Below are 144,179 nucleotides of genomic sequence, written 5' to 3' on the forward strand. Positions count from 1 at the left end.
TAAATCTTAGCACCTGATAAATGCAAAGGACTAGAGATAATTCTTTAATGTGACAATACAGAAATCATTCAATAAACATTTATTAAGTGCCCACTGTGTGCCAAGCACAATTCTAAGCACTAGATAGTTTTAAATTCTTGCTTATAGATTATCCAGCTAATAATACTAGTTTTAACGTTTACATGGAGCTTTCAGGTTTACAAAGTACTTTGCAAATATTATGTCATTTGACCCTATGTACTGTTCCAAGCTGCTTGTCAGTTTCTAAATTAAAAAGTATTTGAGAATCTACTGTATGCTGTTCAGATCCTGGGGGAGTGGAAAGGTGGTACACTCAGAAAAGAGAACTGAAGAGCAATTAAAACATTACTATACTCTCTGCTTCCTATGTATTGCTATCCCTAGGAAAACCTGTCAGCCTGAAAAATGTAAAATTCAAAACGAAGTGGTCTTTGTAAGTTTTTTTCTTTTACAGGGAGGTAAACTGTGCCTTGCTATTCAGTTGGGTTGTGAGAGTCTAAGTTACTGCTCCCCCTTAAAATTATGATTAGCTTATTAGTAACTCTTCAGAGAGGCTCATGGTGAATGAAATGCTCGTAACAGTGCCCCAAAGGGGAAACCCTCACAGTCCACAGAACACTCTCCCACTGAGAGCCAAATCAGGCCTGTGGGCAAGAAGTTCTCCACACTTGGTCTACTAGTAAATTATGTGAAATGCATAAAACAAAACCTGTAGCAATGTATTTGGTACTATGACACATGCGTGTGTAATAAAGAACTGAATATGACAAATGAGTCATCTTTTTTAAGGAGGTGGTTAGCAGTGCACTATGATCCCACACTCAACTACTCCCATCTCCCTTTCTTTCACTTCTGAAGGCCAAGGACATATTGAGTAATAAGAGTAATTGGAGTTTGCTTTCTGGGAAAGGGAACAAGACTAAGGGTAGGACCTTCCTTGAAGAGAAGTAAGGAGAAGGAGAGAAATGTAAGATAAGGTAAAAGGAATGGAGGAGGTAAATGATGCAGAGAAAAGCGAATCAAATATTTTCACAATTAATGCAAATATGACATTTGGAGTATGTCTACCCATCCTTTGGTTATACCTTTTTATTGGAGATAATACGTGGAAATGTTTGGTGCATTTTATCTGCTACACCTTTCATTAGGGTTTATAGATTGTGTAATATATTCCATTAACAAAGTCATCTCACATACTGGGATGACATATCATAAGATCATAGATTTAAAACCACATGGAATGTAGAGATCATTCAGTCCTGACTCCATCATGTTATATAAGGTATCTAAAGCCCAGAAAAGTTGAAAGTGACCTGGTCCAGTTCAGAGCCAAGATTTGAACCCAGGTTCTCTGACTATAAATTATCTGACCTGACTCTGTACTTGTTTAGAGGCTGATCATACTCCCACGCAGCTCATCACTCTGCTATACAGTTTTCAGGTCCTGACTCATCAAAATTACTTATCAGCCAAGGAGAGATTTCAGGTTTGCTATTAGGAAGCCCAAGTTTCCACTATTTCTCCAGTCACTATCAAACTTAAACGTGACAGTGCTTCGCATGGCCTTTCAGGTTGTGTTAACACTGATCGTTGTTTCTCCCTGCTCTATCTGTCCCATTAACCTAAATTGTTGTAGATAATATTCTAGACTAATATTGCCACATTAGGGGAAGATGGATTTCAAGAATTTTACTGAATAATTATTAGCTTTTCTCAAATACCTTTTCTTGGATTTTGGTTCATTCAATTTATATTTAGTTATCGTTGGCCTTTTTGTTTTGTTTTGTATCTTCCCAATCCAGTTTCTCCTTTACAGTAAGTCTCTACTCAAAATAAAATTAAACAATCTTAATTGTGGATTATATTTTAATCCTAAAGTATTTTGTATTTTATTTGCAGATTCTATGTACTTGTTGTTTCTCAAGATAACACAAAGTGCTTGAGGGCAGAGCTAAGTAGTTGTTTTTGAGCTTGGTTATCTCCAGCCTGGTATACAGTGGGTACTAAATGTTTCATGAATCGAAATTAAAATAAATTATAAATATAATGGTGCAATAAGCCAATTTCCTATTAAATGGATTTTACTTTTTTTTTAAAGTTTACTATGTATATTTTTAAGGTATTTAAATTCTTGTTGCCTAAATCTACTATTGATTGGAAAGGATCTATACCTATGATTTCTCACTTTTCCATTTTCTCAGGATATGATACAAAGAAAGAAAGATTCCATGATGAAGTTTTACTTTTGGTGGCGAATGTAAAACATCCACTTTCCAATTACTTTCACATAATCTTGCTATGACAGAGATATTGTATTCAGACAACATCTTCCTGACCATCTCAAGATAGATGGTAAAGAATTATGGTAAAATGGAAACTTAGATTTGAGAGTTGGTAATTCCCCTCCATCCTCTCCCATCTCCTTGTGCTGAAGATACTTCAGCAACTGCAATCATGCCTACACGTTTAAAAGACTTCTTTTCTTGAACTATTTAGAATGAATATAAATCTGGATCAACACAAAGACACAAAGACCCAGAAGATCCCTGAACAAGACTCTTGACAGCAAGCAGTACAAACCCCTTGAGGAAGGCAGAGGGGTATGAAGTGGAACAGAAAGTAGAAGAGAGGGGCTGACAGCAATCTCATACCACAGCTGGAGAGAACACCCTGCTTCCAGCTGACTCTTCTATTCCCATTCTGGTAAATTCACTTTTAAATTTTAGAAAATGAGCAACCAATTAAGATTCTGAAGAGCAAAATCAGACTCTTCTCCCTTCCCATTTTAGAGCCGGTACAGAAAAAGAACAGAACGTTTCTGTTTGTCATTTGGTTCTTTCAGCTCCCCATAATGCTGTCTTTTCACATGTTGATCTTTCCTTTTTAATAAACAGTAACTGCTTCACAAAACCAGGGACACCTGGGAAGTTACTTCACAAAATTGAAAGGGCTTGTGTTTCCTGTTAACTTAAAAAAATGATGTGGTTGGGATTTCAACAATTTGTGGTCTCTCTTTAAATTGTTTTGGTTATATCCAAATGGGTTTGGTTATATCCCAATGTGAAATACAAAGACAATAATGTCATCTGAATGGCTTGGTCACCCATCTCTAGAAAGAATGTTAGCGACTTCATCTCAACCAAAGAAATACGTTGAAAAAGTGACATCACCAAATTAAGGAGATCTTACCTCTCTAGCACAGTACACCAAAGCCCCAGGACACCTGGCCAAATGTTTGGTATAGCTACTAGAGAAAATTACACAAACTCTTTTCTTCAAAGAGTCACTTCATGTCCTCACAGTGGAATGACTAAGGCTGTACCTGAACAAGGTAAATAACTGAATTGTTGAAGCACAGCTGGTTTTAGCAATTGCATCTTATCAACTGAAAGCTGACCTGCTTGAGTGAGAAGAAACAGCTATTCATAGGGTTGGGGGAAACAGTTGATTCAATGACAGCTTAAATCATGCCACCTAGAGGAAAATAGTGATAGGTTCTGCACTGTAACATTTTTTAAAGACCCACAAACTAAATTGTATGTATTTTATCATTGCTAGTTTACAAAATATGTAATGTAAAAATTACTTCGTGTTATTTTTGCTTTAGAACTGAGACTTCAGTGGAGAAGAAAATTCTTTGTATGAAAATCCCTTCAACTGGATGGCAGGGTGGCAATGCAGAAACTTCATGAGGTTATAGATCAGAGCTTGAAGGGAATCTAGAGATAATCTAGTCCAGGGCCTATGTGGATAGAGAGACAGAAAGACAGATAAAGATGAGCATATTTCAATATAATTGATTTCTTTTCGTATTTTACTTTATGCATTTAAAAACTATCATGAAAAGAGGTTCCTAAGCTTCACCAGACTGCCAAATGAGTCCATTACACACACACACACACACACACACACACACACACACACACACACACACACACACGGTAAGAACTGTTGATTTAGTCCAATGTGATTTTACAGATGAGTCAGTAAGTCAATAAACATTGACTACATACCTACTATGTGCCCGGGATTGTGCCCTCAAGGGGCTTATAATCTAATAGCGGAGACAACAAACACATACAAACAAGCTATGTACAAGACAAACAGGAAATAAGTGAGGGGAGGCACTAGAATTAACAGGGGTTAGGAAAGGCTTCCTTGTAGAAGAAGGAATCCAGGAGGAGGAGATGAGGAAGGAGAGAATTCCAGGCATGGGTACAGCTAATGAAACTGCCTAGAGAGAAGAGATGGAATATTGTTTGCGGAGCAGCAAGGAAGCCAGAGTCACTGTACTGAGGAATATGGAAGTATGTATAATGTGAAATGTTAAGTGTGTGTGTGTGCGTGTGTGTGCATGTGTGCGTGTGCGTGTTTGGAGGCTTTCAACATCTGAGGAGTTTGTATTTGATCCTGGAGGTGATAGGGAGCTACTGGAGGTCACTGAGGGAGTGGCCTGCACTTTAGGAAAATTACTTTGATGGCTGAATGGAGGATGGATTGGAGAGAGGAAAGACTTGAGGCAGGTAGCCCCACCAGCAGGCTACTGCAATAGTTCAGTATTTGAGATGTGGCAAAGGTGAAATTACCATGCCTTTGCAGCAAATTAGAAATGGGGCAGAGGAGGGTATGACAGTGGAGAATTGAAGATGACATCTAGGTTGTAAGTCTAGAAGATGTAGAGTACGGTGATGCCCTCAAAACTTAATAAGGAAGTTTGGAGTGGGTTGGGGAGAGGGAATAAGGAGAACGAGAAGTTAAGTGACTTGTACAATGCCACACAAGCAGTGAGTTACGGAGCTGGAAATTGAACACAGGTTCTCTGACTCTATATTAAGTATCCTTTCCCTCTGACTACACTTGGGAGAGCTAAACATGCTTACACAACTTTAGTTGTGCTCTACTCACCAAATCACAAACCTAATTTCTGTCCACCAACAGAAAACACTCTTACAAAAAGCACAGTCCTATCTCAATAAATTATTTGAAAACTGTATTTCAAATTCCAAGTTTGCAATATAGCTCCTATGTTTACAGAGAATAAACTTTAGCAAAGATCAGTACAATATGAAGAGTAAGGAAAAAATAGCTCATTATCTAAATTCTTACTAGCGAGGAATCTCACCATCTTAAATCTGCATAGACTAAATCTGATTTGCAGGTCTTCAAATACTAACCTAATTCCAATTTGCTTCATTTTACTACATGTAAGAAAAGCATCTAAAGCTGGTCATTTTTTCAATAAATCAATGCTCATCATTCCAATGGTAACAGTAATTATCCTATGTCAGATGATTCAATTGTAGTACTTTGGTAATAATATAAGCATAGATGGGGATCTGATAGAATAAGAAGACCTTAAAAGAAGACAGATGGCTATTTAACAACTAAAAGCCTTCATTATAAGACATATGGCGGCATAAGGCTTTAAGTCCTAAATTATAAGTTTGCACAATAAAGATGTTTTCTTATTTACAAAGATTGTGATTTACTTATCCTTGCTTTTTCTGCTGGTCATAAACTTGGGTCATAGGAAGCATGGTCCTAAATGATACATCCATACACAGATATACTATACACACACATATATGTGTGTTTGTGTGTATATGGATAGATAAATAGATGGATGTATCTATCTGTGTATGTATGTAACATTTCTCAGTGATGGAAATACCAGGTCTCTCTAAGGGACACTAATACACAGAATTTTGGACATTGTTATTTGGATTTGAGGCTGCTCTGTTTTATACTTAATCTCACTCTGTATTTTTTGGATGAGGAAACGGGTTTGGAGAGGTTGTGACTTGCTGAAGGTTACACAAGTAGAAAAGGGCAGGAACAGAATTCACATCCAGGTCCCATTCTTTCCAAACGACACACACTAAAAAACCTTGGAGCTCTTGACAAAGGCTGGCATTGGCAGGATCTGCTTTTGTTCTCTGGAACTCCAGTTTCCAAGATTGTTCAATGTGTCCTACTATTCCCAGTGTCCTCAGAAATGATTTTTTTTTTGGGGGGGGGGGGGGGGCGGGTTTTGAGTAGTAGCTCTGCCTTTTCTATTTAAGATTATTGGAGTCAAGAAGACCCTAATTCAAATCCTGTCTCACGACAGGACCTTAAGTGAATCACTTGACCTCTCACCAGCTCAATGAGGGGCTTAGACAGGATGGACTCTAAGATCTCTCCTACCTCTAAATGACGATCTTGTGATCTTTCACACTATTCCAGTGGTTAAACTGAACATGCCCCCAAAAGAGCATATCTTTCTCCCCAAACAGACCATTTCCTCTTATTTCTGTCCAGTACCAATTGATTCTTCCAGTCACCCGTGATCAAAATTTTTGACTTGAAAGGTAAGAAAAGTACAGTGAAATATAACTCTTGTTAGCTACCAAGTCCCATCAATTGTGCCTCTGTAATCTTTTCCTATTCCTTAACTCTTCCCTTCTCCTAGTTCCAGCGCTACAAACCAGGTAAAGACCTTCATTACTACCTCTCTGAAAGACAAGTCTGCATACCTTCACTTCAGTCCCTCTGTCACTGACAGAATTCCTAATAAAGAGATTTGAGTAGGTCAAACCTGCTTAAGGCCCTTCAAAAGTCCCTTATTGCCTATTGAGTAAAAAATTCTTTAGCCAGATATTCAAGACCATCCACAACCTGACACCCCACTCCCCACTTTTCTACTACCACCACCCAAAGAGACTATCATCTACCCAAAGGTGGCATTGTGCTTTAGTCAAATTGGATCACAAACCAATCTTTGTGTATACCAATTACATTCAAATGTTTAGCAAGCATCTGTATTTAAGACACTGCCCTAGATTATGGGCATATAAAAGTAAAAACTAAAAAAGTTCTTATACCTAAGTAGCTATTGATGAGTACATATATATATGGAAAATGAGGTAATTTTAGGGAGAGGAGACAGTGCTAACTGGGAGTGAGAGAAATAATTAGTGAAAGTTTCACAGTGAATGGTACCTAAACCAATTCATGAAGATAAGGACACTGAAGGCAAGCTCTTTTCCCTTACACCTTCTCGTTAATGCCATTCTCTATACCTAGAGTGCTCTCCTCTTCCCACATCTTTCAAAATCCCATTGTTCAAGGCTCATCTTAAATATCACAACTTCTATAGTTTCTTTATTCTCCAAAGCACACTATATACTTTTCCCCACTTTTATGGCAGTATATTCTGCATTACAGATAGTATACTGTACCACTGCATTGTATGTTTGCGGGTCATATCCTCTTAATAGACTGTCCACTCCATAAGCTGCAGAGACCAATGTCTTAGTTATTTCCCTAAGGTCTTATCATAGTACTTGTACGTAGGTGATTCAAAAATAGCTGTTAAAAGAATGAAATTACCTTTTCCATTTTAATTACTGCTGATCATGCAAAGCATAAAATCAGCATTTCATGCCAGTGTCAATTCTAGTACCTCCTATATCAACCCTCAGATGGTCAAGAGTGAGAAAAAGGATAATTTAAATGTTATAGTTCCAAAAATAAAGATCAAGAATTTACCTTCTTTACAGATGGTGAAAAAAATCAAAAACAGCTTTAAATTGTCTTGTTATGTGACCCAATGACTTATTGAGGAATCCTGATATATTTTCCCCCTCTAAGCCTCAGACTTGTCTCTTGTTCACAGTCAAAAATCTCTTATTACCTAGCTGTCCATGTACTTTGACAAAATAAATAAAATTTTAAAATAACAAATACCTAAAACCAAATCAAAGGAGGAGCTTTACAAGCACTGTTCAGTAGTGATGTAGGATTTCAAAAAATTACTTCATCTGGAGGGAAAAAAACACACACACAAGGTAGACAGCTTCCAGATACAATGGTTAACTCTCCATTTTGTTTTTGAACAATTCAGAAAAGCACATAGGTTTCATTTATAATTACCTATAGCAAAAATTCCCAGGGAAACCTACTCTATAAGATAAGCATCTTATTCTAAAATGACAAAAAATAATAAACATCACTAACACTGCTACCAATGCCAGATATAAATATGGAATCTATATTTCACAACTAACTACATGAAATCAATTTCCCTCTTATTTAAAGGAGAATATTGGTGAACTGATTGTCTCTCCTTACAAACCACAGAAAACACTCTCCCTAAATCCTAGAAGGATGCATTTTTATATTTGCAGCACATTAAAGGGACAGATATTGTACAAAATCAAACAGTATCATTTAGAAAAGTTCCTGAAACTCTGTTTGGTACTGCTCAATGTTTCAGCCACTGCTGTGTCTGGCTGTTTCACTGCAGTTTTGAGAGTTGAGGTCAATCCACTGCTTCTATCAATTCCACGCTGGGCGATGAATTGACTTAAGGCCAAATTCTGGTTCTGCAAGAGCAAAGAGGCAGCTCAAGGATGGATCAACAGCTGCAGAGGCCACCCACGCCTCGGGACATGGCTCTCAGCTGTCTCTCCATTCAGAACTCCAGTCGGTCCTGACCCCATACAAATGTAGTGTTTCTGCTTTGATTTTTATGAACCGATTACATTAGAAATGCAGTGTAATGATCCAGGGGTTGCAGAAAATGTTATTTATACAAATGTGGTTAACACTTCATCACTTTAAGCTAAGTTAATATTGCTCATTGTGCTCTCTGTTTTCTGGGGTTTCTCTTGCCCCAAAATGCAACCCACATTTGTGTTCCCCGTATGATATAGAGTGTGACAGATGGAGTGGAGCTGTTGGACAACTTGAGGCCCACAACAGAGCCGGCCTCTCAGAAGACCTGAATAACTGTTCTTTGGTTCAAGTTCAATGTTGACATGGGGATCCAGTGGCTTAGAAGGTAGTCCAGAAGTCATAGGGTCTGTTATCTGTTGCATGGTAGCTCCCATTTTGCACTATTTCTGGGCATCATTTACCTTTCAGTTGGAGTAGGGAGGAAATTTTAAGTTTGGCATAGTGCTTCTGGGTGATGCAGAAGATGGGTGATGTTTGAATAAATTTTTAAGGTTTTATTTAGCTCTAACTTTCTATAATCTTAGTTAAATGCTGTATGACACGGAAACAATGAATCCTAAACTCAGAAAACAATTAAAAATGATTAGCAAAAAATTTTAAACGCCTTTCAATATAAACTGTAGAAGATAACCTTGAATAAAACTGATAAAGTTGTACCATTTTTCAATATTGTTCCCTGAAACTTCGTAAGGCATTTTGATGGCACAAAAATTCATGTTTTGTTACATACAAAAAAATCCCCACCAGTTTCTTACTACATTTTTCATTACATTTTTGACAAAAACAAAATATTATCTACTTATATTAACCCTGTGGTAGAGAGTACAAATAGTATCCCCACTTTACAGGTACAGAAACTGCTTCAGAAAAGTTTAGGTGATTTGCTTTTGGTAACATGTTAAGTAAAACATTGCAGCCTCAGGTCTTCTTCTTCCAAGTTCAGTACTCTATCATCCTACCCTATCTCTAAAATATTCCAGTCAAAACCCAAAACTGCATACATAATCAAAATGGTTTTAAATGTATGTAGAAATGTAGTATTCCCACCAAACTTATGCATTTACTTTGACTGTATGGGATAAAAATCAAACTCAAGGAAAAAAATATATGCCAAAGATAAAGTAATTATACATTCAGGGTGCTTATTCAGTTACTATATTGGAAAATAAGGAGGAAAGAAATAGATAAAGATAAATGGATTGGATAAAAGAGCTTCAACAAAAGCAAAACACAATGAAAGCAACCCTTTGTATTCTGACTCAGAGTCCATATCTGAGCATGAAAAAGTATTTGAAACTATAGGCAATGTTATTTCTTAGTCCTCATGTCAAGGACCACCCCTTAAGGTCTGGGCCAGTAGGAAAAACCTCAAACAAAAAGTAGAAAAGAAAAAAATCCAGTTTTAAAGAGTTTCTTCAAAGATACTATACTTAACAACTGTGTTATCAAGTCATACCTGAAGGCCTCACCTAATTGAACAGCTGACTGGAAAAATCCTTCAATCACAAAACAAAAGATAGTCAACTACTGCTAGAACAAATTCTCTAGCTAAAAAAAAAAGTTCTGTTATACTTTGTTAGAATATATAATTCATAATCTTTAATGGCACTCCTTACTTTATCTAAAGGATCATTTACTTAAAAAACTTCAGAACATGTTATTTAGAAAACTGGCTGGAGACTCCATGCCCATCAGAATTTCAACTTCAGAAAAGCTCCCTCTTTTGCAGCAAAGTATAACAGATTTTAAGATCAAGAGTAAAACTCACAAGGCCTACCTCTGCCTTGAATAGTCAGTAAGATTCATCTACCCAGCTGGCCATAATTCAGACTCCTGTTTTCTTGGGGAGGGAATGAGAGAGCTTTTTGTAGGCACAGAATGGTTCTCTCTTCAGTTTCAAAATTTAGTCTTACTGCCAATTCACCTCAAATAGTCTCTCATAATATCTGCAGGCCCTAAAAATTCCCTCTACCTATAACTGACACGCAATATGGGGACATGTGTCAATCATACTGACCATTAAAGTATGGGAGCAGAAAGTGAACTCTATATCCTCAATTAAGAATATTCCCCAAAGTGAGACTAACATATGTGAAAAAGGTTGCTATAGGCCATATTTATTCATTCTAGTCCTTGACAATCTGCTGTATCCCAGTAACCCTGGTTCAAGTATAGGGCAAATCCCACTATAACATATATGATTCCAACAAAAAGCTCCCTTTAAACAACAAAAAACCCTTCCAAGTTCCAGGAGGTGGCCTATTTATATTTCATTCAGTCTTTGATACAACAAACTGCAGTAGAAATTAAGACTTGGGTTTAGGATTTTTTAAAAACTGCTTTAAAAAGCAGTTTAAATTGTGGTTAATCACTCTGGAAAAGAAATGACGTTAATTTTGGTCTTTATATGAGCATCATGATATAGTATAGCAAACATTAAATTCTGGGTCAGGGGCTTTGAGTGGCCTTCCTCCTTTGCCACTTAATAACTCTGTGATCTTGGGCAAGTGACCTAAGGTCTCTGGATCTCAGTTTCCTCATCTGTAAACCGAAAGGGTTACATGACTTCTAAGGTCTTTTCCAGTTCCAAATCTATAATCTTGTGAAAATAATTTTCTTTTTGTTGTGGACCTGGGATTTCATCACTGTAGAGAACTCTTGAAGAAAATTCTTCCACCAATAAAATTTCAGTAACTGTTCTGCAACTTAAAGTGAATTGCTTCAGGTACTGGGAAGTTAAATGCCCAGGGTCACAATGCCAGTATGTGTTCAAGGTAGGGCTTCTGAACCCAGGTCTTCCTGACTCTGAGACCAAGTGTCTATCCCCTTTGCTGTGTTGCCTTTGAAGATGCTAATTTCACGTACCATAATGTTACTCTGAGGTTTTTATTCATTTAAGTATAACAAATTATTTTAAAATCCCTTCCAGGATGAAAAGAATAGATCCACCTCTGAACTCTGTGGTGGAATATTTACATATGCTTCAAATAAGAGACTATGACAGACCATAAACACCATGATTTGGAACAAAAAACAAAGTGTGTGACTTATAAAGTGACTTGCAAACAACAAAATGGAGAGAGTCAATTAGATGTGTGATGAATAATCTATATATTCAAGGACAGTCTGGATACAAAGGTGAATAAAATAAACGGTCCTGCTTGAAGCTCAGTAGAGGCTATACTGTGATAACTTTTATTTAAGAGGTTTCAGTAAGGAGATGTCATGTTAGTACTGCCAAATTCAAAGACAAATTACTTGGTATAAAACTTCTAATTTCTTTTTAAAAATCAACATAATGTTTAAAATTCCCTATTTAATTGATATTTGTTATTTAAAAGGATGAAAACAAATGTGGCAAAAATCCAGCAATATGTATCCTCAAATATTTGCTAATTTATCAAAATACATTTGACAATTTTAAAGGAATGAAAAATAACTATTTTTAAACACTTTGTGAAACAATGATCTATCAGTAGGATTAAGTGATGCAAATATAGCAAATGATAACCAATATCTTAGTTTTACGTGCATGAAACATTAACACTGAATTTATTTTTTAGTATATATTTACAAAGAATTTAAATTGATTTAATTTTTGTTAATTAGAAATGTTAATTATTATACCCAATCTAAGGGTCAGCCAGTCTTTTATAAAATTTTGAATTTATATTTGTAGGGTCTCTTTTCAGGGACAGATACTGTTCTAAGTTACCACTGAGGGTTCTGGATAGTGATCTTAATTTTATACACATATATATATAAATGCATATATGTATACACTTTTCTATTAATATTTTACAAATGATTTGGGGGAAGAGTATAGCACTGAAGTTTTTATATCTAAACCTCTTCTCTAGGACAAATTGCCTATCTTCTGCGTAGAGAGGAATTAAAAGCAAAGCAAACTGGTTTTTATTTCTCCACAAAGAGGGCTCAGTCAAGAGAATGATTAGGCACCCAAATTAGCAAAGTCTCAGAAATAGAACCCACATGTATTTCATTCAGAACACACAACTAAATTTCAACAAATTTATTGGTACCAATATTTAGAAAGAAAAGTTTTACAAAAAGGAAATTAAGATAAACAGGGAGGAAAAATACATATAAAAATGTCAAATTACTTAAAATATGCATTTAAGTTGGCTAATGCCTTTTTGATCATCCATAAAATTTAGCCCAATCTTCTCAAGGCCAACCATCTTACTGTAAAGTGGTTGGTTAGGAATGGCGGCTGAATATACAGCCATGGCATATAGCTACATGTTAGCTGTCTTCATAGATAGCCTTACCTTCAAATCCCCCTACCCACCAATGTGCCTACTGATTTATTTAATGTTCTACTTCAAGCTAATGAAGCTGTTCCTAATATATTTTGTTAAAAATTTGATTAACAGTGGACTTACGAAGTAATCTAAGGAATTTGAAACTAAATTCAGTATTACAGTTATTCCAAGTGTATTCTGCCAAGTTTTTGCGTTTTTTTGATAGGTAATTAGAAAGATGGTCCAAGACCTGTATATTTCATTTATATAGAGATTTCCCAATATATAAACTCTGTCCACTGATGAAGCCAGGCAATTTATCAGTAACTTCAAGTTTCAGAAAAATGCCTGAGAGACTAAAAGTTAAGTGACTTATCCAAGGTCACATAACCAGTTATGTACCAGAGATAGGACTTAAACACAGGTCTTCCTGATTCCAAAGCCTGCCTGCTATTCACTATGCCACACTGCCTCTATACATGTAACTGGACAATCTGCCACACTAGACTTTCAAAATAACTTGTTTGAAAAATACTTCATGTCCAAAAAAGGCATTACTATTTAGATTTCTGGGTTATTGCTTAATAAGTTAACAGTAATTAACTGATACTCAATGCTAAGAACGCTTCCCTATAAATATATAGGCAAAGGAATAAGAAAACAAGCATAACTTGAAAGAAACGTTTACTATTTCCTCAAGTTTTATAACAACAAAATAAACCAACCTCTACCACCAGACTGAACTAAACAAGTTCAAAAAGAAATGTGGCTCTAACATTATGATATTCAGATGAATAAACAATTTATAACAATCTGCCACTGAAATGTGAGAATAAAAATGGATTTAGAAAAGGTATCTAAAGCATTAGAGGCAACTAAGGCATTTCCTATGGAAAAAAGAAACGGAGCCATTTCGTTCCCCTTCCCATCACCATGATTAATGACTGAATTTGAATCCTTAGTAAATACAATTTTGTGGAATGGATGTAGATGGGAAGAGTTAAAAAACCTTTGGTTCTATTTTCGTTTCTTTCATGACATCCATTGCTGGGTTCATATCTGGACCAGGTAGTCTTTCCATCTATCTACACAAATGCAGAAAACATTCAGTCCTTGAGGTAAAACCTGTTTGTGTACTTGGTGTGTGTGCTTCACGCAGGAGGTTTCTTATTTTACTTAGTTGGTACAGTTTATGTGCAAGTGACAGATCAATTCTTTTTAAAAAGTAATTAAGAACCTAAGACAAAAATAGCACCATAGCATGTTCTACCCTCTTCTAGAGAAAACTTCCATGGATTAAGATCCACTTTAAATTTGAAGAAATACAATTTCCAAAAAGTCATCTTCACCTTTGCTGGTGAGCTGTATAGATACTGTCACTTTGAAAATGGGGACCAAAAGTTCTTGCTATGTTACTTCAAAGCAACTTTTTGTTGAACAAAACTTAAAGCTCCCCAGCTTCTGGCATATTAATATGATTTTCAACAGAATACTTGCTTATTTTAGGAGATTAGTGGCAAGAGAAACTATGTACTTCAAGAATTTAAATAAACTAAAAAATAAAATCCAAAAGCTCTGGGTGCTACAAGGAATGTGACACACCATCACCTGTGCCATGTCAATCTGTATTAGGACTTCATAATTTTACTTATTGAATTCTAGAGACATTAATAGTGACAGTGTATTTGCTTATGTTACACTAACAAGATACCAGTTCCACAATTTAATGATATGTTAAGTGATCAGAAGTGAAGGTTAATGCACCTTGAGCTTTGCTAGTTTAGCTCCTGAATACTCTAGGTGTGTATGTCACTTTATTACAATAAATATTAAGACGTGTGCTAATGTGTCTTTAAATATCTCATATCTTTAACACTCAAATGATCTTGAAAATGTAAACATTTCTCTATTAGCTTTGAGTTTGGTTTGCTTTTTTTAAAAAAAGACTATGCTACAGTATACACCAGCTGCAAGTATGTTTTGGATAACAAAGAAACTATTCTTAGTGGACAATGACAGAGAATGGAATTTATGTTAACTTTACCAAAGTTGTTTAATATTTCAATAAGGAACTTTGAATCTCCTGATTTAATTTTTTTTTTTTTTACAAAAGCTGGTAAACAAAACCTTTATAAATTCTCAACTAAACCACTCACAAAGTACAATCTTAAACAAAAATAAAGCAAAATAGTATGAAAGAGTAATTAGTGCAACTTACACTCTTGTATTTTACTGTTTGTTAAGAGAAATGAAAGGTATGAGCTTTACTTTTAATTATTTAGCATCAATATCATCCCAGTGTAGTCCTGTGTTTGGCCTACACAAAAACTGCCCTATAAGTCAATTTCATAAATATTTTTAAACCACATAGATTCAATCCTAACTAATCTTCCATCACTGATAAATACTTGATGTCAATAGCATCCAAATTACTAACCTTTCAGCTATTCCATACAGTGAATTACATCAACATTTCTAGTTTTTATAACCTTAAAAGTCAAATCTTTCCTTCCTTTATCTAACCCAGATTAAGAAAAAAAGAACTACTCCCCTTAAAAAAAAAAAAACAAACAAACAAACATCACCCACCATTCTTCAAGATATTATGCAATTTTTTTTTTTTTGGCAAACTGAAACAACGCAGTCCTGTCTCCAAACTGATTTCATGTATAAAATAAACCTAGAGAATAATATGAGAAAGAATCCCTGACTTGGTCCGTAATTTTTTTAAAAATTAAATTTCCATGGCTCTCAAATTGAATCAATTTTTCCTCAGTCCCTCTAAAAGGAAAATGATACTGAACACAAAAGATGTCTACTCAGAATAAGCACACACAATTAACTTGTAGAATTATAAAACTGGTAGTAATATTAATTAAAATTAAATGTAGGTCATATTCATTACCTGCAGATAATGACATTTCTAGGTATATTACTAATTTGGAAATGCAAGAAGACATCAAGAATCACAGCTAAAATTGTAACGAACCTGGCAAAATATGCCAAGAGGCACTGTTTTATTTTGAAATATAAAGTGTTTTGGGGAAATGATAAAAATTATAACTTTTGGAAAATAGTTTTGGATTTTGATGTAGACTAAGAAAAAATTAAGTGAACAGACAATTGTAAAGTTGGTGAAAATAAAGGCAGTCTATTTTTTTCTCTTTAAGCAGCATCTGCGTTACCATGTCTATATTGCAAAACTCACTTAGATGATAAACACTTTCATCCAGAAAAATAAATTTATTAAGAAATCCACTTTCTCTCTGGGGTCCTTTGTCAGTCACCTCTGGAGCTTCATTCTGGGTTATCTGGCCCATCACTCTCCTTATCCCAGTCTTTCATTGTTGCTCCCATCATGAAGTCATCGCGCAGTATGTTCCAGCTTGAGCCCTGCTCTGATTTCCCATTAGCCTAGAAAAAGAAAAATAATCAGAACTGAAAATGCAATTAAACCCAAATGGCAAAGCAAACTCCACTCTACTTACAGTTTTTACAATAGACATGTAACACAGACAAATTGTTGAAATTTGCTTCATTTGTATCCTATGATCACATGTGCACAAGAACAAAAAAAAGCCTACATGCTAGTAAAACTTATTTTTAATAATCCAATAAAAAGGTGGATGGAAACAAAACACTTATTTTTCATGAACTAAAGAGTCAGACCTAGTCAAGCTTCCTTTATTAAAGTCATTTTTGGCAATCAAAATAAATTTGTGATATCATTTATTAACCCCCAGGTGCTAATTCATTAGGAAAAAAAATATCTGGCACATTACTTAAACAAAAACATAGAGTTAATAAAAGTCTTTTTAATCTGGCCTACATTAAACATTGTATGTATTTTTTTGATCTGTGAATTAAAGCCCCTTTTGTAAATTATAACCTCACTACCTGGATCAAGCACAGAACTATATGAAACAAAGTTGTTTTCAAAGGGGTCATACTTTTTTTTAATATATACTCAGCACATCAATATTATCGTATTTCAAACTTGCTTTTCCTCAATGATGAACAAACTTGGAAAATACATCAGTGTGAGATGAATAAAGACAATATGTTAAATAAGGGCAATTCCTCATCTTGGCTCCAGCATTCAAATGATACCTTGTTGCAGAGGCCAAGAAATCCGACGTATGTTTCATGAAACAACAGCACCACCTTGTGGTGTTATTTATGAAATACAACTTATCAAGAATTTGATAAAAAGAATTCCTTTCTTACAAAGCTATAAAGGCTGCATTCTACATTAGGTACAAAGAAGATGAAAAAATTTTCTAGCCAGGCAAATATTTTAAAAACTATATAGTACTCTTAATTAGTGTAGCTATATCCAAAGAGGTTAGTAAATTTGTTTTCCTGGCAATTATACGAATGGAGCTCATTCACAAGTTCTAAAATTTTGTTCAGTTTTAAATAAATGTAGCACTACTAATCTGACAAAAAATATGAAGAGACAATGGCAAATAAGAAAAAGACTAAACTAACTCTCCTTCTGCACAACCTTCTTATGTCAAAAATATATGCCAATGAAGTAGAAAGTTACTAGATTTAAAAGGGGTATTTGTTTTTCCAGATACTAATTTTCCCAAAACAAATATGAAGACTCTAAGCGGCTGATGGGCATTGTCATGATTAAAACAGAGGTGGTATTATGATTTGGAAGCAGAGGTGAGAGGGCAAACCTCATAAGTTAGGAAGATCTGGATTCAATAGCTACCCTGGCATAGTGGCTCACTAGGCAAATCTCTTGCCTTTTCCCAGGCTCCCATGCAATTTTCTAAAACCAAGTCTAAGAACAGTTGTCTATCAGCACTGGAATGAGTTTCCCTCTGGATGTGGAGCTCCAGACACTGATGGAAACAAAGATCTGAACCCCTTCCCCCATATATCAACTTAGTAGTTTCATTTATACTTGCCTTAAAAAAGAACAAAAAACCACTACCACCACTCATTCTAAATCTAAATGTATAAATCCATGTTTTATTGCATTTCCATATTTCTAGGAATCGAGACTTGTGCATAATGGGGCCAAACACTATAATGACATCCTGAGTATTTGTGTTTAGTAAGTGTGAATACTAGAAAAAATATCAGAGAACTAGGAATTTAAATTCCAAGCGATGCTACATAATTCAACCAATACAAAAACATGAAGGGTACTGTGCCTGTATAAGATGAAAAGGTTCATGGCATGTAAATGAAGATTAAATAGCAAAAACCTCACATTTTACCTAATGTTGTGGAAAGAACACTTAAATTTGAGGCCAAGGACTCAAATTTGAATGCCAGCTCTGTGGGGGATGATAGGAAAGTCAACTTTCCTAGAAGGTAAAATGAGAGGGTAAACATGGTCTCCAAGGTTCCTTCTAGGTCTAAATCCTATGAGCCTATGACTTACTCCCTTCCTTTAGGTGACATGACAAGACAGAATTCAGATCAGATTCCAGTTCTCTTAAACCATTTCAACAACAAAAAGATCTCATATTCAATATTTAAAGGTACTTCACTAAAAGATAAATCTCTAACATATCAGATGCCAAATGATTCATTCACAGCTAGTGATTAAACTGTCAAAGTTAAGTGCCAGTAGGTCTGTGGGCTCCGGGTGCCAGGAACGAAGGCAAGAGAAATCCAAGTAAGGTGCACGAAGTAGAGAGACATCTAGAGAACTGCATCCATTCCTAGGTATCACAGTTTAGGAAGAACATGAAGAAGCTGAAGAGTAGGGCAATCAACAGGATAAAGAACCTTGAGTCTGTGTTGGTAAGTATCAGTTAAAGAAACTGGGAATGTTCAGTTAGGAGAAGATTAAGAGTAAATGAGATCACTGCTATCAAGTCCATGATAGGCAGGGCTGTCACATGAAAGAAGAACTAAGACTTGGTCTGTTTGGGTCCAGAAGATGCTAATAGAGGCAAGGTATAGAAACCACAAGGAGGCAATTAGACCTGAAGTCTAGAAAATCTTCCTACTAATTAGAGCTATCTAAAAAGAGGAACAGGCAGCTGGCACAAGAAACAGTGAATTCTCTATCATAGGAGGCTTTCCAAAGAGACTGGAAGACTACTCATTGAGTATACTGCAGTTGGGATTCCTTTTTTGGTGATAAGTTACACTGCGGGCATGCTAAGGTTTCTTCTAAGAATAAAATCCTGTAACTCTGAGATTCTAAGCCTGAGTAGGAGGAAAATGTACTGTACAGCATCTGAACAGTAACGAAACCAAAGCCATCATTCCACTGGCAAATAATTTCCAAAAAACAATACCAATATTACACTTCCTCTCAGGTTCAGGATACGGTGTATACACTGACAGCTAAAGCAATGGGATTTTCAGCAACTATGACATTACTTTACATCACATGAGGTTTCTCAACACAATAAATATGCATCAGGAGCATATCATTGTAGAACTTAAGGGAGAAAGAGATCCTAGGAGATATCTATTCTAACCTAAGCCCCTCCCTAAAATCCCCATCCTCAAAAAATCATTATTCAATTTTTATTTCAAGTGGTAAACCACTAGCCACTCTGTAGGCAGCTCATTCCACTTTAAGACAGCTTGAATTGTCAGGAAATTTATCATGAGCTCAAGCCTAAGTTTGCCTATCTAAGAAAATTACTACTAGTTCTGCCAGCTAGACCCAAATTAATCTCTCTTACAGAATAAGTGACATATTGCTTTCAAAAATACTTGTCTTTCCTAAGTATTTTCTTCTTCAGGCTAAGTAGTCTCAGTTCATCCAACCAATCATCATATGGAAAACAAATTTAAATCTGGAAGAAATCTGAGGGATGATCTAGTCCAATCCCTTCATTTGCACATAAGGAAACTGAAGCCAACAAAGAGAGTAAGTAAGTTGCCCACCATCATACCAGTAGGAAATGGAAGATCTGAGATTTGGACCCAAGTCCTCTGACTGTAATTCTAGCAAGAGTCAAGATCCTTAATTGTTCTAGCTGTCTTTCTCTGGATACTTTCCAGCTTCCAGAACTGAACACCATATTTCAGATGAGATCTGACCGTACCAAAGTCGAAAGGAACAAAGAAAATAAACATTAAATGCCTGCTGCACACCAGGCACTGTGAGCATATTAATCTGATTTGATCACAACCCTGTGAGCTAGAGCAGCCCTATTTCAGAGATGAGGAAAATGAAGCAGACCTGAGATTAAGTGACTTGCCTAGGATCACTGGGCTAGCGTCTGGGGGTCCAGATTTGAACTCAGGTCTTCCTAATTCCAGGCCTAGCACTCTAGCCACTGTACTACCTAGCTAGTGAACTAATAAATCCTTATTCTTACAAGCTATATTTCTCTTAATGCAACCTCAAAAATTAATGTTTTTTGATAGCTATGTCACTATATTAATTCATACTGAAACTGTAGACATTTTAAAATATTTTATCTTTGAGATAAAATACCCAGTTATATTTTATTCAGTTTAAATATGCTCCCTTCATCTTAAGTTTAGGAAGATTTTTGGCTTTTTTTTCTTTTTTTTACTCAAGCCTAAGCCTTTCCTCATTAAATTTCAGAGGTAACTTAAGTAAAAAGAGAACTGGCCTTGAAGTCAAAGAATTAGGCTCCAGTTCTATCTCTGATGCATACTGGCTGTACAACCCTGGGCAAGTCTTTTAACATCTCCATGCTGCATTGGTAGTAGAAATTTCCTCACTCATAAATCCTGTATGCCAATGAAATCTCAAGTTCATTTATCCATCAAATTTCCTTATTAATTTCAACCCAATGTTCTAGACCAGAGGTCTTAGAACTTGGTGCAGGTGGTAAGTGTCCTGCAAAACCAATTATAGTCTGAACCAGATTAAAATATAATTGGGGAATGGTTAAAAAAAATGAATAAAAATAAAAAAATGTGGTTTTCTAAGTCAAGTTATAGCCCCCAAAGGGATCAGTTTCTATTTGAGTTGGTTCTAGATTGTGCGAAAATATAATTTAAAAACCTTTTTAGTTTCTCTAAGAATATAGGAAATTAACATTTTCTTCTAAAGTTCTTTCCAGGTTACTAGAAAAAGATCTTTAGAAAGCCAGGAATAGGAAACTAGCAATTTTTTTTTTTGTTTACAAGAAGTTTCTCTGATAAATGCCTCATTTCTTCAGTATATAAAGAAGTGAATCAAATGTCATTCCTCAATTGATAAGTGGCCAAATGACATAAACATGCAGTTTTCAGAAGAAATCAAAGCTATATGTAGGCATATGAAAAAAATGCTCTATATCCCAATAGAGAAATACCAATTAAAATAACTCTGAGGTACCACCTAACACCTATCAAATTAGTTAACATAATAGAAAAGGAAAATGGCAAATGTTGGAGAGGATATAGAAAAATATGGACACTAATGCACTATTGGTGGAATTGTGAACTGATCCAACCATACTGGAGAGCAATTCTGAACTATGTCCACAGGGCTATAAAACCATGCATACCCTTTGATCCAGCAATACCACTAATAAATAGGTCTTTATCCCAGAGAGATCAAAGGAAAAGGAAAAGAACCTACATGTACAAAAATATTTATTGTAGTTCTTTTTGTGGTAGCCAAGAATTGGAAATCAAGGGAATGCTCATCAGTCAGGAAAATGACTGAACAAGTGACAGTGTATGATTGTGATGGAACACTAGTATGCTATAAGAAATGAGAACTAATGAATAAGATGGTTTCAGAAAAACATGGGAAGATTTATATGAAGTGATGCGAAATGAAGTGAGCAGAACCAGCAAACCAGGAAAATGTACACAGTAAAAAGAATACTATACAATGATCAACTACGAAAGACTTAAGATCAAGACAATATGCAAGACAATTCTGAAGGCCTTATGAGAAAAATGCTATCTACCTCCAGGGAAAGAACTAATGGTCTCAGAATACAGAATGAAGCATAAAATTTTGGTTTTATTTTCTTGGGGCTTTTTGTAATATGGATAATATGGAACTGTGCTGCATGATTTCACACCTATGATTAATATTTCTTGCCTTCTCAATAGGTGGGGGAGGGTTGGGAGGGAGGAAAGGAGAAAATTCAAAACTCAAAATTTAAAATAAGAATGTTGAAAGTATTTTTTAAAATGAAAGCTGGTAATGATGGGTCAAGGACAATCAATCATTAAACATTTGTTAAACTCCTATTATGTGCCAGACACTGGCTAAGTGCTGAGAATAAAAAAAAAAAGACAGTCCCGCCCTCAAGGAGCTTATGATCTTTTCTTTGAGAAATAGATTAAGGATGATAATAAAGACTAATAATTGAGTCTTGTTCAAGTCACAGTCACCTTGAGCTCATAGGCCGCTAAGATGTATCCTTCTCACTAGAGAAAGATTAAGACATCAGTGGAAGAGAAGAGGTTCCTTGGTTTAATTCCAGGAGTAGGAGAGTAGCCCAGGAGGAATCAATCATTCAAAGAGCAATTAATTACAATGTTGCACAAACTGGGGAAAACAAAATAGAAAAGGGACCTTTCCAAACCTTTTCCACGAGTGTGTGTGCGCATGTGTGTGCATGTGTGTGTGCGTGAGTGTGCATGCGTGTGGGCGTGCATGTGTGGTCTTAACTCCTAAACCAGGAACAGAAAAAGACAGTTATAGACTCATGTCCCTAAATGCACAAAATTAAGACCAAATGTTCAAGGCCGGGACACAACAACGTGTGCACGACTGGTTCAGCACAACTATAAACACAACTAAGATTTTACTAGTAACAAAACCAACATATAGCTGCTAAAATGCTTTTGACAAAATTCAATACCTATTGCCATCAAAACAAACAAACACCTTAGACAGTATGGAAATGTAGACTTCTTTAACATGATAGAATCCATCTAAAAACAAGAGAAATATTTTATATACAACTGCTGAAGGGTTGAACTATTTTTAATGTACATTTATTATTTAATATACATATAAAAATGCCAGCTTTAGGGACAAGAACAAGAAATTGAGGGGAAAAACATAAGCAAGAAGGAAACGAAAGTACTGCTTTTTATTTTGCAGATTATATGATGCTCTATCTAGCAAACTGAAAAATCAACTGAAATTAACCAAAACAATAAACAAAGTTCCAGGGGGAAAGAAGAGACAAACCACCAGCATTTTTGTATGTTATCAATGAAACCTGGCAAAAAGAGAAGTAAATCAATTCAAAATAACTACAGAATTTATAAAGTACTTAGGAGTCTACCTACTAAGACACAGAGGAACTATATGAACATAACCACCAACTACTCTTTACAGAAACTAAAGACCTAAATAATGAGAAAAATACTACTCATTTATGGGTAGGCCATACCAAGTATAATAAAAATAACAATAATAACATTAATTAATATAACATTAATTTAATCAGTACCATGTCAATCAAACTACCAAAGGAAAACAAAATTCAGCTGGAGGAGCAAAAGATCAAGAACCACAAGGAAAACAATGAAAACAAAGCTAAGAAAAAACAGGAATCTAGGATTACCAGATCTCAAACTATTGTTAATCATCAAATAGTGAGGTTAATCAGTGGAAGAAACTAGATAGACAATATACATAGTAGCCTAGAGTTCAACAAATCTAAAGACCAAGGCTACTAGGGTAAGGACTACTCAACAAAAGATGCTGAGAAAAATGGAAACCAGTCTAACAGAATTTAAATATAATCCAATACCTCACATCACATACCAAGATAAAGCTCAAATGGGTATATGACTTAGACATAGAGTGATATTATTAATAAAGCAGATGAACAAAAAAAACCTTCTGGGTAGAATTCAGAACCAAGCAAGGAACTGCAAATCACAGAAGACAAAATGGATGAATTTGATTATTTACAAAGTTGGGGGGGAGTGGTAGGAGCAATTAAAATTATAAAGGAAACAGGTAACTATAATCAAGCGGAAAAAATCTTTGCAGCCATTTTCTCTGATTAAGGTCTCATATCCAAGACATGAAGGATGTTTCAAAAGACTTAATACAGTTTTAAGTTATTAAAGCCAAAGACTTTAAGGAACTGGACTTTAAGGACTTTTTAAGGAACTGGTTCAATTTTATAAGAACGAGAGTCATCACTGAAAAGACACATGGAGAAAGGATATAATCAAAAAGTTTTCAATATAAGAAATCCAAGCAATGAATAACCATATTTAAAAATGCACCAATTCACTAAGAATTAGAGAAATGTAAAACAGACAATCTTGCATTTCCATCTCACACCCAGCAGACTGGCAAAGATGACAAAAAAAGGAAAATGGCAATTTTTGGAGGGACAGCAGGAAAACAAGTCCACTAATGCATTATTGGTGGAGCTATGAATTAAACTCAGTCATTGTAGAAAACAATTTAGAACCATGTCCCCAAAGCTATTAAATATTAAACCTATATTCCAAAGAAATAAAAGGAAGAAGAGAACAAATATAAACAAAAGTATTTATAGAATTTTTTTTTTTTTTTAGTACAAGTGAAAACTAAGAAAGAGCCCAACAATTAATGGAATACTATTATGCAATAAGGAAAAATGAAATCAAGTTTCAGAGAAACTTGGAAAGGCCTGTGTGAACTGATACAGAATGAAGTGAGTAGAATCAGAACAATTTATACAATAACATTATAAAGAAAAACAACTCTGAAAGACTTAAGAACTCTAATCAATGCTATGATCAACTATGATTGGAGGAGATGGATGAAGCTTGCTACTTGCCTCTAGACAAAAAAGTAAGGCTTTAGAAGTAGAATGCCACATATAGTTTTGGACACAATGTGGGAATTTGTTTTGCTCAAATTATATATATGTTAAAAGAGCTGTGTTTTTCTTTTTATGATTTGGAGGCTAGGGAGAAGGAATGAGAGAATGTAAAAGGGGGGGATAATTCCCCCAAAAGAAATGAGGACCACTAAAGCATAGTTTTTTAATAGAGAAGAAGTTAAATCAGAAAGAAGTCTTGAAAAGCAGGTTAGCTATGAAAGTTAAATGTTGATCTTATATCCTTAAAAAGAAAAGCAACTTGTACATTTTAGGTTTTTGCAATTTAATGTATAATGTTATTTTTGTATTCTACTAAGTATACATAAATACTCATTTTATTTGGCATTTATAATAAAAATAATATGGCAAGAATCACAAAAATAAAAACTATATATGGTATTATCCTATTACTGTTACTGTCACTTTGACTAAATTAATTTATACATACTAGATGGATATATTTAATTAAATGTGATGTCTGCGGATTATTTCAATGAAAAAAAAATGAATGCAATATCCAATTTATATCAATTTCCAAACGACTTTTAGCAACATTTTCAGAATATAATTCCCCAAAAGAATAAAGTTTGCTTAGAAAAAGATACAACACAGACAGACAAAAGTGGAAGGGGATACTTCTTTCCCTAATAAATGTTGGAAAGTTCACAGAATATCTTATACCACACAAAAGGTTCATACAGAACAATATAATAAAATCCCAAAAGATCTTGTTACTTTACCATTTAATACCTTAAAATTTGTTGAGAATTTCTTTTATCCCTCCCTTTCTCATTTTTAAAAGAAAAGTTAGACTCAAGCACTGTTTCTAACACTGAAAATTATAAAGTCTTAGAGTAGGGAGCTAACAGAATTAACATTATTATCCTACGATTTACTACCTGACCAGGAATTCTAGGAAAAGTGACAATACTAGGACTTTAAACCGCACTGGTATTTGCTTCTATCAGATGGGAAATTGTCCCAACAGCTAAGTGTGGAAGGTTACAGTGAAAATTCAGCAGGCCCAATGAACTACGCTTGAGTTTTGCTTTAAAAACAAACAAACAAAAAAACTACACTGATTCTCACTGACCTCAAACAACCAATATGACTCTGCTGTAACACCAACTTTGGAAAGCAAACCCAGGCAGGGACTTAAATGAAAGCCAGATGCTACAGGACTACAAAATAATACCCCCGCTCCAGTCCTGGCTTTATACAAGTATTTAATTGGAATAATACAAGCAGTTTACATCTATTGAAAACATGAAATCAGCCCTTCTTACAAAAAGTCTTCATCAATGACATCCAAAATGATATTCTTTCTACTTCATAGTACAAAAGGTTTTTGTTCATGCACATAGATTTTGGCAAAGCAAACTGAAAACACAAATTTGGGCTTAACTTATTAATCTTTCATGAAAAAAGAAATTCATTTCTGCTATGAATGGAAAAATAAAATTAAATACTGGACAAGAAGCAATAAATCTACTTCTATATTTAGCAATTAGCATGAGTTAATTTCATTATGTTTTCACTCCACAAAAAAAGGTTCATGCTTTTCATTTTTTAAGGCATAATCCAGTTTGCTCTAAATAATAAAAAAAAGAAACTGGTTCTTAATACTTGCTAAATCAGCTTTAGTGCCCCTTATAAGATTTTACTAAGTACTTTACAGCTACTGTCAAATTTGGCATCAGAATATGAAGCTTGCTCTTTTCGAAAACTCCTCCTAAGACTGGTGCACCCATCTGAATATGGTACCCCCTTTACTAATCACACTCAAAAAAAAAAATAGGCATGAACTACATCTACATTCAATACAAACATTAATGAGTGCAAAATCTCATTAGTTTAAAATGCGTAGGGGGTTGTGGATCTAAATTATGTCAGAATGCTAATGAGGGGAGAGAGGGACTTTTCTTTCTTATAAAGATCTTATCCTTATTGCACATCCAGCAAAACTTTTCTATCAAACTCTGTGATGGTTTTCCAGATGCCTTAGATCCTTTTTCCTGTCCTTTTCTCCTTTCTACCTACTTTTAATTTTTGCCCTCCTGTTGCACTTAGCTGGCTTTCTGGGCAATAAGCCCATTCTGGCTTCATTTTTTTGTTTACTGTTTGTGTAACTTCCCAGATTCTATTTTAAGTTGACTAAGGTACCAAGAAAGCTACAAAAGACTTCAGTAAATGATACTCAGGGCTCCATGGGGGTGGGGTGGGAAGTCCCACAGGAGATGAGAAACACACCTCCAAATTATATTCATTTTAGCAGTACCTTAAAAATAGAAGTATAGATAGACTTAAGACGGTGAAGTAGAAATGACATGGGACTGTAAATCAGGAGACCAGGGTTATAGTCATGGCCATGCTACTCTGCTATCTAACTCCCTACCTCTCTCTGGCTTCCTCATCTATAAGGTGAGGAAGTTAGACAAGAAGAAGTCCCATCCAGCTGTAAAATTCTGCGACTGAGCTCTTAATATAACATTACATTTAAAAGAAACTAACTCTACTTTGTTCAGCATTCAGTACTATTGAAAACATGCTTCTTTTATTGTGGATTTCTACTGTTGCCTTTTCTTCCCCTTCTTCAAAGGCTCACAAATCATGTTATCGTATGGGGCCTTTCACAGGCTCAGCTTCTCAAAGCTGACTTTCAGAAGGCATCAACTCAATCCATTACTGATGATATTCTCTTAATAAGAATGACAATAGGTTGAAATAACCAAAATACCTTGTCAAATAAAATAGCAATTGAGACAGGTCAAATACAATGCCAAATAAAACTTTAAATGCCACAAATGCTTTGTAGATCTTCAATCTGATACAGAGTTTGGATCTTATACTGGTAATACACCCCTCCCCTCATATCAACCTCCTAGGAATGGTTCTTTCATCCAATGACATATAAGGACAACTAGGAAGGAAGAACTAGCTTCAGGGATAGTCTTCCCTTGTCTTCCTTTTGCCTCTCCCCTAAGATTCCCTATTCATACCACCTGGATAAAACTAGGAGTTACCAACTTCAAGCTTTTCAGTGAATAGAAGTCTACCAGGCCTTACCATTAACTTGCTGGTATACTTTAAAGATATCTGGGACTTTCCCTCTACCTTGCAGATGAACTGTTGTTTTTTTAATTTGCATCCCCAGTGTTTAATACAATGCTTGCCACACAATAAGCAGTAATTAATCCCTTATTCAATTCAATAAACACTTATTGTTTAACTCCTACATGTAAGGCACCATGCAGAAACTGGAGGTAAAAAGATAAAAATACTTTATTTTAAAGAAGCTTATATTTCAGTAAGAGGACACAATATGTACACATGTAAATATAAGATAATCTGAGGAGAAAGTACTAAGAAAGATGCAATGAAAGTATTAATGCATGTTGTCTTAAGAAAACCTAGTATTTTAAAATCCAAATCTGTCAAACATATAAATTAGCATAGAACTACACACATACATACACTTAAAGAGAAATCTCTAATTTTATTAAGGTATTTTCTGAAGGATTTCCTCTATTAGAGTTAAATGTTTACTGAATATAAACAAAAGACCATTAATGATACTTGAAGCAAAAATCAGAAGGTACCTAGTACATCTGTTAGTTGAAAAGAACCCCATCTTTAACATCCCTAATAAGTGGTCACCAAGTCTCCTTTAAGATATCTCATGAATGAGAAATATGCCCTGAGACAGATTTTGTAGTTCAAAGAAAAGCAAAGATTTAGCAAGTGATGCTAGACAAATCTTGTTTCTTGGCAACTCCCCCTCCCCACCCTCCTGCTCCGAATGATGCACATTCAGGGTATGTCCCAGACTCAAGGATACCATTCAGTACCTACTCTACTTCACTGAAGTTGAGACCATTCAAAAGAAGGGTTCAAAATTCCCTTCTTCCACTGCATAAATTTCCCAAATCAATAGTTTTCTTACTTGTGTCTCAAAGAAGCAAGTGGCACTCCTGGCTGAGGCTATTCCTCCTATCTTTGCCCTTGATCTCATCGCCTACTCTATCTCCTCCGACAATCAAACCCTCTATTGAAATGATCCTCTTCCATGACTACTCTTCATGCGTTTACAAACATGTTCAGTTCACTCTCATTTCTTTCTTTCATTTGGAGGTGATAACAAATTCTTCTATTTTTATCTAGCTGATATCCCATCTGTTTTCTCCCTTTCATTTCCAAACTTGCTGAAATAAGTTACTTATGTCCAATTACGTCACTCCTTCACAACTCACTCATCCATAAAATTGAAGAGGATGGTGAAGTAGGTTAGAAAGCAGAAGTCAACAACATGTTGCTTACAATACACTTGAAACATAAAGACAGAGTTATAAGGGCTAGAGAAATATTGTATTTCAACTGAAATCATTTAAAAGGAAGGGATACAAATCATGATTTCAGACAATAAACAGGAAAATTACATTTTCACAAAAGGTACCACATGATGTTTTGCGTAACTGAACATGTAACCTATATCAAATTGCTTACTATCTCAGGGGGGTGAGGGATGGAGTGAGAAAATTCAGAACACAATTTTTAAAAAAAATTGAATGTTAAAAATTGAATTTACATGTAATTGGAGAAAAAATAAAATATGATTTTAAAAAGGAACCATATGAGAATGTCAATATTATGCATTGCTATGAATATATTAACATATGTACTACATGGTACAGCATATAAATACTTAAAGGAAAAATTAAATGAATTATAGAGAGAAATAGTAACAGTGGGTGGAGATTATCAATGTACTCCTTTCAACTCTAGATAAATCTAACCTCCTGCTCAAGACAACTTTGATTTTCCATTATAATTCTTACAAATTGGACTAGGACAACTAAATCCCCAAATATCTCCAGAGCCTGGACATTTACAGAGTGCCTTCTAAGTCATATTTAATGCATTTATAATATCCTTGCCCTTAAAAACTAAAAGACTATTTCATTTCCCTTTCCCTCTAATTTTATTTAAAAGTGATATTCAAAGCCACTGTGGTATAGGAGAAAAAAGTTGACCTCGGGGCCACATCTGATTTTTTTCATTTAAGCTTTGACAATTCTTTACTAGTTAGGTAGAGGAAAGAGTGCCTGACTTGGAATTAGGTGACCAAGGTTTGAAATTTGGCTCTGATACAACTATTTGCTAATGGGTAAATAACAATTTCTGAACATTCTATGAGGACATTTATATTACCAACCTCACAAGGTTGTTACAAAGTGCTTTTTAAATGCATTTGAAGCACTGTACTGATGTTGTATACAACTTATCGGATTCTTTTTTTCATCTCTGTTATGGTGACAAGAACTGCACAGCTAAGCTCCTTGAGTTATGAGGAAAACACTACATTAATCTTATGGCCATAAGCATAGGTAGTTTTGGAACAGCATCCGAACACCTCCCAGTTAATAAATTTTGTTTATGCTGAGGGATTATCCAGAAACATACACACACACACACACACACACACACACACACACACACACACACACGATCCCTTTTCTTAGGCTATTATGGAAAATAAAGACTTATCAATTAGTTTGGTATCACACAACTGTAACATGCCATATTTCCTCCACCCTGTACCATTAGACAAGACCATACTTAAATGTAATGTAATACCATAAGTTTTGGCTGACTTAGATTCTAAAGGAATCTAGAAGGAATTGAACATCATCAGAAGCATAAAAATCCAATACACAGTCATGTCCCAACCTGTGTTGTTAATTAGGTTGACAAAAAAAAGAGAACAAAGACACCTCCTTAGATAAAGCTTTATAGGGGATAGTTAATAACAGGAACAATTTTATAAGGAGGAAATAAATATATTTGGTATAAATGGAAACAAATACTGTTTAGGTATCTAAGTGAACCAGCAGGGAGTATAACCAATGCAATGAAGGGGCAAAGGATAATAAAGTCCAAACTGAAATGAAGTCAGAAATTGGGAGTTCTGACCCAAAGGGACTGAAATGAATGCAGAAATTAAGGCAGCCCTGAAAAGATAGGGGTATCTGTGAAGGAATAAGACTGAAATAAGTGGAACAATGTCTCAGTGCACAGAGTCAGAACTAGAGGGCACAGGAGCTAGTGAAGTCCTAGGCAAAGGGAGGAGGGGTGAATGCTGAAAAGAGCCAAGCAAGAGCCCAAAGTACTAAAAGGCCTGGGGAATACCTATGCAGGTTTTCACAGTGGTAAGGTAGGAGTCTGTTCAAAATGAAACGATATGCAATAGGATAGTAATGTTCTCAGGAAACGTCATGCAGAGTATGACCACATTTCTTTAATAAGCATTTTTTCTTTGATCATTTGTATCATTTCATGTCATCAACTCTTCTCAATGATATTTGTTTACTGTCACTGGGAATCCAGGTACTGTTTCTTCATTAAAAATTTGGGCTTGGGGGCAAGCAAACATAAAAAGTGGAAAATGGGAAGAACCAAGATGGCAGAGGAGAAGGAAGCAATGCAACTGAGCTTCAGTTCAAAACTCTCCCAAACAGATCTATGAAATGCACTACATCAAATCCTGATGAAGAAATTCAGAAAAAGTCATAGACTGCTTTGGTCCAGGCTGGCAGAGAGAGACAGAGAAGTCTGCAAAAACTGGGAAGAAGGTAGGAGCAAAGCACCTGACCCATGGAAAACTGGAGGTGCTTGGGAAAGGCTGAAAACCAGAACAAAAGGAGATCTGACATACATGCTAGGGCACCTCCAGACCCATACTCAGGAACTACAATGGTGACAGGTACTATTCAACCCCTGAGTAGATTCAGGGGAAGAAAAGCGGAACTGTGGTATTGCCTTTCTGAGGTAGGGAGGTCCCAGGCAATGGACTAAAAAAAGGAGGAAGCTGAGAAGCCAGGAGGAGCAGTGGTGTGGCTCAGATTCCAAGCTTACAGATTCCAAGATCTCACTTCCAGCATCTAGCCCAGCCAACAGAGGAATAGCCAAGACAGGAAATCCAAACCAAAAGGGGAGCCTGCAATTCTGCCACTTTGAACCAACAGTTTTCCAGCTGGCTGATAAGAGGTGGAGTCTATCAGAACTTGGTGAATACAGAGACCCAAATTCAAGTCAGGAACTTACAGAGCTAAGACCAAGGGAACAGCAATCAGACTTGGCCTTGAATCAGACTCCTATGGGAGTACTAAAAGTCTGTAAGTTGCCAGCCTATCCCTAAGATGCAAGAATAACATAATATTCGATAACAAAAAAAATAGGAACAGGAACACCCCAGACCTGCCCTCCAGAAGTTCCACAGGCCTAGCCCTAACATCAAGCCCAAAATCAGTTAAGTGTACTAGAAAAAGGGGGCAAACAAAAGAACCCCACCATAATGAGCTATTATGGTGGCAGTGAGTCTCAAGATAAAAATGCAGAAGAGAATGACTTTAAAACAATAAAAGGAATCCCCTCAGAGAAAAACACAGTATGGGCACAAACTCAGCTAGAATTCCTGGAAGAGATGAAGCAAGAGTTTAAAAAAAATGCTCAAAAATGTTTTTCTAAATGGGATTAGAGTGCTTGGGGGGGATAAAACTGGAAAAGAAATGAGAGTTATGGAATAAAAAATTGGAAAGGGAAATAACAGCTTGGCACACTAAATTGAAAACCTTACCCAATTAATAAACTCCTTGAATTTTAGAATGGACCGAATAGAAACTCTATACTCCATGAGGCAACAAGAAATATTAAAACAAAGTCAAAAGGATGAAAAAAAATAGAAGAAAAACAAAGTGTAAAGTGAACTACCTCTGGAATCATAGGACCAGGGTTCAGATGCTACCTCTGATGATTATTCCCTGTATAACCTGATGATGTAAATCCTTAATATACATTTCTAGAAAATCCTGCAGTTAAAAATAGTGTACTGGTGTTATCTTGCGCTCAAATCAGATAATTTAGATCTTTAAAGAAGAAGCAAATAAGGCAAATTTAGAAAAGAAAATATTGTTTGGTTGATTATGAGATTGGTTGATTTGGTTGATTATATGAGACTAAAAATAATAACATATTAGGCAAAATGAATTAAAAAAACAATGTACATTTTTCAGCTCCATAAACTGGTAAATTATTAATGACAAGACCTAATCAGATTTTAACATGTTATCCTTCATTTATTTATAATTACCAAGGAAGGACATATTCTGGACAAATATATTTTGCCAGATAATGAAAACTGAACTCTGAAAGCCCCAAAAAGTTAACAAATTCCCCTTACTATTACAAAATAAGAATCATAGTATCTCAAAGTTGGGAGGATGACAAAAGCTAAAGAGTCCAAACTGAACAGAAATCCTCTCTATGGCATGCCTGAGAAATAGTCTGTCTCATCAATACCTCAGTGAGGCACTAGATGGCACAGTGGATGCAGCACAAAGCTGCAGTAAGAAGATCTGAATTTAAATGCCACTTTAGACATTTACTAGTTATGTGACCCTGACCAAGTCACAAGCTCTGCCTCAAGTTTCCTCAGCTATAAAATGGGGGTAATAATAACACCTCCCTAAACAAAGTGGTATGCATCTATTAGGTAACAGGTAAAATACTACAGTGATATATACATATATAAACATATATATTACATACATACACAAATATAAAATACATACATACAAATATAAATATTCTTATGAAGTAAAAAATAATGAACTGAATGAGAAACTGAGAAAAATGCAACAATCTGTGAGGACTGAGGCAGCAAAATAAGCAGAACCAATAGAGCAATACACATACTGACTTGTATAAAGAAAATTAAAAGCTCCACAAAAGGAATGAATAAATGAAAATACAAGTGCTTACTACAAGCAAATCACTGTGCTCACCTCTGGCAATATAGGTGGAAAAGAAACAGGACACTCCTCTCAAGGAGCTCACATTCTAACAGGAGGAAATAACACACAGAGGAGGTTTTAGTTGCAAGGCAGGTGAAAAGGCCCAGTGGCCCACAGGGTACAGTGGCAGAGCAAAGAGTAATGCATTTTCTGTAATGATATTGCTATTTGAAAAAAAAAAATACCCATCTCGATACTGAAACCATTTGATGTCAAGGACTTTGTTGGAAAGAACTTTCTTTTCTGGTCTCCAGAAGCTATGGCTGATAAGGACACTGGAAATGCAGTACTTGCAGAAAGAGCTGACAGGCTACATCTCCACAAGGGTCACTTCTCTGAACACTAGATTCCAAACCATGCTGGAAGTACGGTGCAATCTGAAGCTCAAATATTTAGCAAAGAGTCATTAAAGAGTCATTGGCAGTTGTAGATGGTAGCAGGGATGGTGGACCTCTTCCTTTTGATGATGACTGCAGGGGTGAGGCTGGTAGTCTGGAAACACTAGTATTCCTAGGATTGAGGATACAGGGTCCTCAGACATCTACACTAGGATCTAAATGGAGGTTGTAGTAGAGTTGGTGGCAGTAGTTTGGTCTAGCTGTTATATTTCTGTCAATTGTTGCACTGCATTGTGTAACTTTATAAAGAGAACCTCATGAAAAGCCTTTGAGAAGCTTATAGCATGATGTATTTCGGAAAGACTTTCCTGTGTTTAGTGAAGAGAGAACTAAGGGAAGTGACTAATTGTAAGAAGAAACAGTAAAACATTTTATTATCTTCAGCATGAGTTCCTCAACAGGTAAAGAGGAATCAAGCAACTATTAATATGTTGAGAACTTCAAGTTGACTGATGGTCATTTAGTGACATTGCTTACTAAAAACATTGCAAAGAATATTTTAAGTAAAAAATTGCGTATAAAAGAGATATATACACATAGATATACACATATAGATATGTTTATTATCAATAATAACACACATTGGATAATTTTAATATGTTCAAGTCATTTCTTTAGTTCTTTAATATTTTGTGGTTACTTATAGATGCAAGTACAATAGAAAAACTAGATAAAAGCGTCATAAACTATTACAATTTCCTAAGTTTTAATGAAGCAAAGAAACAACCACAAAAAGGAGGCCAACAGCTTAGAAAACATCTTGGCACTGACAGACAAATTTGTCAGCCAAGATCAAGGATGGTTTTGAATATAAATTCGTTTATAAAATATCATGGACAAGTATGCTAGAAGATTATGAGGAGTATCTCATTGCAAGTGAGGGTGAAAAACTTGTCATGAGTAGAATGGGCTTCCTTAGAATGCAGTTCTCCTTGACCTCTTGCCAGGGATGCTGAAGATGGGATTGCCCTTAGGACTCACTGGTCTAAATCAGAGGTCAATAAATTATAGTCCAAGGGTCAAATGTGGCCTGCCAGGGAATGATTTTTACATTTTTAAATACAATAATTTTTTTTTTTAATCTAAAAGTCATTCATTGTTCAATGCCTCAACCAACCCCTATTCTAGGTAACATATGAGATCCTTTTTAACTCTGAAATCCTCTAATCAGGAACCCAATTAGGCCCAGATAATCCCAAGTATATTTAAGGATGACCCTAGGAGGGCAAAAAACAAATGAAAAATGGAAAAGACCTGTCAAGATTAATATAATAAACCATTTTTTCCAATAATGATTTAAGTGAAAGTCAAACTGGTATCTTTAGATTTGGAGTAATTTCAGTGTTTCTTTATTTACTTTAACCCTTAGTTTCTTATTCCCAAAACAGTTTATGAACTCTAAATCCATGCCCATTGACCTAGTGACATTTAAAAACTGACAATCTTTTGTGTAAATCTTTTCAATTGTGTCAATAGATGGATGGCATTCCACACCCTCCACCATACCCAAATGTCCAAAACTACAGTGCTTATTTGTGAGTGAGTATCAAATGGAACAAAATAAAAATCTACCAAGACATTCTCTTGAAGATTAGCCTGATGGCAATTTAACTAGACACCATCAAAAAATTATTTCCTATCTTATACCTTGCTTGCAATTTTATGCATGAAAAAATGAAGTAAATTTTTTTTAGTCATTATCAATCACTGGATCAAAGACTCAGAGTTTGAAGAGACCCCAGAAGCTATCTGGTTCAATCCTCTCATTTAACTGAGGCCCAACAAAGTTAAGTGATTTGCCCAGGGTCACACTATTAGTGTGACTATTAGTGACTAATTTTCCATGTCCAAATCAAAGGATTTTTCCAATGTGTATCTCACTTATTCCTCCCAAACATCTGAAAGTTAAACGAGAAAATCTATATTTTAATGGACAGCTGCTACTCTTCCAAATGGCACTTTCATCAGTATTCTTATTACAATCTTGATCCATCATCTCTTTTCATGATAATTCACAAAATCTCACATAAATCTATTGTTAATGCCATCAAAACCATTATACTATTCTAAAAATTCTTATGGGTACTTAAAAAAGTTTCAAGAAATATTTTTCCTCAAAACCCTTTTATGGAGATAACATATTATTATTCCATTATTACAAAGAGGGATACTATAGACACACAGTTATGGTTTGAGGACAGGACTCACTTTAGGAGCTACAACTTGTTCTGATGCCAATCTTAATACTTTTTCCAACTGCCTCTGAGTAACAAAGCATACCAGATACTTCCTTTACAAAACCAGTATACTTTTAGTAAAATATCACTTTTAAAAAGTTAATACTCTATATTTTTCTGTCATTAAAGAAGGCTTTCTTATAATATGAATTCATGACAACACTGCAGAAATATCTTCATACAGAAGTGTGGAAAACACACACACATAATCGCACGCACGCACACACACGTGCTCACGTGCACACACTCAGAACATATTATTATCCCAGCCTTATGAGGATTAAGAAATACCTTGATAAACAGCTAATTTTATGAAATAAAAAGCTTTTGGCATATTACCAGAAAAGTAATTACTCCCATCTGGATCCCAAAAATTTGCAAAGGATCTCTAACTTTAAATGAAATAAGCAAATATTTAACAGAAACTCTTCCTTTTGTTGTTGTAGCATATACAATAAAGTTCAACTGAAGAGACCAAAAACAAATATGTTACACAAATACATATGACCTAAAGCCCAGGAACACCTTCATAAAGAACAGATGTGTGTGTGATAAGTAGCAAAACCAGTCTTGGCCATTCCCTCAGAGAGAAAAACTCAAAGGATATGAAAAAAAGTTCTCAACTATTAACAACCATATGAAAGAAGCCTTAAAGTCACTAATAATACAAGAAATGTAGATCACCACAACTATGCAGTTTTACCTCAGAACATATGCAAAGATGACAAAATAAAAACAATACATGTTAGAGGTTGTGAAAAAGAGGTACAATAATACGCTGTTGGTGGAGCTGTAAAGTGGTCCAAATATTCTGAAAGGCAATTTGGAATTAAGCAAAGAAAGGAACTAAAATATCCTTACCCTATAAACCACTGATTTCAATGTTAGACGTATACACCAAAAACAGAAAAAAAGGCCCCATATACATCAAAATATTTCTAGCAGCACTTTTTATAGAAGCAAAGAAATGGAAACAAAATAGACAGTAGATGTCCATAGATCCTGGAATGGCTAAATAAATTGTGATATGCTAATGTATTGCAACATTACTGTTATAAGAAATGATTACTATGCTTACAGAAAAGTATAGAATGACTTATATGAACTAATGCAAAGTTAATGAATGAATATCACAGCATTTATTAAAAACACTATGTGCCAGGCACTCTGCTAAGTACTGAGGATAGAAATACAAAAAATCAGACAGTCCTTGCTCTCAGAGGAAGAGATAACACATAATAGTTTAATTGCAGGGTGGATGGAAAGGTTCAGAAATCCTAAGGATTCACAAGTGGGGCAGGTGGCAAAGCCTGGGGGTCCTTTGGGTGCCAATGGAAGCTCATATGGGATTGCTTAGGGGCCTGAGGGCAGAGCAGCAGGGTAGATGTGATATCCACGCATGGCAAGGCAATTAATGTTAAGGCTTGTATCTCATCCAAAGGGTGAAGATGGTGAGCTCCAGCTCATCCAAGCAGAAAGAACAGCCATACCATTCTTCTTGCCTGATGGTCCGTGGAATTTGGGCAGCTCAGGGAGACAAGGGAAAGGCACGAACTGTAACTCTTATCGGGTGCTTTTATATTAACCAATCAGAGGACTGTCACAGGTGAGTACACCAGTTTTTGTATTGTCAGTTGTATCTGGGTACCATACTTCCCAGATATTTCATGAAGATTGAAGTACACTGACCAGGACTGCAAGAAAGGTAATCTGTGTGATGAGCAACACATTTCAAAGTATTCCCTCTCAGTGAAATAGCACAGAGTAACCTCTCCATGCCATAAATGAATTTAGTATGAAAATCGCCTGGGTAATGATAGTTATTATCACATAGAAGTACAATAGATAATTATACATTACAATAGGTAATTATGTCACATTAGCTATTGTACTAGAGCAAATCTAGAAAACTGTGCATAGTCTGTTATCATCTATTATCTAGAGATGCCCCAGAACAGGCAGTGCAGTATAATGGAAAGAGCACAGAAACTGGGACTGAAACCCAGCCTTTCACAGTTCACCTCACCTAACTTCTGGGAGCTTCAGGTACCTTACCTGTAAAATGGGGACTATCATACTTTCACTATGTACCACATAGGATTACTGTAAGGAAAGTGTTTTGCATGGTATAAAGCAACAGCAGCAGTTCACAAATGATCAGAGAAGTGGTCCCAGATCACTCTCTGTAAGTCATCCTTTTCTATTTAATCGACCTGTACTACACCCCCAACAAACCAAAATCTCACTGGAGTTGCAGTCTTGTTATAATAAGAGTCTCTCACTGTAGCATTTCTTTTTAAGTAATGGCAGCAGGGAGATGAAGGTATTGAGGTCTTATGCTCCCAGTAGTTTAGTGAGCCAACAAGCATTAGTGATGTTTACAAAGTAGAATACAGGAAAGGGAAGGCTCTGGGAAGGGTTCGTAACATAGGTTCTTTCTCTTTCCTGGATGAGAGGTAAAGATCCATTTCCTTATATTTATGCATCCTTTTCTTCCTAAAAGTTGCCCTCATCTGTCCTATAATTTCTAACCCCTAATTCTACTCTCTGACCACAATCTCCTACTGTTTACCCATATTCCCAAATAGCTTCCATTATCATTTTGACCTGGATATAAAGCGGTCAGTCATTTGAACGTTTACTGCCTACCATACTAACGTTCTTTGACCCTGATACCCTTCCACACCTCACTCTTCTTCTCACACACTTTTTTGCAAGGCTCAAAAGCCAAATTCTCATCCCTGCGTAACCTTTACTCTTCAATGTCTCTATTGCTAAACAGTTTCTGAGTGTTGTTGGGGAAAAAAAAAAAAACAGGTCAATTTTGCCTATGACAAGTTCTCAATATATAACTTCAACTGGGCCCCATCTTATTGGTGTGATGGACAGATCTCTAGATGTGGTGTCAGAAAGACCAGGGTTCAATTCCATCTTGGTCACTTAAAAGCTTTGTGACCCTTGTCAAATTATTTAATGTCTGAGCTTCAGTTTCTTTTTCTATAAAATGAGAGTTGGAACCTATGACTTCTCAAGTCTCTTACAGTTCTAAATTTATGACCCTATGATCTACAATGTTGAACAATTCTTCTCTTCTAAATTTTATCAACTCCTGAAGGTCATTCTTCACAATGACTGTACTAAACTTTTTTTTTTTTTATGGGAGCAGAAGTTTATAAAGTTGGAAGGCACCAATGATTGCACTGGTACAGAGAGTTCTTGATGAGAAAACTAACTCTTTCAATGAATACTGTGACACTGTCACAAAAAAATATTGTCCTTTTTTTGAAAAATGAGATATTAAAAACACAAGTAAAACCAGGGAAATTAATTTGGCTTCAACTTGATGGATATTACATCAGAATAAAGTGTTTGAGGAAGAAATGAAGAGAAAGCTGGAAACATGACCTTTAGCACAAGGTTAATATGCCTTCATCTCAATTTTGTCCTGATCCCTTGATATCAAACCAAACCATACTACGCCATATCATACTTGTGATAACTTGGATAGAGAATATGGAGTAGGTAAAACAGGAAATAAGTTAAAATGTCAATGGTGTGGTGGAACACAAAATAATCTGCTGGAGGCAAATCTAAATTTTATATCTTTAAAAAAAATTCTAACTATCAAAGCAGGAACAAAGGGTTCTTTTAAATTATTCTTAAATAAGGGAAAGAAGAAATCAAACATTTAGAAATCCCATCTCCTCAATCCCTCCTTTCTGTATAACTCCAAATCATTTTTTTTACTTTTTTCAATAAAAATATCACTGGAAAATCTTCAGTCTGTTGCAATTTTGAGTAATGAAAAGCATAAATTCCCAAACGTGACATTTATAATTAGTGTTGACAGTCACTTTACAATAACAGTACTACAGGGCACCTCTATTATATAAACATACAATTTTGTTCTTTCAAAATTAAAAAGATCAACAGACTTTTAAAAGTTGAGAAATGCTTGCCAAAAATTAAGCCAAATGGTAACTTAATCAAGGAACTTTAAAAAACACTTAGACACTGTGCTTGCATGAAATTCCTAAATGTTCTTTGTGCCACAGAGTGTTTCAGCAAGCTCCATCAAAATATAAACAAAAAACACATGACAGAAACACATGACAGTGTCCTGACTGATTAAAGTCCTTCTCATTGGCATTAGAAAGCACTTAGATCATAGGGGATTAGTGACAAAAGAACTTTTCCACTACTACCAAGCATATCAAAGTAAGAATATAAATGCAAATATGTATTTAAAATGTACTTGTAAAAAGTACAACTTCTTGGATAGGAACATGTATCTGAAACACTCGTTTTATAAAACTTAGAAAGCAGGGGTCAAATATTTTTATGATAATCAAAATTATATGCCTTTGTTCCAACAAGCCTGCAGAACCCAATTTGTGATTTTAAGATAAATGTATAAAAACTTCTAACACTTTTCCCTCTAACATCTATGAAAATACCTTAACCCATAAACTAAATGATGAACAATATAGAACAGCTTATCATCATGATCTCCAAGAACTACTTTTATTTTTCTAAGCTTTTTACCAAAATGAGGCTGTACAGTATATCTGCTTCTGTGTGCCCAAATGATGAAACTGCATAAGACTACAATGTTGTCCTTTTGTTTTAAAATAAAGAGCAATGAGAAACTAAGTTGCCCTGTAATTCACGGATCTGAAATCAGATAAATGTTGCAGCTACTTCTACACACCTATGTCTAAGTGACAGTACACAGATCATCTCCCTAAAAAGCAATTAAAAGGCATATAAATTAGGACTAGAAATCCTAAAACTGATAAAAATGAGGAGTGTCATTCTGTATAGTTTCTGCTTATCAGTAATAACTGCTATCATATGATCATGAATTTACACTGATAGGCACATAAAGAGCAAGGAGAGGTTTTAAAAAATCTGATGCTACAATGTATATGTTTCATATTCTTCCCTACTGTCCACTAAGCAGTACTGGGAGGACAGTCACTGCTATAATATTATTAATGATAGTAAGATTACATTTTCCATGTTACTGAAGTTCTCATATTTATTATTACTACACTAACATCCTTAAGTCATAGGTGTGTGTTCACCCTTCATTGCTGAAGAAGACCATGCCATCAGAGAAATGATGACAGGACTTGCACTTGACTTTGTTTTGAGTGAGGGAGGGATGTGCAGGTAAGACAGGGATAAATCTTATCCATTGGTACAAAAGTATTCACCTTTGAGAGCAAGCTCTTCTTACCTGTCTGTCTTTTGGATTCTGGCCTGTGGAACTCCTGCTGTCTTTGCTTTCATCCACTCCTCTGAGAACACTAATGAAATCTTTCTTGGTGACAGTCGACATCAACTTTGCACGTTTTCTCACAGAACCTCCAACTTCTTTCATTTTTTCATCAACATTCTTCTGGTGCTTCCGAACAGCATTGAATAACTGCACCACACCCCTGCAGATTAGGCAATTCCCCCCCTCATTCTAATTAAGTAATGATAAAAGGCAATTACAACCAGAAAACTGTACTTGGGTGCATTTAAAAATAAAAATTCTAGCTACTATTTTTTCCAAGTCAAAATCTGATGCTATTAAAAATGAAAATCACTATTAGGGTGAATTATGTGGTTTTCAAAGTATAAAAGGTAGTTGGAATTTAACTTGTATGTTAACATTAGGCCATTCATTATCAATAGTAATTGAAGAGTTATGGAATATTTCAATGGATCTGTTACTTTCTAGATATGGATATTCCCTGTAACAATGTCAATCATAAAGTCCACGTCATCCTATGTGATTCATGTCAATATTTTTCCATTGTGTTTAAGGTCTTTCTCTACGTCTTTTTATATTTTATGGCAAACAGGTCTCTCTGTTTACTTGCTCACACCACATGACCAAATGACCAACCTCCTATTCCAATATTCTACAGCAAGAGTGCTCCAGAAAACTCACGCTCAGTTTGATGAGTCTTTCCATTACATTTACTAGGACTACAGAAGTTGGACCTTTGTCAGACGTGGACATCTCTCATTTAACTAGACATTCTCCTAGCCCCTTGCTGGGAGGATAATTAGGAGGAATTCCTGATTGGCCCAAGTAACTAGGACTCCTGAGAAGATGACTGATAACTGAAATCTTTTCAGAGGAACCTCCTCCCTCTGTTGTCTCTAAAAGGCTCAATCTTTCTATCTGGGACTCTTTCCCCGTTCTTTATATTCCTTGGACTTTTAGACTAGAGTTTTGGGGATGGAAGGAGTTAAGAAATTTATCTCCCCATCTCAATACCAAAGGTGACTTAACCTGAAGAAGACAGAGATTAGAGTTTCTTGGACCCTGAGTGCCAGCTATCTTTCTGTTTTCTTTTCTAAGTTATGTCAGTGACTAGAAACAATGAGAAATGGACCTTTCTAGTTTTGGAGCCTGGTCAATAGATACTGATGTCTTCTTTGCCATTTTGGGGAAGGGGGATAAGGAGGAAGCACAATTTCTGTCATCTTTTTCACTCTTAAAATTGGGCTTAAGAAATCTAGAAAACCATGTCCTTAAAACCAGGTCTCCTGAAGAACAGATTTTTTTTGCTATGTGGTGGTCCCACATATTAGAGGCCATCATTTGAGGCCTATTAGATCTGGTACTAAGACAGTAGAAAAAAATGTAGTGGTTGTACTAGTATCAATGATGAGACAGATGACAGAGATGTCAGAGGATCTGTTCCAGTCATTGTCTCTTTCTTATCCTCACTTCATCCATCCTTTCGGTTTCATCCATCTGATGATGTCTTAGCAAGGTCTCACATCAATCTCCTGGCAGACTCAAAGTCCCCAGAGTCACTTTTTTACCATGAGAAGATACAATCTGTCAGTCTCCTCTGCAACATTTTACAAAAACAGTTAGTTTCTAAATTTGAATTGACCTGCCATGTGTCTCTGCATGGCAAGGAAACTTGTTTGTTGACTGAAACAGTTTTTGAGAACAACCTCTTTATTGTGGTTTCTGTATGGTATTGTTAAATTTCTCTAAGAAACTATGATGGTCAACAGTCATCTTTTCATTCATTTCTTAATCCTCAGTTGACAGTTTGTTTAATCAGACTGGATGCAATGTAATCTAATTTTATGAGTTATTATCTCATCTTTATCCTTCTTTTCATTGTTATTGATTTTGAACTGCTCTAACTAGTAGGTAGTTTCGCTGCACACAGATAGATGATTCTGAAATTACTACTATCTGAGTAACCAGATGTCTCTTGTTATTTTGATTTTTTTTATAAATTTCTTGCTTAGCTTCTCTGAATATTATTTTGCAAGAAAGTATTCATGACATAAGGTATATTCATACTTCTGAGTAGTCTATAGTCTTTTGGACTCTTTCATTTTTTTATTCTAAAAACTTTATTTTTAACATGATTTTACACCATCATCCCTTGTTTCTATCTTCACTACAGAATTACCAAATATCAAAGTAAAGATAACTTAAGTTTTGAGGATATTATGAAGTTCTTCTAGAATTTCTCAATTTAACTTTCAATGTATAAGTTAAAATTATATTTATGATGACTTCTGTCTTCATAAGCACTGGATAAGAAAGACAATGTAGTACATCACTGAGAAAAGGACTGAGTCAGCAGACTAAGGTTTGATTCACCACTCTGACACTTATTAGATATGTACCTAAATTTTCTCATCTATGAAATGGAGTTAATAATAATTCATTATTTTCCAACCAGAGATGTTTTAAGAAAAGATCTTGGTAATTCTGCAAACCTAAAAGAGCTGAACTATACACCAAGGCAAAAATGGCCAAGTAATTATTTCATTAAAAAATGCTTCTTTTCAGTTTCTGGATGCACAATAAAACCAACCCTGCCAATTCAGTTGCCTATCCAAGAAGAACCTGTGAGCAGTCCTTTCCATTTAGTTGTAACTTCAAGGCTGGTTTCATTTAGAGCAAGCGTCAATATGGGTGTTCTACACACAATGTGAGATGTACAATCCTGGACCTCCTCGTAACCTTAAACAAGTTGCTGAAACTATCTGGGCCTCAGCTTTCTTTAGCTATAAAATGAAGAATTTGAAAGAGGTAAACTCTAAGGTCCCAACAAGTTTTAAAGAGCACATGAGAAAGGTGACTTTCACTGGTATTAAAACAATTGTCATTACAACCACAATAAAAACAGTGTGGTTATGTGCTTACTATGAACGTAATCCATAGAAAATAGCTGAGTAATATGAATTTAGTGAGCCATTTAAAGAGAAACACAAAAACATGATAAAAGATAAAGGATCATTTATATGAGTAAGCACTGAGCAAATTAGATACTTGTCTAAACTCTATTTTCAAAAGACATAAGAAATCTTTGGTTAAATCCCATACCAAATAAACAGACTTATGTATAAATCATTTGGCTCCTGTTAGCCACTTGTTAAGTTAAATCTAATCAGAAACAGGTTACCTGCCCTGGTTTTTATATATCCATTTTAAAAAGCACAAAAACATTTTCTTACCTTGTAGCAATTCTCTGAAGATTTCTCTCTACTTCTTTGTCTTTTACAACATCTGGCTTCACTCTGCACATCATTTCCCACTCCCGCTTCTTATCAAGCTGTGTTATAAATATTATTACGAGAAAGAACATTAGACATTTTTGAAAGGGTAGCATACTTTGATATGATACTCTGAAAAGGGACAAAGGTAATAAATCGTTTTGGCTTAGTTTGTTGCTGGGGTTTTTAAAAACTGCATTTTTAGGGGTTCAGCTCACAGGGCTTGTGGTTAGCACTCAGCTGTGTCATACAAAGACCCCAAGTGAGTTTCTGTCAGGGCCTTTGCTTCCTTGGACAGCAGGGGCCTGGAGGATTGCCAGTATATTCAGCCATGCAAGGCAGAGCAGGGTGTGAGGTAAGTACCCCACATTAACTCAGCAGTCTTCTGATGATGTGAGAACAGGATAGATATACCAAGTGGAGGATTGAAGGTCATACTCTTCATCAAAGTTTTAAAACTCATTATGAGTATGTACAAAAAGATTTAAGACAGGGTACTTAACCTGTGTCCATGCATTGGCTTCCTTTAACACCAATACTTTGATGTATGGTAACTGTATTCTAATATAATTGGTTTCCTTTTTAATTTTATGCATTTTATTATATGTATTTAATAACATTATTCTGAGAAGAGATCTGTAGTTTTCACCAGACTGCCCAAAAGGTTCATAACACAATGATAGAAAAAACCCTAGCGTAGACATTCATCAAAATTTAGAATAATAAGTACTTTACCTTTCTGAAAACTGAAGTGGATCTGTCATTTCTGACTTAAAAGTTCATGTCCACAATAAAGATCACAAACCCATCCACACTTGCTCATCCTGTGAGACTTCTCTCTCCTCCTCAAAGTTTACCAGAGAGAAGTCCTTCTATATTCTAATTCCTTCTGACATCACAAGGGTGCCACTGGGAACTTCTGGTTGTCCAAGTGTCCTCTCTGGCCCTCACAAAGTGAAAAGTCAATCTTCTCTTCTTATCATACATTTCCCTCATGATAACACTGGCTCTTCTTCGGTGCTTATAAATCTCAGCCTGCTCACTTCCCCATTGTTCCATGTGATACTCACTTAAAAATTCTTCATAACCTACTACATTCTATGTCTTACTGTCATATAGAAGAAAGCCAGAATACTAAAACTAAAAAAAATTTAAAAGATGGGATTTTGTTTTTATTGAAACCTGGATTCAGCAAAGGACTTCGTAATTTCCCATAGGCTGGAAATACAGCCTCCTCTTGTTCAACTCTGGCTCAAACTTGTCCATCTGTATTGTCTGTCTCAGATAAATATATATTGATGGGTAAGCTCTCTAGGCTGCCCATTCAAATGTATATAATTGTCTCTTAAATATAATTTCTTCATCTACTTAATCTTTCCTATGCGGAGAGTGAGGCCCAACTTTTTTGAATTGTTACACATCTCTTTCAGGAAAATTTGTAGTGTTCCATATGATACAACCAGCACAAGGTTTTTCAAAACAGAAGCACTGGAGGTCTTCAAAATCCATAGCAAAATCCTTTACTAGATTTCCATTATAGCATTAAGGTAGCAAACATCTTTGGCAAGTATACACCTCCCTATCTGCTTAACTTCTCTCTGAAGTAATGTAGGCCAATTCTCCCCATTCCCATCTCAATCACATAATAGTACCCATCTTAAATTACATATAGCATTCTATGGCACAACCAAAATTTTCAATAATCTGCCTTGATGAAGGGAACAAAGACTTGCATGGGTAAAAAATAAAATGCTATTTTACTGTGCACTGTTTTTCAAATAAGTAAAATTCTGGAAATTTAAGATACTTTACATTTAGAATTAAGCCACCCTTCACAAATTAAACTAAGACAAAAACAGAAAGTCCTTTCAGGCTTCTCCACCCTGTCCCTAATTTTGGAGATCAATCTTTCTGTTTCCATGATGAGAATAAACAACCTTTCAATAATACACAGCACATCACAAAAGGTTGTCTCTCATCACTTTAACCTTGAAAACTTTCAAGTTGTTCTTACCCTCAATTAAGGGTAATTTAATAACAGATTCTGATATGAAAAACAAAACAAACCACCACAATGTTCTTCCATTTGACAGGCAAGAAAGAGATTCAGATTCTATTTCCTTCAGCCAGAATGTAAAAGAAAAATTGTTTAAAAAAAGAAACTACAGTGAAGATGAGCCCATAGTCATGCCTAACAATAACAAATTCAGAATAGCCTCTATATGTAAGATGGAAAATCTCTGCCATCATAAACTCTCAAATATAGCCATCAGTATTATAAGCATAATATGGCAAAGGGCCTGATGCTGTACAAAGGCATAGAGGTCCTGAGTGACCCTGTGAACTTTCTAATTTTCTTTTGACTTTAAAATATACCGCGTTCTTTGTAGTAGTCTTTTACATTACTGTAAGGGGAGTCTTTACATAATTCCAATGCAACTGTACAAAGCTGTCTTTCCCCAATAGAAAGTCAGTAGCATCTTTTGGAAAATTCAGTATTTTACATATTCAACTTTCATCATCAAGTATGACAGAGATTTTTAAAAACCTTCATAAAACTATGGTGTATTTATAATAGCCATCAGAATATAAATTCATGAATTTATGACCCAGTTTTGGCCTCTGAGCAAAGAACTACATTTTTTAAACTTCTACTGGCATTGATGTAATGAAAGGTAGACTCCGTTCAAGTTTATCTAGCAGTGAACAAGTCAAGTTAACAAAATTGCAAGCCACTTCTGATTCATGGGACCTCACATATTAATCTTACAAAGTACATTTTTAACTCAAGAGGGAAACCAACCTGCTATCCCTTAGAATACATAGTATATTCAAAAGATCATTTCAGCATCAAGTTCAGGAAACATATGCACAGTTCAATGAATAACTTATTTATTGCCAGGAACTAAAATTTTAGCTCTAAACTAGGTCATTTATATGTTTATAAACTTAAAACCGACAAATGTGAAGTTTCCTTGGAGTTTAATTTTTTTAATCTTGAAAAAAGATTATAAAAAAAATCAACATGATCAATAGAGTAATTAAGTTGTGTTCAAAATTGTGTTCACCAAATAAGTAAAAATCTATAATGTTAATTGAACAAACATTGCAAGAAATAATTTGGTACTGATAAAAAATGAAGTAGCTATAATTTAATCTACAATACAGTTGTAAGACACACCTGTTTTCTTTTCTCCAGTCTCTCTTGCTTTTCTTTTTCTTTTTCCTTCTCCAGCTCTTTGTTTTTGATGAGGATGGTAGGTTTACTTTTAGGAGTTTTTTTGTTAAGAATTTTAGCCATGGCATCTGCCCAGCCTGCATTAGTCCCAACATTAGATTCTGCTGTACTTTCATTTTCTTTGTCATAAGCTACGGTATCATCTTCATTATCACCTTCAATTGCTTCATCAGAAGAAAAATGGTCTTTGGCAACTTCCCCACTTCCTACAGAACCTTAAAAGAGAAGAAAACATACTAAACATTGATATCCTACATAAAGACTCAGGGTAGTCTATTATGAAAGGCTCTACAATGGAAGCAGATAGTCTGAGTTCAAGATCAGAAATCTCTGAGCAGATGTGGGATATCAGTTATACCCCTTGAAGATGTCTTCTAATGGTTGAAAACAATAAAGCCACCTGAAAATAGTAAGATGCTAAATTTGTTAGATGAGGAGACTGTACTTCTGACCAGAGAAGGAAAATATTTTAGAGCAAACACATTTACCAGGTATACTTGAATTTGCTGGTTTCTAACATATACTATTATCATGTCTGTTAAAATGGACATACTTCAGACATTAGACTCTTGAAGTATTCCTTACACTATAAAAGTTATGAAAATTCATTCATTCTTTCATCTGACAAACATCAAAGGCTTGGTAAAGCAAAAAAAAAAAATTTAGTTCCTGCCTTTGAGTCTTCATCTTAGTGTATATATATAAAACAAATAACAATATGTGGCAATCACTTAAGGTGAGCATAAAGTATTCTGAAATCAGATGAGGCAGAAACTGCTCCCAGCTGAAGAACATTCTACTTCTGCTTATATTTGCCTAAGGATTTTAGTCTGAAATGAAATCTGGTAACACTGATTAATGTTTTGGTCATCATCTTGGAGTTGAAAAGGAGCCTGGCATAACGAAAGGCAAGCCAGACCTCTTTCTAAACCTTCTGTGACTAGCCAGCTCTTAACACTGTGGTACTGAGTCTTTGTTCAACATCTCATACCCAATATAGTAAGTTCTGGTTTTTCTCTAAAACAGTAAGAACATCTAAAAACTCTTCGACAAAAGTTTCTGTGTTATTAATCTGAACATCCCATATAAATATTAAGTTAACTTCTGGTTTTATAAAACCTTTCAGTTATGCTTTACTTTTCATAAGAAAATCACCCAGAGGCACTATCACAGTGCCAAATTATAGCTAACTTACTAAAGAAGATACAAAACAGTACTGTGTATCGCTTTGGAAGTAGCAGAAGGAATACAAAGACTTCACACTAAGCTCTGCCACTTACTAGCTGTTCAACTTTAGGCAAATTACTTGATCTTTCTGAAACTCGATTCCTTCATCTGTAAAATGGAAAGAAAAAAGGTAGAGGGAGAGGAGGAGCCAAATGAGATAATTTCTAAAGTCCACTCCAGGTCTTTCTGTGATTCTGAGTCTGGGCTTTACACCATAAAAATCAGCAGCACCTCACTATTTTCAACATCTATAACAAAATAGTGATGCAGTCTCCAATTGTAATATTTAATTCACAAAGCTAAAGTAGTTTATGTTACAGGTATATAAATGTATCAGTAGTAATTACCAAAATGCTAATGGCTAAACATGGACATTACTAGCGAGTAACCAAAATGACAGCAAATCCCATTAGGGTTTTATCTTTAAGTTCTGGGATAAAAGATCTTCATTTATTCACTTTTATGTATGGAACCTTTGGGTATCATGCAGCTTCCAATGTAATGAAAACAAGAAGTTTTAGTCCTTGCTTAGAAATCCCACTTAGAAATCTACACTTCCAAACTGCAATGAATCTTTTATTCCATTCATTCCCTCCAAAGGTGTGATTCTTACTAATGCTCTCCTATGAATTCTCTACAGAGGACTGAACAAACATTACTCTCTAGATCTTTTTACATTTTGAGGACACCATATGTAACTTGAACTGTTCATGTGTAAACCTCCAAATCACCTGACCAGCCTAGATACTTTTGCAATTTTTTCCTCACCTATATCACTTAATACTACTTTTTGCATATGGGTCATCATTGAAAATGTGTTGTGAGTGATATGTGCAGTTTCTCCACTGCAATTCTAATTTTTAAATGTTGGTGTTATTCTAAGATTTATAGTTATACAACCGGACCAAAGGAATATTACTGTGAAAAAGAGGGATTTTTTTTTCCTCCCACTGGACAGTAGTTGAGCATCACTGAAAAGACTGTGCAATTTCCCAAGTTCAATCCAGCATGCTCCCACCCTTACTATCATTCAATCTGAGGCCCAAGTATAGCCCCTTTTCCAAAGGTGTGTACCTTTGTACTCAACAGACTGACTCTAAAATTATATGTCACGTCCTGGAAAAGAAGCAGCTTTTACTCCATTTGGTTTTTCCCACAGAGATCACTGGACTAATTGTTTTTGTATAATTGCACATCTCACTGAAGAATCCCTGAAATAGGTTGAGGCTTGATGCAATCCAACATGTATAACCCTTAAACAGATATATCCTGAGGAATTCACCCCCTAGAGAGGGACATAACTGTGAAGGGGAGAGCTGAACAAGATATTTTACATGACATCAGCTAACACATGAGGGGAATTACCTAGGCAGACAATAATCTACCAAAAGGTCAAGATCAGCATCAAGTTTGGAGAAAGAATAAGGGTGAGAAGCAGCCACTGAACAGCTTCAACCTCATCTCTTCAAATGAAATGAGGGCCTTTTTTAGTTTATTTCATGGGGTAAATGGCCCAAAAATTAATTATCTAGAGCAGAGGTGGAGCACCTGCAGTCTCGAGGTCATATGTTGCCTTCCAGATCCTTAAGTCCAATGGTCTTCTGACTGAGTCTAAACAAATTTGTTCTGTGAAGTCTGGACTGAGTCAAAAGGCTGAACTTAAGGAGCTAGAGGGCCACATGTGGCCTTTAGGCCACAGGTTCCCCACCCTGAAGAGGGAAGCCTACTGGTGAGAAACCATTCTATAATGACTCTTAACTCACACATACATGTGAAATTCAAACACTGTCTTTTTCCTGAGTATTTATGAATGTAGTAAACTAAAGGATACAATCTGTAGCTTAAGTATAAACATAAGGCTAAGTAATTTGCTAATTATTTATTTCCCACAGTCAAAGAGGATGTTTTCAAGACAAGACGTAATATAAAAGTAATTTCTTCTTAAGTAGCAAGGTCAAGTAATCCATTAAGAGATCACGTCCATCATTTAAGACATATTCTGGTCCCTGAAAGTGAAAAATCTCTGACAAACAGCTTCTGGCAAAATGTTAAAACTACAACACTGACACCTAGTGTTTTGTCTTGATCAGTTCACAAATGAAATCTGACAAAATAAGTCTTTTCCAGCTATACTGCAGAAGCTGTTTAATACCCAAGACTATACATCACCTAACGTTTAACTGTTTTCTCTTCTACCTTTCTCCTTCTCCCCCATACCTTTGCCCCTCCTCTCATTTCCTTTTCTTTTTCAAGTCAAAGCTATTTACCTTTGGGATAATATTTGGGACATTGTGCATAGCACACCTACTTTATGTTTTGTACATTATATCTAAAACTTGATGATCACTCAATAGATCAAATAATAATGATGATGATGATATCGATAATGATAGGAACAATAGCTAACTCTTACCATGTGCCAGACACTGTGCTAAGCACTTTATAATTATTATCTCCTTGGATCATCACAACAACGCTGATAACGGGTACTATTATGATTCCCATTTACAGATAAGGAAACTGAGGCAAACAAAGGTTAAGTGAATTATAAGCTAGTAAGTGTCTGAGGCCTGTTTTGAACTCAGGTCTTTCTGACTCCAAGTCCCACACTCTATCTACTGTGCAACCTAGCTGCAAATATTTCAATATTTGTAAACTAAAATCCTAGCCATGAAGGTAGTACAAAGTCAGAGAGGCTTTGAATACAGGCCTAGGAAGAGAGAAACACGTCACTCATCTAAGGGCCAGCATAGTTATACTTGGAGAGCTCACCACTAGATAGCTGAAAACTGTATGATTGATCTTTCTAGCAACTCGTAGTCTAGAGACAGAAGGTTTACAATCTGTGTTGGTAAACACTCTTACCTATGAGATCCTTGAAACATTTCAGTATTTTCAAAAGCCCACTTTCCAATTCCATTGCCCTATACTCCATATGTATACAATAATTGAACTATCATTCAGTTACAATACACATTGTATATAAACAATAGATATTGCATATAGCGACTAAGTTGTTTCCTAAAGAGTGTTTTTTTTTCAAAAATGTGCTATTTAGCTATAATTAGTAACCTCTTGTTATCCATTCCTAGAAATTCCCCACATAAAAAACTAGGTCTATTTCTAAACTGGAGGGGAAAGGGGAGAAGAGAGGTTATAAACTAAAAAGATAATACTTATCTTGTACTTAAGCTTACTTCCTGAAAAATAATTTGTATCACATTTGTTAATCCCAGACTCTGAGCAAATACTGACGATAAGAAAAATAAAACTGAAAAGAGTTTCACTTTGCTTTTTGTTTGTTTAATGGGGGGGGGGGGGAGTATGGAAAGAGGGAAATGTCAATCATCTCCTCACAATATGGCCCTTACCTTATTTGGGTTGTGCCAAAAGTTTCTTTAAGCTCTTTCTGGAATGAACAGCGAGGAAAAATGCAGAGAGAAATAGTTCTAACAAATAAACTCAGAGGAGAAGACACTGAGGGGTTCTCTGTATAGAAAACAATTCATAAGGCAACAGAAATTCCATTCTACTTTTCTCTGAAATTATGTCATGGACCATCTTCACTGGCACTGCAAAGAGACAGATAAACCTACTATCTAAACTAAGATTAAATATTTTTCTAGCTTACATACTTTTTTTTTTTTACCAGGTATGTTCTATTTAAACACAGCTTTGTATAAAATGAAATCAGAAAAACTAAATGTGTGTGTTCATTCTTCATTGCCAAAGAAGACCATGCCATCAGAGAAGTAATGACATGACTTGCACTTGACATTGTTTTGAGTGAGGGAGGGCTATGCAGGTCACCAGCCTCACTTCTCCTCCAGAGCCATCTGAATCCAGTGATCAGATATTCTTCAGGATGACTGGAGATGACCCAGGATGAGGCAATTGGGGTTAAGTGACTTGCCCAAGGTCACACAGTGAGTGTCAAGTGTCTGAGGTGAGATTTGAACTCAGGTGTGCCTGACTTCTGCACTGGTGCTCTATCCACTGCACCACTTGGCTGCTCCTGCTAAATGTAAATACCCTTTATTTTTACACTTAGAACCAGGTTTCAAAGAAATTCAAGTGTTTGAAAAGACCTTCGAGGTAACTGAGTTCAAGTGATAAAGCAGGATCTACCCAATGAACTCTAGTTAAGACCTTCAGCTAATTCACCTCCCAATGCAGCCCATTCTACTGCTGGACAGCTCTGTAAAAATGTTTTCTTCATAGGAGTTAACAGTCTGACTCTTTAACTTTTTACTATTTGCTTTTTCCTGCTTTTCCCTCTGGGGCCAAACATAACAAGAGTAGCCCTTCGTCCACATGACAGCCCTCGAAATGGGCAGAAATGCTACTGTTGTACAGTGCAGAGGCTCCATGGATTCAGATCTGAATGCCATCATTTAACACATCTTTGTGCCTTGGGTGTGTTAACTAGATAGAGCCAGTGCTTCATTTTTCTATTGTAAAGGAAGTACACTACCTCCAAGTTCTTCTGGTTCTAAATCTGATTGCTAAGCCACTGTTAGTGATCCTTGAAAGATCATAGAGACTAACCGGTACATATCCTTTAACCCAGTGTTACTATTAGGAATATGCCCCAAAGAGGTCAACATGAAAGGGAAAGGGTTCACATTTATAGTAGCAATTTTTGTTGTAGCAGAAAATTTGGTCAGGGGTTAGTTAAGTGCCCATTAATTGGTAGACAGCTAAATAAAACTATATCAATTGAATGTAATGGAATATTATTGTGCCTTAAGAAATAACAAACATAAAAACTGACTAAAAAACTTGGAAAGACTTTTTAACTGATGCAGAGAGAGGTGAGGAAAAATCAAAAGAATAATTTACCTGATGCCCACAATAATATAAAAGACCACAACTCTAAAAGATTTCAGGCCTTTAATCAGGTCTTTGATCCTGACTTTAGGAAAAAGAAACTAAAAAAATTCTCAAGGAGACAAAATGGAAAAATTCCAACAGAAGCTGGCAGGGTTATATGCAATCCTTTTTCATTCTTTTCATATTGACCTGCTTGTGTTTGTTGAAGATTAATAACAAAAAAAATTGTTTATCCCTACCCTAACCCTCCAAAAGATCAAAGAGAATAAGAGAGGTAATGTAGGACTGGAAGAGGGTAAATGGGCTCCCAGGTGCTCTGCCCCAAATTAAACAAATGAAGAGGGAATATAGGAACCAGTGAGCTTGAATTAAACTTCGAGTAAGATTCTAGGAAGTATTAATCACATAATCAATGAACATGTAGAAAAAGAAGTGGTAAACACAAAGAGCAGACAATGGCTTCAAAAAAAAAGACATGACAATCTAACACCATTTCCTTTTCTGACAGGGTAACTAAACTGGAACATGAGGGTAATGATATAAATAGTTTGCTTATATATTACCCAAACATTTGACATGTATTCTTGCTAAAATATGGAGAGATATGGGCTAGACCATTGGCACAGTTAACTAAGTTCAGAAATGGCTGATGACCAACTTGAGAGGAGGTTTCTAGTGGAGTGACCAAGTGCCTGCTATTCAACAGTTTATCAATGGGGAAAAAAGTAGTACAGATTAACCTATCAGCAAACACTTATTAATTACTATGTGAGAGACACTGGACTCATGAATGGGAATACAAATACAAAAAATGAAAATAGATACTGACCCAAAGAAGTTAACATACTATTGGCACGACAGGTACATAAATATATGGCAAATTTTTTGCGCAAGGTCACTAGCAGTTAAAGGGATCAGGAAAGCCTTCATGGAGAAGGTGGTGCATGAGCAAACCTTTGAAGGACATAAAGAATTCTAAGAAGCAGGAGACAGTACAAAGGCACAGAAAAAGGAGATGGAATGTTCTACATAATAAATAGCAAGAGAGTCAGCTTTGTTAACAAAGTTCGAGAAGGGAACAATGTATAATATGATTAGAAAAACAGACAGAGCTTGTGAAGGGCTTTAGAAGCCAAACAAAAGAGTTTATATTTGATTTACTCAGTATGCTGAGTAAGCCAGCAAAAAAGCCATTGAGAAAAGTGGCTTGGTCAGACTTGTGCTTTAAACAAACCACTTTGGCAACTATCTTTAGCAAAGTCTAGCAGGGAGACCAATTAAGAGGCTACTACAATAGTCAAGGTGAGAAATAATGAAGGTCTAAATTAGGGTGCTTTTGTGAGTAGGGAAAAGAGGATGAATGTAAAAAATAAGCTGGAAGTAAAAATGAAAAAAAATCAGTCAAGTGATTTCATATGGAGCATGACAGGTAGCAAGAAGACAAGGAAAAGACATTTTTGAGAACAAGAACCTGCATACCTGGAAGAATGGTGGCATCCTGGACAGAAATAATGAATTCAGTTTTAGATGTGTTAAGTTTGAGATGACTCTGGGACACCCACTTGAAAATATCCAAGAAACAACTGGAGACTAGCAACTAGAATTCAGGGAAGTTTTGGGTTGGCCAGATCAATATAGAAGTCAACTGCATTGAGATGATAATTAAATCCATGGGAGCCAATCAGGTCGCCAAGTGGGAGAGAATTATGAAAGAAAAGAGGAAAGACAGAGTACTGGTTGACAGACACCCACTACTTCGGTAATAAAAATATTAAATTTAATGAGAATAAATATAAAGGCTTATAGTTAAAAAACAACTTCACAAGTCAGGGGAGGCATGAGATTTTCTACAGAAAAGATCAGGGGAATATATCTTCAATTAATCAATGGTGTGAAATGGCAGTCAAGAAAGCCAATGCCCTCTTAGGCTGCATTAAGAGAGAAATAGTATCCTGGAATAAATGAGGCAACAACAGCCAGATTACACTCTGTCTCCAGTACACCACACCTAAAATGTTTCATATAGTTCTTTGCACCACATTTTAAGGAAGCTAATAAACTGCAAAGCATGTAGGAGGGCAATAAGAATAATGAAAGGCTACAGGGTCATACCATATAAAGACTTTTTTAATAAACTAGGGATGCTTAGTCTAGAAAAGAAACTAAGTGTAGATGATAGCGGTATTCAAGTATTTGAAGGATTATCATAGAATTACCTTGCCCACAGAGAGCAGAACTAGAACTGGCATAATTTGCCTCCCTACATTCACTCTCCAAAACTCTGCCTACAAAGCTCCCAAATATTCCTAAAAACATATGACTATGTCACTCCTCTGATCAAGAAGTTCCAGTGGCTCCCTCTTGCCTGAAGGACAAAATACAAACTGGCCTGTTTGCTATTCCCCATCTCCAATCTCTGTGATTTCATCCAGGCTGTCCCCCCCCATTCCTGGAATGCACTCTCCATTCAAGTCCTCCTCTGACAATCCTTAGCTTCCTTCAAAGACGAGCTCCAGTGCTACTTTGTGCAGAGTTTACTCTGATTTCCGTTAAGCTATGACTGTGCCTGGTACATAGCAAACGCTTAATAAATACTTGTCAATTTACTCCCCCTGCAGCTGCTAGTGCCCTTGCTTCTGAATTACTTTGTATGTATTTTGTATTTTATTTTCAGTATTTATGTCATTCCACCCCTGCCCCCAAAAGAGATGTAATCTCCTTCAGGTTAGAAAGGATTTCTGTCTCATCTTTTTGCCCCCAACACCTACAGCAATGCCTAGGGAAGAGCAGGCACTAATAAAGGCATGCTGAATGAATAACAAGTTTCAAAAAGGTAAGTTTAGGTTTGATACAAAGAAAAACAAGCTCACAATATCCCAAACTTGAACGGGCTGCCTAAGGGGCTAAGTCCAGGAGGCTGAGTGGTTCCATGGATACAGTAGAGTCAGGAAGCTCTGAATTCACATCCTCCTACCTCCAGCACTAAACTAGTTTTGTGACCCTGAGAGCAAGTCACTTAACCTGTTTAACTTGGTTTTCTCTATCTGCGAAATGGAGATAATGATATCATTTACCTTCCAGCACTGTTCTGATTTGATTCTTCAAATGAGATAATCATTTGTAAAGGGCTTAAAACACTAATAAATATTAGCTATTATTACTGAGTTCCCCATCTCCATCTGGGTTTTAAGCAAGGCCATTTGACTTTTTTTAGGGGATTCCTGTTCAGTTAGAGGTTGAAGATGGTCTCTGAGGGCTCTTACAACTCTGAGCTTCTGTGTCCCTCTAGTACTACAAAAGACCCTACAGATAAGGAAACTGAGACTGAAAGGTGCTAGAGACCTGTTAAGGATGACAGCTAGTAACTGTCTGAGGAGGGATTCAAACTCGGTTCATCCTGACTCCAAGTGTAGCATTCTAGTCCCTGAGTCAGCAATCTACTGGAGCTAGAGCTGAACACTGACAGCTTTGGCTGGTGCACCCTGTCACTGCTTTCTAGGCAGATTCCTCAGATTCTTTTTAGGTTAGACATATGAGGTATACATGAGGTTACTGGCAGAAAGCTAAGTTTTTTCCCCTTAGGAGCTATAACTAAGTCAGAGATAACCAATCCACTCTAAGTTCCTTTCTTAAAAAAATTATTTTATTCTGAGCTTAATAAAACAAGCATTTCCATATTATAGTAATGAAGAAAAAAATTATACATGAAACTGAATCTATTACGTACAACTTGCTATTCCTTTTTAAATGTAAGTTATCGTGTAACTTTCCCTTTTCCCCATTTTTACCATCTTCCTTGACCCTAGCTAGAGATTACTACCATGAGACACAAATTTGCATGTATATATACATACATATATATATACTATACATATATATGTATACATATCTGTAAAACCACTCTTTACATACTTATATCAGTTCTTTCTCTGGAAGCAGATAGCTTCTTCCTTCATATGTCCTTTGTAGTTAATTTGAGCACTTACAAAATGACTAGCCAAAGTTGTTCTTAAAACAATATTGCCATTACTTATACAACATTCTCTTGGTTCTGCCCATTTCACTCTTCACAGTCTTTTTTTCTTTTTTTCATTTTTCTCTTTCTATACAAGGGAAATATTCTTAATAATTGCTCTGGACAACTAGAACTTCATGAGAGCATCTGTCACTTAGGCACAAAGGGAAAAGGGTTCCAGAAGGTTGGAGAGGGGCACAGAAGATGGGGAAATGTTAAGAATACTACCTACTTTAAAATTCTGTCTTGGGGACAGGTAGCAACAATCACTAAGTGACAAAATTATTTAGTGCTGCTTTATCCTATATTCTACACCAACCATTTCACATTCTGTACACTGATATTTAAATGGTGTTCTGACAATACTAAAGCACTGCAAGGTTAATTCATTAAAGATTCCATTATTTCACTATATTTTCCTTACTAAGTAAGGAAAGTTCATCAAACTCTTAAAAAAAGTATTTCAACAAGAGTTTCAAAAAACTTCAGCTAAACAAAGGATTCAAATAATCACAAAAATTAATCAGCATAATCAAAATACCCTCAATCAACACCACCCCATCATGTGTATTCTAATTAATATTTTGCAACATCGATACTTACAAGTATCTACAGTGATAACTATGATTCTATAGTTCCTTACTACCACCAAAATAGCAAATTCTTCGGCTCTTGTCACATGATCTCTTCTACCAATTACAATTAAACTCAAGATGTTTAATGTTAATGGATGCTTTAAATTTCAACTTTTTCTTTTGAAAGGCATGAAGTCATCCAGATTCCATGGAATTACCAGAAATATAACTGAAGTGCTACCATGGGATAACAGCGTTAAATTCAGATGTCATTACATATGTTGTCTGAACAGAGCTACAGGAGATATAGCATAAATAGTCTGCTTCCTGGAGCCTGTCCTATAAACCCCTAAATCTTTCAAGTAGGATGGTGATATACTTCATTTCTTGGGCAGGTTTCCTTGCTATTTTAAGTAATACAAAATATGAAGGATTTTGTAGGCTATAGTTAAATGAAAAGCACATTTATCTGTTAGTATATTATATCCTAAATACAGTTTTGAAGTTTATTGAAAATGAAGAAATGGCTGACAGGACACAGTTAACTGGATGATTATCAAGTGATAGGTCAACTGCATATTGTCATTTTTCATATATGCACCCAGAAAAATGCTGTCTTTTAATTATCCAAAGCACACAGAATTACCATTGCTCATTTTTTCCACATAGGCTGTAGTTACAGTTAGTGACAACCAGAGCATGACTTTATGTAGCCGTTATTTTAGTTCGCCTGGCTTGATTCAGCAGCAGTGAAATTTTTATTTTTTCCTGAATAGTATACTCTTAAAGTTGTTTACATTGTGCCAAACCTTTAGAAACATATCAACTCCCTATATTTGAAACATGAGTTACTTAGAAATATCTTAATAAGGAAATAATTCAGATTTAAATGTATCCTAATTAACTGTTCAACTTTTCCTATTTGTTTTTCTAGTCAATAACTTGAGTTGACTGATTTTAACCCAATTTGATAGTGTGTGTGTTTGTATGTGTGCACGCACGACATACACACATACATGCATACATAGCAGACATTACAATAAACCTGAAATACACCACGCAGGTAAATTAACTGATATAAAACCTAAGTTTTCATATTTGCCTACCTCCTTTAATTTTACAACTAAAGAAACTGTGCCTCAGGATTTTGATGACTGCTCAAAACTGAATGGCTATTAGCTCTCCAGTAATAACTGATGAATTAGAAAGGGAATATGTGGTCAAATCTATCACTACAACCTTTAAATATGACAATCTATAACCAGGGGGTCAGAATTAATCATCTAACAAATCCGTACTTAACACTTCTATCTTATACCTTATTACCTATGAGACAGCTCAAGTTGAAAACGAGCCATCTCTTCTTTAACTTACTTTGAACCCTTCATTTTCCTATACGTACAATTCACACTGTTAGATTATTAAGACAAAGAGATTGGTACAGAAAAAGCATCTCTCCAAGGAGAGACAGTAAGTTAACAAGCATTGACTGAGTGCATACTTATGTGCTGGGTACTGTGCTAAGCACCATTTATACAAAGAAAGGTAAAACCAGTACCTGTCCTCAAGGAGCTCACATTCTAGTGGCAAAGACAACATGGAAATAACTAGATCCATACAAGATATATACAGAATAGACAAGAGGTCATTTCAGAGAGGAAAGCACTAATTATTGGGGTAAGGGAGGGGTGAGGAAAGGTCTCCTTCAATAGATGGAATTTGAGCTGGTAGAATTGGAGCTGAAAGTGGCCAGAAAACTAGAAGCCAAGGTGAGAGTACAGAAAATTTTAGGCACAGAGGACAGCCAGTACAAAAGCATGGAGATAAGAGATAGAGTATTGTGTTTCAGGAAGAGGAAGTAGGCCACTGTAGCTAGATCACAGTGTGTGGAGGGGAGTAAAGTGTAAAAAGACTCTTATGGTAAGAAGGACAGAGGCTTTGAAGAGTCAAATGTACTAATGAAGTCTAATGAAGAGTCTGATGTACTAAATAGAGTGTTGGACTGGGTGTCAGAAAGACATGGGTGCAAGTCCTGCCTCTTGCACTTACTATCCATAAAATTGTGTCTAAGTCACCTAATCTCTCTGAGCATCAGGCAGATTTCTAAGATTTAACATTATAATCAGTAGTGGGACTTCCCAAACAACTTAAAAGAAATCACAGGTACATGACATGGCATACAAGATCTCTACAATTTCCTGATGAGTTGATTGAGATCTGAGGATTAGGACTCTGCTCCACTGTCCCTTTAAATTATAGAGGTATAAATCTCTACTGACAGATAACTTGATTCATGTAACTATACAATTCCACGACTATCTTGCCAAATTCTGTAGATTCAAGGAACCTCCACGCTTGAGAAGAACCAGGATCTCTAGCCACACTAAAAACCGCAAAAGGCCCCCAAAACAATCTATGGTATAGAATTTAACCTGAGACAGAACTGTTTCAAAGTCAAGCCAAAAGGAAGTCTCTAGCACAGTGCCCTAGGAATGTGGGCTTGTTGCTGTGCTGTGTTGACCCAAAGTTGCAAAGCATGGCTGGACACACTAGATGAAGTAGAAGATGCATTAGGTTTGACGTGAGAGGACTAGAGTTTAAATTCAGAAGTTGCTGCCCAGACGTATGTGACTTGGGGCAATGGCACTGAAGTTTCCTCATAGGCAAAATGAAGAGGTTGATTAAGGGTCTATCAGCTCTAAACTGAAACAAGATTCAAAGCCAATGAAAAAACAGAACACTGGGCTGAATCTAATAAACTGAAATCTAATAGGGATATGTAAAGTCTTCCACTTGGGCTAGTAATATATGAGCTTCACACTCCAAGATGAAGGAAGTATGGCGAGACAAGAGTTGGTGTGAAAATGAAACAAGGGTGTGAAAGGGCAGATTTTAAGCAGCACTAAGAGAGTACTAAGGAGGTGATGGATTCCCTGTATTCTGCACTGTGGTTAGCTCCTATATGAATTACTATGCTCAGTTATGGATGCCATGTTTTAGGAACTACAGCCTAAAGCTAGAGAATGTCCAGAAGAGTGCAAAAAGTATTATGAAGAGCTTTAAGACCATGGTACATAAGGAAAGGCTATTTTATTTAGCCTAGAAAGAAGACTTACAGAAATATCTTCAAATATTTTGAATATGAATTAGCTTTGTCCTATATGACCCAGGAGAGAAGGATTAGGAGTAATGAGAAGTTACAAAGAGGAAAATTTGGATTTGTAAAGAAAAGTTTCTTAAAAATCAGAGCTATCCAAAGAGGAAAGGGCTACCTTGGGAGGTGATGGCATGCTATTCACTTGCATTCTTCAAGCAAAGGCTAAATGATGACTACCTACCCAGCATGGTGTAGAGCTCTTGTTCAGGTATGGGTTACAATAAAGGTTACAATCCATTCAGTATGTAGAAAACATATATGGACCAAACACCACAATCACAATACAGACGATTAATATATATTCAGATTTCTAGAATAATATAATTCCAAAATAAGAGTTGAGATGAAAAGATACAGTCAATTCCACACTTAAATGGTATAAAACAGAGAGGTCATTTTGATATACAAGCAACAGCAAACAGGAAAATCTCATAGGCTATTATGATGACTAAATGAAATGATGAACATAAAATGCTTTGCAAATCTTAAATATTCTATATCAGTCATTATTATTATTTATAAGACAAACATTGTCCTCTGCCTTGTTGATACAGTTTTATTATCTCTCATAAGTCACAGGTTTAAAGTAGCAGTAATGTAAGTTGACTATTTCAAAAGGAGCATCTCATTAGCCCCGAAATTAAAACAGTGGTATATGATAGACATTCTCCAAGCTGCAAATGGTCAATCACAAATAAATCTATGGAACAAGTCAATCTATTCATCTAATTGGGGGTGAAGTTATTTCAACTTAGTGATAATAATAGACAGCATTTATACAGTATTTTAAGATTAACAACTGCTATACAAAAATTATCTAATTTCAAAGTGTTGCTATTATTATTCCCATTTTACAGAATGAGCAAACTGAATTAGAAAAGTTAAATGACTTGAGCAGGGTCACACAGCTAGTTCAGTGATGAAAGCAAATCTGAATTAAGGTCTTTCTAACTCCAGATTCACTGTTCTTTCCCATCAAGATATACTCATTTAAAACCAGACATTCCATAGGAGCCATACTAAGGTTCTTCAAAGGAAAAAGTGTTCTACTTTTGCCACATGCCCCAATAGCACCCTAATTTTTTCAGGCTAGAACAATCTATGACATATGGCAATCTTTTACAGACATTTATATACATATTTTAAAAGAAAAACTTATTTTTCTAAGGAAGATGTTAGGTCTATCTTTTCAAAGCCATGACTTCTAGCTTAGCAGAAACATGGGTCCTGTTCTTAAACTAATATATAATACAATAATAAATCTGGTTCCATTCAAGACTAGCTTCTGGGGCTACAAAAACATGCATATTCTTTGACCCAGCAATATGGTTTCTAGGATTGTATCCCTAGGGAGATCATTAAAAAAGAGATCACTAAAAAAAGGAAAAAGGTCCCACATGTACAAAATATTTATAGCAGCTCTCTTTTTGTGGTGGCCAAGAACTGGAAAACGAGGAAATGCCCATCAGCTGAGGAATGGATGAACAAGTTGTGGTATATGAATATAACGGAATACTATTATGCTATAAGAAATGACAAATGAGGATTTCAGAAAAGCCTGGAAAGACTTAAATGAACTGACGCTGAGTGAAATGAGCAGAACTAGGAGAACATTATACCCAGTGACAGCCACAATGTGCGAGGACTTTTTGGTAGACTTAGCCCTTCACAGCAACGCAAGGACCTAAACATTCCCCAAGGACTCTTCAGGCAAAATGCCATCCACATCCAGAGAAAGAACTATGGAATTGGAATGTAGAATGAAACAGACTATTTTGTCTTGTGTTATGTTTTGTTTTGGTTTTTCTCATGGTTTCTCCCATTCATTTTAATTCTTCTAAGCAACATGACTAATGTGAAAATGTGTTTAATAAGACTGTATGTGTGGAACCCATATAAGACTGCATGCCACCTCAGGGAAAGAGGGGAGAGGAAGGGGAAGAAAATTTAAGACTTATGGAAGTGATTTTTGAAAACTGAAAACAAATAAATTAATCCTAAAAAAGACTAGCTTCTAGAGAAAGACTAGTATCTAAAGAAAACTTACTTTAAGTACCAGAGAAAGGACATCTAAAGAAAGACAACACAGGAGAAACATTCTAACAGGCATGCCCACTATCCAGTCCTCTAAACTCCCCAAATTTTATCCTTATTAAAATAAGGATAAAAGCTGGATACAAGCTTGAAAAAAAAGAAAAAAGAAAAAGTCCTTGAACTTTATTTTCTCAACCACTTTCCCTCGACCTCAAGGTCTTAAGACTTCCAGAATTTCTAAAATCATTTTATTACTTCATTTTACAGATGTGACCCCAGAAAATAAAGGAAGTAGCCCATGGTCATAGCAAGAGTTGGGGCAGAGCTGGACGTAGAACCTAAGTATGCCTCACTCCCAATCTAATGTTTTCAGGTGAATTTCTCTAGTCTAACCATAACCTTCTGGAAAAGCACTGTACTTAGTGACTCTAAGTGCTAGCCATTAACAGCAAATAAAAGAGAGACCTCTGCAACCTGCTCTTTCTGAGCTTACTAAGTTTATTAATTTAATGTTTTGCCCTCAGGTTTCACAGAAGCTGAATACAAGATTATAAATCGAAGGAGCTTTTACTGGTTTTTTTTACCAGTAAAACCATACTGGTAAACACCATTCACTATTCTCACCATTTATACAAGGACTCAAACAAAACATTCTTCTTTGAATTTGGTTCTGGAAAAATGTTTGTCTCTGCAGGCCAACAAACTTAAAAATTGCAAACTTGTTATGCAACTTAAAAGGTGTCCTTTTTTGCCTTGGCCAAGAAATTTAAGAAGCAAAGTCAGTGTCCAATAATAGCAATTAATTCATTTCAAAGGCCTGATAAGTTATTCCCCATGCTCTTACATTTTTTTGTTCTACTTTTTATCCTCAACTGTCTTTTCATACATTATTAACTTTGTAAACTGTCAGAAATTCTTTCAAAAGTATGTATCTTATGAAAAAATTAAACAGAAAACCAAAAGATCAGTTTTCTCCAATACTACTATTAACAGAAAAGCACATTTTAATTACAAGAGCAGGAAAAAATGCTATTCAATTTTTCTTGCAGATCTTGAAGAGTGTTTAGTGTTTTTAGGGGCTTTGAAGGTTAATGACAATCATTTCTTCAGGAAATTTTTATTGTGACATGTTATAAAATGTTATACTGCCAGGCTATATGAAAGAGAATGTTATTATATGCTGTCTGAGAAATGAAGCAAAAATGAAGCAGGTATCACTGGAGTCATCAGCTGTCCCAAAAGAAACATGTAGTCCAATTATCCTAGGACTAGTCAACTGAACACCAAGGGAAGTAAAACAAGGATACAAATTAAACAACAGCTCAGTTTAGAAAGGGATCATAGAAACCTGGCTTCCTGGTCAAGTCAATAAATCAATAAATATTTATTAAGCAGTGTGCTAAGCACTATGCAAAACATTAGGGATACAAAGAAAGGCAAACCCAACCTCTGTCCTCAAGAAGCTACCTTTCACCTAGCAGAGATAACACACAAACAAATATATAAATACTAGATACATACAGTTTAAATGAGAGGTAGTCTCACAGAGAAGGCACTAGAATTAAAGGGAACCAGGAAAAGCTTCACACAGAAGGCAGGACTTAAGCTGAGCTTCAAAGAAGTCAAGAGTTGAAGAAGAGGAGGGAAAGCATTCCAGGTATGACAGACAGCCAATGAAAAGGGACTGAGTCAGAGTCAGGAAATGGAATGTCACACGTAGGGAATGGCAAGAAGGCCACTCACTAGATTGCTGAGTACATGGAATACAATAAAGTGTAGTAACACTAGAAATGTAGGAAGAGCCAGGGGATAGAGCCAAGATGGCAAAGTAGAAGGATGAAACTGTTCTAGCTCTCCCCAGCATAGCCCATAAAATACCAATAAAAAATGATTCTCAACAAATTCTAGAGCAGCAGAAGACACAAAACGACAGAGTGAAAGAGATTTCCAACCCAAGACAACTTGGAAGGCCAACAGGAAACATCTATCGCATTGGGGCTCAGAGTAGAGTACAGCCCACACAGCATGGACAGGACTGGGGCAGGCTTCAGGGTGCCAAATCACAAGTAGCACCTGCTGTTTCCAGATTTCTCAACCAACAAATGCCAGAGACAGCTTCAAAAGTCAGTGAGAAAATGCTTTCACCTGGATGAGAATGGAACATGGCCCTGGGCAGCAGCAGTGGCTGCAATAGCAGCATCCATTTTTGGAGCCCTCCACCTAAAGACCCTGGGAAAATCAAGCTGATGATCTGGATCTCAGCCCTGAGTGGTAGTCCTGGGGTGAGGAGGAGCACTGGCAAGGTGGAGCTGGAGGAGGATTTGGAGAGGGAATTCTACTCACAGATCCTGGGCAGAAAAGTTTGTGGTCGCTCCCAAACCAGCGCGCAGGCTAGGAGAGGAGTAAACTTCTCTCCCTTGATTGCGCCACCTTGGAGGAACTAAGAACTTATAGGTCCCTAGACTAAATCCTCCACTTGACAAAGGACTCAAAAGTCAAGTAAGTGGCTGGGAAAATGCCCAAAAAAGGGGAAAAAAATAAAACTATAGAATGTTACTTTCTTGGTGAACAGGTATTTTCTTCCATTCTTTCAGATGAGGAAGAACAAAATATACCATCAGAGGAAGACATAAGAATTCTGTATCCAAAACCTCCATAAATAATATGCAATGGTCTCAGGCCATGGAAGAGCTCAAAAAGGATTCTGAAAATCAAGTAAGAGAAGTAGAAAAAAAATTGAGAAGAGAAATGAGAGCAATGCAAGAAAATCATGAAAAGCAGGTCAATACCTTGCTAAAGGAGACCCAAAAAAATGCTCAAGAAAATAACACCTTTAAAAGTAGACTAACCAGAATTAGCCAAATGGAAAAGGAGGTTCAAAAGCTCACTGAAGAAAACAGTTCTTTAAAAATTAGAATGGAGCAGATGGAAGATAATGACTTTATGAAAAATCAAGAAATTACAAAACAAAACCAAAAGAATGAAAAAAACAGAAGACAATGTGAAATATCTCACTGGAAAAACAGCCTGGAAAATAGACCCAGGAGAGACAATTTTAAAATTATGGGACTATCTGAAAGGCATGTTCAAAAAAAGAGCCTAGATAACATCTTTCATGAAATTATCAAGGAAAACTGCCTAATATTCTAGAACCAGAAGGCAAATAAATATTGAAAGAATCCAACAATCACCTCCTGAAAGAAATCTGAAAAGAAAAACTCCTAGGAATATTGTAGCCAAATTCCAGAGTTCCCAGGTCAAGGAGAAAATATTGCAAGCACTCAGAAAGAAACAATTCGAGTATTGTGGAGATACAATCAGGATAACACAAGATCTAGCAGCTTCTACATTAAAGGACTGAAGGGCTTGGAATATGATATTTCAGAAGTCAAAGAAACTAGGATTAAAACCAAGAATCACCTACCCAGAAAAACTGAGTATAATACTTCAGGGAAAAAATGGTCATTCAATGAAATGGAGGCCTTTCAAGCATTCTTGATGAAAAGACCAGAGCTGAATACAAAATCTGACTTTCAAACACAAGAATCAAGAGAAGCATGAAAAGGTAAATAGGAAAGAGAAATCATAAGGGACTTACTAAAGTTGAATTGTTTACATTCCTACATGGAAAGATAATATTTGTAACTCTTGAGACTTTTCTCAGTATTTGGGGAGTTGAAGGGATTATACACATATAGACAGAGGGCACAAGGTGAGTTGAATATGAAGAGATGATATCTAAAAAAATAAAATTAAGGGGTGAGAGAGGAATATATTGGAAGGAGAAAGGAAGAAATGGAATGGGGCAAATTATCTCTCATAAAAGAGGCAAGAAAAAGCTTTTTCAGTAGAGGGGAAAAGGGGGGACGTGAAAGGGAAAAAAGTGAAGCTTACTCTCATCACATTTGGCTTAAGGAGGGAATAACATGCACACTCAATTTGGTATGAAAATCTATCTTACACTACAGGAAAGTAGGGGAGAAAAGGATAAGTGGGGTGGGGAGATGATAGAAGGGAGGGCAAATGGGAAAAGGGAGAAATTAGAAGTAAACACTTTTGGGGAGGGACAAGGTCAAAAGAGAGAACAGAATAAAATGGGGCACAGGATAGGATGGAGGGAAATATAGTCTTTCACAACATGACTATTATGGAAGTCTTTTGCATAACTACACATGTACAGCCTATATTAAATTGCTTGCCTTCTCAGTGGGGATGGGTGAGGAGGGAGGAAAAGAGAGAAGTTAGAACTCAAAGTTTTAGGAATGAATGTTGAGTATTGTTTTTGCATGCAACTGGGAAATAAGAAATACAGGTAATGGGGTATAGAAATCTATCTTGCCCTACAAGAAAAGAGAGAAGATGGGCATAAGGGAAGGGAGGGGTGTGATAGAAGGGAGGGCAGATTGGGGGAAGGGGTAATCAAAATGCAGTGTCTTGGGGTGGGGGAGGGGAGAGATGGGGAGAAAATTTGGAACTCAAAATCTTGTGGAAATGAATGTTGAAAACTAAAAATAAACAAAGCAAGAGGTATAGTTGTGAGGGTTTTAAATGCATTTTATATCTGATCCTTGAGGTAAGAGGGAAATGGCTAGAGTTTACTGAGTAGACATGTGACATGGTTAGACTGGAACTTTAGGAAGATCACTTTGGCAGCTGCGTGGGAAATGTACTGGAGTAGGGAAGAGACTTGATGCAGAGATCAACCAGAAAGCTAATGCAAAAGTCCAGGCTTGAGGTGATGAGGGCCTATACCAGTAGGGCAGCTATATTAAAGAAGAAAAATATACACTAGAGATATTATGAAGATAGAATCTACAGGACTTGGCAACAGATTAGATATGTGGGGTGAGAGAGTGAGGATGACACCTACATTATGAATCTGGGTGAATAGAAGGATTCAGTTACTTTGACAGTAACTGAAAAGTCTAGAAGAGGGAAGAGTTTCAGGAAAAATATCAAAAAATTTTGTTTTGGATATATTGGCTCTAGAGTCACATGGCTCCTAAAGAAGGATCCTGGAAATCGAAGACAATATAGTTAGAGAAGTTAACTTCACCAAGAAAGTCCAGATGCAATTTCCAAGAACAAGCACCACAATTTTATTAAAATTATATATCATCATATGATATCCAGCACCAAACAGTGTACACAGCTAACCCTGCTCGGAGGTGCTTCAAAATGGTTACTACATCTCCATAAGAAGATGACATAGGCTACTTCTTTGGTCTTCATACAATAGTAGAATTCTTAGGAGGACAGACAGTAAAGGTAACAGTATGGTTCAATGGATAGAACACTGGACTGAAATAAAGAATACCTGGGTTCAAATCCTACTTTTGATACTTATTCACTCTGAGCCTCAGTTTCTTTGTAAAAATAGGGATGATAATAATACCAGTAGTACCAAGTCAAGGAGCTGCCAAGTTCATAAAAGACAACATATGTAAAGCGTTTGCCTTTAAATGTATGCACTTTCTTTCTCTAGAACTTTCGAACAACCCTGTGAGTTAGTCCCATTAATATCATTTTCTTCATTTTTATGATGAAGAAATTGAGGTTCAGAGAGATTAACATCAATGGTCAAACTGGAATCTAGCCTTTTCTCATTCCAAATCTGGCATTTTGTCCAGATAAAATAATAGTCAGACACAGACAAAGAGACAGAAAGACATATACACATATATCAATTATTATTTTTCCCAAGGTAACAATACAGGATAGTCACAAAGATATCAGATAGCATACTAAAGGTAACGACCCTTAGAGTTAGGGGATGAGAAACAATAACTTTGCTTGAGTGAATGCATTAGAAACAAAACTTGAACTGAATTAAAATCTAACCCACAGGGGAATGAACTGGCTGACCATGGAAAAGTTCTAGAAGTGAAGAAATGGAACTTAAGAAAGAACAACGTCTAGTTTCCTATAATTGGCATGAGACAAGAATTACTTATCTTTATAACATATAAATTATTCTCTTTGCTATAGTGTATATTTGTAAAGCTTAAAAAAAATTACTAAAGAAGGGTTACATGCCATTTGCTGAAACATGGAAAGAAAGAATCTTAACTCAAAAGATAGGGCCCAGGACAGAAGGGAAAGGTAGTAAGAGCAAAAAAATAAATTAAAATCTAGTTGGTCATGCTAATGAGACAAGTACCGATGCTTGCTAGTAGTAGAATAGGGTCAGAAAAGACTGAAGGATAAAACATGAGAAGGCATGTTAGGACAACAATGGAGCTTGATGTAATTCTTAATGAGCTGGGTTTTGATCCTCAAACAGACCGATGGTTTCAAATTTTCTAAAACATGTCATAGTTGTAAATTCTGTCCAGAGGGAAGGGTGGTGGGAGGGGGAGAAGCCTCACCTCTGCCACCTCTTCTTACTTCAACATTTCAGGTATTTGAGGTTTTGTCAATGCAGTCCTCCCTCTAGCAACACAAATTGCAAGCTCAATATAGCTTAGGAGATGTCTTCAAGAGTTGGTGCGGCTGAAAAATTTACCACTCTCCAGTCAACCTGTTGATAAGCCTCTTCAAATTTAGCTAGGTTGGTCCTAGAAAAACAGAAATACAGTCCATCACTGTGCCTGTACTTGAAAATTTTCCAGCTTGGTTGGACTTGCAAGAGCTTGAATTCCACTGGGGAGACTAGTGTAAAGAAGTCAGAATCACCTATACAACCAGCTTTAACAAACTCTTCTTACTCTCAATAAATTTTTGACAAATTAAAGCAAAATTTCACAGGAGAATAAAGAAGAGATCAGAAGGCGGCAAGTCAGAAAACTAAAAAATAACAGCAAGCTAGATTTTGATTGTTCCAAACTTAACATCTGGCACGAAGTGAAAATGAAGTACAATAAAAAGCTAATTTTTCCCCCTCTCATTAATTTTTTTTAATTCTTGGTAATTTGTCTATTCTCTAGATCTTAAAAAAAATGTATATAAATGAGCATTACTCATAACACCCAGGTAAGATATATAAATAGAAGATTCACATTCTTCTTATAATTTAAATTAGGAAACTAACTGAGGAATTAAGTATTTGCCTAAGTTCACAGCTAACAGAAGTATTCAATCAACCAATAAGTACTTATTAAGCACCAATTGTGTGCCAGGCACAGTTAGGGTCTGCAGATACAAAGACAAAAGTAAAATAGTTCCTTGCCCTCAAACAGATTACATTTCTTTTGTGAAAATAAATGTTTTCCATATTTTTGTTTTGTATCATCTACATTTCTCTCCTCCATTCAACTCAGAGAATCTCGTCTTATAATAGAGAATTGTTTTTAAAAAGAAACTAACCAATACACTGAAAAGGTCTGACATCACATATAGTATTGCACCCCCTCATCCTCCCGTTACTACAAAGAAGCAGAAGAAGGTGCTTCCTCATTCCTGCTTTGGGGGTCATTCAGTCTTGAATGCTTTACTGCTCTTTCTATTTACGTAATTAAGAGTCGTATATAAAGTTTTACTGGTTCTGCTTAATCTACTTCGCACCTGTTCTTTCTATCTTCTGTATTCATATTTACCCTTCCGTACAGCAGTATCATAAGCATTCACATACCACAACCTGTTTAGTCTTACCCCAAACAACAGGTGCCCACTCTGTTTCCCATTCTTTACCACAAAGCAAAAAAAAATGCTGTAATAAATATTCTGGTGTATATACAGCCTTTCTTTTTGTCACTGACCTCTGTAGGGTATATATCTACCAATAGAAAACTTACATTCTAAGGGAGGTAGGCAATATGCATACACATATAAACAATTACAAAAGATACAAAATACACACTTTGTATACTTTCAGGAAAGGGAAGGCACTAGTCTAGGGGAGGTAGGAGTGGGAAAGACAACAAGACCAGGAAAGGTCTCATAAGCTGTCACTTCAGTCTTGAAGGAGGTCAGGAATTCCAAGAACCTCAATGAAGGAGTACATTACAAGGACCAGGAGAGAGGCAACTTGTACAAAGATGGCAGTTGAACTATAACCTTCCAGACCATGGCATCTCTTTGCTTATGTGTATTGTATAACCCACTGGAAAGTAAACTCCTTGAGGGAAAGGAGGTCTTTACTCTTGCTATTTGTGTTCCTGGTGCTTAGCACAGTACTGGTGTGAAGCAAGCACTTAAACGTCTTTTTCATTTATTCAATCACTTAAACTTTGGATCCCCCTTCCTACACACAGTGTTCTGTATATACTAGGTATTTAACAAATGCCTTGTGGGTTGAAATGAATTTCTCCCAGAATCCTCTTAAGTTTCTTTATTCTTCATAATCCCTAGTAGGGGCAGTTATATAGCAAAATAGGCTAGAATGCTAAACTTGGAACCAGAAAGACTAAAGCTCAAATCCTATCCCACTTACTAGGGGACCCTGGGCAAACCACTTAACCTCTCAGCTTTCCTTTCCTCATCTGCAAAAAGAAAGGTGGAGTATAATAAAAGCACCAATCTATTTTCTATATTAAAAAAGCATATACTCATTTACATATATATACATATATATATAAAATGCTCGTGCCTTACATAACATTCAGACAAGACACATAACAGAAAAGTCACACTTACACCTCAAGTGTATAAATGAGCAAATAAGAGAATCTTATGATTAAGTGTATATGGATATGTGTGTGCACACAAGTTTATTTGGTCTCCAAAACCTTTTCCCTGGCTCTTCTTTCATCCTTCCCTACATATAAGCTACTAAAAATTGAATTTATTCTTTCTCGTCATCCTTGATATCTCCACCAAAGCTTCTGTGACAAAGAAGGAGCTTTCTGGGTGCTGGGCTAATAATAACCACCACTAACATTTATACAGCCCTTAAAAGTTTTCAAAGCACTTACACATATTATCATTCAACAAGTATTTACTATGTATCCTTATGTTCCAAGCACTGTGTAAGGAAATTGCTTACGTCTCCGTAAAATGAAACAATGTCGACTGGATTCCATTCTAATGGAGAGGGAGGTGAGACCATACAAAACATATGTATGTATGTATGTGTACATTAAATACATTTTTTATGTTCCCATTCCCATTAAAATGTAATCCAGTCGATATGGAGAGGGAGGCGAGAACATACAAAACTATATGTATGCATGTTTGTATGTATGTATTTTAAAAACTCTTCTATGTTCCCATCCGCATTAGAATGTAATCCAGTTATAAAAATACATACCTACACACAAAACAGTTACACACAAAATAGTCTGGGGAAAAGGGAACAGGCTAGCTGAGCCATAGCTTAAAGAAGAACTCTGCGGGAAGGGAATAAGGGCGTATTCCAGGCACGGTAGCGATTCTTAGGAATGCCCCTTTTTAAAGACGAGAAAGCGGAGAGCTAGGGGCTAAGGGACTCGCCCAGGGTCACTCGGCTAGCACGCGTCTGAGGCTGCACCTGAACGGAGATCTCCCCAATGCCGAATCCAGCGCCGTGCCCCTGGCGCCCCAACGCCCCCGGCCGTGCAAATAACAGGCGGGGGGCAGGCCACGTCCTCCAGACCCCCGGGCGCTCCCACGGCCGGAATCTCGAGGCCAGCACACGGGACCCCTCCCCCTTTCCCTATCCTCTCCCCACCTCCCTCGCACCCCGTCCCGGGGTCTCCAAGCCCGCCCCGCACCCCCGGACATGTTTCCTTTCAGGCCCCTTTTCCCCAGTCCCCCAAGCCCTCCGGGCCTCCAGCCCGTTACCGCGGCGGCCGCGAGAACTGTCTCCCCTCTGCTCCGGCTCCGGCTCCGGCTCCGACTCCGACGACAAAGCCGCCTCTATCATCTTCATCCTTTTCCTCCTCCGTAACTTTTTCGGCTTCTTCCCGACCCCAACACGTGAGTTTGAAACGGACGCCGCCATTTTTTTGCCCAAGCGGAAGTTCCCTTTGAATTCGCCTCCCTCGGCGGAAGTAAGTGCCTTCCATTTCTATTTCCGGACCGCCTCGGGCTTCGGGACTTGGGTTCCGGAGGCGGCGGGGAGAAGACGGGACCGGGGGAAGAAAGGCGCGGCTGCGCGCGGGGTGCACTCACCGTGTGCCCGTGATCGGTTTTCATCACTTCTCCCGCCATTCTATGCTTATACACCTTAGTCTCCCATCTTTTCTTCTTTACCCCCGCATCTCCTTTATTACATTTGATCACTTCTCATTGTGTCTTCTCTACCCCTCATAACCATACTTTATACTAACAATAATATGTAGCATTCATATAGCATTTTAAGGTTTGCATTTTATTTCAGTTGATCCATATAGCTCTTCTCTAAGGTAGATGCTATTAATGAGGAAACCCATTTTACAGGTGAGGAAACTGAGGCAGGCAGAAGTTAAGTGACATCACCCATCTTGTTAAAGTGCGTTGGACCGGATTTGAACAAGAGTCTTCATAATTCTAAATCCAGCATTCTACCTCCCTACCTGCCTGGATGAAACCAGTGACTTTCTCCAGTGGTGGTGTGAAGCTTGGGAGCAGGACTGAAAATGCGAGGTTGAGGAGAAACAGCGGAACTTAGTCTTTATTTTAAAAAAAATGTTTTATTTGCTCAACACGTTTTTATTCAAATTCTGTTATAAGGACTTTCTGCCAAGAAGTTTATGAACTAACTGTCGAGACAGTGAATCATGAGTACAGACACATTAAATAACTAATAAATAATTTCTTTCTTGGTTCTTACTGATTTCTATAAATAAAGATTGTGCCTGTCTTTCAGTTCTTATTCTCAAATGTCATGTGGTATGAAGCACGCAGTTTAAGCAACATTAATTAATCTTGAGAGTCTATTGGGTATACAGTTTGGTTTTTACAGTATTTAAAATGTGCAGTATTTAAAATAAGCCTTCTAGGTCTCATCAAGAATAATAAATCATTACACATAAAGGGTGATACTGTAAGCAAATAAAAAGAGCATGAAATAGTTTACCTGACAGATTTACAGATAAGAGAAGCATGTAGAGCCAAACAAGATATAGAGAGAATTACAATATACAGTTGATAATTTTGATTGTATAAAATTAAAAAGGCTTTGCAAACTAAACCTATGCAAACAAAATTAAAAGAAAACAGAAAATTGGGGGGGGGGGAATTCTGTAACAGGTATCTCTGATAAAGGCCTCATTTCTCATTTGGAGAACTGAGTCAAATGTATAAGAATACATGTAATTCCCCAATTGATAAATGGTGAAAGGATATGAACAAGCAGTTTTTAGACAAAGAAATCAAAGCTATCTATAGTTATATGAAAAAAAAGTTCATCATCACTATTGATTACAGAAATGCAAATTAAACTTAGTCAATTCCAAAGAGCTCATGATGAAACATGCTCTCCATCTCCAGAGAAAGAACTAACATTGTCTGAATAGAGACTGAAGCATACTATTTTTTCTTTCTTTTTTCCTTCCTTTCTTTTTTTCTTTCTTTTTCTTGTTGATAACCAAGTCTTCTTGTACAAAATGTCTAATATAGAAATGTTTTACATGATCATATGTATGATATATCAAATTGATGGGGAAGGAGAGGGAGGAATAGAATTTGAAACTCAACTTTTTAAAAAAATATTAAAAAATTTTTAAATATGTAATTGGGGGAAAATAAACATTTTTTTGAAAAAATGATAAATCAGATTCATACAATCACCACAGTGCTGTTTAGCACCACTTCTGTTACTGATCAGTCATGTGACCTTGGCAGTTCACTTACATGACACCACAGTTTACTCATCTGTAAAAGTGGGGAAGTCAAGACAAGTTGATAAGCATTTATTAGATACCTGCAATGTGCCAAACATTGTGCTAATGCTGGGGATACAAAGAAAGGCAGAAGGAGGGGGAGGAGACTCTGCTGTCAAAGAGTCAGAGAAATATGAATTATCCTTCTTATTAAAATTATATTGGGTTCAAGTCCTGCCTCTGACAGATACAATTACATGATCCTAGGCAAGTTACTTAGTGATCCAAAAAACTCTGTAGACTATATGTATATAGTCTATATATCTTTATAATTATACGTATGTCTGTATAATTATACGTGTGTGCATGCATGTATATGTGTGTGTGAGTGTGTGTGTGTTTTGTAGTCTGGCAAGATAAAATACGCTGAGGTCCTTTCTTGAACTGATTTGCCAAGCATTCAAACTCTACTATAGAGAACATAACTCAGATGGGCTAGCCATGTTGTTAAAATACCAGATGTACAGTTGCCTAAAAGAATGTTTTACAGATAACTTAACAAGAAAAGCACTCACATGGATTCAGAAGAAGCATACAAAGACACTGTCAAAGTTTCTTTGAAGAACTTTGGAACTGATTGTGAGACACAAGAGACACTGGCTCAGGACCACGCAGCATGGCATGCCTGTATCAAAGAAGGAACTGTGCTATATGAGCAAAGCAGAATTGCAGGAGCTCAAAAGAAAAGCGACGTGCAAATTAGAGATATCTCCACTCCAAATATTCATATAGACTCTGTGCCCAACCTGTGGTAGAGCCTTCCAACTTCATATTGGTCTAATCAGCCATAGTCAAAAACATTCTACCTTGACCCCAACACAGAGATGTCATTGTGGTCCTCTTTGAGCACAAAGGACAACAACCAGTCAGCCACATCTAAAAAAACTCTTAAGACTATAAGTAGAAGAGACATGATTCAACTATATAAGTGAACAAAGTTTCCTCATCACTAGGCTTTCTACACTGATGAAATCATAACTCTTGACAAAACAAAAAGAAAAAGGTAGAAAGCAATGAGCTAAAACCAAATGCACATAGCTTGCCTAGTATAGTCAAAGACCTGGATTCTAGTCCCAGATCTGTCCTTCACAAGATTTAGAGTATCAGAGAACCTCGTGGTTAGAAAAGGAATTCAGAGGCCCTCTAGTCCAGCCTGTACCTGAAAAGGAAACCTTTCTAAGATATACCCAACAAATAGTCATTTAACCTCCACCTGAATTGGGGTTCTTAACACAATGAGGGAAAATCTCCTCCCTCCTGAAGCAGTGCATTCAACTTTAGGACAGTTTGAGTGGTTAGAAAGGTTTATGGGGTGTTTTGGTGATAAAATAATTTAACTAACAATTGCTCATATTAAGAATAACTCACCATAGGGTTTACAAAGGCTTTCAGCACAGTAACCCCATAAGGTAAGTAGTGAGAAAATCATTATCCCCACCTTACAGATGAGGAACTGAAATTCAGAGAAGTTAGGTCACTCAGCTAGTATGTGTCTAGAAGTAGAAATTAATCCTAGGATACTGGATCATAAGATTTAAGAGGTAAGAGGAACCTTAATAAATAACCTATTCAGATCTCCTCATTTTATAGATGAAGAAGCTGAGACCCAGAGATGAAGTGACTTGCCCAAAGTTACACAGGTGAGAGAGCCGGCATTTCCAACAGATCCTCCTAGCTCCAAATCTAGTGCTCCTTCCAGGTCTTGTAAGTACACAGCTCTCAAATATATCATACTGCTTCTCCAGAAAAAAAATGCACTTGTTTTTAGGGATTTCAGGCATTTGTGGCAGGAGGAATGAACATCTAATTCCACCATCTGAGGAAGATCTGGATACCCACCAATCTGGGACCAGATGACACCTGCAGGGGATGTATTCTTTTTTACTGGATAGTCTTCCAGATAGCCTCTATCTCATTCCTGCTTTCTCTATCCATCTTCAGAACTTTAGGACACTCTGAATACTTAGCCATCTGGGACTGTTTGGGTTGCTTTCCACCAGCCCTGGTGAAATGGGCGTATTTCTTCAGCACTGCTGTTTTTTGTTTTTTGTTTTTTTTCTGTTTCTCTGGGTTGGCTATGAGAACTGGAATGCTCAGGTTCAGGTTGCATTCCCCTCAGAACTGGGAGAATAAGGACATCATTTGCTTTAGATAATCTCCTTGGTCCCACTCCAGAACTTTCTGTTTTTCCGTCGAAGTCTGCAGCCTGCCTCTCTGTCACTTATCTATTTTTTTCTGGGAGGATATAAAAGTTTGGGGCCTCATTGATACTGCTAGTTTTTTCTGCTGGTTTCTATATGGTTGATTACATCCTGCCTTATGCGCTGAAACATCCTATAGGTGCCATATTTCTGGATCAGGTATCTGAGCCTGGTGATGTCTGTGTAGAGTGTTTCAATGGTCAGCTTACTGGCCAGGCTCTGCTGGTGAGCCGGAAGGCCCAAGGTCTCAGAAGCCTCATTCGAGGGCAACAAGTTCATTCTCTGGCCCTGCACATCTACCCTTTACTGCTTTTCCTTCAGTGGACAGATCAGTCTTCCAGGAGTGCTGGATTTATTGGGGAAGGGACAGGGAAAAGATTTGATTGACATTCCTATGCAGGGAAAGGACTCTAGTTTCATGAATCCTTGATGGGCCTCCTGGGATCCAAAGGCCTAGGAAGGTTATCTTAACTTCAAACCCCTTTGCTTCCCAAAATAGGTATTTTAAATATCCTCTTCCTCAAAATCCCAATGCCATGTCCAACACCTTGCCTCTTAGCCAATTTTACTTGCTATTTTAATGGAAAAAAAGTATGCCATCTTTCATAAGCTCCCTCATTTTCCCCACTCTATGCTTTAACATTTCTCTACATCTTTTCCTATACTCTTCTCCTTTGCTTCAGACTCTAAGGAAGAAGTAGTCTTTCTGCTTGTTAAATTAACCCCATGTATTTGTGCCTTTAATCCCATCTCCTATCGTCTAGCTAGAGACTTGCTCCATTGAATATGCCTACCCACATCTGTAATTTTCCCCAATCTAGTGATTTTCTTCCCACGACGTACAATCTCATCCAATCTGATGTCTTTCCCAGTCTTCTTCTTCCTTGACCTCTCTGAAACTTTTGACAGTTTGTCCTATCCTCCACTGACCCTCAAACACACACCCAAATCCTCTTCTCTCTTGACGATCGTGATACAGCTGTCTCCTGATTCTCCTACCTATCTGATTGCTCTAAGTATGCTTTGCTGACTCTTCTCATCCCTTTAAGTGTTTTCCAAGGCTGTTTTGAATTTTCTCCTTTTCACTGTCTATACCCTTTCCCTTGTTAATCTCCTCTGTTTCCATGGTTTTAATTGTCAGCTTTATAAAGACAGTTCCCAGATCTATATATCCAGCATCTGCCTCAGTCTTGAATTCCAGTCCCATGACATTAACTGCCTATCCATCCACTTAGATGTTTGAGACATCTCACACTCAACATGTCTAAATTCAGAATTCATCATCTTCCACTAACAAGCTTCTCCTTCTCCATATTTCCCTATTTCTATCGAGGGCAACACTTTCCTCCCCATTATCCAAGTTCATAAACTTAGAATCATGCTTGACTCTTCCTTCCCCATCAATTGCCATATCTAATTCATTCTCAATCTTGACCAATCTATTTTCCCAACATCTTCCATATTTGTCACCTTCACTATGCTCACAAAGTCAATACCCTAGTATACATCCTCACCATTCAACTAAACTACTAAAATAGCCTCCAAGTTGCTTTTCCCTCCTTCTGTCTCCTCTCCAATTCATTGGACACACGCCAAACAAAATGATCTTCCTAAGGTGTTGGTATGACTGTATCATTCTCTTTCTCAAAAACATTCATTGACTCGCTGTTGCTTCTGGAATGAAGTATAGAGTTCCCAATTGGTCATTTAAATCTCTCCACAAATAGGCTCTAGCTTTTATTTCTAGTCTTATTTTTTATTGATCCCCTTTATGCCTTTACATCATAACCAAACTAGACCATTAGATATTCTTCAAACTTGACATGAATCTCCCACATTTATGCATTCATAAAGGTTTTCTTGTATACCATTAACACTCACTTCTTACCAAAGATTGTCAGAATATTTATCTTTATTTAAGATACCCTTTCCTCCATGAAGTCTTCCTTGGTCCACACTCCTTCCTCCCAGGTAATAGTGTTCTCTCCCCTCTCAAATAACCTTATATTTACTCACCTGTGTACATGTTGATCTCTCCATCATAATGTAAGCTCCTTAAGAGTAAAGACTAACTGATTGGGAGTCTCTATGTAACTCTCGCACCTAACAGAGTGCCTTGGAAACAATAGGTTAGCACCTAATAAATGGTTTCCTGAACCTGATTTTAAACCACGCAGAAAAGCAAACTACTACAATGTCTTTGTAATACTTATAAACTTAAGAGTATGGAGTCTTCTCATTAGGGATGCTAAGGTACAGAGAAATCAGAATTATAGCTATAGCTGACAGAAGTGGGATGAAACATATTATTTTTTCTGTTTAGAAACTTCCTAACATTTAAAAATCATACTTGAAAGCATTTAAGCAAGTTACTGAAACAACATAGTCCAAATACTAGTAATAACATAAATAAAAGAGAAGGCAATAACTGAACAACTTAAGAAAAAGACAATCAATAAAATGAAAAACTGATTGTCTTTTAGGGGGAAAAAAGGTTGATTTAAAACCCAGAGTTCTGTTCAATAGAAGTTTGAAACTTATGAATAGCAATATTGCTTCTGTAGTAATATTCATCAGAAGCCTTGGTGCACTTAGGTCTTATTTCACTAAGAAGTGCAGTACAACTTACTTCAATACAATACATTAACCATTTGGCATTTGAGAATAGTAAGGTAAGCTAGAAAAAAAAAAATGAACCCAACCTATTTATCCCCATTGAGGCAGCAAAGAAAGATCTAAGGAAAATCTCAAGAAAGGGTAGGGCTAAAGTAAGAATGTGGGGGGACCAAGGCAGAACATTTGTTCACAATAAACTAGAAGGGGAGAAAATTAAAGCCCTCACTGACCATAGGTCTTAGAGGTGAAAGAGACTTTAAAGGTCATCTAGCCCAATTCTTTTATATTATAGATGAGAAATTGAGGTTCATAGAAGGGTTAAGTGACTTGCCCAAGGTCATACAGAAGCAAATGACAAAGCTGGAAGCTAAACCCAGATTCTCTGACTCCAAATCTAGGGCTTTTCCCACTATACATCTATACTGCTTCTCACTTGTTCTGCTGGTGTTTCTTTCTAATTCCTTGCATCCTGCTGTCACCTCTTTCTCTGAATACAGATAATAGGAGGGAGGGCTCTCTGGGTTTTCAGAGGCTCATGGAGAGGAAAACACATTCAGGCAGGTTCTACAAAGCTGGAAAATACTATGACAGCCTGTATGTTTGTGATCTGAAAACTAGCCTAAATCAGTTCAGAGAATCTTACTTTTGAGTAAGATAAATCAACCATCAATTAATGAACACTCATTAAGTGCCTGTTTTGTGCCAGGCACTGTGCTAAGTGCTGGGGATACAAGAAGGGGCAAATGACAGATAGTCTCTGCCCTCAAGGAGCTTGCAGTCTAATGGGAGACAACATGCCAAGAAATATACTGAGAAAGCTATATACAGGATAAAAAGAATGATGAGTGCTTTTGATTATAATTGCTCTCAAAGACCCTAAATGGGGTGTGCTTTCTGTCAGTAAAGTGAGTATAGTACAGTTCCATGAAGTAGCGAGACATAATTGTCATTCAGATTGACATGAAAAAAAGCAGTAATCTGTGTGTTGGGAGACCTGGGCTCCAGTCCCAGTTCTGTTGCTAATTAGCTCTGTGATCCTCCAAAAGATATGCAAGACCTCTGAGCCTCAGTTTTTTTCATTTGCAAAATGAAAGCATTAAACTAAATAATCTTTAAAAATTAAGTTTTAAAATTGATGATTCTATACCATAAGTAGATGAACTCAATAGCTTTCTGTTTCCAGAGCATTTTCACTGCATGCCACCCCTTCCAAAGTCAGGCACTCTTAAGTCTTAATGAAGTACATAGACCTATTCACTTCAAAGTGTCTGACTAAAAAAAAAAATATAGTCTGCCTCTTTTTTTTTCCTGAGAGACATAATTTTTAAAATGTTGAAATTAAAATGAAAACCAAATTCTATCTAGATAATATGGCTCTGAACTCAGCAAATAACCTTTCTCAAAAGAAACAAGGGCTTATGGGATTTTGACACACTATATGGTGTCCTGTGTCTCCTCTGGATATTAACCCTTAGGACAGAAGAAATTGCTTGTAATAATCTTTCATGTGTGTCACCTAAAGGCTTTTGAGATCCATTAAGGCTCAAGTCACCAGAAAGTCATTTTCTCACGGACAAGGTAATTTTGTACTCTGAAGGAAAGTATAAAACTTACAAGAGGAAAAATGTCTTAGTTCTTTCGTAAGGCTAGCCCTGAATCCCGGAGCCTTCATTCTTGATGAAGTAAGCCTCTCAGTCCTTCTGGAGCACTCCGTAAGAAAGCAGATTTTCTGTCTTCATCATTACCTCTTTCATGGGGCTCTGGTCTTACTTACGTCCTTTATAATTAAAACCAGGTAGGAACCTCATTATCCCTGACCAGACTGTGCCCTTTGAACTAACAGCAGCTCCTAGGTTTTATTGCCTCTTTGAAACAGAAAACATCCCTGTAAACAAGAAGGATACAGATGACATCATCTAGCTGGTGTTAAGCATACTGAATACTGGCGAAGACTAATAGGCTTTATTTCATTTGAACAAATTACTCTTGGACTCCTGGTCTCAGAGCCTACATTAGTGAGATAGGTACTATCATGCATCAAGGAGACATATTCCACCTTGCATAAAACCTTTCCATTTAGAAACTCACCTCACTCTGGGACTTAAAAGTCTCTTAGGTAGAATTCATCAAAAATGACAGGATTTGCCCAGCTCTTCAGAAAGATCAAGCAAACAAAAGAGAAAAGAGGAGTAACTTGATCCAGCCAAGCTCTCGTTTGTGCTAAGGGAGAACAAGCTTCCTTAGCTACCCATGATTGATTCACCACCACCATCCCTTCTTTTATGGTGTTTCAATAAGCCTTTCCAACTTCACATATTTACCATAGATTTTAAGAGTTGGAAGGAATCTCAAGAGGTCATCAGTTCTAGTCTCCTATCCTCAGGCAGGTGAATCATACAAGGATGGCTATCTATCTTATGTGAAGGTTTTTCTGGGTGAAAGTCAAACAACATCCCTTGTTGGTTTTGAGACTGAATTATTAATAATAAGAGCTAGCATTTATATGGTATTTTAAGGTTTACAAAGACCTGGTAGGTAGATACTATTATTACCCCCATTTTACAGATAAGAAAATTGAAGCAGACAGAAGTTGTGTCTTGCCCAGGGTTACATAGCTAGTAAGTGACTGAGGTTGAATTTGAATTCTCACTTGACTCCAGGTCTAACACTCTATATACTGTTCAACCTAATTCTCAACAATTCATATGCTAGAATTTCATCCTTTCTCATTCATATGAGAGCATGGGTTCTATAAGATATAGTGAGTAGAGAGGGTAGCCAGGAAGACCTAGGTAAAATCCCAATCTCTGATACATACTGGCTGTGTAACCCTGGGGGAAATCACTTAATCTCTCAGTACCCTTGTTCATCCTTCATTTTGGGGTGATGTCTTGACTTGTGCAGTAAATTGGATTTAAGTGAGGCAGTTACACAAAGTCATCAGTTTCATCCTCTCTTCCTGAGTCATTAAAATCCAGTGGCAGGACAAAATTCAAGATGACTGGTGATGGCCCAGGATACAGTAGAGGACCTTGGAATCTTCAGTGCCTGACCAAACTCTCAGAATTCCACACTCCACTCATTCTACCCACCTAACTGTGGAAAGTCTTTACATGCTTAGAGTACATATTCCCCTTACTTAGCAACAGGGTTGAGACCTATTGGTTACCTTCATCTTGATTTTAGCTCATCTGCCAAGACAGGGTTTACTGGGCTGTGGCCTCTGTGCATTTGACAACCTCTTGGAGCCAGAGGTGAGAGTTGGGTAAAAGGTGGACACCAAAGGTAGATGAGCAGCCCTGAAAAGGGCTCAGCAAGCCCATACTCTAGAGATGCTGGTCCTTCCTGAACTCCCTATATGCCCCAGAGAAGAAATGTAATTATCTGGTAAAAACTTTTCTACAGAGCAATAAATATTAATGGTTGTCTGGTCAACAAGCATGTACGAAGCATTGTACTAAACACTGGGGAAAACATCAGCCTTCATATAGTGTTTTAAGATATATAAGTATTTTACAAATACCTCATTTTGGGGACAGGTGGTATTGTTATCCCCATTTCACTGAGGAGAAAACTGAGGCAGATGAAAATTAAGTGACGGGGTCACATAGTAAATATCCGACGCTGGATGTGAATTCAAGTCTTTCTGACAAGTCTGACACTGTATCTCTTATACCACCTAGAAGCCATATAATGTTAATATTATAATAAGTAGCACCTAGGATCTTGTTATTATGTGGTCAGGAGAAAACCTCCTAGCTTCAAGGCATTTTGTGGGTCAGCATTCCCTCAGATTCAAAGCTTTCATGCCTTCACTGATATGTTTACGTCTCCCAACCAACCAGAGAATGCATCAGTTCAAAGCAAGAGACATTTCATCTAAAAGCAGTACAAATTAGGCTACAATAAAAGTTCTTTCAAACACGCAAAAGAAATATGCTTTCATAGGTCACTATACTACTAGTTGTTGTTGTGATATTTCAGTTATGTTCAACTGATGAGGAAACTGAGGCAAACAGGGTTAAGTGACTTGTCCAGGGTCATATATCTGGTAAGTGTCTGAGGTCAGATTCGGACTCAGCTCTTCTTGATTTCAGGTCCAGCTATCTAGCTATAATGCCATCCAGATGCCCCAAATACTACCAATAAGGGAGGGTACAAAACCATCATTGTTCTTGGCATTCTAGCTCTGCTTTCTGTTGGCTGTCAGTAACCATCTCATGGTTGTTGAACTCCACTCTAATACCATCTTCTTGTCTTCAGCCTATTCAAGGTCATCCGCTTTTTTTCTTCTGTCTTTCAGGGACATAGTCACAAGTAACCCTGGCAATGGAGAGTTCAGTTCTGTTAGGGCATTTCTGAGCCCTGTGAGTCTTCACACCTCTCCAGGTAGCCAGCAAAAGCCAGCAGAGTGCCCCAGGCTAAGATTAAATCTGTTTCTTTGAAGGGTTCTACTCAAGTTCCACTCAAGATCCTTGAACATAGCCAATTATACAAATTGAAGCTGGAAAATTCCTTTTATCTTCTGTTAAATCCAAATTTATCAATCTGTATTCCTTAATCTTATTTTAGTGACTTCTTTAACAAAACCCCTCTAGAATGCTGTGGGGACAGAAACAATGAGACCTCTCCCCCATTATTTCTATAACGTTTCCTGATGCAAATGAACTAGGAGGTATATCTACCAAAAAGAAAAGGATGATTCCATTGAGGGTAGGTCAAAAATGCTTTTCTTTCCATAAGTATAGCAATTATATTACCTTTTAAGTTAAAAATCAATCTATCCAACAAATGTTTTGCAATTAGAGTCTGGAGACTAGAGACTGGATTTTTTTAGGCAGTGACTCACTTCATCTCTTGCTGCCTCCCTTGGTCAAATCCCTAAATAGAGACATGGTTGATTTGTTGGTCCAGGACGTTTGTGAAAGTCAGTGAAGGATTTTAACTCTCCTTCCCATCTGTCTGAAAATGACAGGCATTTATTCTAAGACGTTCCTTTGTTCTTTAAGTTATTTATAGTTCCTGATTTGTGTACTATTTTAAAATCAATCAATAAACATTCATTAAGCGCCTACTATGTCCCAGGTATTGAAGTAAGCACTAAGCTAGCTTACACTTGATAACTTCACTATGAGGTGTATTTTTCCTTTATTATGAATTTGATTGGGAGGAGGGGGCAGAGAGAAACTGTAAGAGAAAAAGTTGGACTTGTGTTGCACAAAAATGAAAATACAGTTTTTCTGTTTGACTAAGGAAGTATAAAATTTGAGAGAATATATATGATTTTGACAAACTTTCCCCCTCACCTAAAAAAGCAGAATTAAATTGGATATGACCAATCCCTGCCTCTCCTCATTCTAGTCCACCCTTCACTCAGATATCAGAATTATCTTCCTGAAGCACAGGTCTGACCATATTACCTCCTCTACCCTCCATTTTATCAATTCCAGTGGTTCCCTATCATCTCCAGGATCAAATATTAGATCCTGTTTGGAGTTCAAAGCCCTTGGTTCTCTCCTACCTTTTCAGTCTTCTTACACCTTACTCCCTTGCACATCCTTTGAAATTCAGTAACACATTTCCTTCCTCTGCCTCACAACAAGATTCCCTTGACATCTATTTCCTGACATTTTCATTGGCTGTACTCTATGCCTGGAGTGTTATTCCTTTTCATCTCTGTCTCCTGGTTCCCCTGGCTTCCTTCAAATTCCAGTTAAAGTTCTACCTTCTACAGGAAGCCTTTCCCAATCTTTGATTCTGGTACCTTCCCTCCCGTTATTATTCCAATTTATTCTATACCTTGTTTGTATATGGCTGTTTTTATGTTATCTCTTCCATTAGAAATGTTGAGAATAGGAACTATCTTTTGTTTTTATTTGTATCCCCAGTGCTTAACACAATTCCTGGCCCAGAGTTGCTATTGTTTAGTTGTTCCACAGTCTCCTTGACCTCATTGGGGGTTTTCTTGGCAAAGATACTAGTACAGTTTGCCATTTCTTTCTCCAGTTTATTTTACAGATGAGGAAACTGAGGCAAACAAGGTTTAGTGACTTTTCCAGTGTCACAATAGCTAATAAGTGTCTGAGGTCATAACTGAACTCAGGAACATGAATTCCTGACTTCAGGCCCAGAATTCTAACCACTGTACCACTTAGCTGACCCTGGCCCACAGTAATAACTTAATAACTGCTTGTTGACTGACTGACATCCAGTCAAGTCTTGTGCCTCTCCTCTCCAGCTTGGCAATATATATACATACATATATGTGTGTGTGTGTGTGTGTGTGTGTGTGTGTGTATATATGTCTGGCATGAGGGGCAGGACTTTCCCCTGAGCTCATGTGTTCTTATTTTGATACATGGCTCTATTGTGCAATATTACAGGAAGAGCACAGCCATATTCCACAGCTTTAGTTTTGTTTCTTCTGTAAAACATCTTCAAAATTGCCATTAGCCATGGCATCTGGTTATCACTGACACTAGGTTACAAATAGAAGAGTCAAAACAGAAAGTGGTCAGGGTTAGATTCTAACAGACTGAACATTTCTGTTGGTGGTATCCCCCTTCTCTCAGCCACTCTGTCAAAGAACCCTTTAGATTATCTTTGACTTTTCTCTCTTCTTTATTCCCCATCATTTGTCATGTTCCATTGACTACCTCTTGCACGTGTCCACTTTTCCACTCTAGAGAAGGTCCTCATTGACTCTTGGCTACACTATTTAATATTTTTTGCATCATCATTTTCATCCTTTCTAGTCCATTTTTCATATTACTTCTAGAGTAATCTCCTTAATATATGGGTATGACCATGTCACGCATCTGTTCAAAAATCTCCAGTGTCTACCTTATCAAATAAAAAACTGTTTGATCTGATACTAAAGGCTTTTCACAAGCTGCCTTGTATCCAGCTTTTTGGCTATGCAGATACACACGTACATACATATATATACATATATGTAGGCTATATACATATATTTGACTATATGCATATTTATATATTGACTCTATATATTCGGTTCTCTATATATGTCTATGCGAACTTTTCTAGCTGAACCAGAATACTTGTCGTCGCCAGTATATCTTTCCAATTCCTACTTCTTTGCATTTGTATATACTGTCCCTCCCCCATGCCTGGAATGGTTTCCTTCCATTTTTCTGCCTTTTGAAGTCCCTTTCTTTCTTCAATGCCCAGCGTGGGTTTCATAAGACCTTCCCAGCTATAAAGAATCTTTTCTTTCTGAAAATTTTCATATTTACTCTTTGCTATGCACACATCACATTATCTGTATTTGATTCAGCTCAATAAGCTGAGTCTACTATATACAAGTTACTGTACTAGGCAATGAAAATGCAAAGACAAAAAACTAAAACAGCCAATTTGCTCAAGAAGTGCATACAACGTCAACACTGATAGGTAAAACATAAGGCCTATGCAAAGTAATACAAAGTAATTTCAAGGAGAGAACTCTATGGTTAGAGGAGGGGATCAAAAAAATTGTCATCATCATCACTATCATCACAATAAGAATGACTAACACATTTATAGTGTTCTTTTTCTACGACAGGCACTGTGCTAAGTGCTTTAGAATTAACTCATTTGATCCTTGCAACAACTCTGGGAGGCAGATTATTATCCCCATTTTATAGACAAGGAAATTGAGGCAAATAGATATTAACACCTTCATGGTCACCCAGCTACTAAGTGTTAGAGGCAGGATTTAAACTTAGGTTTTTCCTAATGACAGGTCTGGCATTCTAGCCACTCTGTCATCTAACTGCCCAATTACTTCATGTAAAGAGATAGCAAGTGAGCTTCACTACAAAGAGAGCTAAACATTCTATGAGACCAAGGTGAATAAGGAGTATATTCAGGACATGGGGGACCAATTATACAAAGGCAAAGAGGTGAAAGATGGAGTGTCATATACAAGCAAAATATTGTTTGATTGAAATGAAAATTATGCAAAAGGGAATACTATGAAATAAGATTAGAAAGATAGGTAGGAATCTCATCGTGGAGAGCTTTCAATACCACATTGAGGACTTTTTATTTTATCCGAGAGACAATAGGGAGTCATTAAATATTTTTGATTAGGGTAGTGATATAGTTAGATTTGTGTTTTAAGGATATCTATTTAACAGCTGTATCATTCCTGTTTGTGTATTTATTTTATACCCCTATTAGCGCTAGTTGAGGTTTGGGACTTCCTAATTTCATTTCTGTCTCTCCAGTGTCTCACGCCAAACATTACTATTATAATTGGTGCAATAGAGTCAGAGAACCAGGGTTGGAATTCTTGGTTTGCTTTTTACTCTTTGTGCCATCTTCAACATGTCATCTAACCTTTCTTGGCCTCAATTTCCTTATCTGTAAAATGAAAGAACTTGACTATACAATCTCTATGGTTTCTGCCCCCCCTCTTTAATCTAGAATATGCAAGACGTTAATAGGCTCATACAATTATAGATTTCAAGATGAAAGGGACCCAGAGGTCATCTAACCTAAACCCCTTATTTTACAGATGAGAAAACTGAGGTCCAGAGAGGGTCAGCTACTTGGCCACAGTCATAAAGCAAATGTCCACATGTTTCAGGACAGATCTCTATATTTCAAGGCCAAGAGGAAGTAAATGCTTGTATTTTTCATTGTCTTAGAATATCCATGATGCTCTCAATTACCATTTCTATACCTCAGAAATGTATTTTATTAGTTTTTATTTCCTTATAATAAAACTAAATAAAAAGAATAATGTAGTTGTGTGTCATTTGCAATTATGACATGTTTTAAATTAATTATTTTACTATTTTCTCAGAGAAGTCTAACTGATGTCTCATCATTACATGGAAATGATTATGGCTTGTTGAAGGCTATGTCAGTTGAGTTTAAGTTCTGACATGTTAAAACAGGCTTGAAATTCTTTGAAAATGGGCCCCAGTGGCAATATCTGCCATTGATGAACCAAACTACTAATTTTGGAGACGTTCATTACAATGTAATGAATTTATTTTTGTCCTGATGAGTCTCTCGATCAATATTTGTGAAGTGCCTACAATGTGCCAGTTACTGTTGCTGGGCTCCAAGGACATGAGTACAAAAATTAAAACATTCACAAGGAGCTGGGAATGGATGAGCTTACTAAATAAAGAAGAGATTGTAAGAGAACATCAAAGAAGTCTTGGTGTTCTATGAACAAAACAATTGCAGCAGTTCAAAAGAAACATGAGACGCACAAAATTTACAGACATTCATTCCAAACGTTCATAGGGATGATTTGTGCCTGAACTGTGGTAGAGCATTCTGAGCTTGCGTTAGTCTGATCTGACACAATCAGACGCATTGTACCTTGACTCCAGCATAGTGCTGTTATTTTGGTTCCTTTCAAGAATGAAGGACAATCAACTTTTACAGGGTAGTAGGTGACTCCATGGGTGGGTGGGTGGTAGTAAAGGGGGCCCAATGATTGCTTCTTCTCTGTTAAAAATAATTACCTTTGTTATGTAAGAACATATTGATGAAGCCATTAAAATTAAGTGCAACAGGAAATCTGTTCTTTTCTTTCTATTGGGTCAAGATTCTTTGCTTGGATTGCATAAATTAGCCTGTTGTTGGATATATTTGTTTCCTTGCTGTAGCAATCTGCCCTCTGAAAAATCAATCAGCTGCTTCAGTCTCCAGTGCTTAGTCTGGAATAAGATAAGGACTCAGGTCTCAAGGAAAATGGTAAGGAAAGCTGATGATCCAGGCTAACTCATTTCTTCTCCAAGCTCAGGAGGGTGCCTAGCTGAACCCCAAAGGCTGATTATGTTATTCTGTAAACACATGTTGGGTTCTTGATATGTTTATAATGTAAACACTTCTACTTTTACAGACTAGATGCAGATCCTAGTCTCACTATAAGACAAGGCCCCATTTTGCCTGAAGATTCTAAGTTACCAGTGAAAGGAAGGCTGACATCCAGGCAAGTAATGATAACAAAGCTTGAGGCAGTTGACTAGGCAGAAATGTCAGCCCCACCACTCCCTACGAAAGACTTGCTCTCTAAGTAGCTGAGGCAAACATTGCAGTTATTAGAATGCTAAGGATGAAGACTTGGGGAATGATTTGCGACACTTGTGCCCTTAAGCATCAATACTGAGTTCAACCATCTCTGCTCCCCTCTGTGGCCCACATTTTGTGTAGTTACCAAGGACTAAGAGAAAACAAGAAGATCTGTTAATTTTATGAGGAAAATATCATTTTTGGGGTGACAGAGAGGACCTTATTTAAGGAAAATGAGAATATACATGCATTTGATCTAATTTAACGATAGTAAATGGAAAAGAGCCTACATAACAGCAAAGCTATCTAAAGTAACTTCAGCACACAGACTACTTGTTTTTCTAATTTGTTTTCAATTTTTCCTCCTTATCATTTAAAATAGTCTAATGAAAGTGTGAATCACATTAACATTTAATTTAAAGACCAAAACAACAACACTAAAAAAAAAACACACACAAAACCATCCTCTTTCAAGCTCTCTCCCAGGAGAGTCCTAGATCTTTTTATAGTTAGATAACCTTGGATCTTGACCACATCTTCTCATATAAGTTAGTGTTTGGGGGCAGGGAGCCCTCTAAAAAAATAGAGGCTGTTGAAATTGGCAACATGAGTTGCCAGCTTCCCAACTCCAATGAGGAAAAGTCATTTGGACAAATCACTTAATCTCCCTAGGCCTCAGTCTCTTCAGCTGCAAAATAATAACTAGCCTTTACATGGCACTTTAAAGTTTGCAAAACACTTTACATATATTGTCTCATTCATCCCCACAACTCAGAGAGATAGGTGCTATTATTACCTCCATTTTACAAATGAGGTAACAGAAGTTAAGAGAAGTTAAATGTAAGATCTTCCTGACTCCAAGATCAGCTCTTTATTGGGTGCATCCAAAGGAGAGGTTGGATTACTAGATCATGGGTTCTTTCACCTTTTTGTGTTATGAACTACTGTGGCAGTCTAGTGAAGCTTATGAATTCTAGTGGGGAATTCTCTTGACCAAGAGGAATGGGACTTCTTGGGAGAGCCATACCTGTCTGTTGGTGAGGGGGTCCAGACTCTGGGTCAAAGATAGGAGGTCAAACTGAAAACAAAAAAAAATTATTAGCATGATAAGGAAGGCTGCTCTTACTGATAGTAATGGCGGCATCAGTTTTCCAGGGTACCAATTTACTTTTTCTAACTTTTCAGGCCGACTTAGAGCAGACAGCTTATCAGTAGCATTTTGCAACCACTTAGGATAGATAAGTAATACCTTTCACAGGAGAGGAAGGGGTAGGGGTGGAGAAATCAGCCAAAGAAAAGGGGAGGGCTTCTGGGGAAATATTTGTCATGTAGCAGGAGGAGTTTATCTAAGAATAGCATCGAGTAGTCACAACAGCAGGCAACATCATCTATTTTACTGTGCCCTTGCATAGTTATATTTTACTGCTCCTTAGTTCTCACTATTAAGCCACCAAGTGGTTGGAAATTTTCTATATCATTAGTCTATCAAATGTTTTGAAATGATTGTGGTTCCTGTTTTCCCCCTGCAACCACTTCTCAGAATATTGTTTTTATAAGCATAAAATAAATATATAAGATAAAAAAACTAATTGCACTGAAAGTTTATATTATATATAGTTTATAAATATAGTTTTTAAATATAGTTTATAAATATATAAAGTTTGTGTGTACATATGTATATATACACTGAAAGTATACATATATACACATACACACATATGTTTATATACATATATTCATATGCATGTACATATGTATAAATAGACATACTAGTTTACAGATACCCAAGTTAAGCACTCCTAGGAGCTGGTATCTCTTCTTGGCTCCTTCCAGTTCTAGCTGCCCATGGTGCAGGTAAAATGCTTTGTTGTAGCAGGTGGTACTATGATTCAAAGAAGTCTTGAGAATGCGCTGTTTGGTACCAGTCTGGAACCAATCTGTAAGGGCTACTACCTATGTGACATCATGTAATTCACTTAATTTCTCTAGTCCTCAATTTCTTTCACTGTAAAATTAAGGGGTTAATTAAATTAGATGGCTTCTGAGATCTCTTTCAGTTCTAGATGAATGATCCTGTATATTTTTTGACTTGTTTTGTTCTGCCTAAAACATGGCTAGCTTTTAAGACACTTTGGTGTGCTGCCCCATTAGAAAAACACTTTATTCCCAGGAAAAATCTTAGTTCCTGAGTTCACTGCACAGTAACATCTATATAGGTTACACAGTTAAAAAATTTTCATGGCCTCTCAGGTACTATACCTCCTTGATGGCTTTCTTGATAACCTTTCTTCCCTCCCAGCTTAAAGTGATTTATCCCTCTTCATATTTCTTAAAGCATTGGACCTTTCCTTTGCATGTGTAAGGGTGGGGAGGGGGTTGTCAAATTGATGAGTTCCTTAATCAGTCTGATGAGATTACAAGCCATACATTTACATTTGCAGGAATCTGAGGGGGTACCTCCCCATCCCTACAGGAGCCCCGGGTACAGGATACAGTCAGGTCCTGTGATGAGAACTGCCTTTAAGGTGACTGATTGGAACTCTGAGAAGACTTTTCATCAGAGCAGTCCCACTCTCTGAACGGAAGTAGGGAAGGGGGGGGGGGGGGGTTCAAACTACTGCCTGAGGGCTAAATCTGATAGAATGCCTGTTTTTGTACATAAAAATATCAAAACCATTGTCCCAGCCTTATAAAAACAGGAAGTAGATGGAATTTGGCATGCAGGCAGTAGTTTGCCATCTCTGTTCTGGTCTATAAAAAGTGAATTGTGAGACCAGCTCTCTCCCTCTTCCTCTTTTTCTTTTCCCTCTTCATCTCTTCTCTCTTCAACAGTCTTCCCTCTCCTTTCTCTCTCCTTCCTCACTTCTTTTGGTAAAGTGTTGTTGAAGATACTTCTTCCACCAATGCAGGCCACCATCTGCTCATACTCTAGTTTTTAGGACAGTTCCTTAGGACAGAGACATTGAATGACTTGGCCAAGGTCATGGCCAGTGTGTATCAGAAGCAAAACATGAATGTAGTGTCCTCGATTTGGAAAACCTCTAGTCACTCTACTAGACTGCTGCTTTATTTTGTTATTTGATTCTTTCAGAATAAAATCAAGAAAAATATATTTTCCCTGTATAATTTCCTGAGTATATTTTTTTCTTCACCATGAATAACTTTTACCTTGTTATTTTCTTTTTCTTCTTTGATGTAACCACTAAAGTTGCCTGCAAAGACTTTTATAAGGTTCTAGAACACCAATCCCATTTATAATTTGAGGGAGATCTCACTTCACTTGAAAAATTGTGTGTTGCTTTTTTTAAAATTATATTTATTTTATTTTGAATTTAAGAAATAAAACAAGCATTTCTATAACATAGTAGAATAGAAACAAAGATGATTGCACAACAAACTGCAAATCTATTATATATAACTTTCTATTCCTTTTAAATATATAATAAAATTATTATGTAACTTTTTTTCTTTTCTTTCCTCCTCCCGGCAAATAACCCCAGCCCTAGAGATGACCACCATTAGACAAATATGCATATATATATATGGAAAATCATTCTGTACATACTTCTATTTATCAGTTCTTTCTCTGGATGCAAATAGAATCTTGTTTCATAGGTCTTTTGTAGTTATAAATATTTTACTGAGCTAGGAAAAAATAATAAATATATTTGAAAGAACAAAATGTCAAGAATATCAAAGGAATTAGTAAAAAATAGTGTGTTGTTTTTTGATTTGGGTCTCTGGTTTCATCAGTACAGAGAACTTACTTCCCCATTGATGCAAATCAGCCATTGCCTGTAACTTACAATCTTCTAAAATTGCCCAGGACACTGAACTATGAAGGAACTTACTCATGAACATAAAGTTATTATGTGTTTGAGTTAGGGTTTGAACCCAGGCTTTCTGACTCCAAGGCTAACAGTCTTCTCTATCCACTGCATTATTTTTAAAGAATGCTTTTAGTTGTGAAATTGCCACAGGTTTAAAGTTCCTTCTATTATCACTTGGTTCTGTTTCATTAGGAACTACTTTTCATATAAAATAGAATGTGTTTTTCTCTCAACAAGATGGAAAAAGAATTAAAGAATTAGCAACTACACCTTCCTCAAGCTATCTTACCAATTCCCTTTACTGCTTCTCTATAATCTGTTTCCCTCCCCCACTCCACTTCATTTGTTGTACTAACAGTCCCTGAGAGGTCTAGTTATAGTAACTATGATAATAGTAATGATAAAAGTATGATCTGAAGTTAATTTCCAAGAAAAATCTTATGTTTTAAAATTTTTAAGGCCAATTGAAATTCCAGACTTTTGATAAATTTTATTCTGCTCCCCTGAGTAGAATATAATCTTTAAAGAAAAAATATAGGTACATCCCCAGGAGCATCATGTCAAGAGAGATATGGTAAGCACTGGAATGCTTTCTATCTTGTCAATCTCTTCTTAGGTTATGTTTTCAGTCTGTAATTCATGCTTTTTGTTTTTTAATTGACCACACAGACACATTAATCTATTTAGACTGGCAAAAACAAATGTTAATGTAACCTTAATAGGATGGAATGCTGATTTTCATTTCAAGGTATTGATAACTGGTCTTTAAAACTCTGATTAAGAGGATGAAGAAGGAGTATCTACATCTATCTCAGAAATGGGTAATCAGTAGCTCTACAATAAAAGATCCTCTCTAGACTTTCAGCTCTGCAAAAGAGGCATTTTCTTTTTCTTAAAGAATACCTCACATGATGCCTCTCTCTCCCATTCTTTATTTGCATTTGCTAGCCTTTTTTTTTTTTTATTGCAAATAGGATTCTAAATCTTACTTTAGAAATGAAAATTGCACTATGTGTGAGGGCATGTGCAGGAGAAGCTATCAATAACGTTAGTTATGAAAACCTGATCATAAGTGTTTTTAGTCCATTAGCCATTCAGCTTTATTTATGTTCCCTTTCAGGCAGGATTTGAAGCCAATATGGAAAAGATGAATTTGAAAGAAGAGCAACACAAGATGGTATAAAACACTGTCACCATTTTTCATGCTAGAAAATATTTCTTTCTTTTTTTTCTTTCTCTTTCAACACAGCCTAACAATAAGTTACCCCCAGGGGACAGGAAGCAGTATTGGAAGTTGGGCTAAAGGGAGATACTATTCATGCTTTTTTTTTTGTCCTGATATAATTTAGCTACCTTTTAGACATATAACCAAATCAAAGCTATCCACTAATTATAATTACCATAAATATATCCACAACGTGTTAAAAAGTTATTGATGCCTTTGTTTTTAATATAAAAAACATTATCATAGTCATTTTAGATCACATTTTCAGCTTCAACCCATTACTTATTGATCATTTCCTTAATAATCATTGTTAACATTTGTCTGAATATCTTAAAGATTGCTAAGTGCTCTACAGATATTGTCATTTTGTCCTCACAATAATCCTGTGCTGTAGGGGGACATTTTCTTGCTATTTTATAGATAGGGTGACTGAGACCTAGAGACATTAAGTGACTCGCCCAGGGTCATGTGGCTAGTGTGCTTCTGAGGCAGAATTTGAACTCAGATGTTCCTGACTCCAAGTTCAGAGTTTTAACCACTTCATCAGCACTTCCTTATAACAAAGGAAAACATTTAGTACAAATAACATAGTCTTTAATTGCTGTGTCAATGTAAACAGCATCCTACATCTCCCAGTCAATATGAGAGAAGTACATTTACTTCACTGTTCCACATTGTTATTATTTTTTCCAGTTACTCAGTTTGATTACTTTTAGTAACATTTTTATTTATATTGTTGTACCAACTATTTTATTCTCTCAGTTCATATAAATTCTTCCATGTTTCTCTTCGTTTCTTATATATATGGAGATTTGAAATTAATTTTTTTGAAATTAATGTTTTAGTTCAATTCCTGAAGAAAAGCAACCCAGAAATATAGTTTGTGATTTATTAGTAAAACCCTGTTGGCTCTTATTTGCTGCTTTATCTTCTAAATAACACACAGCTTGAGCCATTGAGCCAGAAACGAAAGAATGTTTCTTATGACTTTCCTGGTGTACAGTTCCCGTCTTCTAGGGAGATTTCTGGTATATAGTTACAGCTTTAATGTATCCCTGAAGCCACTGTTTGATCCCATCACACTTAAAAGTTGTGAGGTTGGGATTTGAAATGTCAGCACTGGGGCTTGTCTCAATGCATCACCAGGGCCATGGGTAATAGTGACTGGTAATCAATGCCAGAAGCTGTTGCTCATATTTCAAAATACCCAAGGAGAGAGTGTAGGGAAAATAGGGAAGAGGATAGAAAATAAGTCTCATCAAATCTAACTTCAATTTTTAGGAAGAAGTTTCATTGATGCCATTAATTTTTATCATAATTATTTCTGAATATACTTTCTCACCTTAACCTTCTCTCCCCTCTCTCACCTTCCCCTATTAAAAAAAAGTAAACAGAAAAAAATGGATACAGTGACAGTGTCTGGCAACATATTCAGTATTCTGCCTCCATAGACCCTTCTCCTACCAATCCAGGGAGAGGAAAGGAGGTTTGTTTCATTATCAGTTCTTGAGAACTAGATTGATCATTACAGTTACTTAGGATTTTCACTTACTGCCTTATACCTTTCTTTATTTTTTCTTCCTTCCTTCCTTCCTTCCTTCCTTCCTTCCTTCCTTCCTTCCTTCCTTCCTTCCTTCCTTCCTTCCTTCCTTCCTTTATACCAAAATACATAATAATTTTTTCATAGGTTGTAATGTAGTTTATCCCATGGGAAACCTTTAAGGAAAATTCAAATGTTCAGTCTCCTATTCAAATCAAGTTTGCTATGTTTGAACTGGATGTTGGGCCCAAAGCTGTAGCTGAACTTTGTGCTCATGGTAATGTGTCTATAACTTCAGAATTCATTTCTATTAGAGACAATACGAACACCATGTTTCAAAGCTTCATTTAGATCCAAATGAATGGTGAACTCAGCTCCTTGAGTCACCTAGTCCTTCTCTGTGGAATCACTTCTAATTGAATGTTAAGATCAAAGTTTAAGTTTATAAGAAAGGAAAACAAGTGCAGATAAATAGTTATTATCTGACACCCTTATGAAAATTCATGACCTGCAGCTTTCTCTGAGACCTTATAAGAATTCTAATTGTGAAGTATGCAAAACTATTAAATGGTGAGCTCGCTTCAGTCTCTTGATAAGAAGTGAGTTAAATAATTGTCCTGTTTAACTTGTGCTTGTTAACCTTTAAGGTCAACTAGTTTGAACATACGTTTAATGAAATCTTGGAGCCAGAATTTATGAGACTGCTGCTGAATGTTAAATTGGACAATTTACATAAGCAGGACATTAACCTTCTGAGCACTAAATAGCATTTTAGCACTTAGCCGCTGGGGACAATAAGGGACATGTTCTATATATTTGTGATTAGCTTGCCTGGAAACTCTCATGATGACCAATTGGCCTACCAAGTTTAGCAGCATAATTAAATGAATGGACTCAGCCTAAGTAAATTATCAGTGCTGTGTACAGTATATCATTATAGTCCTAAGGAAAAAAAAGATATGAATAATTTAATATTCCATTACTAATTTATCAATGCTAAGTGACTGAGAGGAGGTTCTTTGTAGTTCGTTGTTTTAAATTTGATATTTGATTTACTGCTCGTATGATTAAACTTGAACCTATTTCATTTCTTTATCAGGAATTTATAGTATCAGTATTTTTCTCCTCTTCTTGGGGAAAGGAGTATTTTTTGTTTTGTTTTGTTTTCTTCTGCTCTGACGCTATTAGTAAACACTAATTACTGGGTCTGACTGAACAGATAAATTAGCCATTTGTCATATCTAGGTGCATGTGATCCCTTTTGCTTAACAGATCTAATATGAGGGGAAAGCACCAATCTTTGGATCTTTCACACTGCATTGCAAAGCAGCAAGTTAAACTGTTCTTTAGCTTAAATGGCTTCTTCTGCTGCTGTCTCAGTCAACCCACTGGGTATCTTGCCTATCCAGGTGCTACCTTTTATGGATTCAATTTAAAATCAGGCTTTTTAAGGACCAAATTTTTTTTAGGAATGGTGATGATACACAATAAAGGGTGTAATCTAATGGGAGACATGGCTTTGGTAGCCTGCAAAATGGAAATCTAGCTTATTAAACATGTAGGCAGTAGGGAGGAGGGAGAAATCCTGGCCTCTTAGAACCTGAAATCCACTTGCCCTCTTATAATGTGCTTTTTTAAAACGATGTCATGGAAGATATAAAGTAAACAGAAAAAAAATGTTTTGGTTTAAGTCTAAATCACAGTCCATAGTTTAAAAAGATAAAACAAATGAAATAAAATAGAACCTTGCAGCATAAAGCCATTTACAATTTCACAAATATAAACTTGTCCAGTAAAACAAACCCATGTTTTCTTTCATTCTACTTCCCCCTCTTTCTTTCTTCTTTCATCGCTCCCTCTTCCCTCCTCCCTTCCTTTCTTCTCTCCCTTCCTGTCTTCTTTCTTTCTCTCTCTTTTTCCTTCCTTCCTTCCTTCCTTTCTCTTTTTCCTTCTTGAATATGACTAATTGGGAGGGAAATAAGTAAAAAATCCAAGTTACAGGTAAACTTTTTTTGTAAAGATAACTTTCCAGAACAACCACATTGATTGCAATGAAATTTTGTTCAAATTAGTACATTGCTAGAAATCACATTCTAGGCTGCAGGATCTGCAGATTGAAATTGGGCTAAAGTAGACAGTAAAATACAGATTTACAAAATACAGATGTGGTAGAATACAACCAAATCAACACCATCTATTGGTTAATTGGTTATCAGGTTAGAGTTCATTGATTAGATCACAAAGAGTCCATCTTACCTGGGGTTTGGTCATTTTGAGCTCTAAAAATGACCTGATTATATCTACCATTGGTTGATTCATCAGTCTTCTATTTATTACTTCACCAGCATATTTCAAATAGTTAATCTGACCTAAGACTATTTGAATCATTGGTATATAGAGATATGACCTAAATGTTTGTAACTACTACTTGGGGATTACTGGGAGAAATAATAGTCTGAAACTTTTCAAATGAAGCAGCACCTTTTCAAGTGAGTCCTTATATTGTAATGTAGTAAAGCTATGGGTTACTAATTGCCTCCTTGCCATATATTGCCAGTGTATCTTAAGAATGGATTTCATATGGTTACAGACAGCCAGGAAATAGACATTCCAATAGAACAAATAGCATGATTTCCCTGCCTTCTTTGCAGAGGTGGAAGATTATTGGTGTGGAATATTGCATATACTGTTGATGTGGAATGTTGCTTATACTGTTGATGGATTGATTGATCATGACAAACTATTTTTTCCTTTTTTAAAAAAGATTCATTATTATGGGATTGTCAGATATGTGTGGTCAAAGAAGAACATATTCATAAGTGATGTTATATAATATTAATAATTACATCTAGCACTTTAAACTTGACAAAGCATTTCACATAAGTTATCTGATTTGAACCTCCCAACAACCTTGTAAGGTAGGTGCTATCATCATCCCATGTGTTATTGCTGTTGCTGTTCAATTGTTTTAGTCATACCCAACTATCTGACTCTTTGTGACCCCATTTGGGATTTTCTTGGCAAAGATACTGGAGTGGTTTGCCATTTCCTTCTTCATCTCATTTTACAGATGAAGCAAATAAGATTAAGTGACTTGCCCAGGGTCACACAGCTAGTGAGCATCTGAGACTTGATTTGAACTCAGGTCTTCCTGACTCCAAACTCAACACTCCATCTACCATACCACCTAGATGCCCTATTATACCACATGCACATGAGCAAACTGAGGCTGAGAGGTTTGAGAGGTTGGAAGAATTGCCACATAGGAAATACCTGAAGCAGGATTCAAACTTAGAACTTCCTGACTTTAAGTCTAGTATTCTATCCATTATAACATCTAATTGTGTGTGTGTGTATTCAATCAATAACCTTAAAAAACTAAAAATAATAAATAGCATGATTATAAGTTTCCATCAGTTATATGTAAAATGACTAAATGTTTTCCCCTTATTTCATAGTTTAGAGAAGGAATGTGGTAGAAATAAAATTAGGTTCATTGTCCATATAACACATACAATGTCTTTCAGTATAACGGTAGCTCTCTCTCAAAATTCCAGTTCTATGCCACCCTAGAACACTTAATCTTAGTACTGAATGTTCCTTGAAAAGTCCAGTACATATATACCAGACTTGAGTGTCTTTGAGAACTGTCTGGTCTGGTATGTCTCTAATGAGAACTTTACCACATGGCATCTATCTTTGTCACTAGATTAATCCAATCCATTCCAATCCAATAAACATTTGTTAAGTGCCTGACATGCCAGGCACTGTGTCATGTCCTGGAGATAGATTTATTTTTATGATTTAACATTTTATTTTTTCCACAATTACATGTAAAAACAATTTTTAACATTCTTTTAAAAAAATTGAGTTCCAAATTCTCTCCCTCCCTCCTTCTTTCCCCTTCCTCCCCTCATTGAGAAGGTAAGCAATTTGATATAGATTATACATGTGCGGTCATGCAAAACATTTCCATATTAGTCCTGTTGTGAAAGAAAATATAGACCAAAAAAAACCCCAAGAAAAATAAAGTAAAGAAAAATTATGCTTCAATCTGCATTCAGACCCTATCAGTTCTTTCATCATAAGTCCTTTGGAATTTTCTTGAATCATTGTATCTCAAATCATTGAGAATGGTTAGGTCATTCACAGTTAGTTAATCATGGTTCAATATTACTATTACTGTGTACAATGTTATCCTGGTTCTTATTTCACTTTGCATTGGTTCGTGTAAGCCTTTCCTGGAGATATAATTAATAAAAACAAAGACAGAACCTGTCCCTGCCCTCAACATAAAGGGGAATGCAATGCAGAAAAGGAGGCAGGAAAAGGAAGCTTGAGTTAGCAGCATAGTGGTAAGTTTAGAAGTGATGAGGTTATCTTGGGAGGGGCATTGTGTTTGGTGGAATTGAAATGAGACAGAGCAGCAGATGTAGAATGGAGTACATCTCCTAGTAAACTTTATTGCTTGGGACTTAGATATAGTCAGGAAACCTGGGTGAGCATATAGTGATGGGGTCAGAAGCAGCAATGAATATTTTATGGCCACAAAAAGGATGCTCTTACACCCTAGTGATTTATATCACTTAGCCACCTTGTTGGGGTTTATGGGGTGTTCAAGGAGGACTAGCACCTCTGGTGTGAGGGTTTACTGAGCACTCTTCAGGGCTGCTTATGCACCTTTGGTGTCCATCTGGCACTGAGCCGTCATCTGTGCTTCCAAGAAGCTATAACAGATGCAGAGGCCAGGTAAACTGTTTTGGCAGAAAGGCTAAACAAAATTGAGAGTAACCAACTGGCCTCAAACCTGTTGGTTATTTAGGGAGTTGTCTATCCCAAGCTATGTAGATTTCCCCTGGTAGAATGGGCAGATAAGAACAATTTGTTTCAATAGCCATGAAGGTGTCTAAAGCAGGCATTGTGGAGCACTTAGAGCTTGGTAAAACATAGAATATGCCAAGGTCATCCACTGCATCTTGGGCCATTGCCAGAGAGAATGAGATAGAAGACTTTTTGCAATTCTGCCTTACTTAAATACATTTCACACGTGAGTTAAGTCATCCCATGATGTCACTGATCTTCTTTGAAAATGAAGGACAAACTAGTGGTTTGTCCTTCTTTCACCCCTTTCTGCCATAGACATCTATTCAGTAAAACAGAATTTAAGTAAAAGTTCAACCTTCCATAAGTATAATTAGTGATATGTTCCATCAGAAGAACTCTGCCTCACGCTAAGCCCTAGCTGTGAAATATTAAGAAGATATATTTCTTGTCAATACTATAAAATGATTTCAATTTTGCCTCTTTAAGCTAGACATGCTGATATTATGAAGTAATCCCCCACTTTGTTTAATGTTTTATTGATGCCTGTTTGCTTTTGTTATGTCATAGTCACTTTCTAATGACATTCTCCACCTCACCATGGGACTCTCCCTTGTAATAAATAGATTCAGTGAAGAAAAACAAATCAACACTTTGGCCTTGTCTGAAAGTCTGTGCCTCATTCTGTAATCAGGTTCTCTAACAAGAGACCTAGGGGCAGCATATTTCATCATCAGCCCTCTAAAAGTCATGATTGGACGCTTGATTGATCAGAATTCTTAAATCTTTCAGTGTCATTTTCCTTTACATTATTATGATCATGTGAACAATTGTCCTTGTTTTACTTACTTTATTTTGAATCAGTTCATATGAGTCTTTCCAAGTTGCTCTGAATTCTTTCTAGTCATCATTTCATAAGGTATTAAAGTCCCATTACATTCTTAAGAAACCATATTCCATCCTATTCTCATTCTACATTTTTTTCCCAGCCATCTCCCAGTTGATGGGAACCCATTTTTCTTCCAGAGGAACTTTCTTCTTATCTAGTCAGTCTTTACTTAACAAACTATACCTCAACATGTTTTCCTTCTCTATTCCCCCTTCTCCCTCCCCCTTGCTTTTGGAAAGCACATACACCAATGTATCATGTTTTATAAGTTTCTACATTTTGGACTTGTCGTCAAAGAGAAGAAACCTTGTGATGTATATCTAGTTTCAGAAGAGACCATGACACTTGGTCTTTAAACCTCATCTTTGACACTAACTACCTATAAAAGCTTAAGAAAGTTAATTAACCTCTCTGGACTTCAGTTTCTTCATGTGTAAAATGAGGAAGTTGGACTAGATGACCCTTATGATCCCTTCCATCACAAAAAGTATATGATCTTATGGACCTAAAGTATATAACATTTGTCAGTCTAGAGTAGGAGAAATATCACTGTAGAACATAATAGGTTTTCTCTCTGCTTGACCTGAGGCAGCTCTTTTGGGGCTAAGGACAAGAAACATTTTGCCTTTGGAAGCTCCAGGGTCCTATGAGTGCGTTCTCCTTGACCTCATGGACTTGAAACTTTTCTTTGCACCTGCTGCCCAAGTGCTAGTATTTGGAAAAAGATCCAATCCGCTTCCATCTTGTTTGTGTGAATGATTGATGTAGCAGGAGCTGGCCTGCAAAAGTGACTACTACCCTATGGAAACAGAGACTGTGGATGGAGAGCTGAACTTGAAGACGGTGACCCATGGACAATTGAGAGTTAGGGAGCCCAGAGAACCAGTTTTTGCAAGGTTTTGTTTTGTTCATGCTTTTGATAAATATATCCAATTGTATCAGTAAGTCTTACTAATTATAGGAGGAACATGGAGCCAAAATTCAGATTTCTTGGGCTAGAACCCCAGGTAGGAGCTCAGCCATAAAGAGTGCTGTTATTAAGATACACAAAAATTGGACCCAGTCCCTGTGAACTAAAAACTAATGTTCTGAGACATGGGATTATACACTGAAGCCTTTCTTTAAGTGTTTACATACAGCCAGAAAAGGAAGGCAGTCCTTTTCTAATGTTTATTTCTTAATAAATATTTGATAATTGTTGACAAAGGAAGAGACTTTGTTCATGGGGCCCCAGAATTTAAACATATATAATGAACAAAAACATAAATAACTATGGTAAATAACTATATGTTGTTGATAGCAATTTTAGTATCTATTGTGAAGATGATATATGTTAGAATAAATCGCTGCTCCTATATTCTCCTGCTCAACAAGCAGCTTGGCCACCCCAGTAGGAAGTCATTTTTAGTTCAAGGAAAGCAAACTAATTTTAATATTAGCTATTTCAAATAATAATAAGGAAGATAAAGCCACTGCAAAAAAAAATCTCCCACACATCTTTTAAGTTGCATTGTGTATTGCAGAGACAGAAAGAGTTTTTGAATTAGTTTCTGTCTTGTATTTTCTAGGCCACTAGTCTCCTCCATTAGGGTCTGCAATCAAGACTTAACTGTATCATGAATGGTCTGACTCCTTTCCATACTAAATGCTTTGAAAATTCCCATGGGATTAGGGTAATTCAAATTCCTCCAGATGCAGCATTTTCCACTTAAAATATTTTCTTCCTTGCTTCAACTTTCCCTCCCCTTCCTCCCTCTCCCCACCCTTTTTGCCCTTCACTCTCTTGTGAATGGATTTATTGACTTGAAATATAATTTTGTAGTGATTTGTCTGGGAGAATAACTATCTAAAGAGGCAGAGGTTGGTACCAAATACCAATTTTTACCAATCTTGAGCTCCCTCTAAAGGTTACTATATCCATCCACTTAGATTCTGCTTATCCCTTTTGCCTTAGTCCATTAGCTCTATTGCTTTCCAGACACTAGGGGGATATTAGTCTCAGAATACCTTATAAATGGAACTAATGGTTTCATGGCCTTCTTATCCTCTTATTGGCCAGGACACTTAGAGCTAGCTGCTTTTCATAAAAGAGTTGAGGCCTTAACACTTTATTGGAGAAGTTTCCTTGTCCCCTATTCACTACCTTCCAACCTTCCCATTTTCATTCTTTCCCCTGCTTGGAATAATTTATTTGGTTCGGCGAGGGTTAGATTACATTATTGCCAATCAACATCTGGGTGGAATATATATATATATATGTATTATGTACATATGTATATATATATATATATATGTGTGTGTGTATTATATATATGTATATGTATTATATCCATCCGGACAATCTCAAAGAAGCCAAGAAATGAATGTGCCAGTGTAGTCATCTGAAGTGATTTGAAATACACTTTCAACTTTATTGTAGCCATCACAGGCCTTTTCAAGGAACAAGTTTCCTGTTAAGTGAGAAGAAAAAAGAAATTTCTTTGACATGTTTTCCACTCAGCCCTCTTCAACATAATCTCTTTCATTGCTTTGGTAAGTCAATCACACTAACAGGTACCAGTTATTTTGTGCCTGCCTTGGGCTAAATAGAGCAAGTGACAGAAACACTTTCAGGTTGTCATGTATTAATGTAAAGTACCCCCAGACCTCGCTGCTTATTCATCTTCATCTAGTTGACTAATGCTTTTCCCATGTTGTTACATGTTGGTAAATTAAAGAAGCCTTCCAGACAGTTCTGTCAACAGTTTACTGAAACGTAGCTCATTAGTGAGGTTCAGCTGTCACATGATTGTAACTTAATCCTATTGAATTATCACTCAAAAATACCTAAGTGCCAGGTTTTTGTACACCGGGTAGAAGGTTTGCTAGGAACATTGTCACATTCCCTGTTGATGAGGGAGGAAACAAGCAAAAAATATGCATTTTCTCCTGCTCCATAGTTGACTTGTGTCAACTCCTGAATAGAATATTATACTGCAGTATAAGTCAAAAACATCCCCATGGAAATTTGCTTTTCAAATCTAAACTGTAAAGAGGGGACACTGGTTAGCAGTGGCTTCCTTCCCCCTCCCTCCCCCCCCATCATCAGCAAACAGAATCAAAGCAAAGATCAAGATGAAGACCAGGAGGACATTAATTCTTAGAATTCATGCATGGAATTTCTATACTTTTAACAGAAATCTTTGTTATCATGCATTATTTATGAACTATTCCAAGTGATTCAGTCTTCACAAAAGACAAGACAGGATATTACTTTTTTTTTAAAAAAGCATCCATATTTTGTTCATGTAATATTTTGGTTCTAATATGAGATGTGTCAATTCCCTAAAAAAAAAAAAAAAGTGATTCTAAAGTATAAATTTGTGCAGTAAGAGGATCCAATTAAGCCCCTCATGTTTTATTTCTCTCAAAGAGCCAGCTAATTTTTGCCATGAAGATATCAATAATCAGGTATTATTGTGACCCGCTGTTCTAGATGAGATCAGTAAAGGAAGGTCAAATCAAAGTTTGACCATATAGCCCTTCCAAAATGGCACAAAAAAAAGAGGAAAGTACAAATCCATGGGAGAAGTACCAACTGAAGAGTAAGCTATAGTTCTTCTCTAGGGGTCACTCCATACAATGCAAGATGAAAGAACATGGGTACAAAGTGTAAAAAGGAATTGGAAAAAAATATGCCAAACAGCAGCAAGGTCGAAGAATTAGAGAAAATTTGGCCAAATCAGGATCAATTTTTATTGTGTGTGTGCAAATGACTAAGTTGTTTGCTCAAAGAATGGTGGGAACCATGTGTTTTTGGAATCTTTTTTTGTCCACACAAGGCTGATGGATCTTAATTGAAACTGATAGGTTTGACTCCCACATCAAATAACCTAGCCTGGTAGAAGTCAGAAATGTCATTTTAACTACTAAAATAGAAGAAAGAAAATTTATAGGCGTTTCTAGATAAATGACAAACAAAGCTGAATGCCTTGGCCTCTCAAATATTTGGGGCTGTATCTTTATTGGGATATAATCAGATCTGACCAATTGTCCCCAGCATTTATTATGTTCTTGGTGTGTGTCAGGCACTGTGCTAAGCTGTTTTGGTGACATGAAAATATCAAGATTGCTGCTTATTGGAATTTATAAGCTTTTAGCTCTGGGAATTTGAAACCATGGAATATTTCAGTTTCTTTCTTGTTCTTTCATAGGTGTTTATACCTGGCTCCCAAATGTGCAGTTTGTCCAGTGTGACATGGTCTAAGGGATGATGAAATAGGGCCCTGTAGCTTTTGGAGGTCTGGCTCATGCCCCCGTGATAGCATTCTTGACCTTACCTGCTCTATATGCTTTTATGGGTTTTTGGACTGTAAATTATATGGCTGCTTTCTTAGACCTCTTACCTTCTTCCAGACTCCCTCTGCCTACCCTCCATGTACCTGTCAAGCTTCACAAGAGATGCACTAAATTCTAAGAGGTAGAAAACTAACTTTGCATAACGGGTGGGTGAAAAGGGCCATGAAGCATTACATTTTCATTCAAATGGCAGGCAGCCATACTTGAGAAAAGGAAGAGGAAGGACTGAGGGAAAAATTCCAGAAAGAATATACATTTTGCATAATTCCCTCCTTGAAGAAAAGAGCAACGGGATAAATAATAGACTACTACCAATGACCTCTCTCTGTCTCTGTCTGTCTGTCTGTCTGTCTGTCTCTCTCTCTCAATTTCTATCTCTTCCTCCTTTGCTCCTTCCTTTTATATCTTAATTTACCTGATATTTCCTTTTACATCACTCATTAACATATATGTCATTCTAAAAATGTATTCTGTGTATGACCAGAACCCTGCCATGGTTTCTAAGGCAGAGCTCTGGCTGATCTCTTCAGATCTGAAGGTCTGAATGAGACAGAATGACACCCCTTGTGTTTTTATTACTATCAAAAGGCATCTTTAATGAGGTAGTATGGCATGGTGTATTGGAAAGAACTGAGAGCCAAGGCATCTAATCTCACCTGTAGGTTCTGCCGCTAACTGTGTGAGGTTGGTCAAATTGCTTATCTCTCTAAATCTGTTTTTTTTTTTCAAATCTATAAAATGATTGAACCTAACCAGATGATTCTGAAAACCTCATCCAGTATACAAAATAATTACAATGGCACTTCCTGTGTAAGGTGGCTGGATAATTTAACCTCTCCAAGGGCAGTGATTTGTTCTTGTTTTTTAAATCCGTCCTTGTTATAATTTATGGGCAAAGATTTTATTGGTAAAGATTTAGTAACAAGTAAGCCAACTCTAACTAAGATTGTTTCTGAGTAACATCTAAATGACCAGAAAATAGATTCATTTAATCAATATTTTTGTCCATAGGATAGCAACAGATTTTTGTTGACAACAATAAAGTGCCAAAATAACTCATCAATATAATCAATTCAATTGAGGAGGGGATGAAGTCAAATAGATCAAATCAGTGTATCAGTTAATTTAGGTAAAATGGTCAGAGTGACTATTTGTATTGACACCAAGGTTGTATTTTGATCCCAAGGGGCAAGGGAGTCAAATAGCACAAAATAGACCTTGGAAATCAAATTTGTAATTCTTGATGAAAAAAATAACGTATGAAATAGTTGGTAGGAGGGAGAATCAGTTAGAATCATGCCTTAGAGTTGGTAGTGAACTCAGAGGTCATTTGGGCCAACCTATGGGATCTGGGTTCTCCTGCTCTAAAAAGAGATCTATCACAGAAGCCCCAGCAAGGCCTTGGCATGAGGGAAAGTAGCACTGAAATTACTCACCCTTACTGGGGGAAGTGTCACTACTTGTGGAGGTGGGGCAGGAGAGAAGCTGATCTACTTCAAAATTATAGAAAGAAGGAGAAGGGGATATGAAAGGAAGGGTTGGTGTCTTCTTTATGGAATGGCAGGAGGGAATGAAATTGCTGAAATCCATTGTTCCCCACTGCTTCCCCAAAACAGAACCTACTCTTTTTTGCTCTTTAGCCAGTGTCTAGAATCCTGATTCTTTTACTTCTTCCAGAAGTAGTATATGTTTGTGCCTTCTAAATTCTCCATGGTAGGACAAAGCCCTTACCACCTTAGCCTAGATTTCCTTTGGCTGACACAGCCTGACTGAAAACATTGACTGATTCTTTGGGCTCCAAATACCTATGTTTCCTGAAACCAATGGGATTGAGTGACTGTATGGACAGTTTGAGCCTTATGAGTAGGCAAAATGCCCACTTCAATCACTTTAATATACATAGTTATTCTACACAGAACCCAATTCAAGCTTTTATGGCTATGATAGAGATGGAGGCACTGGCTAGTGCTTCCAGGAGCAGCCCTAAATGAAGACAACAGGGAGACCAAGAGACAATGAGATGACATTGCTTCTAGTAAATTTATGTTCCTTGAGTTTTGAGGAGAAATTGATCACTGAAGCTACATCCATTTGGGGAAGGTCTCACACGGGAGCTAGACCTTGAAGAAAGAACAGATCAGGAGAGAGAGCATAGGCTATGTCAGAAACCTAATACAGGGCACTGAAAGATGAGGGGTTCACTTGGCTTACAACCCTTACAGAAAGGCGAGGGCAACTGAGTGTGAGTTGATAAAATTCCACTGAAGGCTATTAGCCCAGGTAGTTGGGAAGAAAAACAAAACCTTGAGGTGGAAACCAAGTTTAAATTTGCTAGACTGTATTGCTGAGAAGTCTGGTTGGATTAATGGAACACTGAAGGGAAGATAAGTGTAAGATACAAGAGGGAAGAAAATATGCCTAATTTAGGGCCCATCTATATTTGAGGTCTGAGCTCATGCCCTGAGAGCCATGGTACCAAGAAGAGATGACTGAGCTTAGGCAGACAAATGAAAAGGAAAACCAGTTACACTGTTGTTGTCCCCTTAAGTTTTCAAGGGTAAAGGCCGAGTGATTTGTAGAGTTGTTTTGACCATGGCAGCCCTTCCCACTTAAATGTATCTTTTGGTATATTTAAGGCTAGGTGAGCTTGACTACTGACATGCAGAGGGTTAGAAAGATGCAATTGAAAATACACATCAGGAAACAATGAATAAACCATTTTTATTGAAACAAAAGAGAGTGATTGAAGTTAAAGACAGAGATTTAGGTAAGGGTCATATCATGGGGGTGGGGTGTTAGAAACCACACTAGCACACAGGGTGGGCTGCTAGCACAGGTTCTTTGATCTATTTTTCTGAAGAAAAGACAGCTTTAAAGGGGTTAATGATCTTACTTTAATTTTCAGACAGACAAATAGTCCAAGAAAGAATTCAATACACAGGGCTCCAATTGTCTAAATAGAGTAATAGATACCTAATCACTAGACCAGGGAGCAGCACCATCTGGGTTGGGAGGGGGGAGGCACTCCTTAACAATGTCTACCCAGGGTCTCATCTGACCAAATCACAAAGAAACATTCTTCCCATGAGTGAGCCCCAAAGCAAAATATCAACCTGCCAATATATATAGTTCTCAACTAACAGGCTCAGAGCTAGAAGGCATCACAGCCCATATGACTCAGTGCCTAATTGGCTCATTGCCAAAGGATGTGAAAGCCTTCCTGCAAGCAAGCTTCCCCTTAGGCAAGTTCCTCCCCCAAGGCAAAATTAATATTCCTGAATCACCTGATGGGCCCTATGTGACTTAGGATGTGTCATAGCTGTGAAGTGAGCTGAAGTTCAAAAAAGCAAGACATTCCTGATTGAAATATCTGTGTACCTTTAGACCTGAAAACACCATTCGTGTTCCAAGGGGAAAAGGGACCCATGTATTCACATGGGCCTATTAATGGAAAGAGAAGATCTTATATCCCATTAACCTAACAGGAGGCTTTTAAGGGTAGACTAAGGAGTTTGGACCTTATGTTGTAGTCAGGAATCACTGAAAGTTTTTTTTTTTTTTTTAACAATAGCAAATATTTCATAAATAAATATTTCCTAATCTCCTACTATGTATATGAAATTGTATTAGGTGCCTGGAGTTAGAAATACTTGAGTTCAAGTCTGGCCTCAGATGGTTACTAGCTATATGACTCTTGACAAGTCACTTAACTGGTTTGCCTCAGTTTCTTCATCTATAAAATGGGGATAATGATAATAGCACTTGCCTCAAAGGGATGTTGTAAGGATCAAATGAGATAATAATCACAAAGCCCTTAGCACAGTGCGTGGCACATTAAGTACTATATAAATCCTAGTTATATTAATAAAATATAATCATATCCTATGTTATATGACATAATTATATGATAGAAAAATGGTATATATGATATAAATCTATTATATGATAGAATAACATTACAATTTTAATGATGTTATTATTGTAGAAAGAGCAGTCTTTGCCTTTATGTAGTTTATTAGTTTACAGTACGGTAGGTAGACTATGTGTGAAAATCAATGGAAACCTGTCACTACGTATAGAATGTATTAGAATGAATGAATAACTATTTATTAAGTGCTTACTATGTGCAAAACACTATGCTAAGTGCTAGGGATGCAAATGGGCAGCTAGGTGGCACAGTAGATAGAGCACTGGCTCTGGAGTCAGGAGGACCCTGGTTCAAATTCAGCCTCAAACACTTAATAGCTGTGCAAGTCATTTAACCTTGTTTGTCTCGGTTTGTCTAGTTTCTGAACTAGAGAAGGAAATGGCAAATCACTTTACTATCTTTGCCAAGAAAACACCAAAATGGAGTCATAAAGAGTTCGACAACAAAACAACCACAACAAGGAGCTCCCATTCTAATGGAGGAGACTCTCTGATAGGAATAGAGTGTGTGCACCATGCATTATGCCTAAGCACTAAGTGATGCAATAGGATCAACGTACTAGAAAGTTCACACTCACTCTGACAGTGTCAGGTGGTGACATGGCTCTTCCTTGTGGTGTGAGGATGAGGGATTCAGTAAAACACCAGCACAGAAAGAATACCCTCCAACCAGTCTTTCCTGGTAGCTGTTGCCCTTGCTTTCTGCCTATATCTCCTCCTATTTTGCTGCTTGCCTCATGAAATGATAATCGTATCAAAATCTCCTAATGAAGAGGCAGCATCAGATCTAGAGCAGGCTCTTGCTGCCTTCTTTGATTTCTTTTTTGTGTTCCTGAAAAAAGAAATACCTGTGATGCCTGTTCCCTTTGTTGCCTAAGTTGTGTCTTTCCCCTCAAGATGATCATTGGTTATTTTTGAAGATGATGGCTTCGATAGCATGGTCACTCTCAGAGGTTTACCGATTGATGGGTCAGAGATTGTGTGTTTGTGTGTGTGTATGTGTGTGACAGAGAGAGAGAGAGAGAGAGAGAGAGAGAGAGAGAGAGAGAGAGAGAGAGAGAGAGAGAGAGAGAGAGAGAGAGAGAGAGAGAGAGAGAAAGAGAGATTTTGCCCATTCTCTTCTCCCTCACCTCCTACAGCAAGACAAAGAGATCTAGAAAGGGCTTCTAGGCAAACAGCTGTCTAGGTGAGCGTCCATGTATAAATGAGTCTACAGAGCCCATTCTCTTTCAGGCTTCCTAAATATTGCAAGGATTAGAATGAGGCAACATGACTTTGAAGTCTTTGCCTGTCTGTTATCCATGACTGACAACAGAGACACAAATTAACTTTTCATTTTCGCTCGACATGCTGTATTACATCTTTGTAATCTAAGAAGCAAAGCTGATGGGTCTTGATAAATGAATAGACTTAGAAATTTGTCTAGGCTATTTTAAATTCACATCTGCCAGTCAACTTAGATCGAAAAATAGATTTGATTTTTTAGAAACATGATAGAGTTGTTTTTGGTCATGCTACTACATGTTAAGTCAGGCTCAGAAAACAAAGAGCTGAATGACATTTTGTTAGATAAATAATCAAGTTATTACAAGCGTGATTGTGAAGTGAAAAATAACAATAAGTTTCAAAAGTTTTCTAAGATATGACAGAGTAATTTTGTACCTGGCAGTAAATAAAAGGCTCACATGATTGAAAGAATGGTTGTTTTACTGCCTCTGTCTTTGTAGTGCGGAGAGTCAACAAAGATTGTTGTAGCATGAAAAAGGCCCAAATATTATTTTCAGAGTTTTCATTGTCGCCTATACCTAATGCCAAGTCAACCACATTTGCCTCAACTGCCCCTCATTGAGGCTTGAGGGGATTTAGAGGAAGCATAAGTTGTGCCTGTCTCAATTGACCCCATTGAGAAATAGGGGTAGTTGCCCCCCTTCTCTCTGGCCCCAGTAAGAAGGGTGATTAGGGAATGGTGTAGGAGTTGTGCTCCCAATATCAGCAATCCTATTCTGAGGAAACTAGACTAGAATAAAGTAAGATTATTAACCCCTTCTTAGTGTCTTTCCTGTCTGACCTGATCAAGAGTGAATTTGTGCTAGCAGCTCTCCTATGTGCTGTGTTTATCTGTCTTACAGAGGGTTTTAAAAGCTAAACAAAAGACCAAAATTTATGCATGTAGATATCAAACCAGTGTGGGAGGAACATGCTAAATGGTGCAGCTCAGTGTGAGGGGCAGAGTTTCTTCAGAAGCCACTCCATGCATGAAGTGGATGGAGTGCTAAACTTGGAGGGAGGAAGACTTGAGCTCAGATTTGGTCTGAGATGCTTAACTGGATGTCACAGTCATCTAGCTTCTGTTGAAGTTTCTTCTGTAAAAATGAGAATAATAATTTGTGAGGATCAAATGAGATCATATATGTTGAATTCTGCAAAACTTGAAGTGTTATATAAATAGTAGCCATTACTATTATTAGAAGCAGCCATCAAAAGAAAGAGATTCAAACCCTGATCAGCAGATAACTCCCCTTTATGTACTCATTTACTGAATTATCAACAGGTTTCTATTTCTACCCCATAGAGCCTTGAAGCAAAGATATGTAACACATATTTATTTATTATTATTACTATGGTTATTGTTGTTATTGTTGGACTAGATCTGTGAGTTTATTGATATAATCCTCCAAGACAAAACTCCCTCTGTCATTGTAGGTTGGTACCTGGTCTTCCATTTACAGTTTCAGAAAGTTGCCTGGGCACTGAGTAGTGAAATGATTCATTGCTCATATCAGCAAGAACGACAAAATGCTTCTATACTTTGAACATCAATGAATTAAAAACATATGAACACATTAAAATAAATGCGATTAATTATAAAGTAGCAAAAATATGACTTTCTATTTTTAATTAGAAGTTTTGTCACAAGCCGTTATGGTTAAGAATAGTATTTCCTTCCCTTATACACCAAAGTAATTAAAATAGGAATTAGCCAACTGTTTTCCATAGTCAGGAGTGCTTAGGTGCAGAAGTATCCCAATACATGTGCTCCTCTGGTTTTGTGTCAATGAATCTAATGAAGCCCATGGACCTCTTCTAAGAATACTGTTTTTAAATGCATAAAATAAAATTGTTGTTCAGTTGTATCCAACTCTTTGTGACCTGATTTGGAGTTTTCTTGGCAAAGATACTTAAGTGGTTTGCATTTTCTTCTCCAGCTCCTTTTACAGATAAGGAAACTGAGGCAAACAGGGTTGTGTGACTTGCCCAGGGTCACACAGCAACTAAGAGTTTGAGGTCATATTTGAACTCAAGAAGATGAGTCTTTCTGACTCCAAACCCAGAACTCTGCCCACTATACCATCTAGTTGCTCCTAAAATGAAATACATAAGATTTAAAAGAAACCTAATGATACTTAAATTCAATCAGGGATGTGCTGGTGTTAAAATTTCTGTGCTAACATTTATACCTCAGAAAGTGGCAAATGCTACAAAGAAAGGCTTAATTTATTATTTTATTGACTGTCTAAACTTAAGAAAATTATGGATAAAATGTCAATAAAGAAAAATGAAGTTTAAATTGTTGTAGATACAATTAATTTTATATATTTTGGAAAGTCTACCCTTGAGTAGTATGAAAATAGTTAAAAAAAACTTAACACATTAAGGAGGTTCATAATTGGATATGCAGTATTTTTTTAGTTCGGTGTGTTGAAATACTCATTTTTAAATGTTTTAAGTTTAGAATAAATAGAAAATAAATGAATGCAAGAAAAGGCAAAAAAAGTGCACAAAGTAAAGCTAAAATGCTAATGGCATTTTCTCTCCAATCACTGGTAGTTACAGTTATTATAACCAACTTCCCCTGCAAAGAGGAAAGATTCAAAGAAAAGATAGCTGTTACCACCACCACCATCATACTTCTCTAGAGTCCTGGTTAAAACTGCATCTGGGCCTTTTCTTATGCTCCTACACTGGGTTTTTTTGAGTTGATGCCCAAGGCTAAGCAATTTCTCTTGACTTAAAGAGAGAGAAAGGAAGAGGAAAAAAGCAGAAGGGGGTGGGGTGGGAAGGGCAGTGGAGACCAGGAGAACTATTCCCAAAGCCAAGTCCCATGGGCTAGGAAAATTCATTCAAATTGTTCTGTTGGGAAGTGGAAAAGCACTCCTCATTCAGACTCTTCTTCTCTCAAGTGATAATTAGGGAAACCAGATGACAAAGTCAACTCATGCTTCTGATGAGGTCTTTTATCTTTCTGTGGTATCTGCTGCCTGAGATGGGGACATGCATGATACTCTATGGAGTCAAAACCAGGCAAAGCTGATGATGGAAAATGGAGATTTACCTCTTCATTAGGCTGTACTTTAAACTCCATTGGCTTTGTCATCCACCTCAATGTTGGCGTTCTTAGGATTTCTGGGACTTTCCATTTATCCTATAGTTGAACTCTCCAATATATGTTGTCTCCCCTAGAGTGAGAACAGAGAGAGTTAGACTTTTTCATTTTTATCCCTAGAGTTTAATGTTAAATGCTTAATAAATTATTTTTCATTCATTCACTTATTCCATAGCTACATTGGAGGCAAGTCTCAGGGATGAGATTCTCCCCTTTGCTTATTAGAACCTGGACAGAGAGATTATGGAAAAGCTGCTATTAGAAGTCTTTATGTTCTCCCTTTCTCCCCAGAGAGGAAACATAGTCCCAAAGAAGACTTGATTCCATCCAGTTTGGGGCAGATTCCCTGGGAATTAATTTCAAAGGATAAAAGTATAAGAAGGATATAAAAGATAAGAAAGTACTCTTTTTATCCTACTTTCTTAAAAAAAAAAAGATTGCCATTTGTTTACACAGGGCTTTTCAGCTGTCTACTAAAGTGAAATAATCATCAGAACAATGGGAAATTGTTCCTAACAAAATGACTACTTGTGATTTTAGAAACCTCAATGGAAAACCAGAGACTGGCCTATCTATGTAAGCAATGCCATTAAATATACATTTGATTCCTAGCATTCCTGCACCCAAGTCACTGCCTGAGAATAAGTGGAGGTGTTTAGAGGGGTCTATTAATATACTGCTGCAGTGCATTAATGATACTCCAGTTGCTCAGAAAAATGAATGTTCCTAATTTCCTCCCAGAGAGTGACTGTGGATAAATAAGGCCTTTAATTTCCTTTCCAAAGACTTGTGAAAAGATATGCTTTTTAAAAGCCCATTAACAGTTTGTGGGCAAGTAGAGTTCAATTGGAGGAGAATGTTTGTTGAACTGAATTTTCATTAGAGTAACAAGAAATCCTCTGTGTTGGCAGGTTATGTTATATAAGTATTAGTAATAATAATTAGCAAAAATAACAGTAATATGTGATCTTTACATAGTATTTTCAGAACCCTGGCACAAATATAACCATGGGATTTCCACCACTGGAAGATATTTCTCTAGACTGAATTTTCTCCTAAACAAAGTATTCCTGGATCAATGCCACTTGGCCCTTTTGGCTACCTCCTGGCAACAGAGGTTGCATTGAACCCTGTTGGTGAGAAATAAGTAATCAAGAGACATGAGGAGTCAGCCCAAAAATGCGCTTCCCTTCTTGTAATGAATGATTTGCCAGTTTTTTCCCCTCAGTTCACAAACCACTTGCTCAGCTTCGATGACTGATTCATGAGGCCCATGACAATCTTCCAAATAGCAAAGCAAAAACAACAAGAGCCAATGGAGCCCAATTCCATTTCACAAAAGCTGTTTGGTGCTGAGAATTTACAGTGGAACAATTAGAGGCCCCATTACTGATACAACAAAATGTTTCCTTCTCCCATAGGCAACTTAGGTTTTCTCTTTCTTCTCCTTCACACTGCCCCACTCCAGTGACTGTAAAAGGGTCTTTTTTGTTTTATCCATTTTATCCTTGATTTTTTTTGGTGGGTGGGATAAGTGGAGATGGAGAGGAAACCTGTTACATATTGAAAAAAGCTTCCTGGCCACTGTGCTAGATACTTATGTATTTGTCTGTTTTCTATTCTAGTCCTGTTTCAGATTCATCCCTCAAGAGAAATAAATCACTGCTCCTCCAGAATGTCTCCACTTCCTACTGAGAAGTTACCATTTGTTGTAGTGGATGGTAATAATGTTGATTGATGCTGGTGACAGTGATGATGTGGGGGTTTAGAGGACATTACCAGCTTGCATCCTAGATTGCATCCAATGTTGGTCCTACTTAGGAGATGAAGATGCCCATTTGTATTTGGAACACAAATAATAGGATCAGAGAGCTAGAGTTAGAAGGGACCTCAGAGACCATTTAATCCAATCCCCTCATTTTACCTATGAGGAAACTGGGATACAGAGAGAAGTGATGGGACCTGAGTTCAAATCCAATTTCAGAAACTTACTTGCTGTGTGACCTTGGGCAAGTCACCTAACCTTGATTGCCTCCCCTACCCCCCCAAACAAAAATTTAAAAAAAGAATAAATAGAAATGATATCTATTATTGATGAGGTTCAGACTCTGGGAGCCTCCTTGAGCTCCCCTTGAATCTTCCCACTTAATCTGGCCTTTCTTACTCAAATCTAATCTTCCCATTTGTTCAGGCAGTCTCAGGAAGCCCATGGGCTTTTCATTATCATTTCAGGTCTCTGTTGCACTCCCCACCCTTGATCCCATCAACCCCATACCCATACTGCCCCTATCAAGATCTCTGGATTGCCCCACCTGCTTCCCACCCAAACCCTCCCTAGTCTGATATCTCCTGATAGCCTCCAGCTGTTTCCAGCCTTTGACCCTCCTTGGACTTCTCCTCAGGACCCTTCCTAAATCCCTCCTCCCATCACCCTGGACTACCAGACCACCCCCCCAGATCCCTCCTATACTCTTTTCTGTATTTAAGTCCCACCTTGCCTCCATGAAGGCGCTCAGATGCAATCCAGCTCAGACTCTGTCTAGCTGGGATTGTGTCTGGCCCGCTTGTGAATACAAGTGTCACAAGTGCTTAGGCTCCTTAAGAGGCAACCCAATTAGGCGAATCCTTAATAAACTTTGTTTTCTTTGGCTTTAAGAAGGCTTGAGTAGAATTCATTCGAGCACGACCCGGACCGTCGGTATTTTGGGTTTCCCTCACCATTAACCTCATCATTATCACTTTCTTATTAGCAGACAATAATTGTTATTAATTGATAACTAATAAATATTGTTAATCATAATAATGATAGTAATAACTGACATTTACATGGTATTTTAAGGTTTCAAGGATACTATATATAGGTGAGCACATGATCCTACTAGTGTCCCCACTTTTCAAGTAAGAAAATTGAGATTCAAAGAGGTATTAATTAGAGGAGGTGGAACTTGAATTCAAGTCCTCTAACTTCAGATGCAAGACTCTTGGAAAGCCTTGGGGAGGGAAAGAAGGAAAGGCAACAATCATTTATTAAGTGCCCAGTATGTGCCAGAAACCGATAAAAGCTTTCCAAATATCATCCCATTTGATCCTCACAACAATCCTGTGAGGTAGGCCTCATTTTACAGTTGAGGAAACTGAGGCAGAGGTTAAGTGACTTGCCCAAGTATAAAAGCAAGGACCCTGATATATAGAGGAGGGCCTTCTGTCCCAGGTTCTTAGATCTGCTTTTCTAAAAGGAAAGCAACTTTTGAGGGGGTCAATAATCACTTTAATCAAGCACATGTGTCATTCTCTTAGTTCAGGGGAAGAAGTCAGCACCCTGAACTTCAGAGAAAATACAGAGAAATCAAAATCAATGGACGTGGTTTCCAACATACATCATAGATCAACAGACATTTCCAAGTATCTGACCATTACACACATACATAGATACCAAAGAGAGAAACACCAACATCTGGGTTTTCAAAACTGGGGGTCCCCTTATGGCTACCCAGAGTTTGATCTAGCCAAACAAACACTTTCAAAGTATAAGCCCCAACATAATACCTCACCTCAGAACCTGGGGACATCACTACCCTGGAGAAGTCTTTTAGAAAATTAACAAAAGGTGTGGGCCTCACCTGATCAAGCTTCCCTTAATGGGTGGAGAAGATCTTTAATCTCATTAACATTACACCAGGGTCCCACAGCTAGACACAGTTAGCATCTGAGGTCAGACTCAGAGTCAGATCTTCTTGACTCCAGGCCCAGCACTCTAGACACTGTGACAACCAGCTGATCTCTGGGCAATTTAGAATGAATGAGCATTGGAACAAAAAATCTGAGATTCTGACTCAACTATGGAAACCACTTTTCCTGCACAACATCCCTTTCCAAAGTTTTGAAACCATCTGTCCCTCTAAGTGAGTCAGTCAAAGTCTCTCTGGCAGTGCAGGTGAGGATTCCACTGAGTTGCTATTTAGGCTTTGGGGCTAGGCAAAGAGTTGTGGTCAAAATGATTCAGAAACAGTTTCTTTCCATTCATTTCAATACAACAAATATTGAAACTTCTACAAATTGTAAGACATTCCTCCATTAGTACAGCTTCAAGGAGAAGTCTCTCTGGACTGCAGGTGGGAAACCATCTCTAGACTATTGGCTTATTTTTTGTCTGGATTGTCTCTATACAACACCCACCATGTTTGGTTGTGCCAAACTGGAGATTAACTTTTCACTTTTTGCTAATTATTTGGTGTTATGTAAAGATTGCGTTATTAAAGTATATTCACAGAACTCTAACAAGAATAGTATGTCACATTTAGTTTAGTATTTTTCAGGTAGTTAAACAGTTTTACTGTTTAGCCCTGTGAGGTAGGCAGGTAGGATCTTCACTTTATAGATGATCTCCAGAGAATTAAATGATATAGTCAAGATTACATAGCAAATGAATGATAAAGTCAAGACTAGTGCCCAGGACTTTTTATTTCTAGTCAAGTGCTCTTAAGATTATGCTCAGCTTCTATTTTTTAAAATTTATTTTTAGTTTTAAACATTCACTTTGATAAGATTTTGAGTTCTAATTTTTCCTCTTCCCTCTCTTCCTTCCCCCCTCCCCAAGAAAGCATGTAATCTGATATAGGCTATAGATATACAATTGTATTAAACATATTTTTACATTAGTTATGTTGTAAAGAAGAATCAGAACCAAAAGGAAAAACCACAAGAAAAACAAAAACAAAAAAAAAAGAGAGAGAAAGTAGTATGCTTCGATCTGCATTCAGATTCCATAGTTCTTTCTCTGGATGTGGATGGCATTTTCCATCTTTAGTCTTTTGGAACTGTCTTAGATCATTGCATTGCTGAGAAGAGCTAAGTCTATCAAAGTTGGTCATGGAGTAATGTTGCTTTTTCTGTGTACAATGTTCTCCTGGTTCAGATTCTATTTTTGTGAAGACATATAAGCATTCCAAGGCTTTCATTTCAATATTTTCAAGTACTTCTCTGGAAGTGTCTATCTTGCTCCAGAAACTTCTTTATCCTAGAAGATGACTTCAGTCCTGGCAGCCACATCTCAGGACTACTCTCTGCCCCTGGGCCCCATCCCTCTGATTGGAATATGGAATGGCTCCTCCCAGAACTTCCATTTAAACAAGGCATCTAGGCCAAACATCTCTGCAGTGCCTACCCTACACTAAGCCTCTGGACTTCTTCATCACACTGCAGAGTTTCTTCTTCTGTTCATTCTTCTGTTTCCCAACCTCCTTTTTTTGGATTGTCTTCCTGATTAGAATGTAAGCTCTTTGAGGCCAATGACTGTCTTTATTTTTACTTGTGTCTGTATTCCCAGCACTTAGTACAGTGCCTGGAATATAGAAAGCACTTAATAAATGTTTGTTTACTGATTGGGAATAGAAACATGTTGGAAAGTCAGAGTAGGTTCAATTCACTTAACAGACCCTCAGTGAAAAAATGAGTCCAGTAATATCTGATACCCAAGTGACTAAATGTTTAATTATAAAGCTTCTTCTCTGTAGGAAATGAGGTCATAAGAGTAAAATTCATTTTTTCTTTCTATGACTATAATATCTTCCATATATCCATGTATAAGTCTTGCCAGTGAGGAGCATTATTTTCTGAATTATCTCTGGATAACTTAGCTAGAATCCCAGGAAACTCTGCTGTGTTCTTTATACATTCATATTCTCATTGATCCCTAAGTTGATGGCATCAACAAAGACAAAAAATGAGTGTGATTATGTCACAATTTTGATCTTAAGAATGTACCTTTGTCTTAGTTTAAATTGGATATTTCAAACTAAGGTGGATTTCATTTTATTTTACTTTTTTTGCTGGGAATATACAGACATTTGGTTCAACTTTCCAGTGAACATAAATGCCAGGTCAGGTGAGTAGAAATTAACCTGGAAATTCTATTTTCAAACTTGAAGTCCCTGACTTCCTTAGGCTGATGTTTCGTTCAGTTCATTCTTTTGTGCTGAGTTTTCAACAAGGCAAATGACATTTCCATGTAAAGTAGTGGTGGTATAGGATTAAGTGAGAAAAAAGGGACTGCAATTATCCTTCCCCTCTTTCTTGCTAAGCATCAATGACTGTTCCCTTTTCTTCCCTACAATCTGGGGCTTTAAGATTGTCAGAAAAGAGGAAGGAAAAGGAAAAGAAGAGGATACTAGGAGGGTAATATAGGAGAGATTTTCATAGGTTCAGATGTAGGTGAGGCAGTGCATTCTAGGTTGCAACAGAAGACATGAAATACTACTCATCTATACTTCCTATACAATTTCAGCCATGTCTGCAGAAGTAGATAATTGAAACAATTGTCTGGATAACTTATGTCAAGGATTAGCTTTTTTTTGGAATCAGTTTCTCAGATGACCAGTAAGATTTAGGTTTGAAACTCAATATTTGCCTCAATTTATCACTTCTTTTGGTTAATAATGTCTTGGATCTCGCTAATGAAGCTTAATGGTCATTACAAATATGACATAAGGTCCTAGATTCAGATCTGTAAGAGACCTTAGAGATCATGTAGTTCAGTCTTCTCATTTTATAGATGAGAAAACCAAGACCTACTGTCTTTTTCAGGGTCACTTTGCTAGTAAGTAGAAAATCAGCGTTTCAAACTGATGTACCCAACTGCAAATCCTTTTCCACTGGAATTGAAAAGTTCATAGAGCCATAGACAGTTATAATTATAATATTATAACAATAACTCTTAATAATAGACTCAAAATTAAAAAGAGGCTTAGAAGTTTAGTTTCCTTTCTTATGCAGAAATCCTTTTCAACAGGTATAATTTATTTTTGAGGGGAGTGGGAGTCGACTGGTGGTGGGGATGATCATTATTTTTAGGTATTACCTACTCTTATTTATCTGCTCATCGAATTGTAGATTGTCTAGTTCCTCTGCTTCTCTTTGTTATCTGCTTTTGGGCGATTTCGCTATTTGTTAACACCTTTGCCAAAGATATCAGGAAGGTGAAGAGGAGAGGAGACTGATTTGGAGTTAATTATGCTACCAGGTAGCAATTCTGGTGAGAGGTTGGTGGATCAGGTGGTTAGAACTAATGATAAAAATGAAGTTTGGGGATTATCTGTAGATTTGAATGATACATTCAGTTCCTCTTTCCCCATTACTTCCCATAATTGAGAATTAACTGCAGAGATTTTTACTGAGCCTCTAGAGATTTTTTTTTTAAGTCCACAAAGTAAAGATAGATATTCAACATCTATGTTCACATTATGGTTACTCCAAATTCTGATGTAGGGCTGTCTTGTCATCAGCTCTATTTTGTAGATTTCTATCACTTTCATCCATGCTAAAGGGAGAACAATGGCTCTGCGGATGTCAGTTTTTATTGCGCAGCTAATATTAACTGGAAAATATGGATCAGGATTTGTAGTCCACTCACGCGTCTCCACACTTGCCAGATTAACACAATTCCACCATTCCTCCTCTCACCAAGGTATTCAATGGTGAAAAATGATTCTTCAAAGGGTAAACAATTAGTGTATAAGATACAGTACATTAAACTGACTCCATCTTTCCTATGTTACACCTGAACTCAATTATTTCAAAAAATCCTGAAATCAATGAGTTCCTGGTTACTTTTCAATGACATTTAACAGTTAGACTTAAAAATACAGAAGAAAGCATTATAAGTTTTATCCAAAATGATTATGGCAGTCATTTGAATAAAATACAGATTTTGCAAGCTGTAAAGCATATCATTACTGTACACTGGTCTAAGTAAGGTTTGGTTCACAAACTACAGAGCTCTAACCAAGTCATTAAATCTATCTAAAAGGGCCTCATTTGAGAAGCAATAAAATTTTTAATCATTTTATTATTAAAAGAGTGTTTAATATGTAGCTAATTAAATGCCAAAGGCAGGTTATCTGAGTTTAACCTTCAAAAAGAAAATGATGTATCAAAGTCTGCCTCTGGCATCATGGGATAGAAATGTCATCCTCATAATCATGGCGTGACAACTAGCTGGTGGCCTTTTCTAGAGCTATAGTTAAATTACCTGATTAAATTAATAGCCATTTAGATGTTTTAGGAACTGCACAGACCTATACTAAATGAAAATTAGGTCCATTACATTTTCTGAGTGGGCTAGATAGACCCTAAAATAAAACATGTATGCCATTGTCCACATTACTTAGATTAAGCAATTAAAAGCTCTTTCTAAAAAGTGACTAATTTCCTATAATGTACAGAGAACTGTATTTACACTAATGACCAGAAGTAAGATTTTTTTCTTGCTCCCCCCACCCTTTTATTATTTATTTTAACTTACAAGAACAACATTTGAGTACACAAGTAGGGGGAAATTGTCTGCTAATTGGGTCCTTCTGAGTAAAAAAGTAAGCAGGGAATGTTTTAACAAAAGGAAAAGAGTAGGAAATCAGTCTCACTGGGAATTTCTCAGACTATCACTAAGTCTTTCTGGGGAAAGGATGGTAAAATGACCAATCATGGCCATGCAAAAGAATATTGTTGTCTTTCTTTGTATCCCCCTTGCTGAGCACAATGCCTGGCACATGGTAAGATCTTAAAGTTTTGTTAACTGACTGATAATTTTTTAGAAGAAAACTTGGTTTATCATGTTATCAGATATGTCAGAAAATATGATTCACACATGTCTTCAGGATTTTTTTTTCAGAGAGAAACTACTATCCTTTTGTGCTTTTCTAGTTGAAAATAGATCAGGCAAAATTTATAGTGAGTTAATAGCCATCTAGGTGGCTATTACCAGTACTTAGTTAGCAGACATCATGGGGTTTTCCTATTTTGAGAAATGTTCTTAAATGATACATTTAGCAAGAAGTTTAAAAAAACATATGCCAATAAAACTAGTTGATAATTCATTAGGCCAGTTTGTGTCCCATCAACGACATCAGTGCAAAATAACCTTTAATACAGAAACAAAACTTGTAATGTAATATCCTCTTTTTTGTCATGGAACATTTCTTGATGAAGCTCTGTATCAGACAAGATGGGGCTGATGGGATTAGGTACAGATAATCCCTCCCTTCAAGAAGTTTATAATCTAAGTATTCCTCTAGGAACTGTGAGATGTGGATTTAGAATTCAACTGAATTAAAGAAATATTTATTAAAGGTCCACTATGTACAAGCTCCCTGCATGAGATACCAAGGGTACAAAGAAATTATGGTCATATAATAGATCAGTTTTAAGAGTTCTTTATGTACTTAGTAATACCTTACATTTGGAGGCAGTTAGGTGGCTCAACAAATAGATATCTGGACTTAGAATCAGGAGAGACCTAAATTCAAATCTGACCTTGGTGAACCTTTATTAGTTGTGTGATTCTGTGGGTATATGGGGTGTTTGGGAAGGATTAACACAGCTGATATGAGGGTTTGTCCAGTCCATTTCAGGGATGTGGGTAAACAAAAGGCCTCAAACCTGTTGGTGAGTTGGTGGGATGGGTGGGGTGTCTACCTCAAAAATGTCAAGACTTTCCCTAGGGGAATGGACAGAGGAAGACAGTTTGTTCCAAAGGCCATGAAGGTAGCTGAAGTACATGCTGTGGCAGCTGTAGAGGTTGATCAGATACATCATTCTGGGCCATCATCAGTCTTCTTTTGTCTACTTTTGTCCTACCATTGGAATTCAATTACTGGGAAGAGAGAGTGAGGCTGACAACTTTGTGCAACTCTGCCTCGCTTAAATCCAATTCATGCCCATCGCTCATGAGGTCACTGGTTCTCTTTGAAAACAAAGGTTAGACAACAACAAGAAGATTCTGGGCAAGTCCCTTAACCCTTGTCTGTCTCAGTTTCCTCATCAGTAAAATGGAGCTAATAATAACACCTACCTCCTGAGTTGTTGTAAGGATAATATTTATAAGTGATACATAATTGCTATTATTATTGTGTTTGTATATCACTTCTTGGTTTATAAAATACTACATTCTCATTTAATCCTGAAAATTACTCTGTAAGGTAAATGTTTTTGTTTTTGCAGGGTTTGGGAGGTGAGGGTGGGAAGGGAGGAAGAGGTATGTCTGAAGTGGAGGCTGGATTTCTTTTATAGAAATAGTTCTTGACTAAACTCATTTTTACTAATACAGACCCACAACTTAAAATCCTAGGGAGCATCTGAGGCACTGGGAGGTTAAATGCTTTATAACAGGGTTATACAGTCAGTTAAAATCAGCACATGTCTTTAACATAGGTCTTCCTGATTCCAAGGTCAGATATCTACCCATTAAGCCATACAGTTTTTTAGGTAGCATTATCTCACTTTCTACATAAAGACTGAGGTTGAGTGATTTGTCCAACATCACACATAGCCAGTAAGTGGCAAAGCCAGGATTGCCTCTTGGTGAACTTAACAACAAATTGAAATGACCAAGTTTGCTCTGGTAAAAATTTAGAGAAACAAAACATTCTTTCAGAATCTTCCCCCTACCTTCCTCCCTTCCTACCCCAAAGGGAGGGGGAGGGGGAACACAATTCTTCAGGAATCAAGAGTATGCTCTGGTATCTCAGTTAAGACTGAATTGTCACAGGATGGAAGAAAGATCATAGGCATCATAGATTTTCATCTGGGAGAGACTTTAGATGTCAATTAGTCCTTCAGTTTACAGAAAAAAAATAACTGAGGTCCAAATATGCTGTTGTTACTTTCCTAATGTCACACCCCAAATAAGCAGTAGATACAGAATTTAGTGTTAAGTCCTCTTTATTTCTACCATATCACACTACCTCGCAGACAAAGATGAAGTCTGTATTTCAATAATGAAATGAAAAAGGGGAAATATACTATCAATGTAATTTATCATTTCACACATAGATGTTATAGAATTCTTAGGATTTGATTTTAATGGTGACCCTTTCTAGACAATGTCAGAGTTGGCTTCCATGGAATAAAAGAAAAGAGTCATATGATTGCTCTATGTCCCTAAGTGGGTTCAGCTGGATTATGTACCAAAGACTATAATTTTCTAAGTTTCCAGGATAAGAACTCCCCACTTCAGAATTTCATGGAGCAGCTTAGATATAAAAAAGATATAAAGACCAACTATTAAATTTACGGAAAGTACAGAAAGAGAAATGTAAGAACCTCAAAAAACACTTTATTTTTAAGAATGCATTTTAGAGTACATTAAAAACTGACAGCCTAATTACTAAATACCTCCACAATATGGATCCAGACTTCCTCTCTAGTTCTACCTCACTCTATTTCCCCTTTTTATTCTTTGTGGTACATGCTTAATAAAGGTTTGTTGTATTGAATAGATTAGAAGAATCACTCAACTTCACTACTATTTGGAATTTCATGGGATCATAGATTTAGAGCAGTATAAGACCTCAGAGTATATCAGATCTGATCCCTCCATTTTAGAGAGGAATTAACAAGGCACAGAGAAAGTTAATGACGTGCCCAGGATAATACAGTTTATAAGTACCTGGGATGAGATGTGAACCCAGGTCTTCCTAAATCCCAACTCAGAACTCTATTCACTATACTGTTTTGAGGATGCTGGAGAATAGGTAGCCTCCCTCTCCTTCTCCCTATCTTAGCCTTATTCCCTGGCAGTCAAAAAAACTTGTTTTTTTTAATGGTTCAGTGGAAGCATCAATGAAATGTTTTTCAGTCTTTTCCCCTCCAACAGTTGTTTCCTATGAAAAGCATAGCGATGAAATGTTACGGACAATCCATCTTGAAAGATTTTGTATTCTGAATGTTCCAACAGATTTGACATTTATTCCCACTGAAATTCACATCATTCAAATCTAGAATTGGGATGAAACAGAAAATATCACTGAGGATGTTGAAGTAGACCCAGGCTTCCCTGAATTCTCTGTCATTCTACCTTTGTTTGGACATAGACATTATAAAGATTTCTGGACATTAACCAAATAACCTATTCATGGTTCTGGCAGGAAAAAAAAATCTGGTATCGGTGTGTGATTAACATATATGTTTTCTTATCATGTTAAAGGGCAACATGAAGGAGAAGAGAAGATGCCAGATGAATCCATGGCAATATCTCCAGTCTTTTTATGTTTAGAAGATTAATGTTGAATAAAAAAAGTACACCACACAAAGACAGCCAGGGATCCCTGTTGTCTTTGAACTGCTGCCACTTTCCCGGTTACATCAGAGCAGGGAAGGGCTCTCCTCCATTCCTTGATGAAACTACATCTTGTCCTCGTTCAGAGGGTTGTATCCAAGAGGGTCGGCAGCTAGGAAACCATCTCTTCCATCAGATATAGTACCCTTGTCATTAACTATTCTAGTTCTAAATAGAAGATTTTTAGGGGGTGAGGACCCTGCAAAGCCTACATGCACCACCAGAAACAGGAAGAGAATAGGTTCACATGCTAGAGAGTGGGGGAGGGAGGAGACAGGAAGGGCTCCCAATACATGTTACATTTCTTATACTTGTCCATTTCATTATGGTATTTCATTTCATGGGCATGCCACTATTTATATAATATATACAATTTACATAATGTATATAACATATTTATATGGTATATATTATTTATATATTTACATAATATATAATATAATTTATGTAATAATTTGCTGACATTTAGGTTACTTAGAGATTTTTGAAATTAGAAATAATGAGATTATGAACAATCTTTAAATGCCTTGCTCTTTTTGGTGGTTGTTTCTCAACATATTTTCATTGGATATTTCCAATGAAGTAATTATTAGGTCAGAGAGCATTATTATTTTTGCAATTTTTAATGAATACTGCCAGATTGCTTATCAAAAATTTCTACAAGTTTGCTGTTCCATCAGAGATAAAAGAGCATATTTGTTTTTATGTAACTCTGCAAGCACTGAATTTCATTGCTTTTGATTATTTCATCAATTTGATATTTATGAAGTGGTATCTCATAGTTCATCTAATTTGTATCCCTTTATTAGTGAGGAGAAATACTTTATCAAGTGATTTTTGAGACCAGGTTAGATTTTTTTCAATTGCTTGTTCCCATCCTTTAACCATTTATTCATTGAGGATTTTGGATTCTCTTGTAAATTTTTAATATAACCTGATATATCTTAATCTATTATTTTGGCATAATTCTCTCATTTTTCTTTTTTACTTTAATTATGTATTTTTTGTGATACAGGAATTTCTTATTTTAATGTAGTCAGGCACAATTATTTGTATAAGAGTTTCTTTTATTTGTTTAAAATAATTTTTCATCTACAATGAAGATAAATGGTTTCATTTTATTTAATTCTTTGTTATAGTTTATATGTTTTTAAAAGTCTATCAGGTAGAATTCACTCAGGGATATGGTGTGACCATATATATAAATCCATTTGACCCTACACTGCTAACTAATTTTCCCAAGTTTGCTAAATAATTCTTCTTCCAGGGTTCATTTTATATTTGGTTATCAAACACTGAGAAACATTGTGGCATACTGGATAGAGAACTGGATTTAGAGTCAGAAAAACCTGGGTTGAACTCCTTCCTCCTACCTCTGTAACCTACTCATTGTGTGACTTTGGGGTCAGATACAACCTTTCTATGCTCTAGTCAACTCTCCAAGACTAGAAATTTTACATAACATGCTATCTGCATCCATAGAGGCAGTTTCCTCACCTGGGTTCCCTTATACCAGTGAATTAACAGGTACAATCTCTATCCCTCATCACACTAATTCGTATATACATATATATGTATATATATATGTATATATATACATATATATATATACATATACATATGTTTAGTTAGATATTTGTTGCATCTATTTAATTTCCTTGACCTCTTCATTTTTTTTTGCCCAGTACTAGGCAGTTTTGATGATAACCAAAGTGTAATGGTTTAAGATTATAGAACCAATTTCATCATTAATATAAATGTGTGTATTTATTATATATAGCTAATATTTATATGACGTACTATATTATCCAGTTATGAAAAGATAGCCAATATTTATATGACATACTAAGTGCAAGGCACAGTGCTAAGCATTTTTTTTTTACAAATATTTTCTCATTTGATATTTCACAGCAACCTTGGAAAGTAAGTACTGTTATTATCCCCATTTTACAGATGAGGAAACTGAGGCAAACAAAAGCTGTTTCAAGTGATTTGCCCAGGATCACAGAGCCAGTGAGTGTTTGAGGCTGGATTTTATCTTCCTGATGCTAAGCCCACTGTGCTGCCCAGTCCTTAGAATTTTCATTAACATCAAGCATATATTTTAAACCAAGAAGTACTGATATTTTTACTTATTAATTTGACTCATCCATGAACATTGAAAGTTCCTCCCATTATTTAGCTCTTTCTTTATTTCAATTATTATGGTGTTATAAAAGCATTCAACCCTACTTCCCAGGATTATTGTGAAGATCATATGAAATAAGAATTGCTAAGTGCAGCATCTGGCACATAGTAAGTGTTACAGAAATGTTAGCTATTATTATCCTTTATATATGTGTATTTCTAAGTGGGTTACTTCCCAAATGTTTGAAGGTTTTTGTTGATATTGATATTTCACTGGTCTTCATTGTCAGTGTAATTGAGGAGCCTTCCACCTGGCCCAGCTCAGTTGAAGTAATCACAGAAAGGGTAGTTAATGGAAGTCACTAGGCATTGAATGTTAACAAAATGCAAGTACACGTGTAAGCCCTGTTATTCCTTTATGAATTCAATCAATCAATAAACATTTATTAAATGCCTACTGTGTGCCAGGCGCTGTGATAAGCACTGGGAAACAGAAAGAGTGTACTTGTTTTTATGTAGCTTTGTAAGCACTGAGGCAGAGATTAATCTCCTTATTCAGTGCCATACCAGTCAAGGCTGATCTGGGGAGAAGTCATTCAGAGAAGTCCCAAGATAATTCAGCCAGGTGAGAAATGAGAAATGCAAAGAAGTTTCTCTGACTGAATTGGAAGAAGGGCTCAACACTAGCTGGTAAAAGATTGGTTATGCCCAGTTTGATTTAGTTAGCAGCTCTTTTTGTGGTGGCTAAGAATTGGAAACTAAGGGATGTCTATCAATAGGGGAATGATTGAACAAGTTGTAGTTGTAATGGAATATTATTGTGCTATAAGAAATGACAAACAGGATGATTTCAGAAAAAAACTGGAAAGATGTACATGAATGAAAACAAAGTGGAGTAGATCCAGAAGAATATTGCACATGGTAACAGCCATATTATATGATGAACTGTGAATGACTTGGCTATTCTTGGCAATATAATGATGCAAGACAATCTCCAAGACTCATGATGAAACATGCTATCCACCTCCAGAGAATGAACTGATATTGTCTAAAACAGACAGAAGCATACTATTTTCACTTTTTTGAGTTTTCTTGCACAAAATGACTAATACTTAAATATTTTACATGATTGCAAATGTATAACCCATATCAGATTACTTACCTTCTCAGGGGGAGGAGACGGGATGGATAGAAGGAGGGATAAAATTTGGAACTCAAAATCTAAAAAAAGAATGTTAAAATTGTTTTTATATATAATTGGGGGCAAATGAAATAGTATTTCAAATATGCTATTTAATTAAAAAAACTCAAATCTATACTGTTGGTCACAATGGGCACTGAGTCATTGAACATGTGTGATTACTTTAAACCATTTCCAGTCCTCAATAAACAGTTTCTGTGTGCATAATTTCCTTATGGTGGCTCAGATAGTAGGCTCATTTTCACAAAAAAAGGAGGATGTATTGCATAGGTAGCAAATGATTTAATTTTATATCTTCCTACTAAAAACACTATTTATGTAAAAGGAATGACATCATTTTAATCAATGGTATTAATGAACCCTATTCTCCAAACTGTGGATTAAATACTTTGGATACAATTCTAGAGGACACACCTCTAATCAATCGATTGGTCAATAAATAATCATTTATTAAGGACCCACTATGTGTTAGTCCTGGAGGTTCAAAGACAAAAATGAAATTATAACCACCTTCAAGGAGCTTATACTCTAAAGTTTTATTTGCAGGATAGATTGCTAGTTTTTCCTGCTTCTATTCCATCTTGACCACTCTCCCTAATATCTCACTTGACCCTCACCACAACCCTAGGAGGTAGTATTACTTACAGATGGAAAAACTGAAGCAAATAAAGGTTGTGACTTGCCTTAGGACACACAACTGGCAAATATGTGGATTGGATTATGTATTCAGGTCTTCTCCTGATTCCAAGTCCAGTGCTCTGTCCCCTTAACCAGCTACCTGCCTCATAAGAGAAGATTTCTCTTGGAAGTCTCCTGAGGATGGAGTAGTGGCTCCCCAAATCCATTGATAAGTAATAGTTTCAGCCTATATTTGAGGAAGACAAGGTTCTTCTCTTGTCTATCATTTTTCAGGAGAATCACATTGCTATACCCTGATGAGTTGGGAAAGGAGCTCCAAGCAGGCTTATGGATGAACTGCTTCTAGTTTCCTCTCTAGAGGACAATGAAAATGCCATTCTAAAGCATGCATTGTTGTGTCCACTTGTCACTGGTGTTAATTTCTCTCCCATAATTATTGATGTTCTAAGCCCCAATGGCCAGGGCTCTTCTTATGGAAGGGAAAGTGAAAATTTTTTCTCAACTTTGGTCCTAGCAGGGACATCAATCCTGATCTGTTCCTCACTACTGAACTCCACACTGACCACCAGAAATGAGGAGCAAACCTAACTACACCAATCAGGGCTGGTTCTCAGAAAGTAAGATTGAATGGCTATTAAAAGCATTGACAGGTATAACCTAAATATGCTGTTCAGAGAAGGCATGGTCATCATACTGAAACAACATCATTCTTAAACACAATATTTTCTAAGATTTCTAGGAACCAAAAATATCTAAGAATCAGATACTACTGGTTTCTATTTGGAACCAATTTATCTACTCAAACATTAATTAACTAATTAATTAAGTAATTCAATAGTACTAAGTGGACACCTACTTTGCCAGACCACTGGGCATGGGGATAATAGGAAGTTCAATTCAATTTGACAAGCATTTGTTATGGATTGATGGGGGCAATGCACTGTGCTAAGTGTTAGGATTATAGATGCAAAATAGAAAAGTCTCTGCTTTCTTCAGGAACTTACACTGACCTCCTTTCTGTTACTTGCACAAGACACTTTCTGCACTTTCACTAGCTATTCCCCATGCCTGGTATACTCTCCTCTTCACCACCTCCTAGCTCCCTTAGCTTCCTATATGACTTTGCTAAAGTCTCACCTTCTAGAAGATGCATTTCCCAGTCCTCCTTAAGCTTGGTGCCTTTCCTCTGAAACTATCCCAGATTATCCCATATAGGACTTCTTTGTACATAGTTGTTTGCATCTTTGTTTTCTCCCCAATCAGATAGTGAGCTTCTGGAGAGCCAAGACTATCTTTTGCCTTTCTTTGTATCACTGGAGTCTAAGACAGTGTATGTTATATAGTAGGTGCTTAATAAGTGCTTGTTGAACTAAACTCATTGCCAGAAGCCTCAAGTTCCAGCTTTACCATTTCTTAGACATATGAAGTTTAAGAAGTCACTTAAAATTCTTTAGTCTTTAAAACAATAATGATACTATTTGTGTTACATACTTTATAATGTAAGCATCAAATGAAAGAATATGTGTAAAAATGCATTGTAGCCATAAAAGTGTTGAGCATAGAAGATCCTATTATCATACTTTAGTACATCTGTTGATCTGTGATCTAATAAATGTGAGTACCCCTCCCAATAACGCAGATCGAAATCCATCCGCTACATATCCTCTCTCTCACTAATCATTATCAGCCTTTTCTGGAGGGCTGTAAGAGGAAGAAGGGAGGCCTTCTAGTTTGGTATTATATTAATAAACATGTTTTGATCCCCAAACATTACACACTTGGATACTTTTGTGTTATAGACAAGAGTGGAATTGAACATTGAATTGATCCATTGTTCAGGAAAGATGAGATGATAAGGTAGAGAAGAGGTCAAACTGCTTAACTCATTTTACTTCTCTTTTCTCTGACAAGGAGAATGATCTTTGGACTTGAAAGGACAGAACAAAAATGGGTAACAGGGAGCTAAAATCCAACGTAGGATATCATAAACATGTAATAAGAAAATATCTAGCTGTCCTGGGTTAATTTGTTAAAGTATCCAAATAAACTACATTCCAGGATATTGAAATAATTTGACAGTGATAGTTGATCCAGCTAACAATGATCTGTGAAAAATGATATGAACTATGAAGGATTCATGAGAAGGGTAAATACCATAGTTTTGAAAAAAGGGAAGAGAGTAGAATCTGAAAACTAAAGGCCAGTGAACTTGACTTTAATTCTTGTCAACATGCTGAACTTATTGTTAAGAGATTATTATTGTTAAGAGATAGTGGACATCTAAAAAAAGGAATTAATGATCATAAAGCACTTAACTTTTGCCTGCCTCAGTTTCTTCAGTTGTAAAATGGAGATAACAATAGCGCCTACCTCCCAGATTGCTGTGAGAAAATGAGACAATATTTGTGAAGTGCTTAGCACAGTACTAGTACATAGTAGGCACTTAATAATTAATGTTTTTTCCCTTCCCCTTCCAGAGCAGCGACATGACTTCATAAAGAATAGGTCATGACCAATCTTGGTCTCAGAGAGCTGATGATAAAATATACCTCTTGATAGAGGAGACTGGGACCGTAGATATGGAAGATGGGTTATGCTGTTGGTCTTAATCTACGGTTTCCCTTAAACATTTTCTTTCTTATGAAGGAAATTCAATAGTGTGGGTGGGGAGATATGTAAATAATAATGACTTCAGTGTAAAAACAAAATAGCAACACTAAAATGGGAAAGAAAATCGTCATGCCAGAGTAAAAAAGAATTTCCATTTTTGGGGGGGAGGTAGCAGGATTTTCTAGATAGTCTGTCATATCATAAGAATGCTCTAGATACAGTTGCCTATACTTTTAGCAAAATATAAAGTTTGACAAAACTTTTTGCACAATCCTTGAATAACGGAGAGACTCTGGCTTGATGATAGTACATTTAAATGACTTTGGAACTGAGTGTATGGAGAGTATAATGAGCTGTCATTATAATGCAGCGTCAGCTTTGACAGAAGTCTCTAGCACAATACCCCAAGAATCTGTCCTTGATACTGTGTTATTAACTTCTTTTTTTTAATCAACAGCCTGAATGAAAGCAAGATGATATACATGTTGACAAAAGCAGGGATGGACAGCTAAACTGTTGCATGACAGACCTAGGATATAAAAATATCTAAATAGGCTAGAATTGTGGAATGATAGGCATTTAAGTGGTACAATGTGGGGTCCAAAATTGTCCAATCTGCAAGAAAAACCACTGAGGTAGAGCTCTGATCCAATAACCACTTATTAAGGGGACCAGATCCCTTCAACGAATGGGATCCTGCATGTCCTCATGATCTGAGATGCTTCCTTTCCCTAGGGCATTGCTTGATACCCTAGGGGTACTTGATATTCAGACACACAGAAGAGGTAAAATAAAGTACTGAGTCTCTGGTTGACAGATCTTGATTTAGACCCTATAGGAGGGCCAGAAATGATGCATCATCATGGGTGGTTGCAAGATGGACAAGGCAAGGGCCATCTTCACTGACTAGGTGGTCAGTGGGCATGGTCTTTCATTCATCACCTGAAAGGGTGGAGGTCCTTTACTCAGCATTCTTGTGGGCAGGCAAGTGAACTTTATAAAGGCTAGTGAACAGTGAACTTAATAGCTTGTAGTTTAAAGTTTGGTGACCATTATAAGAAAGAATCTATCCTCTCTAATTATTCCTAAATGTAATTCTTATATTAATATGAGTTAACTAAACTGACTAAATGTATATTGCTAGTATACTGCTGCTGAGTACATTGCTAACAATCATTACCCCTGTGGAATCACACTGAATTGATTAATACCGATTGGAATAAAATAGGAATCTTATCATTTCTCTCAACTGTGTGTAGAGCACTGGGCCTAGAGTTAGGAAGACTTGAGTTCAAATCTGATCTCGGATTAGTGACATGACCATAAACAAACCATTTCTGTCTAAACTCGGGTTCCTCAAATAATAGCTCCTCAGAGTTGTGAGGATCAAAGGAGATGATATTTTTAAAATGCTTAGCCTACTGCTAGCACATAGTAGGCACTTAAATAAATGCTAACTATTATTATTTTTATTATTGTTAATTATAATAAGAAAATTTAATAAAGATAATTGTGGATTCCCATTAGAAGGTTAAAAAAATCAGTCTTCCTTTGTTAGATCCTCATCTAGACCATGTCCTCTAAACATAAACTTCAGGGTTCTCTACTGGACCCTCTTCCTTTGTCCCTCTATACTCTTTCACTTGGTGATCTTATCAGGTTCCACAGATTTAATTACCTTCACTATACTGATGATTCTTATAACTAACTTCTCCAACCCCAGCCTTTTTGCTGACCTCCAATCTTGCATCTCCAATTGCCTTTCAGACATATTGAACTGGACATCTAGTAGACATCTTAAACTCAACATGTTCAAAACCAAGCTCATTAGCTTTCCTCTTAAATTCTTTCCCCCTCCTAACTTCACTACTATTTTGAGGACAATACCATATTCCCAGTCTCTCTGGCTTATAATCTAGGTGTCATCCTTAACTCTTCACTATCTTTTACCTCCCCAACCCAATCTATTGCCAAAGTCTGTCAATTTCATCTTTGAAACATCTTTTGGGTATGCCTCCTCTTCTCTCATACTACTACCACCATGGTTCATATCCTCATCAACTCCTGCTTAGAGTATTACTCTAACTTGATGATGAGTTTTTCTGCCTCAAGACTTTCCCTTCTCTAATCTATCCTTCATTCAGCCACCAAAGTGATTTTCCTAAAGCACAAATCCAACCTTATCATCCTCTTACTCAATAAACTCCAATAGCCTCATTGCCTGTGAGACCAAATACAAAATCCTATTTGGTGTTTAAAGCCTTTGTAACTTACCTCTCTTTCTCCCCCCACCCCTTGACCTTTCCAGTCTTCTTACACCTTACTCCTCACCATATATTCTTCAGTTCAGAGACACTGACTTTTTGGTGTTCTATAAACCAGACACTCCACCTCTTGACTCCAGTACTCTCAACTGATCTTCATATGTCAAAGTTTTCAGATCTGCCCTCAAGGAGCTCACAATCTAATAGGAGACAACAAGCAAACAAATATGGACAATCTATATTCAAGCTAAAAAGGAAATAATTAAAAGAAAGAAGGCACTAGAATTAAGAGGGATTGGAAAAAACTTTGTGTAAAAGATGGGAATTTAGGTCAAACTTTCAGGAAACCAGTAGATAGAGAAGAAGAGAGAGAGTATTCTAGGTGAGAGGGACAGCCAGAGAAAATAATATTTTTAAAAAGCTATCTATTTGTAGATGATGGACTTCTGAGGACCTTTCCAACTTTGAAATTCCCTAAATCTTTAAAGTTATCCCATGCTCATGTGTATTTTGGCATTTTCATCTATACAGATATATCTTTAACTGCAGCATAATTTATTATATCTGAAAGATTTGGTTGTTCTGATACTCCCTAGCTCATTAAGATGGGTCTGCAAGTAGTAGAACGAATGCTTCTGGGCTCCAGAGAACCTCAGAACTGCTAATTTTTTAATAGTATATAGCAAATTGAAATGATTAGTTCTCAAAGAGGAAGAACAAGACCAAAGCCATCTTGGAGCAACCTTGACAGTTAGAAATAATATGACAAGCAAAGTCCCATGAAATCACAAAGATGCTTATGAGGCAAAATGCTTCAGAATGTAAAATATAGAGATCACACTCAGACAATGTAAACACCAAAACTTCAAAATGTTACAACCTCCTTGACATTTTCCCACTTTTGTTTACCCATTCTTCCTTTAAAACTAAAAAAATGGGAAGAATTGATACAAAGGAATTAGATGAGGGAGGAGAACTGCTAGTTCTGGGAAGCTACTTTCATTGGCAATGAGTTTAAGAGGGAACAATACATAGGTCTTTAGAAGAATATAAAGATCTAAATTCAGAGGAAATAAAATGGTAGGGACACAGGGAAGGGAGAGAGGACAAAGGAGGGATTTTTAGAGGAGTTTTAAGGGAATAAGTAAAAGGGGGGTGCAAGGGTGTTTAAATTTGTGGGAATGGGAGCATAGGGGAGGGATCCTTGGAGGAAGGTAGGCAAGTAATAGAAGGGCAAGGCAGTGGGTAGAAGCAGAGGAGGCAGGAGGGATAGGAAAAAGAGATATACACAAACATAAACGCAAAGGTCAGGAGAAGAATATTTTTTGGGAAAGTATATGTCTATGTATATATATATACATATGTATATGTGCATGTATATATCTATAGAAAAAGATATCTAAACTTTATGGTCGCCTTCTGAGAGGGTGGGGGGAAGGGAAAAAAGAACAAGTAAAAAAAGTGCACAGCAGAGAACAAAAGAAAGCTCACAAGAAAGCAAAAAATAGATGGACAATTCTCAACACAGTGTATTATTCATCATACAGGCTTTTTGGAAATGAAGATTTATTGTCACATATTTTGAATCCTCTCTTACTATGCACATGACATGCTTTTCTTTCTTTTTTGCTTTGTATTTGAGTTCCAATATTTAAGTTTATGGTATGTTTTTGTTTCTTTTCTCTATTTGCATTTTGGTCCTTGAGTCCAAACAAAAATTTTTTTTAAAAAACTACAGAAATGGGTGGTGTTCTAGGTAGAATGAAAGTCAAAGCAATCTGACTTTGTTACCCCTTATTCAAACAAGTAAAATATTTTGGGTTTATGTGATTTATTTGATATGATTTTTCTAAAGGTAGTTTTGGAGATTCCACATCTAGTTCAACCTCACAGCCTTATAACCTCTTATAAGACTTTTTCTTCTTCCCCTTCTCTCTATTAACTTGCTTCAAATAAAGGTAGGGGATTAATGGGCACTTTCTTGGTATGATGATGATGGCAATGATGAGGGTAGGAAGAGATTAGAACCAGTTCTTGCTAGTTCCCTCATCTTAGTTCATAATGAGCTTATAATTTTCTTAAGTGTACATTATGCTGGTTTGTGGCATCATTGAAAGCAAAGCTCTGGGTCATTATTACGCTTGAGTCCTTTAAAGCCTTCCCTTGCAGATGCAAACATACATCATCCAACCTGGCTTTTGAACAGTGCATTCAGAAACCATTTCATTATTGAAATTTCTGGTTTGTGGGATTGCTTGAAATACAGTCAGGAACTGTGTGCTTTAGCATCTCTGTAATACCAACAGACCTCCAAGCCTCACTCTAAAGAGATGGCCCTTAATAATTTATATGCCTACATTTCTTCCCCCTCTTGATGTTGTTAAAAACAATGAAATACAGGACCTGCATCCTCAGAGAATGTTACAGGCCAATTTATGATTCTAATTCTCTGTTTGGTCATCTGAAATATACTAGTTTAGCAGTTTTATGACTTTAACAGGTATTTTTTTTTTAAAAAAAGCAATTCCTCCTCATATTACCATTCTATAAATGTTTTTGGCTCTGGAAGAGAAAATATGTCCTTCAAACAAGTTTCTTTCTTTTGGGGATACTTCTGTAAGGGAGTTCTACTGCGTATTGACTACTCACTGTTTTTCTGTTATCATCTTTTCAAGGTTCAATTCATTACCCCTGTTCATTATTCAATTTGTTGGGCTTTGAACACCTGAATAATTGAAAACTATGGAAGTATTGTAAATTATGGTCTCTGCTTTCATAATCCCAGTTTTAGGGGTTTATGACTATACTGTAAAAATTCACTGTGTTGGAACCGGACATACAAGGTCTTCTGTTGAAAGAAAATTAATTTTTTTGATGCAAAATATATTTTCCCTCTTGCTACCAAACCATGACTACATATAGTAACTCTTGCCTTTAGCAAGAACAGAGATTGTTTGCTGTTCATTTTACTGCATTTACTCAGACTAGTCCGATGCCAGAGCTATGGAGGACATTTCTGCCATTGGAAGCAACCTCCCCTATATTCTTTTAGAAGGCAGGCAACTATCACAGGATTGTAGATTTAGAGCAGGGGGTGGTGATTTTGGAGATCATCTAGTCCTACTTTCTCATTTCCAGGTGAAGCGACAAAGGCCCAGAAAGGTTCTCAGTCAATAAGCATTTATTCATCTTATTATGGGGTAGCTAGGTGGCCCAGTGCTGGGGCTAGAGTCAGGAAGACACATCTTGAGTTCAACTCTTGTGTCAGACACTTAGTAGCTATGTTCCCCTGGACTAGTCACTTAACCCTGTTTGTCTCAGTTTCCTCATTTGTAAAATGAGCTGGAGAAGGAAATGGCAAACCACTCCAGCATCTTTGCCAACAAAACCCCAAACAGTGTCACAGACATGATTGAACAACGAAGGTTTATTATGTGCCAGGCATTGCATTAAGTGCTGAGACTACATATATACAAGCATAAAGAAAGACAGACCCTGCCTTCAAGGAGTTTACATTCTAATGGAGGAAGAAAACACACAAAAGGAAGATGAAAAGGCAGAGGGAATGAGGGTATGTTTGAGGAGCATGGTAGAGAAAGACAAGTTTATAACCTGCAGAGGAATGAGACTTGGCTGGCTTTGGTACCCTCCTTAAATAGAAGTTCTAGAAAGAGCCATCCAATTACAGGGAGAGACAGGGAAAGGTGATATTTTTGATGTGTGAATTCAGGGCTGATATGAGCTTTCAAGATGAAGAGGTTTCTAAAGCATGATAGAGAAGGTCCAGACAGGTTTAATGACTTGACTGAGGTTCCATAAGTAGTATGTGACAAAATTCAGTATCTCTTATTCCAAATTCAGTGTTCTGTCCACTTTAACATGAAGGCCAACTTCTGTCCTTTAAACCATGGTACAGGTGGAAAAAACCCCAAGATGAGTGAATGGGAGGAGTTAGAATAGAGATGGGAAGGTTACTCTGGTGTATGCATGAAAAATCTTCTCCAGTATAGATGTATGAGTATTTTACCCCAACCAAGTCATATATGTATATATGTGTGTGTGTGTGTGTATGTATGTATATACACACACAATTAAATATACACACACATATATATTATATATAATTTGTGAAAAAATCAATAACTAGATGGATTTGTGAAAATTGTTACTACTACTACTACTACCACCACTACTGCTGTTGCTGCCTTTGCTTCTACTATTACTACAGCTGTTGTTGCTACTACTACTACTACTACTACTACCACTACTACTGCTGTTGCTGCCTTTGCTTCTACCATTACTACAGCTGCTGTTGCTACTACTACTGTTGCTGCTTTTACTATTTCTTCTGTTGCTGCTAATACTGCTGCTGCTGCTGCACACACACACCCAACCACTTGTGTGCTGTTTTCTTTATTACTTTTTTTTATTCTATGAGTTGTCTTCCCCTATAAGATTGTAGGTTTCTCCCAGAACCTCAATTTTAAGGAGGATATCCAAACTATTCATGTCTTCCTTCTTTCCCTTCTTTCTCATAGTAGTAGTTTTACTAGTATTAGTGTGTGCTCATTCTTCGTTGCTGAAGAAGACCATGCCATCAGAGAAATGACGACATGACTTGCACTTGATTTTGTTTTGAGTGAGGGAGGGCTGTGCAGGTCACCAGCCTCACTTCTCCTCCAGAGCCATCTGGATCCAGTAACCAGATATTCATCAGAATGACTGGGGATGACCCAGGATGAGGCAATTGAGGGATAAGTAACTTGCCCAAAGTCACACAGCTAGAGAGTGTCAAGTGTCTGAGGTGAGATTTGAACTCAGGTCCTCCTGACTCCTGCACTGGTGCTATATCCACTGCACTGCCTAGCTGCCCCACTAGAATTAGTACTAATAGTAGCAATGATAATGGTAGTAAGTAGTAGTGATGGTGGTAGTAGTGGTTGGTAGTTAGTAGTAGTAATACGACTGAGAATAGTGCAAGATTAGACTGCCTCAGTTATGATGACCTAAGTTTAAGTCTTGCTTCAGACACATAATAACTGTGTTACCTAGGTGTAGTCATTTAACCATTCAGTGTTTCAGGCAACTCGCAAATAAATACTATATGCCTAAGATAATATGCCAGCCTGAATTGTAAAAGGGGATTTTCTATTTTGGGAATTAGCTATACAGTGAAATCACCAATATAATCCCTATCTTATTATTTTTATTTTTTTTTATTAAACTATGTTTAGAAAATATGTTTAAAGTTGGCATAAATTATTTTGAAAGACTACTGAGGAAAATTATTCAGTTATCCCACTGGCATTCTAGTCTAGTTCTGAACAATTTACCCTGGGAATAAGAAAGGGCAAATGTTATTATCATAGATACAAAGGGAATTGAAACCTGCATAAAGAGAAACAAACATGACTTACTGTCCTCCCAATGTATCTCAAGTGATTTCTACATATTTTGATTTTCAAAATCATAATCCAAATCCTAGTCAATAGCAAGTTTCATGTCAACATTTGCTAAATGATTGTTTTAAAACTACGTTTGCCAGAAAATCTGAGCTTTTGAATTTTTTTCTTATTTGTTACTCTAAAATATATTCACATTCTAACAGTCATAACTTCATTATCTTTCTTTTAACTGTATTAACTTCATTTAAATAAGAATTAAATGATATTAAAATTAAATAAATATAATAAAATTAAAATAAAAAACAAAACAAGATTGACCCGGCAGAACTGTAGGTAAGTGAAACATTGGTGAAATTAGTTAGCAAATGTTACTGGTGAAGCTCCAAAAAAGAACTGAGGAGTGATTATTTATTCCAAACACTATTTTTCTGACATCTAACAATGGCTTTCCTATCATTATTTAAAATTACATTATCTCTTTTTGGGGGGGTTAAGATATTTATGATTCTTCTTAAAGATATTATCTTGGAGGGCTAACATATTAACCAATCTGTTATGCTGTTTTTGTTTAGTCGATTCAGAAATGGCAGACTCTGAGACCCCATTTAGAGTTTTCTTGGCAAAGAAAACTGGAGTGTTTTCTCATTTCCTTCTCTCAGTCAATTTACAGATAAGAAATCTGAGGCAAACAGGGTTAAGTGACTTACCTAGGGTCACACAGCTAGTAAGTGTCTGAGAACAGATTTGAACTTTGGGAGATAAGTCTTCCTGACTCCAGGCCTGGGACTCTATCTACTGTGACACCTAGAAATTACTAAGCAAATTATATCATAATTTAAAATAGTCTTTATTATATCATCTTCACAAGTAATCAGGGCACTGGAGGACTAGTACAGTTTTTTTTTTCATTTTGTTTTAATATTCCAACTGCCTCGCACAGTGTCCTGCACAAAGGAAGTATTTAATAAACACTTGTTGGATTGGATTGGATTATAATGGTGCAAGATATAGGAGAAATATGGTTTGGGGGCTTAGGGAAAAGTAAATTGAATAGCAGTATACCTAACTCTAGCTGTTTTACAGCAGCTTAAGACCATTAGCTTTGGTAGATATTCAGTAAAATTCAAAAGAAGAAAAAGAAGAAAAAATGGAGTGTACAAGAATAACTCTGCTTATTTCTGCCAAGGGCAAGCCTTGGCATCCAATTACATCTCTTTGTTTTATCTTTATCTTTATTTTTCTCCTCTTTTTCCCAATAAAGATGATGGGTAACTTATTTCCCTTTGCTACATGACCCTTCATATAAATGAAAATTTAATAAAGTGAAATAAGCTTTGATTAACTAGGGTAGATAGTAGATAGAGGGTTGGGCCTGGGGTCAGGAAAACTCATCTTCCTTTGTTGGAATCTGCCCCCAGACATTTACTACCTATGTAGCAGGCAAGTCTCAGTTTCTTCAACTGTAAAATGAGCTGGATTAGGAAATAACAAACCATGAGAATATCTTTGCCAAGAAAACTCCAATGAGGATAATAAAGGATGTTTCATGACTCAAAAATGCCTGAACAACAACAGAAATAAACTTTAAATTTCTACTTAAATTAGACAACTTAGTCTAATAATACTGATGGCACAGATCTCTGAAACATTGAGATGCTGTGCATGTTACTGAAATTTTGGAGTAAGAAATAGCACACGTCAAAATACCAAATTTCAAAAAAGTTGCCTACCTACTTAATGATATAATTATTACAGAAGGTACATAAAATGAAGAGGCTAAGAGTCTAGAAAGTGTATAAACACATGGAGGATCAGGTTAACAACCCAGTGAACCAAAAACTACATAAAACTTGGTATCAGTCAACTTTCTGTGAAACTGGCCTACTCGCTGAGATAGTGAAATGAATGTTTGTCCTGGAGTCATAGTTTGAATCTCTTCTCTATTACTGATTGGTATTTCTATGTCCCTAGGCTAACCACTTCACAGAGGGGCTTCTGATTCCTCATCTATAACATGAGAGGGTTCAACTTGATGACTTCATGGGTTCTTTCTAGCTCTTGATCTATGATCCCTGAACTTAACATTTCATCTCCCATTTCCATGCCTGGAATGCATTTCCTCCTCAATTCTGCTTCTTAGAATTTCTAGCTTCCTTCAAAGATCAGGTTAGAGAGAGCCTTCTTAGCCTTTATGAAATCCTCTGTTATTAGTGTTTTTCTCCTCTTCTAATTATTTTCTATTTACTTTTTGCTATATTCTCTTTACTGAGTCATCCCATTAAAGTTTTAAAGTTGAAAAGAACTTTAGAAATTTTATCAATAGATATAAGCACTTACCATTATATATCAACTAACATTTATACAGCTCTTGAAGGATTACAAACCACTTTACAGATATCTTATTTGATTTCTATAGCAATTCTGTGAAATATGTATTATTGACACTCCCATCCTACAGATATTGAAACTGAGGCTGGCAGAGGATAAATGATTTCCCCAGGTTTCCAAAGCTAATAAGTATCTATGTCAAGATTTGAACACAAGTCTCTCTGATTCCAAGTCCAGCATTCTATGCACTGTGCCACAGCTTAACAGTTCCTGCCCTTAAGGAAATTATATTCTAATGTACTAAGATGTAATCCATCCCCAATATTATATAGAA

General features: G+C 36.6%; 1 protein-coding gene across 1 annotated transcript; it reads right to left on the bottom strand.

Annotated features, from left to right (window-relative positions):
• Positions 1-15,758: 15,758 nt before the first annotated feature.
• On the bottom strand, positions 15,759-73,656 carry RRP15 (ribosomal RNA processing 15 homolog). The gene is made up of 5 exons (XM_072647813.1): positions 73,333-73,656; positions 47,736-48,007; positions 44,516-44,613; positions 41,262-41,463; positions 15,759-16,199 (listed from the first exon to the last, which is right to left on the bottom strand). Exons 1-5 carry the CDS (start codon positions 73,490-73,492, stop codon positions 16,083-16,085), a joined length of 849 nt encoding a protein of 282 aa, XP_072503914.1. The 5' UTR covers positions 73,493-73,656; the 3' UTR covers positions 15,759-16,082.
• Between the last annotated feature and the right edge of the window lie 70,523 nt (positions 73,657-144,179).

The sequence above is a fragment of the Notamacropus eugenii genome, chromosome 2 (assembly GCF_028372415.1).
Source record: "Notamacropus eugenii isolate mMacEug1 chromosome 2, mMacEug1.pri_v2, whole genome shotgun sequence".
In the NCBI taxonomy this organism is placed as follows: Eukaryota; Metazoa; Chordata; class Mammalia; order Diprotodontia; family Macropodidae; genus Notamacropus; species Notamacropus eugenii.

Coding starts and splice junctions, on each gene's coding strand:
- RRP15 (XM_072647813.1), bottom strand. CDS start 73,492: ATGGCGGCGTCCGTTTCAAACTCACGTGTTGGGGTCGGGAAGAAGCCG. Junction 48,008..73,332: donor CAGTTCTCGCGGCCGCCGCG/GTAACGGGCTGG, acceptor TTCTCTTTTAAG/GTTCTGTAGGAAGTGGGGAA. Junction 16,200..41,261: donor AGAATCCAAAAGACAGACAG/GTAAGAAGAGCT, acceptor TTCTTTTTCTAG/GCTAATGGGAAATCAGAGCA.